The sequence below is a fragment of the Eupeodes corollae genome, chromosome 3 (assembly GCF_945859685.1).
Source record: "Eupeodes corollae chromosome 3, idEupCoro1.1, whole genome shotgun sequence".
Lineage (NCBI taxonomy): Eukaryota > Metazoa > Arthropoda > Insecta > Diptera > Syrphidae > Eupeodes > Eupeodes corollae.
In genome coordinates this window covers 115,149,615-115,271,510 of record NC_079149.1, presented here as the reverse complement: position 1 = coordinate 115,271,510, position 121,896 = coordinate 115,149,615, and the positions used below count along the sequence as shown (strand labels likewise).

The 121,896-nt window shown below is 31.6% G+C and overlaps 2 protein-coding genes across 2 annotated transcripts; one reads left to right on the top strand and one right to left on the bottom strand.

The window, feature by feature from the left end:
- The first annotated feature begins 717 nt into the window (after positions 1-717).
- Positions 718-64,760, top strand: LOC129952059 (sarcoplasmic calcium-binding protein, alpha chain). The gene is made up of 5 exons (XM_056064483.1): positions 718-1,117; positions 60,523-60,689; positions 63,226-63,306; positions 63,375-63,527; positions 63,600-64,760. Exons 1-5 carry the CDS (start codon positions 1,066-1,068, stop codon positions 63,714-63,716), a joined length of 570 nt encoding a protein of 189 aa, XP_055920458.1. The 5' UTR covers positions 718-1,065; the 3' UTR covers positions 63,717-64,760.
- Positions 64,761-68,488: 3,728 nt separating this feature from the next.
- LOC129949115 (cytoplasmic dynein 2 heavy chain 1) lies at positions 68,489-94,511 on the bottom strand. The gene is made up of 35 exons (XM_056060373.1): positions 94,368-94,511; positions 93,778-94,181; positions 93,638-93,722; positions 93,434-93,560; positions 93,232-93,362; positions 92,853-93,179; positions 92,433-92,794; positions 92,046-92,212; positions 91,506-91,929; positions 91,219-91,451; positions 90,807-91,160; positions 90,502-90,748; positions 89,669-90,442; positions 89,308-89,606; positions 88,691-88,907; positions 88,307-88,543; positions 86,618-87,274; positions 85,854-86,036; positions 84,852-85,771; positions 78,901-79,026; positions 78,709-78,840; positions 78,158-78,650; positions 77,688-78,098; positions 77,505-77,618; positions 75,027-75,140; positions 74,863-74,962; positions 74,569-74,801; positions 74,277-74,499; positions 73,886-74,223; positions 72,857-73,830; positions 70,377-72,804; positions 70,210-70,317; positions 70,046-70,150; positions 69,547-69,834; positions 68,489-68,890 (listed from the first exon to the last, which is right to left on the bottom strand). The coding sequence occupies exons 1-35, from the start codon at positions 94,402-94,404 to the stop codon at positions 68,624-68,626; spliced, it is 12,639 nt and encodes a 4,212-aa protein (XP_055916348.1). The 5' UTR covers positions 94,405-94,511; the 3' UTR covers positions 68,489-68,623.
- Positions 94,512-121,896: the final 27,385 nt, after the last annotated feature.

Below are 121,896 nucleotides of genomic sequence, written 5' to 3'. Positions count from 1 at the left end.
GGCTGATTGTGGAGCATGTAGCTCCAGTTTTGTAGTCAATTTTTGGTAAAGGTGTAGTTTTTAATTATTATATGTCAAAGGATGACAGTTTCAGAAGTAACAGATGCCTGAATAGCTTGTTATTAAAAATGAAAACTTTAATTGAAAATCCCTCTTCTTTAATTGTAATTTAGTACCAATTTTCTTAATTACTGTATGGTTCGGTTAAAACATGACTTTTTTCTAAACATGTTTTTTAACTGTGGCGCTACTGTTCCCCAAAAGAACAAACATCACACACCACGCACATACTTCATAATCCCGCCAACAATAGAGGTTCACTGTGACGTATACTTGTTCATTTTGTTTACATAAAATGAACAAACCCATCTGTTGGACTTCTGTTAACAAAAGTAAAAAATAAACAACAGGTTCATAGTACACAAATTGTGTTCGGGCCAAGGCAGAACACAAAAGTAACAGAGAAACAAGAATCTATCTTTTACCTTTCATATACTCGTACTTACATTGCGTATGCGCTGTATTTTACAAACTACATGAAACCAATTCCTAAAGATACTCTGTTAAGAGGCGAATTCAACATCATCAGAATGTTTCTTACTTTCAGATAGTAATCCAGCTACAGTTGAGTTTAAAAACACAATCGAAATTGTTTAGCTACTTTTTCATGTTGCGAGGCTCTCTGTTGATTGTTCGATTGTTTCACTTTTAGTCAGTCAATCAGTAGTGTACGAATCCTCAGGTAGTTTGCGACTCAAATAGAATTATAGTCCTTAGAATAGCTTCAGTTTTCAAACTGCTGTCGTCCGTTAACCGTCGAATGCTCTTCAAATTCATTATTTCTAAATACTTGTTAAAATACTAAAACTTAATTAATTTGAAAAAAAGACATATTTTATGCATTTTTAATAACAAATTCCTCAGTTAAAAATTGTGTTGCAAAAGTGCCAAAGAAGGAGATACAAATTTAGAAAAAAAAAACTTAAAAAAGTGTAATTCAATATAAATATTATTTTTTAAACTTATTTTTTGTAAAATAAAAATAACTTTAAGAAATTACTAAAAATGGCTTATACCTGGGAAAATCGTGTTGACTTCGTTGTCCGTTACATGTATGGTAAGTAAAATTAAAAGTATTTTATTTAAACATATTTAAATGGTTTGGAATTAATTCCAAAAAATAAGCATTAAAATATTTAATCGATAAATTGTAAATTAAAATAAAAAAAAATAAACTGAAATGCGTTGCTTAAATTCCATCCTAAAAGTTTATGTTATTCTAATGAATATTTAATAAGTCTTAATTAAAATTTGAATTTAACTGGCTCTCTGACATATAGACATTTATATGTACGTACATATACACGGGTAAAGGTATTAATAAAACATCTGTCCTGAAAAGGATCAAACGTTTTCAATAAGTTGATGTTTTTTTTTCAAACTCAATTCAACAAAAATTGAGTGATGACTCTTGAAAGGTTCTGCTTATGGCCTTTTGTACCTTAACTTTCAGAGTTGAATGAGTTTATGAATTTATAATAATATTTTGTTTTCATGTACTCATACATATGTATGTATAGTAAATACATATAAAAAGAACGTACATACATAGTATATAAAATAAACCACACAACAGAAGATTTAGGTGAATATAATATTCTTTGACTGACATATGTATATAAAAATATATTTAGAATTTTTACAATAACAATGGTTTTGGTTGTTTGTGACAGATTAGGATAAAACTTTTATGACTAAGATATTTTTTTTGAAAACAATCTTCAAAGCTTGTTATGGGGGTAGTATCTTGTTTTTCTTTTTTGAAATTAAATTTTTGCAAGTATAATTGAAAACTTCTTTTAAAATTTTTTGTGACAACACAACATAAGGGGGAAACATTTTTTTGAAACTTTTTCTTTTGTAACAGAAAACAAAATGAATGATTACATGAAGTGTAGTGCCACAGATTGTTACATTGGTATTATGTGGAAACTTTTAATTATGATACAAAAAAAAACAACAAAATGTGGACATTTTGTTGCCAAAGTATTTTAGGGTCAGAGACAAAAATCGACTTTATTGGCATTTTCAAAATACTTTCGAAAGTTTTTTTTTAAGTTTAAACTGAAACACCTTTGCATCCATCTATGTTAGAGCGTCTTCCTAAGACTTTATGAAAATTGAACCTTTTCTTTTTAAATCTATCAAATATGTACATAAATTTGGCATTTGACAGCAGTGTCTTAATACTTGTAATCATTTGTTCTTGTGTGCGTGCTTTGACCAAATTGTGGAATGAGGGTTCGTTGTGAGAACCTACAATTTCCTTCCGACGCACTTTTTTGTAATAAGTCACTGTTGGACAAAATATCATGGATACATCCGGGATTAAGTCTATCGTGACATCGAATAAACATATTATCCAGAAATGTCACTTTGAATTTTTGAGAATTTCCTAAGATACAAAACTAATGTCAAACGTTTTTTTTTTATTATTAAGATCAAGGCCGTTACTTGCGCAGTAAGCATTTAATTAAAACTCGGCAGTATAACAACTTTTGCATAAAAAGAGTTTCTATTAACTTGTTAAAACATTTGTTTTTTTTTTTTTAAACACGGCTTAGGTCGCTACAGTTGCCTTTCACCTCCTTTAGCTTGTCTCCGTTTTATTTTAAGTAGTTCGATAGAAGAGCTCTTTCTATTGGTTATTTAAGGTTTGTTTTGTTTTGTTCGGCGACGAGATTAAGTTAAATTGAATAAAACTTCTAAATGGCCTTAAACAACCTTTAATTTAGTCTTATTATGAGTTTCTCTTGGAGAATTACTCGAAACATTTCCGTTCGCCTGGAAAAAATTTGGCTATTTTGACTTTAAATTAGGAACAAAATTTCTTACAAAATTAAAAAAAAAAATAAACATATAGTTTAGTCTTGAAGTGAGTCAAATTTTGTGTGGCGTGGTAGTTAGTGCGTAGGAGTATTATGCCAAAATTCTTTGGTTCAATCCTGTGCCATCTAATGTTTTTTCCCGGCTACTGACTCTTGAAACAAAATCCTCCAAGAGTAATTCTTGCCGTGAAAAGGGCTTTCCGTTCGGATAAGGCCTATAAACTGTAGGTCCCCTCCATCCCTGAGCTGACTCACACACAGTAATTGTTGAGATTTGTAAATCACTAGGCCACACTTTTCTATGGATTGTTGCTCCACTCAATCATCTTCCAGATGAAAGACTAAAACTCTGATTATGTCTTTGAGAACAAAATGTAAAATTTTTCATTGATTACAAAATGAATTTTTGACAAAATGTCCATATGGGCAACTTTATACACATTTGTAACAATCACTTTTTTATTTTTAAAAATTATACATTTTTATTAGTTACTTCCAGCGAAACGAAATAATTCAAAAATTATTCTATTTATCATAAAAAAACAATGAATTAATTGTTCTTTGAGATAGTGTTTCAAAGCTGCTAGCTTTTTTCAAGAACTCAGAAAATAGTCCAAGATATTACATATTTATGTGGAACAAATTTTAATTTTGGTAAAGATTACATTCATACATTTTTAATGATTCTCAGAAAGGATCTTTAATTTTGAGTGGAATACAAATTTTTAAGCTTATATAAAGTCAGTCCAATGGAAGATACGGGTACACTTGTAGCACTTATTCTATTTATGAATTTTTCCATGACCAAGTGGCCACAATAAATACAAGATATCAATGGACAATTATGAGCATTTTTTCATGAATTATTTTTTCTTACAAAATTCAATAAAAAATCGTTTCAATTTGATGCCTTTCAAGAACCAAACGAGGAAAGATACAGCCTTGCTTGTGAGGGACTGGTCCGAATGATTCTGTTTACTGAACTTTCAAATCCTTAAGATTTGTGTCTTTATGAAATGCCTAAGTCCAAACACTGAATAAAAATGCACAAATCGTCGTTGTTGTGGCTGTTCTTGGTCGACGCTCAGTGAGACGAACGTGAAAATTATGCAGCTAAGTCCTTGCGTTGATGAAACGTGTTAATTTCAGTAATTTATTAGTATATCAATTGTTAAAAAAAGCTTTTCAGAACGAAAACTCTTATTTTCAATAAGACACTTTATTTATTCTGAGATATTTAATAAGCAAAAATTTGAGTTAAGTTTATCTTTTATGAAGAAAAAATATGCTACAAACATTTCTGCTTATACATGTTTATGATTTATTTTACACGTTTTTAATTTATTTTCTACTTAATTGCAATTTATATTTTACAAATCCATCATGAAATGGAAACACATATTCAACAAGGGATAATGTACTCTAATGCGAAATTTTTAAGAACTAATGTAATTCAATGTCAGAGCAAATAATAAATTGGTTATTAATTTAGTTAAAAGATTGAAGTTATTTGAAAATTTATTCGTATTCTCATTTCAAGATTTTGATTAATTTTCCTAGATCTAGTCCAAACAAAATCATATTTCTATGATACAAAATAAAGCGATTTTAAAATTCTGTCTATTTAAAATTAATTGATATATTATTTGGTCTCTATATAACACTTATAGCTATGACTTAGACTAATTATTGGTCTAAAAGCTAGTCATTAAATACAAAACTATAAAATTCTTTACAAAATATTAATATGTTTATGCTACTTATTTATTGTGTTATTTGTGTTAAAAACTTAAAGTTAAACAGAATGAAATATTACCTACACAATTTCGTTAAAACTTTGATCATTTCTCACCTTACAGTATTTTGATACCTAAATTTTAAACAGCAACAAAATAAAAATACACAAAATTTATTTTTCTCTCATAGAAAATTAAATTTAAAAGAAAACATCAGAGTTTCTCATTTCTGTTTAAAAAATACCAACAGTATGATCATATTCCAAATTAGATAGAAATATTTAGTTATTTAGAACATAAATTTATGTTTCAACGAAATGTATATTATTCTCGAATTTACGTTGTGTGTTTTTTGTTTTGTTTGTAAACTTATGCTTGGTGTGGTTTGCATTTAGCACTTTTACTGAGAATTCACATGTAATTATAAGATAATTTGTCTATTTATTTTAATTGATATTGAACATTTTATTCCCTGTTGATATATTTTATATTTCTTAGATTCTTAAATTCTTACGGTTAATATGTTTTTTTTTCAACAAGTATTGGTTGTAATCGTGTTAAAATTAAACAGAGAGTTTTTGGTTTTAAATCACCCAGATTATTTTTCATTGCGTAATACGTACACATAATGAACAATAATGAACAAATGTAATACACCTCATGTCAATAGATATTTTATAATAATTTATGACTTTGTATAAAACAGGAATTCGAAATTCCTATTGAACTTGAATTTGGTATTCAAAGAGAAAGTGTAAAACTCTTTACTAAAGGATGGATTGACCTTTCCTTATATTGGTACTTTGAAAATGTTGAGAACTAACTATTTTGGTTTGGTTATTTTTAAGCTCGAACAATAAATACAAATATTTGTACTTTATAAGGAAACCTTGTTTAATTTTCAAAAACGGCTTCACAATTTTGCTTTAATTTATTAAGAAAAATCATTCACTGAAAAATAAACATTATGATCAATTGCTGACATTTTAAATGAAACACACAAGCTATTCATTTTAATTGTAACTAATTTTGTAATCAAATTAGAACAAAATAAACATGAGTATGAATTTATTGTTACTAAGTAGTTGTGCAGCAATTTTTCAATAAACATCATCAACAGACATACTATATCCTTTTTGAAATCTCTTTGACATCAAAGTAATTACAAAAAGCCAAATGTCAAAGCGACAGTGTGTTATTAAATCTTTAATTTGATTTTCCATGATGATGTTAGTTATTTAAAATTCTTTGATTAGTCAAAAAAAAAGTAGAGAAATATAGAAACTATTGACGATTTACAAATATGTTACATAGAATAAATAATAAATTGTTTATGTTTATACTTTACTTTTGATTGTTATTTTTGATTAGAATATTAAAGAACAAATAAAATTGACAAATAATAACGAGTATTTTTAAACTACAAAATGACATTGCAAAGATATTAAAACAAAGTAACTGGACATTTTTTAAATTAATGTATGTTTTCATATCTAAAAAACAAGCAACTTTTTGAAATAAGAGGGTGTCGAATATTTTTGTCCGTATTTTTTTTATTATGCCCTTTTTTCCTTTTTTTTCAATGACAATAGTAATTTTTAGAACCTCTTATTTCAAAATTAACTTTTAATTTTTTTTTAAACTCTTTACCATGGTTTACGCAGTAATGGCATCTCGTCAGATCGTTCAATAATTTCAATTTCGCCATCTGATATTTTTGATAAATAAATAAAATTGAATATTTTTAGCTTTTTTTGACTTATTTGTTAACTATCTTGATTCTTTTCTTTGAGTTTTTAAAGTCAACAAAAATTGTTCAAGCTTTCATTTATTAAAAACTTCTCGAGTTTTATTGGTCAAGAAGTCGGTAAATGATCTTAAAAAAAAATTGCGAGAAAATACCAAACGACCATTCTTTTCATTTAAGCTTTTTATTTGCATTTTTTTATAAATAATATTAATATTAGTACATATGAAAGATTGCAAGTACTAAGATTTGAAAATCTATATATTAAATTTCGTCTCCTTTGCAAATTCTTGAACACAAAATACCTCGCCTATGAAATGGATGCTTAGTACCCAAAAAAACATTGATTTTTCAATTCCATTTTAATGTCCTTACTTGGTTACTTTAAACGGTGCTGCATTTCATTCCTTGGCCTACCTTAGTCTCAATCTTAATTAACTATGCATTTCCAGATGGTTTAGTTCCAAGCTACATGTGCCTATTTTCACACACCAAATTGATTAAGTTTCTCACTCAACTTAAGTGAGCTGTCTTCCTGTACTACGTCTACTGTCCCTAGGGTATGGAATCGAAGATTTTTTGGGTCGAAGCATTGAGTTCCATTATCTTTACATGACCCAGTCATCTTAGTCGCTAAAGACTATACGGTTTGTTATTAAATCATCTCCTTTAGTTTTCTTCTATGCTGACGGAACCGAAAACCGCACTGAAATTTGTCTTTTCAAATATCCTTAGGCGTTTTTATCCAATTTTGTCAGGAAACTTCTTCATATAAGGACAGGGATGATAAACAACTCATACGATGAGTCAAACTTTAGTTGTTAGAACACCAAGACTCAATATATCCTTCTGAGTCCAGCCAGACAGCCAAAATATCAATTGGCAGGATTCATTGTATATTTTGATAAAGTTCGTTTCCTTAACTAGGTCAGCTGGAATGTTTCTAAATTACGCTGAAATGGGAAAAAACTGGTAAGAGGTTTTTATTTGATATTACAAAAAACATTGTTTTTTGAGAGAAATCAATTAACGTTTGTTTTATTATAGAAAGGAATGCAATAAATAATACATACGTATATTCCTTGCATGAAATTTTCCATTATCAACTTGTTGCATATTCCCTATAACTTCGCAAAAACCCATATTTAAAGTATAGAGTCTATTGTGGAGCATTTTACATAGACCTTATATTTTACGCTGCTGCAAAGAAAGAAAATATCCAAAAGTGTTAATAATTTTAATGAGTTGTTTTAACATTTTTTCTCCCATTTCAATTGCCAAATTTTAACTTGTTAAGTTTCAAAAGATGACAGCATTAAAAACAGTGTTCTGATAACAATAATTTTGAAAAAATTCAATTACAATTACTTGTAATTAGAATCTCCATACCATATTTCCATTGCTTTAAAATGCAATTGAAGAATAACATGTGATTGAAAAGTATAAACTAGTTGCAATTTAAAAACATAAATGCAATTAAAAACAAAAGGAATGATCACAAAAGCAGCAGTAATTACAGATTTTTTCAGTAATCATTAAACAAAAATGATATTAAATAATATTTTTGTCAAATACATTTTTCACGATATTACAAAATAATTTCCGCCACCTGAGCAGCGGCCTTCCTCTACTGCACCGTCCCTCGCGATTAGATTCGAAGACCTTTCGGGCTGGATCGTTGATGTCCATTCGCTCTTCATGAACTAGCCATCTAAGTAGTTGGACTTTAATTCTGGTCAGTGTCGATGTACAGCCCGTATAGTTCATGGTGACGTTTTGTCCAAGACGTCGTTGGTCTTTCCCTCATTGACCAATGCTCAAAAATGATCCACTGACACCACACTTTGATCTTCCAATTATGTCAATATTATCTGCGTATCCGAGTTATTGGATGGACCTTTGGAAGATTGTGCTTCTAGTTTTGACGGTTGAGTTTTGCCAGAAGGATATTGAAGAAGTCGCATGACAGTGCATCGCCTTGTCTAAAACTTCTTTTGACATCAAATGCATTGGTGAGATCTTTTTTGATTTTGATAGAGCAGAGTGCATTTTCCATCGTCATTCTGCACAAACGGGTAAGTTTGACAGTGATGCCAAAACTAGACATTGCTCTCTATAGATGCTGTCATACGCGGCTTTAAAATCGATAAAGAGATGGTGGGTATCGATCTGAATTTCCTGGGTTTTTTGCAAGATATGCCGTAGTGTGAATTTTTGATCGGTAGTGGACTTTCCTGGTCTAACGACACACTGATATGGACCTATCAGATTGTTGACGAACGGCTTCAGACATTCACATAATACGGTTGAGAGGATCTTATATGCAATGTTAAGGAGACTGATGCCTCTGTATTTGGCGCAATTAAGAGGGTCTCCTTTCTTGTCTATTAGGCAAACTATGCTGAGATTCCATTAATCGGACATGCTTTCTTCTGACCATATTTTAAAGAAGAGCTGGTGCATGCTCCCTACCAAGTCATCACCTGCTGCTTTGAATAGTTTGGCAGCATTTTGTCAGCTCCAGCAGCTTTGTTTGACTCCAGTTTATAGATAAAGCTATCTTCGCTTCGTCAAGGTTGGGTAAACTGAATTGTTGATCTGCGTCGCCTAGATTGTTTGGTTCTATCTCCCTTAAAGCGGAATTCGGTTCGTCATTGCGTTATATAATTTGGAGAAGTCCATATTCTCAACATAGATTGCGGTTCTACTACTATGTTCCCTTGATTGTCTTTACAGGCTTCGGTTCGTGGCTGCTAACTTTGGGAGTTTTTTTTCCATCTATCTCCTCAATCGCGCTTCTTATGCTCTCTTTTCCATCCAAGAAGCCGGTGTTTCCCTTTCCTCTTCTGGTCCTTCTGTTTATTTATTAAAAATAAAAATATGTAATGAATTACGACTAAGCAATCAATTACCTCAATTGTAATTTAAAAGTGCTTTCCCTCAAGAACTTAAACGAATCCATTAATTTTTTAAATTACATGTAATTAATAAGTGAACATTTTCAATTGCAATTACATGTAATTGAAATGTATATTTTTTCAATTAAATTAAATTATGATGCATATTTTTTATGATGTAATTTTGTTTTTTATTTATTTATTTATTTATTTTTATCAGTACCATATTAAAATATTACAAATTATGCATTAAAAAACACTAGCCGCTAGACTATCGGCTCTATGTTTTGTAACTTGTAATTTTAATGCAAAAAAGATCAACTCATAATTACTTGTAATTGAAATGAAAGTTTAAACTAATTGTGAAAAATAATCATTAATTACCAACTCTATTCAAAAGTGACTAAAGTCCAAATACAGGGATATACCAAAAAGATCTAATTCGAGAACACTTTATTAAAAAAAAATTCGAATTATATTTTGATAAATATTAATTTACATTAGATAAGTTTAAATAATATTTCACATATTTTGAATCAAAGCAGCGTTAGAGAATGCTGCCAAACTTAACCATTTTTTAATCTTTTTGTGCGGTCGAAACACCATTAAGATTTATTTAACCTAAACTGAGATTAACCTTTGGTGGAAACATAGAAAAACTTAGTCCAGTCCCAGTTAGTCCAGTTTTATTAAAAAAACTAAATAATATCAACAGTAACAGATTGATTTTTTTGTCCCCAATAGAAAACATATGATTCCAAATGCACAACTACTTAACGAACACATCCATCGAGATCAAAATGCAATATCAATCGTACCAAAATTTAAGAACGAAATCACATAAGATCCATTCGAGACTCGTATAAATGTCAAAAACCCATCGATAGTAAGAATTTACTTTAACTTTTATCGGTAGTATTCATACTGCTGATGTTGTTTTTATTATTCGTGTAAAATCCTACTATGCTATTAATAATTTCCAACAAAACACGGGTATATATGACCGTTTAAAAAGGTGTTAAGAAAGCCCAACTCTTTTCGTGCTCCATTTTGCCTGTGCTCCCCTACTCCATTACCATTCAACATTTTTAGTTTAAAATAATATTATTTTATTAAATGCAAAAAAAACTCCAAAAATGAATGAGAAAGTGCCTTCAGGCATCCTGATACATTTCAATCTAAATGTGAAATTCGATATTTTGTGTGGAGTTTTAAAGAAACATTCCAAAAATCATCAAGTCAAAATTCGAAGTTCAGTACCGTGCGTTGAGTATGATCTTTTCTTTAAATTGCAATTATTATTGCTAGTTAGTAATTTTTTAGTAGGTAATTTCAATTTAAAAGCTACAATTCACGGTGGGATAATTCATGTTCAGAGTCCTTTAAAAATATTACTGCCAGCCAAGATAAATACAACATTTTTTATCAAAACAAACAACAAAAAATAATTGTTTATATCGAAGATACATTTATTTAACATTTACCTTTAAAAATATTGAAAAGAATTTTTAATTGACTTTGACCGCCAAGGGGATTTAAAAATAATGTATATAGTTCAGCTAATTAAGGGTTTTATATTTTCTCTATACGTACATTACGTACGTTATGTAGACAGGACAGACAACATACTGGATTTCATTTTCAATATTTTTTGATGAGATAGTTATTTATTTCAGACAGAAAAAAAAATAATTATTTTATTCTTCATTTCACAAATAAAATAAAACAAACAAACAATGTTGATACGAGTGTAAATCTTGTTGGAGGAGGAGCAAGAGTGGTCGACATCCTCACAAGACTCAACATTGTTGGCAAGGTATGTGATATAAAAAAAGAAAGAAAATAATCGATCTGAGAATTGTGATTGAAGATATTTTATTTGACAGTATCTATCATCGTTTGTCAGATAAATGTGTTCAGATATCCGTTGATACGATTTAGATCTTTAATGCAAAAAAAAGAAATAAAAGAAGAATGCAAGTGATTTGACAGAACAACATTTTTACGATAGGGTACGATAAGAATTCCTCTCGCATGAGGGAAGACATGTACTAGCTATAGTAGGTACCTACTTACCTAGTTCACGTCATGTTAAGGTCGTATATTCAGGTATCCAAATGGTTTATTGTGTAACGAACCATAAGAACAAGGGGATGAAAAGGGGGCCGGGGGAGGGATGGTATTGGATTTGTTGATGGAATTCGTGTCTGATAGCGTGGTTTTGTGGCTTATTAGAAAGAAGAAAAAGGAGTGCTTACTGTCTTTTAAAACAAAAACAAGAAGAAAACTAAACTAAAAAATAACCAACATCTGCTTGATATTGTTTATCCGTTGCTCCTAAGACTTTAAATGGGTTTTTGTATAACTAAGTAAGTTTATTTTTTCTTCAAAGTTTTGATGTTTATCTCAGAAAAAAAACTTAAACTTTATAGAAGTACTTACCAAAGCGAGATGAGTAAAAAAAAAAACTCTTTCTGTTAAGACATGCGAATTATTTTTATTATTACGAGTAGGGCGAGCTTTCGAATGGATACGTTACGTAGATAGATAAAACTTTAAGGGTTCAAGGGAGGGAGTATAAAACTACATCTCCTCCCCACTCATCCCCATCCTATTTTAAATTTGTTAAAATGCGAGTTGCTTACCTTTTCTTCAGTTTTACCAAATTGACAACCCTTATATTTAACATTTGAAATATTTATTCATTAGTGACCTGATTTTTGTCCCTTTTGAAGTTTTTCTCTAAATTTCAAAAACTAAATTTTGTAAGGGAAGGTTTACGAATAGATATTCAAATAAATGGTTAAGTTACATTTTTTGTTTTGACTATAGAAAGGTAAAATAAAGATATAGAAGGTTTGATATTTAAACTTGTGGGATATACATATATTATTTCGGTTGTATGTAATTTATGTAAGTAGGTTTAGAATATTTTACTAAATGATTTTGTATTTGATAAATAAAATTTTGTATGAAACATAATAAATTGAGTTAAAAGAAGTTTTAAACAAAACCAATGTTATTTCAAGTACTTATTTTACCTGTGCATATTTTTGGGTCTTTTTGTTTTTTTTTATGTAGAGTGAATTTATTTGACTTCACTAAAGAAGCCTTTGACATAAATTAACCTTAATTGAAGGAAAATGTTTATTTTCAATTTAATTCTTAGATTGTAAAAAATGTATAGCTTAGTTTACTATATAACCGACGTAGTTATACTTTTCTTTATCTTGTCCATATTATTACTATCTAATAAAGTCTTACAAAATTGTTTAGTTTTTTGTTAATTTTTGATTTACTTTTGTTAACTTTTAATAAATTTTTTCACCTAATGAAGATGTATATTACAGCTGATCCAAAAATAAATGGAATTCAAAAATTTCATTAAATCTTAAATAACTGTGCAAGGAGTTCGCAAATTAGAAACAAATTTGGTAACCTTTTTAAAAGGCCATACAAAAACAAATCTGTAGAATACATCTTTTTAAAAGTAACCATGGCGTATACTTAATTTTTTTATTACATTTTTGAAACAATTATGTTTGTTGTCAAATCCTTTTATAAGGACATGTTAGGAAAATAGGAGCTTTAAGATTAAGCTAGCCCTGTGCAAAAGATAAAGATAACGTACAAATATTTCCTCAGTAAAAACATTGCTGTGGAATCTTGTTCCTGAAACTTTATTATCACCTAAGACCTCATTTTTCTAGGGGCCTCAAAAAATAATATAAGCAAATAAAATAAATTAGTTAATGTTTAATGTGTATATTGCTCTAATTTTAACAATCGTGTAGTTTTCACTTGTGAAATGTCAAAACGTGACGGCTTCAAAAAAGACAAATAGCTTACTATTCAAAATGAAGCCTCATATTGGCAAACCTTCTTTTTAGTATTTCTAAAAAGTCAAAATTTCTAAATCCAAGAAATATATTGGAAGCTACTAGAATTTTTGATTTAGGCAGTATTAAATTTGAATAATATTTCGCGTTCTGTAATATTCTTTTTAGGCTGTGTTGCATGACCTTTAGGGCCATTCCGAATTTCAAAATAATTCAACAGGTGTTTTTTAATACTTTTGACATACATTTTTAAATTAAATTTAATGTTGAAATCTATAAAATAAATAAAACAATTATCTCATACTCGTAGTTGTAAAACTAAAAAATATTCTACAAAGAATGAAGTTTTCAACATCCCGAAAAGTTAAAAAAATAGTATTAAAAATGTTTTAATGATTCAAAACTATTGACTCACCACTTATTTAATTTTATGAACAAAACATTTGGCAAATAATTGTTCAAAAACTCAATTGACAGAGTTTTTAAATAAAAGATATTTTTTGGTTTAACTTCTCTGATATTTTAACTGAGAACAATTTTTGATTGAAGATAAACTTTTGGAAGTTCCTGACAAGATAATTTGGGTTTTTACAAAAAATATAAATATATATAGGGACAAACATAGGACGTTATCAGTGTGGGTCGCGTTCTTCCGTCTTTTTAAGTAAAAATCTAGAACGACGCCATTAAAAAAAAAAACAAATGTTAGGGTTAAAACTTACTAATGTTAAGACTTTTAGTTTGATCATTAATGTTTTAAATGATCTTATCTTTACCTTTAGCTTAAGATGACTTAAGATTAAAGTTTTCAAAAACTTTTGGAACTGAATTCTTTAAAAAAAATGAATCTATCGAATGGTACTGAAAGAAGATGCTTTATTTTATTAATTTAAGATTTGAATAAAACAAAGTTTTTCAAAGATCAACCTATAAATCTTTGAAAAACCTTGTTTTGAATAAAATATTTTTACCAAGCGGATTTCAAATGCGAAGTTAATAAATATAATATTTTATATGTATATAGTCATTAAATATTGCATTAAAAATAGATGGCATTCATTTAGAAGACTACATCTCTCTTTTTTAATATAGACAAACATTTTTAGATTCTGAAAGCTTATCTCCTTGATTAATCTCTGCTTTAAAAAGGTGTGTCTTGTTTTCTTCAAGGTAAGTCTGCTATCGTAACATTTGTTTATTTCAACCTAAAATTTAAACAAAGCATCATCAAAAAAATTAAAGTACATTTTAAAAACAAAACTTTTTGATGTTAAAGCATCAGTTACATCCCAACCCATATACCAAAAAACATTTGATTCTTTTTTTGATGACAAATTCCATTGGTACAAAGAGACCAATTAAACTATCCACATACATTTGCGAATGGATGGCCAATCAAACCTACATTCACACAAACATATATAGTTTGATGAAATTGTGTAGTTACTGTCAACTTATGTGAAAAATGTGTAGAAAGCTATGAAGTCCATTCAATTGTATGTAATTTGTTTCTATACGCCGCAGAAGGAAAACAAACACAACCACAATTTATTTTAATTTTCTGAAAAGTTATCCATCAACTGACCTCATATGTAGCTTGGCTATCCAACAGAGTTAGTCAAATAAAATTAACCAACCATCTAAACACACACACACACATCAAACTTTATCCTTTTAGATTTGGCCAATTAAGGACTATTATTTGGACTTCAAACAACAATCATCACGAATTGCTAACATTATCTAGAGTAGACCTTATCTAATGACGGTCTCAAAATAATGGACATGAATAAAATTTAAAAAAAAGAATGAAAACAAAACAAACTTCATCCCAAAAAAAAGCAGACAACAACCATCAACAATGATTTGAAAACAAATTCGGTTTTAATTTAAGAAGACTTATGCTACTTCAATTTTACTAAGCGACTGTCTATAGTAATCTGAGATCGGCATTTGATTTTCTAAAAGGTGAGGAATTCACCTGAGCAACTGCTCAAAACAAGAACTCTGTAGAAATATTGCTGAGATGCGAGATGCCTAAATTTGCTGTTTGAAACAATGTCTCATTCCAAAACGTTGATTAAATTCTTAGGAAGAATAAAATCCCACGGAAAACATTTCTCCTCGCTGATTTTTGTTTTGCTCAAATTAAATTTGTAGGCAAAACAAGGAACAAATAACATAAATCACCTCAAAAAAGAAGCGACCTTGCACATTCTGTTCTTCTACAAATGACTAATTTAGGTAGGTAATCCTGAATCCGGAATCCTCGTGGTATAGTATCTACCATTGACAGGCAGCGAAGCAGTGACTGCAAGCAATTTAAAACTAAATACTAATTCCTTAAAATAACCACCCCTACCATCACGTAAAATACCAGTCGGCTAAAAGATTCATTTACTTAGCTGTCTATTTGTTGTGTAGTCTGTGTATAGAGCTCGTTCGCCAAAGTGATTTATTTTAATTAAAAGTGAAAGCCTTCCATTGTAACTAGATATACTTGTACTCTGTAGTCTCGGGGTTTTAACCCTTGATTTAAATTGCAGTTATTGTACAAAAACAAAATAAAGAAGAATGTAAAATTTCCGGCTGTTTCCTATACTCGGATTCTTTATTCTATTTCTTTTATATATTTTGTATTTTTATCTTTAAAGCTTGTCAGTTAAATGTAAAGCCTTGTCTGTCTTGAGATTGAGAAGTTTATTTCTTTTAGTCTATAGCAATTATTCGTCACTTTCAAAGTGTGTCTCTTTATATGCAATGTATATTCTGAAGATTTTAAATGCAAGACTTTCCGTCAGATACTTAAAAAGTAAGCTACAAACTTAGTAAAGCTATATCCATAGATACGTCATATTTGGGCGCTGTGAGAGTGATTTTGGTTATATGAAAGAATTTGTAAGAAAAAGTAAAAGGAAAAAGAAGTAACATCTACTTGGAATATTAAAATCTTAGCCTTAGTTAAAAGAATAGCAGTAATTATACTATAGTGACCTGCTTTTTCAGTCACACACATTTTTAAAGAACGATAAGTACATTTACAGTTATTGTTTTTATTTTATTGTGTTGTCTTACCTTTTTAATTAATATTTCTGCATTTAATTTGTAATCGTAAGTTGTGTTAAATTTTTGTTTATGATTTACAGAAGTTTAACACAACTATTCAATAAAAAAAAAGTACGTATACGCCACAGTACCTTTTAGAAAGTGGAAATTATGGTGCTTTTTCGAAATTGATTATGTGATTCAAATCAACTTATTTTTTAATGTCATTGAATAATATTATTATATACTTAAAATACAAATAAAGGAAATTACATAGTTTGTAATTTATTTTACATTTTAAGTCTAATGAATATGAGTACTAAATTTGTATGTATGTAGTTCTCTTTTTCGTTTTGATGGTGATCAAAGGTTGAAACAGTGATTTTCGTTCTCATTTTGATTTATTAAGGCTCTGATCTTTTTGAAATCAGTAAAAAAAGATTGGGATACGACATGAACTGACAATAAGAACTTTGAAAAGTATGAAATCTACAACTGAATTTCAAGATGTTTTTTGGCGGGATATTCGGGAAGTTTTGATAGGATTTTATTAGTGTCACTTGATGTTTACTTTTTAAATTTTTGCCAAAAGCAACAATTTTCAAATATTTTCTCCTAAAAGCAATTTTGGACTTTCCAAATCCAAATTTTATTGTTAATAAAGCAAGTTCTATGCTTGGTTTTATTAAACGCTGGGCAAAGGAGTGATGATCCCTATGTTACTCTTTCTTTGTATAATTGTTCGTCCTCATCTTGAATATGCTTCGCAGGTATGGACTCCCTATTACAAAATAAAAATAATAATAATAAAAAATAAAAAACGTATTGAATCAATTCAACACAACTTCATTCGCTTTGCCCTAAAGAGTCTTCCTTGGGATGATCCTAATGATCTGCCTCCGTATGAAGATCGTATTCTGCTTCTTCAAATGCAATCTTTCCATCAAAGACGTGTTAATAGTCACTTAGTATTTTTTCATCAACACATTAATGGTGAAATTGATGACATTTGCTATCTTGTGTGCATTTGAGTTACCGAGGCGGAACTCATCATCTACGTACTTTTGACTTTATACATATTGACTTCAATAGAACTTACTATGGTAAGAATGAAGCTTAAAGTCGAATGAGCATTTTAGATAACTTAAACTGTTCATCGATTGATTTAAATTTAAATAAGGTGGGATTAAAATCATTGTTTAGAACCAGTGCTCTAATATCGTAAACGTTCTCATTTTATTTTTTGTTCTGTAATAGTTAAATGTTAATTATGTTTTGTATTTTGTGTGTGTGTTAGGCTATTATTTTATTTTTTTTTTGCTAACAACTAACACATACACTTATGATGAACCTCTGAGGAGTATAAGTTTACTATTTTCAGAAAATTCTGAAGTGTAAAAAAGCTCCATATTTTAATATAGTGGATACTTCGACAAAAATATTTTATTTTTTTTGTTGGGATATTGGTGTTTCTGGATTTTGGGGTTTCGGGATCTTAAGGTTTTGGTATTCTAGGTTTTCGGGATTTTAGATTGTTTGGATTTTGGATTTTGGGTTTGCGGGATTCTGTTTTTTTTTTTTTCAATTCAATGAATGTTTTTGAATGTACTTTCAACACATTGTTATGTACAAATTAAAAAAAAAAAACAAATTTGAAGTATAAATATTCCTAAAATTACTTATCTAAAATCCAAGAACAACTTTTCAACTGTGAGAATTTTCAAATCTTTCAGTTTGACAAATTTTAGGCATAACCATATCATCAAAAATGAAGTTAGATAATGTTGAATCAAAATGACTTAAGATAGATTCCGTAATGTCAAATAATTAGTTAAAAAACTGTTCAAATTAATTAATTTTACTTTACATTAATATTGCAATATGGAAATATTGAAAAAAGACTTATTGCAATCTTTTTAATATTTATTAATGGTGGTTGCAGAAATATAATTTACGCTTTTGCTATTAGTGTAAAACATAAACAGACAGCTGTTGAATAATGTCAATGTCTAATATTTTACCAGAATTTATATAATTAAGAATGTCTCAATTTATTCTGTACAAATTTTTTATGAAAATGAAGTTCTGAAAGGCTGTGCTTCAATATTTATCATCTGTAAGTTCAGTAGCGTAAAAACATCATTGATATGTCTAGCCATATGATTATTTATTAAACCGCTACTTTACTTATTAACATACAGTAATTGAACCAATGGTCCTTACAACAGTGTTTTTTTCTTTCGAAACACCTGCACTTCTAACTTTTTTATGACTTGACTACGAAACTACGATAATGTGACTTGTAAGTAATAAAAAAGTATTCCATCCCACCTCATGTATTATTTAAATAATTTACGAATGCATGTTTGACTATGACACTCTTCTTCTACAAACATGATAATAATGGTACCTTGACGACCACCAAGCTTTTACGTGAGTTGCATTGGAATATTTTGATATACACATAAGGACATGCATATTTACATATACATATGTACTCTACATACATACTTATGTATGTACATGACTCTTAAAATGATAACTTTAACATTAAACTTTTCCGAACAACAAAATTACGACAAAAAAAAAAACATAGAAAAGGAAAAACAATAAAATGTCAAAAGTTATAATACATCTTAAAAAAAACTCCTTTTGGGTATAAAGCCGATGACAGATAAAATTTTTGTATTTTATTTTTAATGAAAATGTCAGAAAATGAAACAAAACAAAAATAATACAAAATAATTACCTGTTTGTGTAAAATAAAAGGTGTATAGGTTTACTGAAACCTTTTTGACCTTTGTAATTTAAAAACAAACTTAAAAAAAGTAAATGCCACGACGGATGGATTTCATGTTCCGGCTTTTATGTACACGAGTAACTTAACGAAAATTACCTAAAGGGCTTGAAATTGTTTTGGAACAAGAAATTAAAAATTAAAAAATATATATATTTTAATTGATACATACTCAAGAGGTCAAGGACCATGATAGATGAAAATATATCTTAACAATATTCTCTGATAAAGTCGAAAACAAAAGCATAGAAACTTAACGAAACAAATAAAAATATAATCATGAGATGAGATTAAGATATAGTCATTTTAAATCACTTCAAATTTGATCCATCTGATGATTATAAAATTCTTAGATAAGAAGAAATCTAACTATCTGGACATTTTACAATTAGATAACATTCAGCAGTCCCGTCAAAAATAATAAGAAAAATAGTGGAATCTCAAGAACATGCTCATGGCTTGCTTACTTCATGCTTAATTTATTTCTTGAATTCAATATAATGCAAGTACGAGTATATTTTACATTACAACTTCTTCTTATACTTCAGTGACTACCTTACCTCCCTATCTGCCTTATTTTTTGTCACAAAAAGAAAATATAAAAATCCTCTTTTAAGGATATCAACTCTACTCACCCAGGTAACCACCATTTGTATTAGGTTCTGGATCAGCTCCGTCTCCAGCATCACAAAACGAAAACACTGTCAGTTCCAGAGGTACAAAAAAGACTTTGCTGCTTCACACAACTTGTTGCTTCTCCAATGTTCTCTTTTTCAAACTTTACAGAGAAAAAAAGAAATGAAAACGACAACGATGACGATACAGGATGCAGGACGCAGGACGAGAACGAACCACCACCTGATTCTAAGGGTTGTGGTCGAGAGTTTAATGGTTAAATATTCATGTTAACCTACCGTATTTTTGATGGGTAGGTAAGGTATGGCTCGACATGTTTTTTTTTTCGGTGCTGTTGTTGTTGAATGGTGCTTTTTGCCCTGGAACTTTATGAACTTGTGCTGTGGATAATTGTAATGCCAAAGGTACAATGAATTTAATACAATTCTTTTTTTCAACGTCGTTGTTGTTGGTTGTGATGTTGTTTTTCCCAATGGAAAAAAAGACGACCAACGACCAACCGAAGCATAAGATGAGGCGTTTTTGCTGTCAGACGTTGTTTTGTTTTTTATATCCACGTGCCTTGTTTTGTCTGTCTGTTGACAATAACTTTTAGGTGATTCAGTACAGCACCAGGGCCGTATTTTTTACGACGTACTTGAGAAGGAACACAAGAGCATAAAATTAAAATCCGTCATCATCTACAGAATTTTTTGAGACTTGCTTGCAAAAATTTTGATTACTTGACTTGGTAATACTGCCTAAGAAGCAAGCCAAGCAACTTAAGGGAAAAACCCACCTATCGGAAACTATTGTTTTCATCCCCGTGTACTTTTCAAAAAAGTTTTCCTAAAACTAGTTGAAGTGAAGATGAAACATTCATACAACACATTCAGTCCAAAAAAAATTAACACAAAATATGCTAACCAGATGAAAACAAAAAACTTATTTGACCATTAATTTTTACTCCCACTAATAATTATAATATTAATAAAATACCTGGCAAAAATTTAGAAAGCTCGGAATCGAACTTTGACATTAAAAAATTTTTATGAAAAATTTCATATGAGAGGTAGAAATATTACTTTTGCTTAACTAATTTTGTTTTTTGAAAACCATAAAATACTTAAAATTTTCAACTTCTTTAAAAAAAATTCAACGTTAAATATGAACATTCTACGCAGTTTCAATTAACTTTTCTAAGCGAAAAATTGAATTTTTCATTTAAAAAGGGTACAAGTTTTAATGCTTAACTTACTTATTTTCAATATGCCTTATGCACAAAATTCAAAACCTCAAAAATCACACAATCAATAAATGTTAAAACTTTTGAAATTTTAATTTTTTTGATTCTGTCACAAAACTTTCTTTCAAAGTTTTGTATTTTTGTATTGATTTTCCTTCCAAATATTTGTTGTTTTTGAAATGAAAAAATTAAATTATTTCTTTTACTCGATTTTCTTGAACAGGTTTAATTGATTTCGTGTTCACTTAATTTAACTATATGAAAAGTTTTTAATAAGTTAATTTAAATAGTTTTTGAATAACACGTTCAATTTTGATGTTGGCAGCTGTCACCTTTGAATCTTTCATCTTTTGACATTTGACAGGTTAAATATGCCATTTCTAAAAGTGGATCATTATCGGCTTCAACAAAGTATTGAAATAGATAATGTTCACTATAAAATTTTAAATTTTGCAAGAAAAGTTTCATGGCAGTGTAAAAGCTTTGAATAGGTTATCACTGTTAGCCAACAAGATCTTGTGATTTGACATCTTAAGACTTTCAATAATGTAAAAGATAACGTCTATGTCAATGCTCCACAATAACTCAAGATCTTTAAGATGGAACTCGTCAAGTTATCGAGGACAAATACAGCGGCAAATGTACGAATTGGCAATAATACATTTTATGAAAGGATAAATGTATCCAAAGCCGTGTATGGTTTTTTTATAAAACATTAAATTTGTATTGTTAGTTTTTGTAAGATATAAAAATTGTGTATTATAAAGTGTAAAAAAGGTTTTCATCATAAAATAAGTAAAGAAGCCTTACAGAATCAAGTAAAAGAACCCGAATGGGTTGTCATTTGACATTTACTTTTTATTTATCAAATTTCAATTTTTTCAAAATTTGTTAATGATATGGTCCAGTGTATTCTTATAATTATTGGCTACGGTTGATTGCGAGCTGTTGAGGCAACAAAATAGGTTCTCAGAAAATAAATTATTCTCAAATCAGATATAAATGTTCTAACAAGAGCCTCTAAAGCTTACAATACTAAACTGTCCGATTACACATTTATAGTCTTTTGACATTTAAATTCTAAGGTGGCTGCTGCCTATGATATTTATGTTATTTTCTTAGGCCAACATTTTAAAACTGATATGAAACATTTGGGATAATTTATTTGTACTTATTAAAATATTAGTCAAATGTTTTGTCTTGCTTTTGTTTCATTAAAATGGTGTATTACCTATACAAAAAAAAAAAACATTAAAAAACTTTGCTTTTTTCTTAAATCCTAATACTTTAATTTTTTTTCTATTTTCATTTAGATAATAGTTATGTTTCAAGCTTTCAATTTTCCCTTAGTGAAATTTTTAAACTGCCTTAGGTACATTTTTTGTAAACTTATACGGACTCTGCCTAAGTGATATTTGTTTGTACTTACATGGACACACTACAGCTAGGTTCGTTTGAGTGAAAATTCAAAATTATTTCAAAAAGAATTGACATTTCTCGATTTCTCTTTCTCTGTCTTTTTTGACGTCAATTTAATTTGTGTTCATTTTGGAACAACTTGTTTAGGATTTTTTTGTATTCAATAGACACCTACATAATTGATAAAAATCCTATCAAATAATTATATTAACTTAAATATTTTAGCCCTAAATTTCCAAATATAAAAATATCCCAAAAAAAAATATTCTCAAAAACTATTACCCTGGTACTTCTTAGATAAAATAAGTGATCAAAATTGAATTTCGTTACTCAGTGGAAGTTAGAATTTTCACCTCCATATTTTCTTTATTACAAAAAATTAACTATTTCTATATTTTTTAGGACTGATGTCTTCCTTTTGTTGTTCACGAAGTTGTTTCCCTTGTACTGACTCTGCCCTGAGGTCATTATGTCCATGATGTTTTCCATCATGTACGCTTATAAAGATTGTCTGATACAGCGTATGTAAAGTATAGATTGTTTCAAATAGTTTCTCTGTTTATTTTGCTTTATTTATTTCAATATTTTTAATTAATGCCATGTTTTATTAAACTTTTCAAAAATGGTTAAATGCCGTTAGAACCATCATTCCGATCAAATTAAAACTTCTACAAATATTTATTAAAATTAAATTATGTAATTATCATCCCTCAAATTTAATTGTGTGTGTGCTTAATTGCGGGGGTGACATTAAAAAAGTAGACTTTTCAAAAATGTCAAATGGAATTGACAGGACAGAAGATTATAATAAAATGCTAGTGCGCATATTTATGCATGGAATTCAATTGTGTCACATTTAAAACCCTTCAAATTTTAAAATTATTTGTATGTGCACACTGTGCAGTGCATATGTACGCTTGTAGGTTCGTTTGAAGAGCATCCAGTGGCAGTAGATATAATAATGCAGCCCTGTATGTCATTACCATATCATGATATATTGAAATTGAAGTTCGGCTATAGTATAGCAGGACGAGGAATTCCCTGTTTTACAAGCTACATAATGTAATGTAGCTACGAGTTCCTTCCATTTTAACACATTTATTCATCGGAGTATATTATATTCCCTACAAGCTTGGAATATTTTAACAGCTCGATTGGGGTTGTAATTTACCTGTGAGCATCGACCCTTGTGACTGTGAAGCCCCCTTGACCACCATAATATGCATATAAACCTGTGTAATGCGCTAATGAGAGCTTTTAGGTAGATACTTTGGCATTCCTCTGTACATACCTTTGGGGGGGACAAGGGCATATAATGTAAATGTTAAAACCTGGCCTTTACATTTTTTGCAAATATTCGGCCGTTGACAACGGAACGGATATGAAGCTCATTCTAACATTGTTCAATTTTATATCCAGCTGATTTTCATAGGTTAGGTTTAGGTTTATAAAAGAAAAAAGCGATCGTTTAATATACGAGTACGAGTATTTGGAAGAGGGCAATGGCATTTATACCGACATTAATTTTTAGTGGCGTTTTTGTTAGAGGCTTACCACCTCGCCACCGCGGGGGTGTATAAATAACTGATATGGTGGGAATAAACTTTTAGAATGTTTACAAAAATCCACAGAGACCTTGTGTGGTAGTGAATAAACGAAATATCATCAACCTATTGGGAATTTTATGTAGGAATCGGAATTCAAGCATTGCCCGCCGCAGGAAATAAAGTAGTGGTTTTCAATTTGAAATGTTAGCCCTTGAGATAAATCCTGATCCTTTTTAGTGTAAAAATTTGCTTATTGAATTAAAAATATTTAAAAAACAAATATAGGACTTTGTTTTGATATTTTAAAAAATAAATATTTATTTTTGAAAGAAATCAAAAGTTTTTCTATTGATAATAGAAAATTATATGAAGCATATGGTTGCAGCACCCATATACTTTTCATTAAATTTTCATTATGAATTCAAATCATAATTTCAGAGTGTAAAATGTCAAAAGATGACAGTTTTCAAAGCGATAGCTGCCGAGGTAGTGGACTTACGTTGAAGATCCCTTTGAGGTGAAATTTCAATTAACTGACTAATTTGGCAAATGCAAAACATAGTATCACATTAATGAAAAATTAGTTGATCAAGTTTTTCATTTCGTTCTAAAGTTTTAAAAATTATATTAAGATCTGAATTTTAGATAAAATTAGATAAATTCAAGAATTTATATTAGTTTATCCAGAGGTGGAATCGGTGATTGTTGATTGAAATGATCTAATTTAATATACGTAAAGTGATAGTCAAATTGATACCTAAAAAGCTCTCACAACAAAAATGTGATAGTCATTTTCAAACAAATATATTTATTCCGAATAAAGCTACCAGACGCTTACACAAACGACTAGTAAATTTTCTAAGTTCGTTTTATTTCGTTAAGAAACATATAAGAATTAATTTAAAATTTTACCAAGGCAACAATGAATTTTGCCAATTTGAATCTGAAATTGTTGAATCGAATTGAATTGAGTTGAATTATGTTGAATTATCTTGCACAGACGGAATAAAAATGATAGTCAATTTGACTATAACCTTAGCCGATTCCACCAGAGGTTTCAATTGACTTTGATTCAATAAATTGAATTGAGTTGAATTATTTGAATTATCTTGCAAAGACGGAATAAAAATGATAGTCAATTTGACTATAACCTTAGCCGATTCCACCAGAGGTTTCAATTGACTTTGATTCAATAAATACTTTCTTAAATGATTTTAGATGAAAGTCATGTCCTAAAGAACCTGAGATAACTAATAAACAATTTTTTAAAGTTTTTTTTAATGGGTTCAAAATGGAGAAATTCTCGAGCTCTAAATATTTTGTATACCTATGTTTTATATATTACATGAGTCTTTTACAATGTATGTTTTTCAAGATTCAACAAAATTTCAAAAACAATGTTAGATGCCTTTGTAAATTTTCCCAGTTATTTTCCTTACATCTGACCTTAGGCACGAAGACTTAAAATTTTTTAAATACTGGACATTTTTTGTTTGAACGAGTACGTAGACGTAAGGGCTCCCAAGAACATTTCGTGGGTGTTTTTTTTTACCATAACAGTTTAAAAAAAGGTAAAAATGTTGGTTAAACCTAAATACCTCTCGAAACAATAACTCTAGAGACTTGGATTAAATTTTATATCCTATGTTTTAACGTGATACCAACCAATTATATTTTTGGAAATAAATTTAATTAACGTTTTTTTTATAAATAAAAAAAAATGAACGAAATATTTGTCACCTCAAAAATTTAACGAACAAAAAATTATTTTATCTCCAAAACAATTTTTTTCAACGAAGAATAACGTTTTCAACATCTGTTAAAATCGAATCGACAGTTTAAAAATTAACAAAAGTTGGTAAAATATATTTTCAAAAATTTGAGATTATGGCTTCAACTAATTTTAACTTATAAAAAATCTTGTTCCCAAATTACGAAAAAATCGGGTTTTTTTACAAAGAATAAAAACCTAAAAAAAAATGAACAGTTATTAGAAACTAATTTTTTACTCAAATAATTTATCCTATAAGAAATATTGTTTTCAATATTTTATAAAATTTTGAGAAAAATCGAATTGACAGTTGTAATAAAAAAAACCTAAAAAAAACATTATTAAAGCGTTTTCAAACTAATTTTAAAATATAAGAAATATTGTTTCTAACATTCGGTACATTTTTGAGAAAAATCGAATCGAAAAATAAAAACCAGAAAAAAGCAATACAAAAACTTGGTAAAAATTTACTTTCGACTCAAATATCTTTCCAAAAATTAAAAATATTAGCTTTAAACTAATTTTAGCTCACAGAAAACATTGTTTTCGACATTCAGTTAATTTTTATGAGAATTTAACAGTCAGTTTTTTTTTCATAAATTGGTAAAAATTGATGTTCAATTGGTATTGACTTTAAACTCATTTTATTCATCCAGTTTGTATTTGTTTATACAAGGAATAAAAACTTTTAACAAATGGTACTGAAATTGGTTAAAATTTGTTTTCGACTAAAAATCTCATTAATAAACTATAGATTTTGAAATAAAAGTATATGCAAAATATTGTTTGTAATTTTAAAATTTTTAGTAATAATTCAACTGACAACTTTTCTAATAAAACACGAAATCCTACTAACTTTTAAGCAGGACAAATTGACAGACGAGATGGGTAGTTATCAGTGTGAGTCGTTCCTGGCTTCTGTTTTTATCTAAACTTTATAATCAGAAAGCGAAACGGAAGTTAAGCGGACATTTTTATTTGTTTTTTTTTTATTATTGATGAGTGTGGGAGCAATAAAAAATTATCTTAGATTAAAATAAGTTATCTCTAAAACAAATCCAATATAAATCCTTAATGAAAATGTATTTTTTTTGTCATTGCCAATTTTATCAATTATTTAAGAGTCCGGTAGCATTTAAATTTTAATGTTTTCAAGTTTTAGCTAAAAATAGAAAAGGATCCTTCCTTGGAACTTTAGATGAAATCATACATCAGAATTTAATTTTAAACTTCCTTTTAAATAACCTGATTTATAAGGCACACAATTATCATCTAATTTTAAATTAAAAAAAAATTAATTTGATTTCATTGTATTTTATTCTTTTCAAAAGAAACTTGTAAATAAAAATCTATTCATGTGAAGCTTAAATATGTCTATTATTATATTATGCTTGAAGTACACTACCCAGGTTCAAAAGCCTATAGACTATTTAGCACGTCCAAATGGCAAATGATTAATAAAATATTTCGAAGAAAAAAAAGGTCACCTGTGTAACCCAAGAAAAAATTGAAACCATTTTCAAACACAATATCATGTTTTATTAAATATACAATAGAATCGAAATAAAACCTTTTTTTAGGGTTCTTCTTTTTTAGAAAAAAATGTCCTTGTAAAAGAATTTTCCACTTCATATTGTTCGCACAGGATAAAGAGAAATAATACAAAAAAAAGGGGAACACAAAATTTAGGTGTACAAGTAAAATTTCTTGAATTGGGAATCCTTGCCTGTTTGATTCTAAATTATTGATACAATAATAATAATAATGATAGGTATATGGTAAGTAGGGGGCTTATACTAAACACAGGAGTTCGAATATAAATGACCTATATCATTATTAAAGTAAACAATTGTTTTTTTGTTTTATGTTTTTTTTGTAGATATCGTGGAAAATTATACATATAGCCATATCGTGATATCATGCAAACAACTTGGATATTTTATTTATATACGCCATACTTTTTTATATTTTTTTTTTTTTGACAAAAGATGTTTATTTTATACGGTGATGAATAAAAACACCGTACGTCGTTGATGTCAATCTATTGGATTTTTGTGCTTGCGATGACGCCTCTTTATCCTTACCACATACATAAGTACCTACAGGTGATTGATATAAATTATTTATTTGATTAAGAACTTATTATGAAGCCTCAATCACATTTTCCCAGAATAATGTTTTTTTTGTGATGTAGAATGAGACCTTTTTCTGGGGTTCTGGGGATGCGTCCATTGCAGCTTTTTGGCCAAAATATTCAATATTTAAGTTTTAAAAAGTTTGAAAATTTCTATTCATTTCATCAGGATTTAAGGATTAAATGGTTTTTTTCTGTGCCTCTAAAATATCATCCTATTTTTTCATTGTGCAATTATGCCCTCCTTTTTATTCTGAGTTAATACAAGTCACGAATTATATAGATATATCGTTAATATCGTAATTGAAACATGACATTTCAGCTAATGACTTTATAACAAATACAAATAAATTGAAGCTAAATATAAAAAAAGGCATTTTCATTATTTGCAAAACATTTAATGAAATCTCACTTCCTTGAGATTATACTTTTTTTTGTTGCTGTTTACCTAACCAACTAACGGAAGGAGCTTCGTGGAATAAAAAGGAAAGAATAAAAATACAACACACACCTCCATCATTATCATTATAACGGTTGAACAATTAATTACCTAGAAAATACTTTAATGAAGAATATTGCCTTGTCATCCAAGGCCGTATCTGGGAGCCTTAAGAAGGGAATTTGTTTTCCAGGTGTTTTAATTAAACATTATAAAACTTTTTGCGATATATCATAATCGAAACAATGCATAGTATCAAAAAGTTATAGACTCATAAACAAAATTGAATTCAGAAATTAACTTGAGACATAAGAAATTAGTCTCCAGTCTTGTTTATCAATGTACGTATATTTATACTTGGTGCTTTTTGTATTTAAGTAAATTTACTTTATTAGGAATCGAAACCAACAGTACCTAATCTTAAGGTTTTAATAAAACAAATTTAGTTAATAAGCTCTAAATATTGCCGACTTTCAAGTCCACCATATCTAAGAAACGTATAGTGATATGTAGTTTAAATATTTTACTTACCATAAGAAGTTTTTGCAATTGGTCCGGGTTGTCGAATTGAAAAAGTTGACATTTCTTAACGTTTTAACGTTTTAAAGTCGCGTGCGTTGGTGTGTGCGTACGTAAGTGAAGTTTTTTTGCAGAAAAATGCTGTAAAGTATTTTTTTTACCCTAGCAATTTAAAAAAAACATTGAACATTTTGGTTAACCCAAACTATCTACCGACCATTAACACTAGTGACTTGCATAAAAGTTCATATTATATATATATTGCAACGTGATAACAAAAAATTATATTTTTGGAATATTTTTCGAACAAAGAATGATTTTATCTCCTAAACCATTTTATGCAAGAATAACGTTTTTGACATCTGTGTAAATTTTGAGAAAATCGGATTGACAGTTTTTTTTTAATAAAAACCTTAACAAAACATTACTTAAAATTGGCATTAATAATTTTTGTATTTGAGATAATGGCTTCAAACTTATTAAATATTGTAAGAAATATTGTTTTCAACATTAGGTAAAGTTTTGAGTGACAGTTTTCTTACAAAAAAATAAAACCTTAGAAAAAACAATACTAAAACTTTAAAATTTACTTTTCAAAAATGAAAAATATTATCTTTATACTAATCTTATCTCAAACAAAATATTGTTTTCGACATTCAGTAAATATTTTATAAAAATCAAACAGTCAGTTTTTCCATACAAAAATAAAATCTACACAAAAAAGTACGCAAATTTGGTAAAAATTGATTTTCGTTTCTCGATATCTCGTGAACAATAGAAAACATTGACTCAAATGAATTTCGTTCATCCTATTTGCATATGTTTATGTTAGAAATAAAAACTTTTAAGAAATGCTACTAAAATTTATAAAAATTGGTTCTCGCCTAAAAATCTCGTTAACAAAAAAAGATTTTGCGATAAAACTATTTCATCATATGCAAACATTTAAAAAAAATGTATCTGACAACTTTTTTAACAAAACATGAAAACCTACTGACTTTTAAAGTGAGACAAATCGACGGACGGGATGAGAAGTAATCAGTGTAAATTGTATGTCAGCCGCTTTAATTTTTTTTTCTGAATAAACAAATAGGAAGAAACTACGAAAATAATACTTAAATTATTTAGTGTCTCCAATATTTTGCCAAAATTGATTCTATATCTGTCGTAGCTATTTATATAATTATTTCCATCACTTAGAAAAATGAAGGTGATAGATTTCAGGACTAATAATAGGAAGTGAATAACATGAGTTGCATTCTAGAGCAGTTAATATTCTTTATATGGAACCATGTCTAAGGTTTACAGTTTTTTTGAAAAAGGTTTACCTATTTACTTCAAAGATTGAATTTCTTTTTTTTTTTAAATTTTTGATGTTAAATTGTTGATATAAAAATTATTTGTTCATTGAAAAACAAATATTATTAAAACTGTACTGGATTTTTTTTAAATAACGTAATTGACGAATGAGTTATTTGAAAACCGTCAAGAAAATCGTATTCTTTTTAGGAACACGTTGTCTATTTTCTTCTGACTCGTAGTCAATTGTAATTATTGATTTTCAATGTAGTTGGGACGTAGAACAATTTTTGGTAGTATGTAGTTTTTAGTATAGTTCAAAAAGTACAATATTTTTAAAAGCAATAGCAAACATTGAAAAATTACACTGTTAAAAAAACTGTTTTATATTTAATGCAAAAAATAAAGGGTTGGTATTTCTTTCTTTTCAAATCCATATTTTTTTCTTAAGGTGTCAAAGTTTGCAGAATAAAATGTTATTTTGAAGTAGAAAACATCAGTTATTTTACGTTACTTGAGCCCAAACTTCATTTTTCCTTATTTGAAAAATTGCTTTTAGTAAAAAAAACACTGACTAAATTTTAATTTTAAGTTTATGTTTTCAAAATTTTACACTTTTACATTCATTCTTCTTCACGAAAAAACTTTATCTTAAGTTACAGCCGTGAAGAATGAGCAGATGCGTATTAAAAACCCGATTAGTTTGTCAAAACAAACTAAGGTAAACAAATAAGCTGGGAAGAAAGTTTTGTTTGGCAGTCACAAATTACACGTTTCAGAATCTCTTTTCACTTCAGTTCTCAAGAGATTCAAAGCTTTTATATTAATAGATATGAAACGTGCATGGTGTTTTCAATTAGCCATTAGTGTAACAAAAGTGTTACTTTTGCTGTTTTTGGGACATTTATATTATTGAAATTCGTGTTTAAATCTCAGTTCTAGACAATCTAAAGCAAATTCCCTTCAAAATTTAGATTTCTTTGATTTGTTACGACCTTAAAAGTTTTATTCAACAGAAACAATTGGACAGCTATTATTAAACGGCATTAATCATCTTTTATCTTATTGCGCAAGGTGATTCGAACAGTAAATTATTATTGATACAAATTTACAACTTTTGATCAAAGTATATATGTATACCTACCAAACAAAATGCCACAAACATTTTCTGCCCTCAGTAGTAATACAACTATCGTATCTTCAAATATGAATATGTTTTATTTCACATGATCTTTAATTATTGATGTCTTTAAATAATTTAAGTTAAATATTACCTAATTATAAAAAAATATGTTTTGAATAATTTGTATGTCCTTAATACAATTAAACAAAACTCAATATGATAAAAAGTATAATGCTTCAGACACATTTTTGAAGCTATATTTTTTTCGTAAATTTTGTCTTTCCGAAATATTTTCTTCAAACATTTGGTTTCCAAGATTCGTTCTTTGAATATTTGTTTTTTAATACTTAGTTTTTTGATAAGAAATCGCCTTTAAACCTTTAATCTAAGTTTCAAAAGTAGCATAACACCTATAAACGAATACATTTTTGTAAAACTAATATAAGTTTTTGAGTTTAAAATGTCTGAAATAATCGACTCAATCTTACAAAATTCTACCTAATTTACCGAAAACAGTGAATGAATGAATGAATGAATGAAAAATTTTAATTCTTTTGTATGTCCCTCAAGACAAGGCCTATTAATTCCTTTCACTAAGTTCATTTTTCAAAACCCTATTCCCTTTTACAGAACGAAAAATTGAAATTTCATGGGATTCGTCACACACAAATTTTACAACCTCAAATCATTTAAGTCAACTCATGAGTTTATATGCGTGAAACATACCTAATAAAAACAAATCCACCTAAAATAACGTTTATTTAAAAAGTTCACAAAAAAAAGACCTACTATCAAATTTTATTTATACAGCCAGTTTCTCCCACCAAAAAATAATACATATACTGCCGACTGCTGCCTTGAGTCATTTCCATCATCAACGATTGAATAATTCGTCCTCCTTTATTAAATCCTTACACAGGAAGTGGAATCTGAATAAAACACAGTCATCCGTTTACGGACATGACGGTTTACAAAAATATATATGTATAAGTATGTAGGTTAGGTATGATAAAATTATTTTCTCATCCCTATAGTTTGAATTTGTTTGCAAGTCTCGCGTCAGACTAACGACTAACCTATGTACTCAAGTACTCTGGCCGGATTCTTGATATTATTCAAATGAGAATGAGTCGTCCTCCCCAGAGAAATTAATCAATTTAACGAACAGAATGAAAAGTTCTGTGATGATCGCATTTTATCATAGCATTTACGTCTTAAATTATCCTTTGGGTTTGTTGGAGTTTTATGGGGGGTGTTGTTTGAATGAAAAGAACATAATGGAGACACAAAGCTCAAATTGAAAGCACTTTTAAATTATGTGTTTATATTAGGGTGTCTATTATTTTCGAAAGCTAATCTTTTGTATTAATATGACATACCACTTAGTCAAAATTTATTGATTAAACAGAAATTTTTGTTTCAAGTTCACTAACTCTTGAGCCTTAAGTTATTTTTTGACATTTGCAGATTTAACATAAAATTGTGAACTTTGTTTTTTGGGAAATAACTTACATCCTTATCTGGTGGATTTTTTTAGGGACACTATTTTTTTTTATTGCAAAAATTAACCGCCTTAGGATAGTTGACTGCCCTGGCAAATAACCAGGACTTTGTGCATCACCCTTCGCACATGGCATTGCATTTTAGTAGATTGTGCAAAATTACTGTCAATTAAAAAGATAGCACGGCGGCCATTAAAATGGAACTGGAACTGTTGTATTTTATTTGATAGTTTAGTGGTTAAATTTGTCGGATAATACGTAATAATCCCTAGTATTTATGTTCGACAAGATTAGCTGCTCCAAGAAGACGTTGAGTTGTCCTTGTTTCATTTTTTGGTTTAATACAAACAAATATCACAAGACTATAGCTACAAGGGAAATGAATGTTACTGAATCTTTCAATAATCTAAAAGGAACCCTGAGGAGGAGAATAAAAATGCAATGCAATTTGTTTTAGATAAAAGAGATTATGCATCAGGAAGCGAGGAGGCCACCCAGAGCTACAACAGACATGCCACAGAGATATTGCTTTGCTTTTATCTAGGTAAATGGACAAGTTGGTGGTTGCTATCTAGTATATAAGTTTATACAAAAGTATAGATGATCTTTATGGAATGCTTTGACTTTAAATGCATTGAAGGTATTTCTTGTTGGACTTTTCTGTTTTTACTTTGCCGTTGAACATTAAATTGTTTTGAAATCGACTATGAAGTCCTTGAAAATATTTAAGAAAATTGAGACAGAAAATAGAAACTCGAAGACTAAAAAAATAGATTGTCAACGGGATTGTAATTTTATTTTCAAGTGAGTTTTTTATAGAATTTTTCAATTTGGAATAGTTATTGGATTAATCTGTTTTTAAAATTGAAAAAGTGAGTTAAAGCATAAGGACGAAATATTTAAGTGAATTAAAGTCAAAATTGACAAAATATAGGCTTGAGTTAGAGCTACAAATAAGCAGTTAAAATTTATCAAATGTTACGATCAAATAAGACAGTTTTATGATAGGATAGACTGAATAATATATTGTTTATTATTAAGTTAGGTTAACGTGGCTGCTGCAGCAAATACACAACACAATTAGATCAGACTTGTTAAACCATTGGATATTATTATAAAGCGTTTGAGATAAGGATTCGGAACTTATAAGGTCACAGAGATCTTTCTAGAAGAATACTCATAACTTTAGCCTTAGTCTTGGTAATTGGGTGGGACGTTGAGTGAGAGAATGATCTTTTCATGCTCTTTATCCATGCAGCTTTGAAATACTTGCTAAAGCAGTGTTCAGTAAGTACAAGGAGATTTTATACAAAGTTGAATATTGAACTTTTACGCCATTCCTGCAATCGGCTTAGAGCTGTTTGTGAATTTATAGTAAATAATAAATAAATTAGGTGGCGCAATAATTGACGAAGAACCAAGGTCTAGTGACTTACAACTCTCAACCATTCCTGTGCGAGTAATGTTGCCAGAGATGGAAACTGTAACATTGTGATTTTATGACAGCTTATCTGTCTGAAAATTTATTGAAGTTACGAAAAAGTTTGTTAATTATACAAAGATCTGATATTGGTGAAACTTTTTCCGATACTCATGATTCAGCAGATCATTTAAAAGGCTATTAAGAATACTTCAAAAAAAATTATTACAATTATAAAAAAGTACACAAATATTTGAGATACCATAGAAAAAGTATGAATCTTTTAACTCAAAAACTACTATGACTTAAGAATGAATTGAAATAGAGACTTAATATTTTAGTTTGTAGAAAATTGTTTAAATTATAACTTACTCTTAAGTAATACTGTCAAAAAGTTAACTTGTTCAACCCAAAATCAAGTTTATTACAAAAGTGCTACATCCGAACGATTTCGATCATTTTTCATAAATCTATCAACTGTACGAAAAAAGGGTCACTATCTTCTTTTCTGAAAAAAACTAAAAGTTTTTGCGTAATTTGGATAATATTGCACTTCACCCCTTTCAAAATAAAGGGGGCTTTTTGGAAGTGGTTAGCACGTCAAAAGTAAATACAAATAAATTTCGGTTTTCTCGAATTGTCTTGGACTGACATTCCAGTAGGCCTACAAAAAGACACATTATTGCATAAAATATATAAACTTATGAAAATTGAAATTGGTATAGGCGTCTTATTTGCACCTCTAAGGCATTCAGCAAAGTTTTTACCATTTGTTTTTTGTATAAAAGGTATCAAAAACTCGAAAAAATGTATTAAGAAAAAATAAATAAAGGTTCAAAATTATTTGAAAAAGTCTGTTGATTAAAAAGTCAGAACTGAATTATTTTGTAAAAAAAGATTAAAATTGAACCTTGAAAATATCAACAAATTTTCAACTACAACAATAACAAAAAATTCTTATCTAAAAATTTTAAATTCTTAAAATAGTTATCTAAATCTTATAAATACACCGCAAAATAATAAAAAAAAAAAAAAATTTGCTTTGTCATCGTAGAAACTCTAATTGTATTTTTAGGACGTGATCTGCTAATTTTTAAAGTAAAGAAAGTTGAACAATTTACTCGTATTAATACAACTTTAAGAAAAAATACGCTTAAAATTAATAAAAATAAAATACAAAACTGGGTCGTACGAAATTTCTCATCTATTAAAACAGTCTGTTTAAAAATATTTCCTGTATTTTAATATTAAAAAATTATTTTTGGTATGCAGTTATTTAGAGCTTGTTAATATACGATTTGAATTTTAATTTGTTAAGAAAATAATGACCCATTTTCAAGATATGGAAAATCGACAAAAAATGTTTCATACTTTTTAAAAATCAAAAATAAAAACAATGACAATAAGATCTAATTGAGAAAAAAAAACTATTGAAATCAGTTGATTTGTTCTTAAGAAAACTTAAAAACAAAATAACTGTCCTATGAGTGGGTAATCTTCTGAAGCCTTCTTTATGTTGAGGGAAAATCTATAACTTTGTTTTTAAGATAATTCCAATTTCCGAAAGATTTGGGTGTGGTTCCACTATTATTTTTAGTCTTAAGAAACAAATGCAAAAAATGCTTGACTCAAATCGTCTCCAACCCTTAATTTCCAAATCAACCCAATCCTTTAGACTCTAGAGACTAGAAAAGACAGACAGACAGACGGACAGTATCTGGAGACTCACTTTTTTGACTTCTCTATTATCATAATGTAATTTTTGATTAAAATCTCGATTTCAGAATTTTGTACGAATTTAAAACTTGCCATAAAATTCCTATATGACGCAAGTAAAAATTATGAAAAAATGTTCCTTAATATAAAATATTATCCTGAATTCTTTTGAGTTATTCTAAGTCTACAAACAAACTGTACCAACGTCAGGCAATTGTGCATAATATTTACCTATGTTAGTTGAATTGCTATTATCTTTGATATTTTTTACTACTTAACTAAACATCATAATTAATGTTCTTCTACTGTTGATACTCATTAACCTCTCTCACAACCATTTCCGAAAAAAAGAACTCTTCAACTATAACACAAACACACTCGCTATAAACCAATTAATAATTTATTTCATTCGTTATAATGAGATCTAATAATTTGTATTTGATCATAAAAATGACAAACACAGCCCAAACAAACAAAATTTTCAAAGGAAAAAGGAAACCACTTAAAACAAAAAAATAAACTTAAGCGGAAACGATAAATATCAATGAAACTGAATTTGTGTACTTAGTTAGTTAGTGTTTCACTCTTATAAATATTTTATTTTTATTTTTCTGTTGATTCACCCCTAACAATAAAGGTGGAAAAATATAAAAACATTCATTTTTTAAGTGGGAGTACTGTACGTACAAGTGTACAATGTTCATTCCATTCCACTATCCATAGATTAAATAATAAAAAACACTCTGAGGAAGGTGTAGCTTGAAGTGTAAACAAAAAAGGAAACAAACGTCAAACACCCAGATCAAAGTCGAAAGTTGACTACCTGACCAACTCAAAGGACAATAACCAGACACTACACACACCATACACACTGCACAACAACAACTACTATTGGCAACAATACAAATTTTCACACGCCAAACAAAGCGATTTACCTTACCTATACTCCTCCTTTATAATATGTTCGTTCTACCATAAGCAACAATATCATTTCCGTCCGTGGTCCGGAGTCCAAACGAACAATTTCAATAAGTTAATCAGAGCGAATGTTCTGGCCAGGCTCTGGTGATGGCACTGGTTCTGGCTAAGAGGTGCTGCCGAGGACGCACACGGTAGCAGAAATAGTTTGTATGCGCAGCGGAAATAAACGCAAGTTTTCACTTTTATTTCGTTTTCTGGTGTTTTTTTTTGAAATACCAGTCCCCTTTTTCTTTCGTTTGCCCTTCAGCTTCAGAACTATTTACATAGTTCATTATGTAAACGAATTGTAAGTTAATATCGGAACATTGGTTCACAATGCCAGGCTCTAGATGGGGAGTTAGGGGGGTTATAAATTTTCGACTTGCATAAATAAACTACAAGGAACAACGTATGTACGTACGAGTATATCTATATGCAAAAGTATAACGAGAACAATATTTACCTTTTGTCGTCATACGGTATGAGTAACAAAAATTGGAAGGAAAATCTGTGCAGAATACGAAAAGTTTGCATTGAATTAAATTCTACGAAAATATTTTTGATGGGAATAATAATTTATGGAGATACATCAAGTATATATGTATATCTTTCTATTTGCATCTATGTAATTTCGTATAAATGATTTAATTATAACAAGAATAGTTCACGCGTTGTCGCTAGATGAGGAAAACAGGAGTTTATTTGGAATGTTTATTATTTGACGATATTTTGACACACATTTTGCACTTATGATGTTTATACAAGGGTTTCATTTTCATTTCATTTGTCTGTTGTAAATAATGAAAATTGGATTTTAAGTGGTAAACGAATAAAATTATCACTTTTAATAAATGTATATGAGTTGCATTAAAAAAGTGTGGATATAAAATATCTGTTTTTGAAATAATAATTCAGAAAAATTAGAAATGTATTTACTTTCAAAAAATCCCCATAATGATTAATTTTAGTGGAAAGCATAATTTATACGTCGAAATTTAGGAGATGAAAGAGGATGGTGTGCAATTTTATTCAAATTACTCGAAATTTATAATTTTTTGTGTGAACAAAACGCCTTGGTAACGTTAACTACATTTACAAGTTTTTTGAATAAGAAGTTTCATTTTGAATTTTTTGATTAAAAAATGAGTGTTTTTTAGGACAGTTCAATTGTTGTTTAATTTATTGTAAGTTAAAGAGGACCATCGTCATATAAGATAAGAAAAATGTGTAAAATATTAAATGACAAGATCTCAGTTGCCAGTTGTGATCACATCTTAGAGCTATATCATTCACTCTTGCAAAATTGAGTATGATTTGTATATTGTGTTTACAGTCCTCGATACTTGAAAAGGACACCCTTAATTTTTTTTTTTAATTTTACTGGAAGGAAGATTAAATACTCAGGCTCTAAGGCTTTAATGACAAGACCAAAAACCGGAAAAGTTGCGAGAGACCTAATTTTGCGGAACTTTAGAAGAGAAAGTTACAGAGTTTACAATATTTTTAAGTCATTGATTTTAAGTCAATGATATGATATCAAATTGTATCTTACTACTGAAAAATAATAATTAGTTTATAAACAGTACGTATATATTTTAACATTATAAGTTTGAAGAAACATTGAAAAGAAAAAACCTTTATTCGAATTTTGTTTATAATTATATCACAAACAGTTTATGCTTAAATTTAATAGAAAATTAATTTCTGATGACTTATTTTATCACTGAAAAAATAAAGATAAAAGCAAATAAATAAATAAGTACACTAATGAAGAAATAAATAAGCAAGTAAAAAATAAATAAATGAATAAATAAAAAAAAAAATGAGTAAACAAATAAATAGTAAACAAAGAAAATAAATAAATATGAATAAATAATAAATAAACAAAAATTAGTAAACGCGAAAAAATGTATAAATAAAGTCGACAATAGAATGAATATATAATTATATACAATAATTAATAAATAAACAAAAAATAAATAATTAAATGCACAAGATAATAAATAATACACATGTACAAAACAAGATGTATGAGAATACTAGAAAAAAAACGTATTTGACTATTTGTTAAATTAGGTTTCTAATTAAAGAGTTTTCATTCGATACACATTTTCTAGAAAATTTCAATTTTCTGGTCTATTTTTAACACGTTTGTTGTCTCTGTGTGCAAGCTTGGGTTAAGAAATGCCAGGGGAGCTTGAGCATCAGTTTTAAAATTTTGCTTTGAAGAATGTGCAATTTTTAATATGCATTATATATGGCACAATTTCCTACGGGCGATCCATATAATCGTATCGCTAGAAAAACGACTTTAAAATAATAAGTTTATTATGTTTCCTTAAGTGGATATAACATTTTTATACCGATATTTATTTTATTTGCTGTCATTTGTGTGTGTTTCTTGAAGTTCAACTTCTTATCTAAGTCAATACCTAAATACTTGACAGAACTCACCCAAAGTATATCACAGTTACTAAATTGAATTTGTGTCTGGATAAAAAATAATCCTTTCTTATTCTGGTGAAAAAGATAGCTTGACTTTTCCCAGCATTAATTTTAATTTTCCAGTGTTTATAATACTCGAAAATAATTTCGAAGTCAGTTTGAATAATGTTTATTATATTGTCAGGAAATTCATCATATGAGAATATCGTAATGTCATCTGCATATATACTAAATTCACAATTTAGCAGGACTGGAAAATCGGAGATAAAAATATTGAACAAAGTAGGAGATAACATTGATCCTTGAGGAAGGCCAGCAAGAATAGCTTTCGAGACTGAGGTTTTTCAATTAAGTGAAACAATATACATATATTTTTTTCTACCACTTAGGAAACGTTTTCGCATTTAGTAAACAAACTAGGTGTGTCCATATTCGAAATCATTTCTTAAAAAATTGGATGTAACGTGTCTGCTTCTCTAGCTATTTTGGAAATATATGTACATATGTACATATGTAGATAAGCCAGCTATAAGTGTCGCAAAATTATTACTTTAATTTGATTGATTGTTAATATAAAGTGGACAAAAACATATAACTTTTTTTCAAGAATTTGCAGTTTAACATAGAAAAAGAAGAAGACAGTTGTGAAAAGATGACACCATTATTTTTGAAATCTCTAGTAATGGCGTACAGGTTATTTAAAATAAGATTCCTTATTGCAATGTCCTTTTCTTGAAGAGTTGAAAAAAGATAATTTGTTATTAAAAATAATTTTGCCATACAAAATAGCTATTTGCAATTATGTTAAGGTGACGCAAAAATCATCTCCCTATAGGAAAATTCTGAAAGTGACAGCAAACTTGAGTTTTACTTTGACATATCTTTGTTGATAACGTACAATATTTTATGTCACTTTTCTGAGAGTTTTCAGAAAAACTATATACTTCTATTTGTAAAGTGGATTTTTAATTCTTCGATGTGGAATGTTTTGTATTTCTATAATGACAACTTCTAATGATGGGTTGCATTTCGTATACCACCTTGTATAAGACAATAAAGTTACAACAAAATAGATTTCCATATCTCTATGAACTCGAGATTTATGGCATTGTGGTTTTTGTTCATGTTTTTATTTGAAAAAAAATGAGAGTAACTTTGTAAATCGATAAGAAAATAATAATAATTGCTGTTTATAAGAACTCATGCAAAAAAATGCCAAAAATAAATATTACACGCCTCTTCCGCCGCCGTATAGAACTGTGTTGCCAAGCGTTTTGATATATAGTGTAACATTAGATATTGTATATAGATAGATTGATAGATACTCATATATTTTTTCTAGGTTGGTATATAATTTGTTACTTTGTTGAGTGTTATTTGGCTTTCAATGTTACATTCATTTAATTAACTCGTAAATCATAATCCTCTCTCTGTCATTCGATATTATGGATTTTTGTTGTTTATCATTTTGCGACGATGAACATATTTCCCATCATATTGGAATGTTGCACGACGACGACGATTACCTATTTATTTTTCTCTGAAAATGTGAATTTGAGAAGATACTAATGTCAGAGTACAAAGAAAAATTCCAGGTAATGCCAATTATTAAATGAATACGGTTGTATTGTCATCAAATATAGAGCTTTGGTATGGAATCAGAAAAAAACCATACATAACTATGAATTTAATGAAATTTTGTTATTTTGGTTAGATAATAATTATACTCAATGAATTATTTAGGCATTATGATAAATTAAAGCCTTCCACGATATGATTTTAAAAAGAGAGATATAATGAATTGTAATTTTTACTGTGACTTGAATTATTACTACTGAAAGTTAGAAGCTACATCGTCGCCGATTCAAAACATAAACTTAAATTAATTATTTATTTGGATTCTAGATAAACTTCAGCTATTATTTCCGAAGTACAATGATTTTTAATTTATTTGCCCAGAAAAACTAAAAAGAGTTCAAAAGGTTAAATTAAAAATTAAAAACTAAAACGTAAGCATACGCACAATTCTTCAGGGTTATTAATTTTTCGGTTTTAAAAGTCAACGTAAATAAAACACATATAAAATATTTTTTTTCAAGATATTTCTTTTTGGTAATAAAATTCAAACGTTGAAATTATGTGTGAATCACTACATCATTTAAACCACCACCGCGCGAATTATTGCAAGCGTCGATTTTTTGAGGTAATATTCGACCACATTTTGACACATATTGGATGGTATCCCAGCTATAACTTGAAAACTGTTGGTTTTGAGTGCTCAAGAGTTAAAGGTTTATCTGCATAAACAAGATCATTTGCGTAGCCCCACAAAAAAAGGTCCAGTTTGACAACATAGTTTGACAGATGTCGAACTACAGCCCTATACTTTTGAAACTGCAAAATAGATAACTCGTTATTTTATCTATGTTTTTGGAGATATACTAATACAGCTAGAAGATTAGATTAGATTAGATTTTGATTTTATTTAAACATACATTTTTAACAAAAATTTATTTAATACAATCAATATGAGGCATGGCATTGCCGTCTGCCTGATTGACAACTATCCTCGCGCTCCTTCAAGTTGCATAAAATCGGTAAGTCCTAACGGTGAGGAATGTAGATCAGTTTAAACAGTTCTCCTCTTAGCCGGAACATGCACGAAATTTTTTTCTTTCCCGGAATTCGTAGTCTAGTCTATTGTAAATCATGCAGTGCAGAGAGCTTTTGGCTTGTCATGTGTATTGCGTTCTTGAGGCTTCATCTAGAATAGCTATTAGGTGATATAAAGTTTCTTTAGTTTAGGTCAAAATCCATCTGCTCGGCTAGTTCTATCCAATCTTTAAACCATCCACTTCGGGATTAGATTGTTTGAAGAACTCCTTACTTTGGGAGACGATAAATTGGCATATGCAGAGCTTTGGGGGTGTAATCGATTTTACACTGACTTATAATTTTAATAATTTAATTTTTTCATTATTATTTACTTTTAATACTGACAATCATAATTTTTTCAAATTAAGGTAAAGGACATTTTTTTCAGTCAGTTAGTTTACTATTTTAATGTTTGTATTTTTTTTAAACAGCAATATATTTTTTTAACTAAATAAATAGAATAAGTTGATTGTAAAATTTTATCATTTTAAATTCGTAGAATTTTTGAATGTATAAAGTTAAAAATTATAATATATAAATATGAATTTTATGAAACTTCAATTAAATTTAGAATATAAAGTAATAACAAAAAATCTAAAAGAAACATGAATGTCATCTTCCAATTAAGTCACTCTATTTTCTATCTTGATTAATGATTTTTTAACCATGTGCAAACCTTTTTCAATCCTGTGTTCAGGAACACATTGTATATAGCTACTTAGAAAGTAAGAAAAATGAAATTGAAGTTATTGTATGTATATAAAAAGGGTATATGTGCCTTGTATATGTCTGTTCATATCAAATTATAGAAATATAATTTTAAGCAGAATTAAAACTTTTGTATCTAAATGAAATTCCTAGAAACAATTTTAATGACATACATCAACCAAATCCACTATAAAAGTTTTAACTTGTGTGATAGATGAATTTAATTATGTACATTGCGTATATGGTGATGATATAAAAATTAAACTTTCTATTAAAAAAAAGTCAAGCCTTATAAAATATCAAGAGTATATCTAATTTAATTTGACAGAACACTTTTGAAAGTCATATGTGAGTACTCACAGTCATGTACTTTTGTATATTTTTATAATTTCTATCTCAAGCCAGTTCACAGGCATAACACTTTAAAATTTGGATAATAGTAAACTTTTAGAAGTAGTATATAAATTAAAAATAATAGTCTCTAGTAAATAAAACAAAAAGTGTATATCCCCAAGTTTTTAAACTTGTTTTGAGATTTAAAAAATCTCGAACTTAAAAAAAGCTAACAAGGAAATTAATTTTCTTTTTAACGATATAAGATAAACGTTGTCAAACTTCTGTTGAAATTTAATACATTTTTCGACTAATGAAACAACTAGCTGGATATGTAGTTTAAGAAAAATACAGTCGATTCCGTTTATTTGCAAAGCAGAGCAAAACAAAACTGCAAAAATGAATTCTAATGAAGCAACTTTGGTAAACTCAGCCGAAATTCGAAATTCGAACTTCAACTTTTTCTCCATCCAATAGAATGAAACTCAAAATGTTATTTTTATGAAGCTGAAGTTTGCTGCTTCGCTTCTTTTAGAATTACAGAAGTTGACAATGAATGTGAAAAAAATCCTCTCTAGTTCTTGCAATTTTAAATATTTGTGTCTACTTTTTTTGGCGTACTGTTTCGTTTACCGGCACAGAATTATTTCTAGTTTGTTTATAAAACCCTTACTCCATCTGTTCTTAAGAACAAATAATTCAAGATTTAAATAAACCACAAAACATTGTTAAGAAGATAAAGTAATGTTTGAGCAGCATGTTTGTGTTTTTTTCTAATATCCTCTTTAGCTTCATCATTTCAAAGAATTGTTGAAGCTTCAAAAACTCATAAAAACTTGAGTGATGAACATAAGCAGAGTTGTTACACAAAAAATTATTAAATTGAAACAAATTATTTCAATTAAAAGGAGTTTTTAAACAATAGGAACGTGAAAAAACTTCATCCATTTTTTTGGTATAACAGAAAGTTTGATTTAAACGGAATCGACTATACTATAAATGTAAAAGAGGAATATGGGTTAAAGGAAGATGTTAGAAATTGTACTTGTACAGTAGTAGGTGTTTTTCGACAATGCTGACTAGCTTATGGAGAGTAGAGAAAATATTCTATAATAAAACTAGGAATGTTGAAATTCATTTATTTATCCGCAAAACTAAGAATCGTTTGGAAGCTGTACTCTCTTTGTATTTTGTATACAACAATAACTTGGGTTGGTTTTCTCCCATCCAACTTTATTGCTCTGCTAAGGGTATGTTTTATTTATTTGGACACTATGAACTACTTCCCTTACATGTTTCATAGAAATCCAGAAAAAATTTGAACAAAAACTAACTTCAGCTTGTCCTAACTATTTGTGGCTTCCATCAAAGTCAGTTCACTTCCGTCATCCTCATTTTTCAAAACATTTTCTCTCAGAGGCAATTCAAAAGAATCCCAAATCATGTTGTAAAATTTCAAATCATCATCGATGGATTGGATGTGAGTATGGATGTGGTTAGAACGTAACTTTCTTGATTTGATGACATTCTCGCTCCAGGGGATTTACACAGTACGTATTTTTTGGGTTGATTTAGAAAAACAGATTTTTATCCAAACAAATCTATCACAAAACGAAAGGGTCCCGGCTCAAGAGAGATATTCCAGATAATGACCTCTCATGTGGATTTTCTTTGAAGTTTATTGGTCCGTAGACCCCCAGAGTTGGAAAGAAAATTAAATTATTACTTTTATTTGTTATGAATAATTACAAGGAGGTGATACACATGTGAACTTCTTAAATAGGAGTCAAAGCAACAAATGTTTTGAATAAGTGTATAAAGTGAAGTATGTACCTCTATTTGTATAACACAAAGTCTGCCCTATTCAAGTTTTAGGTATGCCTAACCGACCTACTTAATTAATCTGTTTCATAACCTTTCAACTTCATCAAAAAGAGAAAGATATAGATACTTTTGTATAGGTATAGAGTTTTGCTAATAATGAAGATATTTTTGGTTTGGGCACTATACGAAAACAAAACTATTTAATTGATAAATTTTGTTCATCAAATTTATAACAATATTATATACATACATAAAAGAGCTCAAGGGATTTACACATATATAATTGGAATTAAGTTAAGAATAAAAGTTCAATAGCATCTATACTAGAATGAGAATCTTTTCATATACAGTACATATATGCATTTATAACGTTCACCTAATCTCAACATTTATGGTTATTCAATTAAGGATTATGTGTGCATTGAAGTGCGGTATTTCTATTTTATGGATTTTCAAAATTATTGAAAGGATACTTTATTACTTTCTTTATATCCATAAGGCATATATATATTCACCTACTATATAGAAGGTTTCAAAATATTCGGATCAGAGTGCAACTTAAAGAAACTTAAAATACGAATGATGTGCTTAGAAACCAAACAAAAAGCTATCAACAAAATTGAAATTTAAATATCATTAAGACTTCAGTGTTAATTTTGATATAAATTTAGATAAACGTTTTTTTTAAGCAAACCACAATAGCATTATTGAGCAAGCGCTTATTGATCAGGAGCAGAATGCAATATTATACGAATACAATTTTTTGTGACTTAAATTTAAATATTTCTTTGAATTCACCTAGAGACCCCCAATTTTAAAATCAATGATAATTTAACCTTTAAAATATTGCAATAATTTAGCCACCAATCATTTGAATGCAAATAATTGATTTTAATCATTTGAGACTTTATGCATTCTTTTGCATTCATTTAAAGTCTTTACAATCATTAGAAATCATTTCATGTCAATTTAAAAATTTGACCTTATGTTTATTCCATTTCAAATCCTGTACACATTTTTATAATATTTTTTAATACTAGTAACTATTTTTTCCAAGTTGTGTTGAATAACGTGAGATGCAATGCTTACCAACATCAGCTTTCAAAAAATCCTACATCTCATTTTCAAAATATCGAGATTCCACGATCATTTTTAAATAAAAATTATCCACTCCACAATTTGACACCGAATCTTTTAAGATTCTCAACATTCAAAATTTCAACTGCTTAAGAGCTTTCAGTTTCAAAATAACCTATAATTCAAAAAGAAACCACCGAATGTTTGTCAGTAAGCGTTTTTTAAGCTCAAATTCATTTATTCTACATTTAGGTGTACATTCCTATGTACACCGAAAAATAACGTTTTTTACAAAAGTTGGTAAAAATTGATCTTCAACACCGAATATCGAATTGACACTTTTTTTACAAGAAAAAACTAAAAAAATTAACAAAAGTTGGTAAAAATTGATTTTCGGCTCATATATTCAAAAATTTTAGATTATGGCTTCCAACTAATTTTCAATTTAAAGGAATTTTTTTTTCAACATTCAGTTGAATTTTAAAATAAATCGATCTCTTAAATTAATTTCAAAAACTTAACTATTTCTTTATATGAAAAATATTGTTGGTATTTTAAAATTTTTAAGAATAATTCGACTGAAATTTTTTTTTACCCAAGACAAAACCTACAAACCTTTTAAGCAAGACTAATCGACAGACGGGATGGAAAGTTATCAGTGTGGGTCGCATCCCAGCCTCCTTTTTTATTTAAGTTTTTCCAGAAGCAGTGTTCAGTCACGCTTATTCGTTTGGAAACAAATACAAAAACGCAATAATCTAACGCATGACAAAACAATAAGATTGTAAAATTAATTTTACTAAATGAATGTCATCATTTTTGTGTCTTATAAATTTGTTTGAAGATATTCAAGAAATAATTAGGTACTTCTTTTTCCATTAATTTGATTCCTGCCACCTTGTTATAATTAGTCTACTAATAACATGTTCTTTTATTTAATGGAACCTAAGCTTTTTATGCCCTCTTTGCTTTTAAAAACCAAATTCCTAATGTGTTAATAGGTAATTTTTCCAATGAAATTTATACTAAAACCTAACCTAACCTAACCCCACGTGTACCACATTATCCCAAGAACCTACCTATGAAAATAAACTTTTACATTCTCGATATAAAAAGAACCTATTCAAGCGAGATAAGATAATGTTTGATGTTAACCCTTATCCATTTTATAGCACATACGTCCATATAAGAAGCCTTATTTTTCCAAAAAAAAAAAAAAGTGACTCATTTAATTGTGCTACATAACATTATGTTACATACTTGCAACATACGATACTTCTAGGTCACTTTTATATCATTTTCTGAAGGTATCACATTTTAAATTCCAACCTATATTTCCTATTTGTCAGCTCTCATTATTTTTTGGACAATTTTGTGGACTCTATAATTCTCCTATATCTGAGAGTGATGTTAAACAAATATGTCAAAGCCAGTCTATCATTTTAAAGAAAGATATATTTATAAAAAATACTTTAAACCTATAACAATAAATATAAGGTTCGGATCTGTGATATCCTGATGGCATGATAGCAGGAAAAAGGATGACTTGTTTGTGTTTTTTTTTTGTTATATTTTGGTCAAAGGAAAAAGAAGGTTTCCCATGTGAAATGATATCAAATAATATATATTTTTCCATATAAGGTATAAAGTATAAAGTTTTTCCTTTTCAAATGATACAACCGACGGACCGTTGACGACGCACAAGAGGGTATATCATTTATAGGAAGGTTTTCTCCAGGATTTTATGGCTAACGGCACTGACCTTTCATTAACACAACACAACTTCCTTTTTCTGTTTGAAAACAAAGTTTCTATGTAGAGGTTAGGAGTTAGGTCTTTTAGGTAGGTAGCTATGTGTTTGTACTCTGATATACTTATATTTATAAACTTTTTGTCGGTTTGTTAGGTATGCCTAAGATCTATATGTATGTACATACGTAAGTCGTCAGTCCTCTTGTTTTATAACCCAGAGGCAAGTCTGTGCTTTGAGAACTGAATTTTTTAGGCGATTTCTTGAGTTTTGAAACGAAATAAATACTTTTTGTGTATGTTTTTCTTTCAGACTTAGATATACACTGTGTATCTTTATGATAAAATAAATATTTGTGGGATAAAGTGAAAAGTGCTTAAGATTGATGCTTGGAAGAGTATGTCTCTATTACTTTATTCTTGATTTTATTTATGTATAAATTGTCAGATTTTTTGAGACTTGAAGCTAAAAAAAAGGAAACCTTCTACATGATTGATATGTACTTGCCACAAAATATGAGTAAAAATAGTTGTTTATGAATTAAAAATTAATGTCTTCACTTACACAAATGACAAAATGGTATTATTGCTGTCATTTTACATCAATTGTTTGTCAAGGTTCTGTCTCATATCAAATTTACAGATCGTAAATTTTCCTTCTTTCAACAACACACTAATATAGTGTAATGCAAGACTGAAACGAAAGCAGTTAATATTAAAGTTGCAGATAGTTTTAGTAAAGGTTACGACAGAAACGTTCGTCTATCAACACGTAGTTGCGGCGTTTCCGCCAAAAAATTCATAAAAAAGTACAACTTTTCCGAAAATTGAAATAGAGTAGGAAACCACTTCAAATGCATTGATGCCTACAACTCGCCGATATCAAACATGGGTTTGGTAGACGTAATGGTGCCGTATTTGTCCTGAAGAGGTCACGAAAACATGCATCGCGTTTTTTAGACATTTGGAAAACCACTTTAAATTGGTCGCATAGGCAAGCTCTTGACTTAATGTTTTTGAAAATGATGTGCAGTGGCTCCCAGGACTAAACGAACACATGAAATATACATTTTTGGAATGCATTTTCTCCAAGAAAATGTATGGAGAATGTTAAACACTATAACTATTTTATACGACAGTTAAACACATTTTTAATTTAAATAAGCCATATAATTTAAGCCATTAAACAGCAAATTAATATTAAAATCAAAAGTAACATTATAATTCAACACATCACACAAAATCGGACAGTTAATATTTTATAATAAATTGCTTATCCTAATTTTAATCGCTTTCTCAAGAGGTATTAAAGAGACAAGGTTTTAACATACTTGAGGACCTATTTTAAACCATTTTTCCTCCTCAAGGTCCTCAATAGCAGTTATACGATAAGCACGAACTTCTGTACAAGATGTGTGCTTTCTGTATGCAATTGTCCTGTATTCCAAATTGACTGACACTGGACGGCAAATGTTGTTTTAAATTATTGATGTTACCCACCACAAAATGTTCGTTCCGATCACCCGAACTTGCAACGTATCCCCATAGCTTGACCTATCAACCACCAGTGCTTTAAACTAGCTCGAGTATGCTTATGAGAAAATTCTTCATTTGCTTTTCGCAATCACACATTTTGCTATCTGAACATTTAAGGTAAATTTGTCTTCCGTATGTTAACAAAACAGAATTAATAATATGTATAATAGTTAAATAAGATGTATCCTGTTTTATATGTTTATAAGCAAACTTAAGTCTTTCATTTCTATTTTTTCACTGATGTATAATTTTTTAAATACGGCTTCACTGCCATTTCGGTCATTACTTCGATGGCGATGCTTCTTTTTCTAATAGTTTCGTTGCTGACTTCTTTACTTGTGCTCTTTTTCAAATGTAGCATCACCTTTTTCCAAGAAGATGTATCCTATTTTATATGTTTATAAGCAAACTTAAGTCTTTCATTTCTATTTTTTCACTGATGTATATCTTTTTATATACGGCTTCACTGCCATTTCGGTCATTACATCGATGGCGATGCTTCTTCTTCTAATAGTTTCGTTGCTGACTTCTTTACTTGTGGTCTTTTTCAAAACATCTTTAGAGATTCCGAAGAAAAGATGGAATTTTAGCTGATTAGCCTAAAAAGAAGCTTCTCACCGTACTTCTCCTTTTACTTCTCTGCTCGCATTATGAATGCTATTTTCGCTTTTTAAATTGTGAAATTATGTAATGAACTTTGAAAGAGCTCTAAAACACAATTATTTCTGAATTGTCTCGTACTGCTTTATCGTCGAGACTTTGGAATAAAACCAATTTTCGAATTTCCAAAGACGTTTGTTTTCTTTTGGTGTCAATTCGACGTTGAGTAAGAAACTATTTTGAATGTAACTATAAATGAAATGTACGAGGGTAAATGGTAATGCACAATCGTGAATTTTTCGAAAATGAAGAGAGATAATTAAAATGAAAAAAAAATATATATAAAATACACTTCTTTATCTAGAAATTAATACCTTAATTTTTTAATATAATCACCATTTACAGATATACCTACACTTCTCCCAACGAGTCACTGAAATATTTAGCTGGTCTCTCTTTAATCCAAGACTCCACTGATTCCTTGACTTCTTCGTCCGACGTAAAATGGGTGCCTTTAAGGTCTCTCTTAATGTGAAGAAGTGAAAATCACAAGGTGCCAAATCTGGTAAATACAGTGGGTGTTGAAGAACATCGAATTTCATTATTCAAGAGCGGTACTGGTTGCATTTGATGTGTGAGGTCGGGCGTTATCGTGATGCAACAGTGACTCAATGTATCGGGATGAGTTTAGACTTGTCCCCTTTTCCAAATAATCCGTTAGATAAACTTGATTTCCATCCCAAATTACCGGCTCATCGTGGCAATGTATTTATAAACAGTGCCTTCAGACGATTCGATATTTTGACCGATAATGCGTCATTTTTCGTCTGAGCTACTGTCGAATAATTTATTGCTAGTATATAGTCGTAGTATGTCGTTGGTGTAGGGTTGATATCCGATACAGTGAAAATATCGAATCGTGTGAACGGGCTTTAATCCTTTCTGCAAAGGCTGTATCTTGAATTTTTTGGGCTGGGGAGAAGTGACATGACGATATTTCGTACTCTGTCTTTTTTCTTCTGGACCGTTGTGATGCACCCAGTTTCGTCACTGGTCACAATTTTCAAGAGAAACTGCTCTCCTTCTTGGTGCTAACGATTCAACTCAACTCGAATATACTTGTTTTCCTGTGTCAACATTTTCGGTACCCAACGAGCGAATAGCCAAGTTGCTGAATTATGAACCCAACTCTATCTTGCGACATCAAAACAATATCAGCTATGCGGTTTTGAGTTATAGGGTCAGTGCTGTGTTTCGGTCTACTGTTTTATTACTGTAAACAGCTTTTAAGCAACGATGAATGTCTGTCGGATTAACACTTTCGGCGGTTGAAAATTCAATCACAGCTCGTTGTTTTAATTTCGTTGACAATACATCAGTACAAGGCTCCATTCTGACACGCACCGATTAGAAACAAATCGAGTCATGTTCAAATGGGTATTTCTCAGTTATAAACGATAACAATAGCTGTGTTTGGAGCTTATTTTGAAGTCTTTTTTTATTATGATTGTGGGTTATTGGCGACTGTGCATTACTTATCATTTGCCCATCGTAGTTTTCTTAATTTAAACTTAATTTCAGCTAAAATATGTTTTAAAATGACGATTAAGTTCTACTACGTTTTTCATTCACATTTTTGGAGATTGCATATGGAAAATATATATTCTTTTTGTTTGATTGTTTGTGGTAGCCACTGTACATTCCTGGCATTCCAAAATCAAAAGAACATGCACAGATAGTTAAACATGCATACATTCCAATAGTTACTGACTTATCATTTAAAAATGGCATTTGAGTTCACCAAAAACCACAATTTAAAGATTTTTGAAAATTGTGGTTTTTATTATCGAATTATTATTTTAATTGCGTCAGCTCCGATACTTTGGTTTTTTTCGTAGAAAAATACTGTTCCTAAGGCCAATGATTAGACTGATTTTATAGGTTTTTCAGTATGAACCCTTAAATTTTGACAGTTGATTGCGGTGAAATGACAGTTAATTGTAGGGACAAATGAAGCAAAGTTTATTTGTTATTAAAACTCAATACTATCAGTAAAATTGTACTCCTTCTTTTTTAAACTACATAATTATACTTTCAAGGTATTATGGTTTTGTATTTAATTGTGATATAGGTATAAATTCACCCCCAGATTCAACCCCTGGATATATTTTCAATTTCAAATAAAAACTACATCAAAAAAATACAAAGACCATGAATAAGTATAGCCCCAGTGAATACTATTATTAGACCGAACTGTAATTAATTTTACTTTATCTAACAAATTCAAGCATTAATCAGTGTCTGGCACGAAAGACAAAACGCTTTGTAGATAGTTTTCTTTTGTTTTAAACAAAAACTGCAATTACTATGCAAGTTCAATATATAAAATAAGCTACATATAGGATGTACGAGTACTCAACTCATGTTCATAGCGTACTTTAATGTAAACCTCAGAAATGATATGTCAACGTTGACGCGCTTTCAAATTCAAATATGCCACATTCTACTCGGTCGTGTTGTCGTTTCGGTTGTCTGCACTTAATCCTTATTCGGTTGCCAAAGAATCTGAACAATGCTCGGATACTTCTTCATACCTCTTGCACCTCCTCCCACCTCATCATAAATATCAAAAACATACAGATTCAAAGATACTATGTTTACAGTACACCCTTGAATCAAACATTGGCACAACGCCGGAAAAACAAATGAATTTTGTTATAGATTTCACTTTTCATTTTTTTTGGTGTTTTAAAACATAACAAAATTTCAAGACACCTGAGTAACCACTTTAGTATCTTTATAGATTGTTGAATAAATTGAGAAAATATTTTTTTTTGAAAAACGCACATGTAAGTACATGAGTACGTGAAATGCATGCATTCGTTAGCCCTTGAAAAAAATATTGTTTTGTTTCGTGTCCCGGATCTGTGTATGACCATCACAGTCCACACCTGCACCTTTAGTGAAAGATTGTTTTTGAAAATGTTTTGAGGTAGTTTTTGGGGTAAGGATGAGGAATTTTCAAAACAAGTTGTTATTGAAATGTGAGTTTCAATTTTTTTTATATTTTGTAGGTGTTTTGTTTTTCAAAAAAGTATTTGATGTTTGAGAGTATACTATTTGCTGTACTGAAATTGAATTCAAGGTTTTTTGTTTAATTATTGTATCAATTTAAATTCAAACAAATCAATTAAAAAAAATGGAAACTACAAAGAAAATCAAAATGACTATTAAAACGATATTTTCTTAATCTGTTATTTTGTTTTTAATTTAACAAAATCTAAGTTTTGCAAAACATATGTTTGAAGTCCGAAATCTTTAATTTAAAATATGATTTATCAAAACTAAAAACAAAAATAGCTTTTAACATGTTTGAATGAGCGGCTTGATCTAATATTTCTGGAAATGTGAATATTTTATTTACAAGTAATTAATAGAAAAATTGCTCATACAATATTGAATTTTGGATACAAAAATAAGTATTTATTTTCTTTCATAAAAAATACTTTAAATCATGAAAAGATCAGATCATAAAAACTTTTTAAAAATGACTATTTTTTCAAAGTCCAGTTCAAATAATTCTACCTAATTTGGAAAAAAATTAAAGTAATTATTCTTAAAAAACTGGTTTTACTTATTTTTAAAATAACTGACTTTTAATTTTATAATTTTTAAGTTGATCATTAGATTTGAAGAGAAAAAATATAAATTTTGTGTAATAACACAAAAAATGAAGTAAATATACCTTTTTTAGCTGAATACAAAAATTAAACTCTTCTTTCACATATTTTAAAACTTTTTCTTTTTAATTAAAAAAAAGGGTCGAATTATTAAAATAAAAATCAGGGGTTATTGTCAATTGTTGACAGTCAAAATAATAGAATTTGATCTGTGCAAGGTGATAGTCAAATTAATATCTAAAAAGCTGTTACTAGAAAAATTTGATAGTCATTTTGCTACAAATATGTCGTTTCTGAATAGAGCTACCAGACGCTTACAAAAATCGAATGGAATATTTTTTTACAAAACACATTCTTTTGACCGACAAAGTTTACATAATTCGAAAAATTCGAAAAACAGAAGAAAATAATGTTATTTAAACACAGCCAATTTGATTCTTTCGTTTAGATTTTATGAAAATCATTTTAAAATTTCACGATAGCAACAATGAATTGAAATCGTTCAATCGAATTGAATTGAATCGGCTTACATAGACGGGAAAGTCGGTGATAGTCAATTTTACTTTTAAAAATTTGATAGTCAACTATCACCTTAGCCGATTCCACCCCAGCTTCCTTTATGATTAACTTCAGATTTTCAATATCAACGAACATTTCACAGTATCAAAGTTACATTTTTACTGTACCACAGTATTAAAATGACTGTTTCTTTAGATATGTGGTTTTAAATCTGACAATACTTATTTCTAAGTTGGTTTTTTTTGACAGTTTTCGCTTGATTAAATTAGAAGATATTTATTTGAAAGACCTTTGAACAAGATGGTGCCTTATGTCAAACTGTCAACATTACTCAAAGTTTTATCGACATTCATACAAATTTTGAGAAAAATCGAATCGACAGTTTTCTTACCAAAAATAAAAACCTTAACAAAAAAATGAATACAACTGATTTTCGACTCAAATGTCTTTTAAAAACTTTGAGATATTGGCTTTAAACTACTTTTATTTTTTCAAATATTGGTGTCAACATTCATTCAAATTTTGAGAAAAATTAAACAGACATTTTTTTTACAAAAAAATAATATAAATAAATAAAAAATATTTAATGGTAATTTTAAATATGTTAAGAATAATTCAACCGAAAATTTTTTTAATCCAACGCAAAAACCTACAAACTTTTAAGCAATACAAATCGGCAGACGGGATGGGGAATTATTTTTAAGTTCTTGAAATTATCTAATATTTAGGTGTTAACTTCAGATTATTCTTAAAGTACTGAAAAAAAATGTTGTTTAAAAATGGTGGATACCTGTAAAGAAATTTGAAAGGTTGCTTCTGTTAAGATGAAAACTTAACAACTGTTATTTTCAATCACTGTGACTAATAGGAGTCGCTGACACCTGTCAACCGTTCTTATACATATGTCAATATTTGATCAGAATTATTCCTTAGCTATAATTGTATGCTGAGGCTGGTTGTTGAACCCATCTCTTGAATGAAAATGTAACAATCAATATTGATAATAATTATATACTTAGGTATATAATATTTCATCAACATTATACTGAAACTTATCGACATTCAAGCTTATAAACTATATGCACGTCAATATTTTTAAAATGATAAAAACCTTATATCTATCCCTGTAGTATATTGATTGCTATTACGAGTAAGGAATAATTATGCAACATCATTTCATCATACTTTAGACATTGATTACACTTAAACAAGGTATTCTATTTTCATATGATTGAATAATTAGTATTGTAGGTCTTTAGTTTTTGCCGTTTTTATATTTAATTAAAAAATCAATAATGTCTAATTGGTACAAAAAATAATTTACATGCTTAGCTTCAACGCAGCGTTTATGTATATAAACCCTTCGTTTTGGTTAGTTAATTATATGGTCAACATGAAAATTGTACCTGATATAGAATTAATCAAACAAAAACAAAAAGTTCAATAGGTTTATAAGTGCACCTTCAAGTATAGTTACAAGTAATAGAACAAGAGCAGAGCATTTATACAAATTAATTTCATATTTTCATTGCAGAGAGAAAAATATGAATCAAAAGAATTATAGGCGAACGTTTCATAGCGAATTCGTGATGAACCTTCTTTAATTAGGGGATGTAGTGAGTTTATATTTAAAACCAAACCCTTGTACTCTAATATTTTAACTTCATTAAAACTCATCTATTTTGTTAAACTTTAAGGACCCATCAGTGAATCACGGCCAAGCCTTTGGAGCTTGGCTTGGTTCTAAATATAGAAACATTTTGTTGAAATGCAGTGTCGAACAAACTTTTAACTTTGTAATTACATATATACATTTTTTTAAGTAAATTTTTAACTGCTTAAATCATCCTCTACCATTCACCTGGGATTCCCAAAAATATTTTACCTAAAGTACAAAAGTTAAAATTTAAATAAACTACAAATTTGTGGAATGATGGAAGATATTTGAAGACCTTTCATCATCATCATCATACTAAAATACTATTGGGATTCATTAAAAGGGAGTAAACTTTTGAGAAATTAACAAATCAAATAAAGGGTGTTTCTTCTTTAAATCATTAAATTTAGATTAAAAGAAGAAATTGTGTTAAGAGAGTGTTTTAAAATAGGTCATACAATTATAATTTAGAGTGAACTGTAGTTTGTGGTTTGATTTTGAACAGCCCATTATGCATATGAGTAGCATGTTATCTTTTAACACCTGACATACACAAATTAAGCCTTAACTAAAAATGAACCTTACACAAAAATGGTGAACATTTCGCTGCCACAGTTTGCAGATTTCAAAAGAAAAGATTTTTGAACGTTTTATTTTCGCAGAGGGATGAAGTTGTTTCCTTAAAATCGTAGGTCATTTTTCAAAATTTGTTATGAAATTTTGAAATAATATTTCTAGAGAGAGTGCTATGCATATATTGTAATCAGTGCGGTTTTTGAATAGTGGATAATACGAATGGAACCGTCACTGACTCAATTCACGAATTTACCATTGATTTTAAGAACTTACATATATTACACTAGACTGAGTAGGATTTTGCACAAAAATCTCGGCTTATTTGCTAACAAGGTCCAATTGAAGTTGCATGACCATAACCACTTCGTTATCGCTTTGAATAATAATCTTAGGCTTATTGCAGGTTGAATTAGAGAATAACTTAAAACCAGCTGTCATCTTTTTTTATTAAAAAAAAATACACATTTAGGATTTAGATAACCCGTTCTTTATTGTCTTGAATGTTATGCCTTTAAAAAGATTGACAATTTGGTTCGACATGTAGAGTGGTGGGATAATTGCACATTGTTTTCCAAAAATAAGGATGGAAACAATTTTTCAGTCAACAGTGTGCATTAAAGAGGCATCAGCCTTTTTTTTTATTAAAACTATATAGACATTGTTTTGTAGAACCCCTGCAGGCCTTAAAGGGTAGCCTTAAAAGTACGTAGAACATCAAAGATTGACCGCTTCGGAACAGTGGTTTGACTCTGTTTGACTTTTTTGTAAAAATTTTACAAAACTAACGATTTTATGTCAATTACGAAATGTTGCTTAATTCAAATGTCATCTAATCCTTGAGCTCTACCATAAAGAACTGGAGAAAAACGACGGACGTTCTGTTCCAAAATTTATGGAAATGTTTGTCTTTTTTTAAAAAATCATAAAAACTTGCATACAAAAAAAAATGGAGTGGCGCAACAGTCCGTTGTGAACCAGGGCCTAGTGACTTACAACTCTCAACCATTCCTGTGTGCGAGTACTGTTGTCAGGAATGGAAGGGACCTACAATTTAAGGCCGAATCCGAACGGCTAATTTGAGAAAGCACTTTTTCATGACAAGAATTACTCTTGAAGAAATTGTCAATTTCTCGCAAGAGGCAGTACCCGCGAAAATTATTTTTTTTTTTTTAAATTAAGGTGGCACAGGCAGGGATTGAACCCAAGCCCCTTGCATGACAGTCCAACGCACTAACCATCATGCCACGGTAAACTTGCATACAGCCCACCCTTTATAAATCTTTACTTCGCTTGAACATCGTCGTAAAGTTTCTTGTCTGACCCTTTTTTACCATTATTTTACCAGTTTATGCTCTAGTGAAATAGGCAGCAGCATTCCTCCCCTTAAACAGTTCATCTGTAATACTCGCGCTTCTAGGAATGCTCATCAGTATACCCTCGAGTCCAACTACTACTACAACTACTGTCTAATACAGAGATTCGTTCTTTAGCCGTACTACGCGAATGTGGAATACTTTACCACACTATATCTTTCCAAGTCATTGCAATATTCAAGAATTCAAAACCAATGTGCACCGATATCTCCTTTCACACACTCTCCCCTTTTTCTAGTGCTCACACTGTACCTCTGCATAATAAGGGTAGTAATATCCCCTTGAGTGTGGGCTTATTATAAAAATTAAAAATCTAAAATTTTTCTGGATAGTTGGTAAAAGTAAATTTCTATGCTTCATAATTGACTTCCTTTGTTTAAGGCTAATGTCCATTATTTGTGATGATCTGACAGAATATCTGTAGATGAATATTGATGTGAAGCCGAAGTCTTTATTAATGAAGAGTTATTCGTCTAAACTTTAGAAGACAAAAAAATACACCCTCTTGATCAAAGTTTAGGTAGATAAACATGTTTAAATCAAAATTTCAAGATGAAAACTTAAACACTTAACATGAACTACTTACAAATTCGTGGCAAGTGATGCCTTATGCTTTTCCAAACTAAGTTACTATACTTTTGAACGTAAACTTTATTTAAACAGGTAAACATTCCCTTTCGTTCATTGGCATAGGTAGATATAATTTTGTTCATTGAAAGACACGTAAGGAAGGTAGGCTCACTGAATAAATCTATATTTTCACTTAATCAAATTATTTTCTTTGATTTCTTCTCCCCCTGCTAGAAAATACCACGCCTATACCCTTCAAGGCTAACGATAATAATAATATCTTATCGCGTAACCAGATTTATTCATTTAAAATAAAGATATTCCCTTTCTGTTAAGCATCTTTTTTGGAATTAATAGAGATGAGAAATTGTATATAGCCGTATAGGAAGATTTTTGATATAACTCCGCCGAGCTATTTCAATTGAATTCATAGAACCATCATTATGATAAAATGGTAAGTGACTGCGGTACTGCGATGATTGAGTGTTTTGATTTTGGTCGGTGTTGATTCAAGCTTTTAAATTGAATTCCTATTTTATTTTATTCTTAAGTTGTAGAGTCTATTTTTATAGCTTACAAAATTACATAGATGAAAAATAAAAAGGTTTTATTCAAATTCTGTATTCAAAAAGCAGAAGTTAAATATTTGTTCACTATACGAATGAATACACTTCGAGATAGCTGAATAAATACAGTCCCCTTTTAAATATTCTACAGTCGTTTTGGTTCTTAACACAAGAATTTACGCTGGGGTCTTTTGAGACAACTCATTTGAAGTTTCATTTTCACTTGCTGTCAATGGATTGAAAATGTTGGTAGAAAATTAGTTAAAATGTTTTGTTTGTGAAGTAATGTTTTGACATTGACAGTTTGTTCAATAGATTAAGTATACGTTCACATTTAATTTTGAAATTGAAAAACTCTTAATGCTATCTAAAAATGTATTCTGCATGTATTTGCATTATTTTACAAATTTGTCTTCAATTTTTTTAGCAGAAATTACTTGATTTAATGTGTACCGAATTAACAAAAGCCTGTCACGATATATGACATTAATCTGTGACCACGTAGTGTATAAATTCGAATATGAACCATTTTTTTAATTCTTTAAATACAATAATATCTAATGCAAATCGATTTATACTCCCTTAATTTAATCTATGCAAATTAAGGATTTACCCCCACCCCCCCAAAAAAAAAGACATTCAATTATTTGCTATCAAATCCAGATTTAGAGAGCTTTTAGCTATACTCCATTTGTAGACAAAATCAAATATTTTGCATTTTTTATCCGTTTTCCTTTTTTTAAAAAATCATTTGAAATTCAATTGTATAATGTGGTTAGATACCTACATACAAACATAAAATAATTTACATTATTTATTTACTAAGCTTAAAAAAGACCCAATATGATAGAACAATGGAAATTAATGCACAATACAAACGGATCTGTTTTGGTTTGATTTTAGAACTTTGTTTAATGTAAAGCCTTTAAATGAACAGAACCATGAACAATCATGACATAAAAGACCGTGAAATTAACATATCAAAAAAGATAATGTACCCATTTTCCTAAAATCTCTATGTCCTAGTGCCCTAAATTAAACCAAGATTAAAATTTGAAGCCATTAGTGCTGTCAAAGTGTTGAAACAGAAACAAAATATACAAACTTGACAGATGACCGTTTAGACTTAATACCTATCTATACCTACTAAGTACAAATGGAGCATTGCACAACTTAACGATGCGTTTACACAATGATTTACTTTTAATGCAACTCATTTTGACGTCACATTGTTTAACCTCGCTTCCACTTGATATTTAAATAGAGATAGGGAAGTAAGTTAGACATTTTAAGGTTAAGAAAAGAATAAGTGGACAAAATTACCTCAAAAGACAACATTCGCATTTTACTCTTTCAAGGTAATTAATTTTTAAACCACATCAGTTTATCTCTCTCACACTCATTTCAAAAAAAATTTAAATGTCTGCTTACTTTCCTGTCTCTTTTTATATAATGAAAAGAAAATGCAGATCTAAAACGTCAAATTGAGTCCCATGTAAGCATCTTCCATTGGTGAAAAATATTTCAAAAATAATAAAAGTTTGACACACAGTTTGAAAGTTGGTTTAGTTACAATAAAAACTGAGACATCGATAAACTGTATGACATATTGGATACTTTCAAACTCAGCCTTTGTTTTTTTGTTTAAATCCATGGTTACATGTGCATTTATCTGCGCCACAAATTCAATTTTGGTTTTTGAGTAAGATTCACCTACTTGCCGCCCTGTTGGAATTCAATTTCAATGGTTTTCATTTTTTTGTGTTCATAAGAAACGTTACTATATTGGATCTGAACTTGTGGTATGTTTGATTGACATAAGACTCTTCTCTTTATAGCAATCAAAAACCGTTTGCAATCATATACTAACCCGTATCCTTCAAAAATACAACCATTCATGGTGCACAAACGCAAACCGCACACAGTTTTGTGTGTTTGTAAAACGAACCGAAATCGAATCGATATCATTTTTTAAGATGTAATTTTTTTTTGCAGACATCGACAACAATGGCTATCTCGACCAGAAGGATTTCGAATGTATGGCTGTTCGGGCGTGTGTCATCGAGGGCAAAGGCGACTGCAACGCCAATCGGTTGGCGGAATACCAGCATATCATGAAGAACTTATGGGAGGAATTATCGGATTTAGCCGATTTTGACAAGGTTGGTATACTTAACTCAAATGTTAATCATTTATGATGGGTAAATTATTAAATTAGTTTAAATACTTAATGTTGCATTAAATATAAAAGCCTTTAACATCATCATCGCCATCACTGCACTTAATGGTTGTGTGTTTAACTTGTTGTGGTTGATTTGAATTTCCGCCGCTTTTAAGCTTCCTGTTGTGCATATGAAGGAGCATCAGGTCCCAACATACTTCCCACAGGACACAACTGATTATGAATAAATTCAATGAAATGAAAAACCAACAGAAACTAATTGAATTGTAGGTAATGGACTCCCAGTGATTTTAACCAATAAATAAACCGAGAGTGTCACGCTGCTTTAAATTGTTATGAGATAATTTCGAAAGAGTGACAGGCAGACTCCTTGCACAGGGTGTAGAGTTTATAGGAACTTTTTTTTAATAGCGTTAATGCATAAAATGAAAGTAGGTTACTATGTTTATTCGGTTTATATTGAGTTTTCTAACATTTCGTTTACATAAGAAGGATGATGCCACAGGAACGGTTTCTGATTGAAAGATTGATAGAGTTGCTTTCAAGGTTCTTTTATCTAGAGGTAGGAGAATAAATATATAGGAGCCATATACTCACATATTGGTATCATCTACTTGTATATATGGCAAATTGATTTTAGACGAAACCATTTATCTTCCAACGTATAGTGTCAACTGAAGAGTGTATCGGCTTATAGGAATTTATGTTCCTGATGTTCTTTAAAGGACTAACTGGATTATGTACACAAGTTTATTGCATACCTCTATTCCCAAAAGGATTCAATTTACTAGAACTTTTTTTTGTTTTGATAATGAAATAAAACGAGTGCCTTATTTTCTCAAGATACCAGATGATACAAATTGAGTACAAAGCCTTATAGCCTTTTCGGTTTTTGACTTAAAACTTACATGTTTCGAAAAATCAAGTTTGTACATACATTTTTTAAATACCAAGTTTTAGTTGACACCTAATTATAATATTTTCAAAACATTTAGCACTAAAAAACAGCTATCAGTTTTCAAAACACATATTTCTGCATATATGAAATGTATAGTATTTCTATGGAGGGGAACGACTGCAGCGACACCAGAGCAACTGTCAACTGTTATGGGGAAATATTACTAGTACAGCGCCACCAACATAGACGTCAGTACACTAAAATTGTATTTTACATGAGAAGAAAAAAAAAGTGGTTTAAGGAAAAGGAAATAAATCCTTTAAAGAGACAAAAAATCTATTCGAAGTCTTTTTCAAATGTTCAATTTATAATATACTTACATAATTAAATATTTCAATTCGCTTTTTGTAAGAAAAAAGTGTCGAAAAAATGAAAACTTTTTTGAATTTTCTTTTACCAACAGTAACTTCCTAATTCACAAATAAACCTCTTTGTATTTTTGGTGTATTGTGTACATATAGGAAATTTGATAGAACTAAAATAGTAAGAAATTGAAATTGTTTGCAAGTTAGTAAACGGACTTTCAAATCCTATAAGCAAGGTGGTTTAGTGTCAGTTCAGAGCTAAAACAAAAAACATTTCAGAGCCAAAATGTCACAATTACGTTTCACTTTTGCTGTCAAAATGTTTAAATTGCAATTTCATTGGTTTTATTCATTGGTAATTAATAATTATTTTATATATTGCAAAATAGAAGTAATCTAAAAATAAATATTATTCGACCTTTATATACATAGTTGTATCAATTATACTTTGGAATTAAAAATCGTTTTCTCTACACCGAAAATTCAAAAATTGGTACAGAAATTCATAGTGCACATCATCCTCAAGGTGTTTCTTTTTTCATCTGTCAACCTTGAAGTCACTAACATTACTTTTACAAGTACTGTCGAACAATTGTTAATAAGTTCACGGAAATACGCAAAATGATAGGACTTAACGAAAAAACTAAACGCACTGTTTTGTTCTTTTCTATGCGATTTAAAAAATAATAAATTCTTACAAAAATTGTATGATTAGGCATACGAAAGTTCTAGGGCCAAATTTTGTTTTTAAAATCATCACACATAACGTTTTCGATTAAGAAGTTCTTAACTTATTTTATGAATGTAATGACAGTGGTGAACATTCGTGTTCCTTGACAGAGTTGACATTTGACTCTTTGAGGTGCCTCATTTTGACGTCTAAACCCTGTGCTTTAAAAAAAGTGACAAAATGTCAGTTTTTGATCAATTGAATGCGATATAAGTAAAGAGAACATCAATCTACCAGATGTGCATAAAGCATTTCCAACTGAGAAAGTTGTTACCAGCAGCAAATTGCGAATATGTTTAAATTTATTTTGACATTTCTTAAGTAAAGAGCTAAAACCACAAGTCAACAAAATATCTATCTATTTTTCAAAAATAATAATTCATTGGTAGTGACAACTTTTGTAATCATCATCATTATTATTGTTATTATTGTTCTAAATGTCACAATGACAGAAAAAATGTCATTAAGAATTTTATTAGTCTATTTCTATTAAATGATCTAACTTATCTCTATTTTATGTTAGGATGGTAAAATTTCAACTGCCGAATTCAAAGATGCTGTCCAAAAAACCTGCGTTGGAAAAAAATACGATGAATTTCCACAAGTAAAATATTTACATACAAAAATTAATATAATAATAATTGAAATTTATATTTTTTTTTTCATTTAAAGGCAATGAAAGCATTTATTGAAGCCAATTTCAAAATGCTTGACATCAATAGTGATGGAATTATTGGTATTGAAGAATACCGTTATAACTGCATTACAAGAATAGCTGTCGATGATGTAGCATCAATTGATAAAGCATTCGAAAGCCTTTTAAGCGTAAGCCCAAAAAAACCAAAACGTTAAAAAATATGTTGAATTCAAAACATTTTGTTGCTTTAAAATTTTCAGGATGATGATCGTAAACGTGGCGGGCTTAATGTTACCAGATATAAGGAACTTTACAGCCAATTCTTGGGAAATCCCGGTGCTGACCATCCAGCTGTTTATCTATTTGGGCCTTTATAAAATGTTTAAATAAAATTCAACTGAAAACCTTTTTAAATGTCTTCACTATTGGACAACAATTTATTATAAGAAATCTATGTAAAATTGATGAAATAATACAAAAATAAAAATATGAATTAAATGACTACAGAAATGTCAATAAATAAAAGTTCCAAGTGCAATCGGACCCGAAGGTGTTTTTAAACTGACATACTGACATTTCTATTAGCCGCATTAAAAATTAATATAATAATATAACTGTTGTTAGGTTCCAAGTAATAAAATTATTTTAGAAATTATATTAATATTTATATGAAAAAAGTAAAAAAAAAAAACATTTTTATGCTTATAGTTTATGTATTTAAAAATCAACGAATATGTTAACGAAATTACACTCTTTAAAAAAAAACTTAACGCACTTTTTTTCGTTAAAATTTAAATCTGTCAAATGATATAAATACTACCTTACTTTTGTTTTAAATGTTTTGTTAACTAAACTATTTTAAATAGAAGTATATTTTTGTTTGTAATAAAAAATATATAAAACAACAAATAATATTTATACTGTCATGTGTCTGTGAAAATGTTGTATGGTATTCAAATAATCCTTATCTAGGTGTAATATAATAAAATACATAAACAACTAAATTTTGTTTCGTAATTCATTTACTCATTGTTTAATAATTTTTTAAATATTGTTACGTTATTGTTAAATATATTTATGTTATGTTTTCTAATACAGTTACAGTCGGAAATTATTTAAAAATACTTTTATTTTGTATTTGGTTAACACGAAGGAATAATGACCAATAAATAATGTTCTGAAAAATAACATTAGAAAAACTTAAGTAAATAACTTTGAAGTTCCTTTGTAAAATTTAATATTTATAAAAAAAATTATTATTTCCATTTAATAAAAAAAAAACAAAAACATTGAAATGCACCAGAAAAATAATAGAAAATGTTAAAACTTAAACATAAAGTAAATAAATAAATATGTTGTAATAAATATTTGATTGAAATGTTAAATAAAACATTTACATATTTGTGTAACGCTGAATAAAAATGAATTTAAAAACAAAATGGAGAAAATTGTTGGATTTTGCTTTGAAGTTTCAGAAAAAATGTACGACCTCAGCCCCACCAAATTACAGCTGATTTGACAGATGTAGTTTAAGTAATATGGCTGCAATTGACTGTCAAAATTTTAAAATGACTATATTATAACTCAATCCCTTTAGAAGAAGTTTGATACTACATGTATTAACATTGTTGTAAGTATAACATTTACACAGAATTCTACATTGGAGATTCTAGAATACTTGATTTTGCGACAAATATCATTTCCAAGCTTTAAGACAGTATATTTTCAGAAACGAAGATAGAATTCTCTCTTTTTTTACTTCGCAATCGAAAAAATAATTAAAGCCCCTTTAGACTAGCAGCTTCCCCTGCAATTACAAAATTATTGCATTCTGAAGTATGTCAAGTTTAAGAATAAGAACTCTTTTGAGGTGACATATCTCGACGTTTTATAATTTTTTTGTTTGTTAATTTGTGCCTTACTGCACGCTCAAGAAATACAGGGACGAGGAGGAGAACCTTTTGTTGGTGAAGCTGTCAGATATTGTTTTGTCAAATGCACTTTAGAGCAAAAATGGCAAGCAACATTATTAAAATAAGCTTTATTTTACATGTTGACTTTATCTTGCAAGTATTACTAAAGAATTATTTATAAACTATTTAAATACATCTTTTACAATTGAAAAAAAATGTCCAAACGACGGACAAAACTGGATTAGGCGTGTTTCTTTTTCAGCTCATAGCAGAGAAATGATCTGTCAAAAAAATGATCTGTGATTCTTTTTAAGCTCGGACATGACAGAGCGCTCAGTTTGTGTTTCGTTCTTTAAATCAGAAGTAGCTCGGATTGCGGCCTATAAGCCATAGAGGAAATATCTGAGTCTGAGTTCACCTCATAGTTTTTTCCCCCGCGGTCGAGCAATGTGGGCACAAATTCCATAACAACTACATTCATAATGGCTTGGTCCCATAAGAAATGCACGGGACCACTAACACATGCTTATCCTTATGGACAAAATCCTCCCAATTTAGCTTGTAGGCCGAAAGAGAGCAAACCCATTAAGTCGGGACTCTAGATAATATATTTCCTCTATGCTATAAGCTCTGAATAGTGAGCTTATGAAGTAAAAAGCAGAGCGGCAGCTGTTGTCAAATTTGTTTCGTGTGGTATGAAAAAGACAGATGGGAAATTCTAAAACTATTTAGTTCTCGAGAGAGTTTCATAAATAAATTGGAAAAATCTCATCAATCTCTGCTCAGAGCTTTAGAAAAACGCCTTTTGGTGCTTTGGTGTTATGAGCTAAAATGAACATTATATCACTTTTTCAGTTAAAAATAAGTTTTGCCGAAAATTTTTGAATTTTGACATATTAAGATCAAAAATAAATTGATTTATGTAATTGATGGCAAATATCATTAGAATATTTGAATTTGAACGGGAGTGTTTTGTTTCTGAAAGAAGATATATAAGGGAACATTAGAATATTGAAAAAGTTTTGGCTTTATAAGTCTTACCGGTATATTTTTAGTCCTGTTTCTTCAACATATAAATACAGCTATTGCCTACTTCGCTGCGGTGTTCGTGGCAAATGTGCCTTTGGCAAGTACTGCATGTCGTTTTGGACATTTTATCTCATGTCCTACGACACAAGAAGCACCTTCCCTGCTTTGGCATCTTTCTTTGAGGTTCCCTTAGGAAAATATCCTCGTAATTTCGAGGATCGCCCTCCATGGATTCTCGAAGCACTTTTTCGATGGTACCCCTCAAATGGCTATTAATGCTTTGTTACAAACGCTTTTGTTATGTGGTTTTGTCAAAGGCAAAACTAAATTTTGCTAAAAGATGCTGCGCTTCTGTTTTTTATTTTTGTAATTGTTTCTTATTGAATAGAGAACAATTGCATTGAAGCCTGAATGTTCAAGAAATACCTCATAGGCCACCTACGAGTCTTTCTGGCAACGGAGTAATTATGAGCCAGCTGGTCAAACGTGTCAACGCCACCTTTTGTTTGATTATAAAACTCGATGACTTCAGGATTTCTTGTCACCGAATCAAATTATTTGCTTTTGTGGAGCGTGGATACCAGCAGGACTCCTTTGCCTTTTTTTAATGAAGTAAACCAAGGTAATTATGTACTTGAAAGCAAATTTCGAGGAGAGTACTTCCTTTTTTCAGGTGAGTAAGAAGGATGGTGGTACTTCAACTTTATTTTTCTTCAACTTTATGACTACAGTGAGATTATGCTGCGCTAGCATTGTTTCAACCAACTGACTTGATGTGAACTTTAGTTAAATTCCTTCCAGTACCATGAATGCTTTCAATAATCTTGCGTACCTATCAACTGCAGCGGTATGCGGTCATTTGATCTTCTTTCTTCTTTCCCAACGTAATAAATCCCAGATGCCAAATAATATGTGCGGGAATCACACATCGTTATAATTTGTATGCCGCATTTGTCTAGAATATATATTTTAAATGGACATTTAATTCTGAATCCTAAAATCTGCTCATCAATCGTCCAGTCCAATACCAGTGGGGCGTATAATATTTTGAACAGTTTGAATTAAATTTGTCCCAAATGAACCGTACTTTTTCTCGTTTCCCGGTCAATAAATCGGATGCATTTAATTAAAAATTAAAACCGGTTGAGTCCAATTATAGCCTGGAAAATTGGGGAGCACTTTGTAGTCCACATGTCCCTGGTATTCTTTCGACCTTGCCTTTGCGCTCAGAAATATAGAGTAAACCAATCACAGCACGAATCTCTTCTTCTGTTGTGTCGATCATGATTCCGGAAGTTGGGAAGACGTTGAAGGCGATAGAAAATCAGCTGGTCGAATACTTTTTTTTGACGTTGGTTGCTGATCTCGATGTTAGTATTTTTACCTAAGGCTTCGAATAAAACATCATCGAAAAGTAGATTCCATGCGTCAACCTCTGATGTTACAAATTTTGTTTCACCTTTACAACCTGGCATTTTCAAAAACTATATTTCTCGCCGCTGTCCGGACAGTAGAAGATGATAGCTGGGTCGTCCAGCTGTATCCTTTTTTACCTAAGATAACTCCCAAGTTGTGCCTTTCTTCTGAATTTTCTTCATCTTTGCAATCACTTGCCATGATTTCATCGTCTTCTTTAGAATCCGCCTCTACGTCATCTAAGACGTCTTCATTTTCATTTTTTGCATCATCACCGACGTCCAATAAGAGTTTGAGACATATTCCTCAAAAAATGGTATACGTTTGCCGCTCTGCAATTCAGGAACGTTTTGTAACGTTATTCTGAAAAGATTCATTAACTTACCTAATTGGACTTCCTATAAACTAAAAAGAAAGTATTCACTTGTCTTTCAAAAAAAATATTTCACTTACACATATGTATGTGGTTTCGGCACACCCCAGTGAACACGATATCTTCAGTTAGACCAGAGAAAGAGATAGAGAAAAAAGAAAATTCACTAAATATCTTTCAGATCTAAGTAGTAACGAAATAAATAAAAGTCATGGCACACTTCAAAGATAACTGCTTTGATTTTAAAAAATATAACAGTTTTAATTTTGAACTGGGATGCTATCACCCTATATGCATTCTTTTTAGTTATTACAGGAATCTGTTAAGCTCATTTATCAGCTATTTCCCAATATGTGTCGCTAGTAAAGTTTCCTTTCCTTTCAAAGCATTAAAAGTTCAAGCAAAACACAAAAACATGTAGTTTTAGATTTTATAAAAAGAAATTCTGATTCTTTTTGTATTTATTTAAAATATAAATAATAAATCACTTTATTTATATAATATACAAAAACACATTTTTTGTATAAAAAGAAATTTTATTCAATTTATAATTTTAAAAATCAGAAACAATCAACGCTGCTCCTGATAATAAAATTGTGTCAGCACTTTCGTGTGTTTCTATGTCAACATAACATATTAAATTCTCCCTTGTTACATTCGAATACAGAGGTATTTGATTTTTTCCACTTCCCACTTTATAATTCTCACTAAAATTATCACATTTCTTGAAACTCATATAAAATTCATCTGATTTATCTTCATTTTGTGCCAAAGTTGATGAAACAATTAATTTTCCATTATGAAACTGTGCTCCATCGACCTGAAAATAACAAAAAAAAAAACAAGAAAAAGATATAAAAACTAATTGACATATATGTAAACAGATTTTGAAACGAACATGCTTAGAACTTCAGAAAACCATTAAGAATTCATCTAGTACAATTTACAAAGAAAAAGCTCTTTTTGTTTTCTGCTCATCTCTAGCAAACGTCAATTTAATTTGACAGAACTCAAAAATGAGAACTGTCAGCAATTTTCTAACAACAAAATTGTGAGTATTTTCAACAAAAATTTGATTTCTTCTTTGAAAATAAATTATAAAACATATTAAAATGGATGTGCAAATGAAGGCAAAGCAAAGACAAGGTGTGCAACAAACAAGACAAAAGGTTAGTTTAATTTTGTAAAGAAAATAAAACCAAATAAAATTCCTACAAACAATTGCGGTTTGTTTACATTTTTTTGTTTTGCTTGTTTATTAAAGGAGCAATTAGTAATGACCTATTTTCTTAAATGAATTTCTTAGTGTCAATTAGAATTTTGACCATAAATCCATCTTTTAACTTAATTTGGAGGGTTATAAATTTCCCAAAAACCACGGATTTGTTATTTTCATGTATCAAATGAGGACCCGGCAACAAAGTGACTCACAAGGTTCGATATTTTGTTATTGGAAAAAAGTATTTTGTTATTTACCTTAACTGAAGCTATTTTAACGGCTATGCAATCACTCGACACTGATCCACTAGTCTGGAGGATGAGACTCTTAGACGACTGCTGCAGCTTCTTGGAGTTGGCCAATTTCAAACTGGCCAAAAATGTTTCACAACTAAATACCGCACTTAAGTTTATGCTCTCAACGAATACCAAATTTAATTCTGATTTGAGTCTTCGTTCAGCTTCACTTGATTTGAATATTAAGCCTTTCAAGTAATCGATTGTTGATCGAGGTCCTGCCCAAATTTGTCTCCATGATAAAGGAACCTATGTATAATATAAAATATTATAACTTTATTGTAAGGATGTCTTTCTTTTGAAAAAAAGCATTTAAAGCGACAAAATAAATACATCTCTCTTTACTATGGAACGCAGGAGTTGCTTGGTTCAACCTCAAGTTATGATACTAACTGAAAACAGCTGTCAATGTCAAAACAGCCCAAATATGCCACTCTGAAAAAAAAGGGTGTCTACTTACCAAGTTCTCAGCTAAAGTTGTCAACACATTTGAATCAAAATGATTCGATATATTCTTTGAGTCCCTAAGTATAATGTGGACATTCGATAAGGTGTTGTGAACTTCCTGGAATTTTGCAGGATTCGATTAACTTAAACTACATTGATTGACCTAAGATAATTTACTTGAAAGCACTGTCCCGCTTTTTTCATTTCCGATATAACAAATGCCTCCCAAGGAGTTGAAGCTTTCACCTCTTTCATTTCCTTCCAAGTCTGCAGAACAGTAGATTTCTAAGAAACCGAAAAAACCATTAAAAATGCATTCTCCACAGTTGCTTATAAAAACTTACCCCAGCCAATTTCTTCCAAACCATCAAAATTGGCCTAATCCTCTTATCCATTCTACTGTTTTCGTCATTTTGATAATACGCTGTCCTCAATGCCTTGATGATATTCCTCGAAAAGATGATATCCCTTGAAACATTTGAATGTGGCGATAGCTTAAATGTATCGGGTTCGTCTGAGTCTGGGAACTTCATCACCGCATTTACGTACTCCTGAACATTTACCGTTGTAGGAATGGTAGTTTTTAAATTCAACGGACTCCATCGATTACTTGTTGAGTCTGAGGTGAAAAATTCTTCCAGATAATTCTGCAAGACCAACAAATCTCTATTGTTGCTAATGCGACCTCCGTAAGCCACATTTTCACATAACTTCTGCAAGATTTTCCAATTCATCCTTCCGCTGGAGATGCTCTTCTCAAGCCACTGAATAATTTCCATTGCCGAACGAAGATCTGAGTCGCCGAATTCATACCATTTAGACCACCCTTGGGGAATGTATTTACGACGTTCCTGTAGCACAGAGTTGAGAATAAACAACACAACTCTCAATTTGGTTATTTTGGCATCCTTAGTCTGATTGGCAGCCATTCCAATCAAGTACTGCTGAACTAATCGACGGACTTTGTTCTTTAGGCCATTTGGGAATTCAAAGAGCACTTTGACGAATTTATACATGACTGCTTCGGAGAAACCTTTCGTTGATTCACAAATAATCCACAAACGGAAATCATCGGAACACTTCAAAGTCTCTAGTTCTCGGTCGAGATCGACCAACCAATTGGGAATCAGGTGTACATTCTTGACACAAATCCATTTTCCAGTCTCCGCAGATCTGCGAATTGCTTCAAGAGTTGATTTCTCCATTCCCCGACCAATTGAAAGCTCTGTGTATTTACCAACTCCAAGTTTCTTCAAGGCCAAGTTTCGAATCTCTGTCGACGGATCGTTCTCAGGCTGAGTGATGACGAGGATTGGTTTTGTTCCAGAACTCTCCTCGGTGAGCTGTTCCATAGTTGGCTGCATGACAGAGTCAATAGAGAGTCCCAGAATATGCGATGCAGTGAGAGACAGTGTCTGAATGATGAGGTCAGGTCGTAGAATCTGAGAAATCAGTACCTTCTGAAAGGGTTTCACATCGACCGGGATTTGATTGGTGCTCTTCTCCTCCACAAATGGCCGCCAGAGACGATCATTGTCAAGTTGAAGGGCAGTCTCCAGTTCCGGACACTGAGTCAGGAGAATGTTAAGCTTCGTCACTGCATCTGCGTCCATCCAAGATGGCAGAGCGAAGCGTGTGGAACCATCACTACTGATCATAAAATTCGTCACGAACAACTCCCATTCTCGTTGGGTAATTCGATCGGGATAGGCATTTTTACAGACAAAGATTGCTAGAGTTATATGTGACTCTCTTGGCGTCGATCGGGCTAAATACTGGAAAGTAGTCCTCACCAGAGATGCATAGATCTTGGATTCATCGGTGTCCTCGACAAGTTCCACGCTTTTTAAATACAGATTTGTAAAAACTACCGGAGACACCTCATAGAGCTTGCTGAGGCCTATGTAGAAGTTGGCAGCATTCGAACAGAGAACCTGGAATTGGTTGTACTCTTCCAAGACAGTGTCCTTCACCACAGCTGACTCCTTCAGGGATTTGTCAATATGGCTACTGCTTTCCTTGACCTCATTCAATGTCTTCAGAAGTTTCTCATTCTTGAGGATATCTCCCTGTGCCTCGGACAATTCCTGCAGCAGTTTGTCTTCCAAGTCGTTTCTTTGTTTTAACAGAATTCCCTCGTTTCGGAGCAGATCGACACGCTTCTTTTCCAAATTGGGATTCTTAAGGATTATTGTCTTGGATATGAGTTGGTCGGTTAGTCCAACTCTTGTCACGGTGAATGGAATACACGTGCAATAGGTTTTTGACTCCATTGCAATGCTCAGCTTGTCGGTCTTCGAGAACATGACGAGCTTGAAATTCTCATGCAAATCAACGAGCTTCCCACCAACTTCGAGAAGTTTCTTCCCAAATTTGACGAACATATTTCCCTTAACCAGCTGCAGTAGCGGTGGCCGGAGGTCTTGACAATCCTGGACGATAAGAATCTTTCCAAATCTCAACGCTAACTCGACGGAGTACGAGAAACGGTCATTATTTTGTGTTGTAGCTTCGAAAGACTTGTTCTTGCTTCGAAGATATTCCTGAAGCCAGGTGTATGCTGTTTGAGAGGGATCTATCACCAGAGGAATAGGACAGGTGGCAAATGGTAGGTCAATCATTTGGGCTAAGAGGGCTGCGTTTTCAATGACTTGAGCATCTCGATCCAGACCCATGCTCTCCCAGATGATTTGTTCCTGATCCGACAGGAGATTCTTCGTAATGCTGAATTGAGGGATGTGCATGTCCGTCGTAAGGTACTCAATCACGGATCTGAAAAGAAAATTAAAATAACCCCATTTTTTACATATTTTAATTCACTCACAATCTCTTCTCGTAGCTTAAATGGGAGCAATAGTTAATGGCAAAAGACAAGAGCAGTGATTTTGTGTCAAGGGTCTTATAAGCCTGCTTGAAGTCATCCAGCTGGACGCTCCAAGTTTGAAACTCTGAACTCAATTTGTCAACGAGGACTTCTGCTGAATTGAGTGTGGTTCGTGCTTCTTCTAGTTTTAGCTCCAGCACAGCTGCTTCCTGGGTGTAGGCGTTCAAACGACCAGACAGTTCCTTGACTCGTGCATCAACGTCATCCAATCCGGTCATGAGGGATTTCATCTCATCGTCGGCGACGTCAAGATTTCGCTGTAGCTCATTCTGTTCCCGTTCCAATGGTCTTATGCTCTGTATCACTTTGGAATATCTTACACTGGCTTTGACCCATGTAGCCAGGGGAGCAGCTGCAGCAGAGGCACGTTTGGCATTACGCAACTCAAACGAATCAGCTTTGGACGCGAGTAATTTTTCAACTGCTTCACAATTCTCCGGATTAATGCGGCCAGGATCGAGTGAACGAATATCCTCCTTGACTCCTCGTTTTGCTAAAAATGTCTTCATACTATTCCAAGATGTATCTCTTATGCCCATCAGCCGCAGAACACCCTCGAGAATGTCCCTAATCGCCTCGGGTGGAGCACGCAACGATCGGATTTCTGACAGAGCTTCAGACTTGATCTGACCCACTGCAGCACTTGCTTCCTTGAGAATCGGTTCAACTTCACTCAGTTCGATTTGAATTGCTTTCTGACGTTCCTTAAGCTTTTCACTGTTCACTTGAGCCTGCTTCTTGAGTTCCAACATACTCGACTTTTGCTCGTTGGCGTTGCGCATTGTGGCTGAAATCATCTCTAAAGCGTCATTCGCCAGTTTTCGTTTCTCGGCTAATGCTTCCTCCTGAACGACAGCGTTCGATTTGAGAGTTGCCACTACTTTGTGAGCTGAAGCCAGTTTATCAACACCCATCTATGAACAAAATGGTAGATTATTTATGAAAGAGGAAAGAAGAAACCTAACTTACCTGGAGTTTCCCCAAGCGTTTGTCAATATCCTGAGAGAAATGACAACAAATATAAAAATACGATCGAATCAATTGATAGTAACGCTTTGGTGATTGTTGTTGAGTGACTCCATTCAAAACGTGTGAAAAGTACGAAGATACTGGGGCTCTATTGTCCTTTCCCTCGCTAAGAGTTTCAATGAACTTCTTCGGCAGCATTGCCGCAGTTTCTGATGACATGTCTCGAACATAAAGGAAATCCATGTTTCTATAGAGAGCCGGGTAGATGTCGAAATATTCGTTTGTCTTGTCACTTGTTGGATCCAGGACAAGGACCAGGTGAAGATTTCTCTTGGTACCTGAGGAATGGAAATGTTACAAAATGTCATGATTAAATAGTTTGTCGACTAACGTTCAATGAAATAGGAGCCCATTGAGTCCTGGTAGCCCTCAAGTTGGGCAGAATGTTTCAATGAACTGGCAATCGAATCCAAGTCATCTCCAAACAAGTCCAGAATTTCACTTCCTTCAAGAATCGCTTCAATTGGTTTCATTATATCTGGCAAATAAGTTATCCAGCAGTGGTCAATCAGCAAACAGGTACATTGGTCTTCTAGAGCTGCTGTTTGCATTGCCTTCAATTAGGTTTAAGGAAATATAAATATAGGGAAGTGTGAGCTTTTGGATAGATTTTTGTGACATACCAATTTCAGATCATTATAAAAATCCTGAATGTTATAATCCTTGACACCTTGGGGAAGATAAATCTTAGCTTGTAATTGTGTCGAAGCGATATTCATTGCATCCAAGTGCCTGCCACTAGGCTGTGCTATAATCATCAGGTGGGAATTCGGTCGTGAAATTACTCGGGCAATTTTTGCCGACTGATCCAAGAGTTCTTTAGTAATTGGTTCATCAATTATGAATGTTTCGGAACCTAAAGAAGATTTTAGTTATTTTTCGTTTGAACTTGAAATGGAAATATAAGTTAGACGTACTGCAAATAGCTATCAGCCTCTGAACTTCATCCATCCATTCATCGTGAGCTAGTGCTATTAAAGATGCATCTTTAGGTGATTTCGGAATGAAAAAGATTTTCTGCAAAGACATTTAATTCATAAATCATTTTGACTCGAATTTATTTTGTCTTTCTTTGTGCCACCTCTTTTCCATAGAACTTTCTCATAGTATCTCTTAGGATGTCATCGAATTTTTCGATATCTTCTTCGGTTGCAAGACGATCTTTGAATATCGAAACCAGTTCACAGATCAGAGCCTAAAAGTAGTGAAACAAAAATTAACAATCATTTTTAAAGAGGTTTACAAATAATCAAAAAGTTAGATCTTTCTGAAAGGTCTATTCTATTGTTCTACAATCCATCCAAGACTTTTAATAATATTTTGCTGAAACAGTTAAGATAGTGGCCATTTAGCTGATATTGTTTGATCTTGTTAATGGCATATCTGGACTGCTATAAAGCGGACATCACCGCCATCTAGGAAATACAATGGGATGGGCCGGGCAAAAAGAGGATGAAAAACTGGGACATTTACTATGGTAACTGCTACCGAAAAAACCAACAGCGCTTATTTGGATGCGGCTTTGTTATTGGAGCTAGACTTAGGCATCAAGTCTTGAGCTATAGGCGCATCGACGAGCGTGAGAGATTTTAATGCCAAGCTAGGCAGGGAAGACTTCTTTGGTGCAATAATTAGGAAAAATAGCCTGCAGGACAGCATTTCTTACAACGGATTCAGACTCATCGATTTTGCTGAGGGGCGAAAAGTCACCTCAACATCCACAAAGGAACTTATATTTCTCCAGATCAAACTACCATCAACCATATTGCCAATATTGAGGTCAACGGTAGAAACGCTTTCAACATCTCGGTGTAGCTAAGGGCAGCAGACCCAAGCAAAACAGGGAAATGCTGGGAAAAGATACAATGTGGAAAGGCTGCAATCCCAAAAGATCGCCAAATCCTTCTCCGACCGAGTTACAAGTAACTTCTTGAAGTTCTCTGCCGGAAACACAATGTTTCGAGGACCAGTGGCAACATTGCCAAGATGCAATCAGAGACGCCGCCTCTGACATGCTGTGTTTCAAGCTGCAACGAACAAGGAAGCCCTGGTTTGATGAGGAATGTCGGCAGGCAAATGCAGCCAAAAAACAGTCACGTAAAGCGGGGCGGCATAGAAGGACGAGAGTTGCTCATGACCTCTATCAGTAAAAGAAGTGAGAGAAACACCGACTTCTCAAAAGGTAAAAGAGAGAGCATGAGAAGCGTGCGGTCGAAGATGTTGAGAGATTTAAAACCAGGAATGAAGTTCGAAAGTTTTATGAACAGGTGAAACGAAATTAACAATACATAAACAGTACATAAACCTAGAACCAAAGGCTGCAAAGATGAAAGTGGAAACATCATAGTGAAACCGTAGTCAATGCTGAGGATATGGAAGGACCACTTCTGCAGACTGTATAACGGCGACGACAAACCGAATACCGCTGTCAGGGAGGTTGATCCATTCCACATAGACGACGAAAGCCAACATTCCCGTCCTCCCGACTTAGACGAAGCAAAGATTGCCATATCTAAGCTGAAGTCAAACAAAGCCGCTGGAGCAGATAGATTGAATGCCGAGCATTTCAAAGCAGCTGGAGATAATTTGGTTAGGAGTATGTAACAACTTATCTGTAAGATATGGATGAATGGAACCTCAGTATTGTTTGCTCGATTCTTAAAAAAGGAACCCTATAAACTGAACCAACTATAGAGGAATACGTTTACTTAACATCGCCTACATAATCTTCTCTGCCATTATATGTGAACGTCTAGGGCCCATCGTCAACAACCTGATAGGTGCTTATAGTGTGGTTTTAGACCATGAAAGTCCACAGTCGATCAAATATTCACATTGCCGCAGATCCTGAAAAAAACCCAAGAACATTAAATAGACACCCACCATATCTTCATCGATTTAAAGGCCACATATGACACCATCGGCAAAAATGGATTTAACGGTTAATTAGGGCGAAAAAAAACGTCAAAACGTCGCCATCGACAGACGTAACTGTCGAGGGACCAAAGTGTCGCTCATCATCCCCGTCCTGCTATACGGTGCAGAAGCATGAACAATGACAAAAGCGGATGAAAGTACATTGGGTCGTTTGGAGAGAAAAGTTCTTCATGCGCTCTACGGTCCCGAATGCATAGAAGAAGAGTGGATGAGAAGATGGAACGAAGGGCTGTACAGCGACGTATCCAGAAGGGTAAAATTCCAACGTCTAAAATGGCTGGGTCACGTAGACCGCATAGAAACCATTGCTCCGGCCCGGAAAGTCTTCAAACTCACATCCATAGGACAGCGGAGAAGTTTGTTGGGTGAGGCCCTAGTTCACACAGGGCCGTAGCGCTAGCTCAAGTAAGTAAGTAATGGCATATCTTTCCTTTTATATTTAAATAAAAATCCATTAATTGCTCTTCAAAAATACTCATTTTTTAAATATCAAATTAAAACCTTATTATAAAAAGGAGGGTTTTACCTTTTGGAAAGAATTTAAAATCTTCATCATTGTCATTTAAAAATATGCAATGTTGCATTTTCGTTATTATTTGTAAGTTCAATTATAATTAATTACCTCATTACACGAATCCACTGGATAATGACTCAATCCCAAAATAAAGTTCATAATTATCTTTGGTGTAAATTGATAATGAGCCAATCCTTGAACCAAATTAAATGATTCTTGAATCTAGAAAAAAAAAAAACAAATCTTGTCTATAAAGTGTATTTTACCAATACACATTTTTCGAAATCTAACCTGTGTGAAAAAATCCAAGACACTTCTCACAACATCTAATGTATTCGGTGGATTTTTAAATCTCATCAAAATCGGTTCCAATCGATTTTGTACAATTGATTCCATATCACTTGGCGAAGGATAACTAACTCTCAAAAAATGATTGATCGTTAGAAATCTTGGTGATATGCGTTTCAGCCGGGAATTTGAATCCGAAATCGATCCACATATCTGGATGCCAGAAATGTTTATCCATTCCAAATTATCGGCATAGAATCCATTTCGTTGGACAAGTTGTAAGATCAGTTCAACAATTTCACTTGTTCCCCATGCATCAATATGGCAGAGGTCCAAATTCTTAAAAAACAATACAACTCGAACTTGTCGGGGCTTATATTCTCGGCCCTTCAAACCTGTCACTGTAACGCAACTCTAAAAGGAGACTTACTTGTTATAGGATGGAAGCTAAGTATGTTGTAAATATTTTGTACTTGTTTAAGAGTGTGAAGAATATAGGCTGGCGTCAGTTGTTTACTGCAGTTTATGACGTTCAACTCATAGCCAGAATGTTCACTTATTGCTTCTTGAATGAGTAAGGTCTTCCCACATCCTGATGGTCCAGCAATAAGGAACGACTTCGAGCATGGTGCTTCCAAAAACACCCTCAGAACCTCTAAATAAGACTTCACTCGATCGGTTCGAATGAGCTGAGCCTGAGAGCTGTCAAATGCAAAATCAGATTCAAAGACCTCAATAGCATCACGTTCAGGATTGTAATAAGTCAAATCGGCCTTAGAAGGGTTCGAGATGTAAACGTTGGATAGTTCGAAGATATAATTGGCAAAATCATTGTGTTTTTCAACTGGTAAAAATCCACTGATACTTCGAAGTAGACAAATACAAAACTCTTCCTTGCTCTGGATTTGGGTCATGTTGGTCAGGAGAGACCAAGTAAGAGAGATTCTAGCTAGAGATGGTAGAGAGCTGAAGGAAAATTGCACTATAGTTGTTATTGTGTCTTCAAAAAGTCGTCTATATTTACTGCAGATATTCTTTCTCCACCCATTCAACAGCTGGCTCGAAATAGTCTTGACAATAAGACCGCATGAGATCTCCGTATTCTTCTTTGGCCAAGTGAGCATCTAAAATAATTTCCTTTGGTAGGTCATCGGAACTGAAATATGTGTCCGAAATTATAAACTTCTTTCTTTTTACTGAATAAGAAGGATGTTACCTTAAATTGACAATTCCCATTCTTGAAATGGTAGCTGGAGAGGCATGTGTTACCTCATGTGTCTCAAAAATAAAGTTGACATTATTCCCAAATTGTATACGCCAACCCGATGGAAGTGTTAATAGTCTAAAAATAATTGAAAAAAGAAAATAGAAACATTTTAATCATTTTAACCTCTTTTTTGTTTCACAGATGTCCAAAGAAGAACGGGCTCAAAAACGGCGCAATGATCACATAGCACGTGAAAAAGATCGTGAACGAAAACGAGCTAAAAGAATGAACGTCGCCTACCGCCAAATTGAGCAGGAGCGAGATCGCGAAAGAAAGAAAATGCTTCGGAGTGATACGGCTTTTAGAACATTGGAAAAAATTCGAGATCGTATGCGAAAAGAGCGAAAGAAATTCGGACTTGAATTAAATAGAAGTGAAAAATTGAAAACAGCAACTATCCGGGAGGTGTCAAAAATCGTTGCACCAACACCGGTTGCAGAGCCAGAAACGCCTGTCGATGGAAAACTTCTTGAACCTGAAGTTATTTTAGAGACGAATGAATACAATCAACAACAAAATTCCTACAATCAACAACAAATTCCCTACAATCAACTACCTCACCAGTATAATAGTAATTTTATATAACATATCAAAACCCATCTCAAAATACGTTCTAGCATAATTGATTTTATTTTATTTATATATTAAATTTTTAATGTTAAATTATGTAAGTTACATTTTTTGTACTTTAAACAATAAGCCTTGAGAAAAACGGTTTACCATAGCTGTGTTCATATTTCTTAAGTTGTTATAATTAATTTCGTTAACTACAACAATATAATTATAATGCAATATTTTAAACCTACATTTTTATTTGTTTAAAAATAAATAAATAACATCTTTTTGTATTGTAAACAATTGTATCTATTAAATTAGTTCATAAATCGTTGGTTCAACGATAACAATCACTATCACCTTTTTAATATTTGCCTTTGAAATCGTAGTTGTAGAAAATGCAATTGCAAAATAAAAACACTTCATAATAAACTTGAAACTAGACTAACGAAAAGTAAGGAAGTATTTAAGAGTAGATGCACCGATGCATTGGTCTTAATGTTTTTAATGTTAAAACAGGAAGGAGAAAAATACTTGGGTAAAATATTTCTTATTCTTGATGTGCGGTTAAGTAAATAATCTCTATACTTGACAGTACCTCCAAAATAGAATTTTTTTAAAAGGACACCTGAAATATATTCAAGTTTTTGTCGAACAAAGGCATCGTAGGTTGCAACTGCAGGCAAATTAGAAGAGGTGACAAATTTCTTGCAACATCGGACAAATCCCAAGCTGCTTATAGCATTTTTGGAAATATCAAATATGTACCTATGTGTTCAAATTAAGATCTCAGGTAAGGAAACTATTTATTTACAGTTCTATAAAGTAGCATTGCCCAAGCCCAAGCTCTTAAGTATACATATACCAAGTTTATGAAAAAAAAAGTATTCTTCATCAAAAAAAAGTTAAAATATACATAACCTTTCTTAATACTGTAAAGTCCATAAGCTTAACTTCTTTGGTCCCTTAATCCAAACCAACACATATTCGCAAACAAGAAGCTTCAAAGCACTCTTTGTGACATGGAAAATTGTAACGAAAGTCGATCAGTAGGACACATAAACGACCGTCACACCATTTACTAAAAGATAATTGATACTTGTGTAGCACAAAACCTTCATATTTTGATGACATTTTCAAATTTATATTGACAATTTTCTACTAGACGGGGAATTGAGTAAAAGAAAAAGTAAAAGAGTCAGAAAATTCTATTGAATATGTCAAAAAGTGAACAAAATTACCAAATTATTAAAAATTCCTTATTAAATAACGATAAAGTGTCAGCAGGTAATAGTCAAAGCTCAGAGCCAGAAAAGAAGAAAGGCAAGTAAAACAAAGATTCAAGTCATCAAGTCTTAGGTAGTGCAGAATGAATTGACATATTAAATTGAAAAGAAAATTGACACATTAAATTGAAAAGAAAAACACCATAACTTTTCATTGTATACTTGTGAATATTGGCGTTCATTTCCTTTGACATGAAGCAAACCCTACTGTAAAATAGCATCAAATTTAATTAGATAGAAAATTAGAAATGATGATGAGGACAAAGGACACATATCTTTAAAGAAGTCTCAAAAACGAGACAGAAAACATTTCTAGAGACATGCAACTAAAAACTTTTCTAAAACCGAGTAAGCTTAAAGGTGGGTGTCCATTTGAGAGTAAACGTGCTGCGAGTCCCTCTCAAGCTGCTCTCGAGAGCGATCTCGCAAGTGGATATAGTCTGGAGCGTAGCTCCGGGAGAGTTGACTAATAGCTCTCGACATTCGATCTTTTTGAAAGTCATTTGCAAGTGAACACATGTTCACCATACAATTTACTTTTAGTTTTTCCTTCGAAAATGATTTGCGATTACCGGATGCTTAAAATCTAAGTGTTACCAGTATACGCTCGCGAATAGCTTCCCTTATTTGAGTATCTTTTTTTTTTTTTAATTATGTATGTGCAACGTTTTGTATCAAACATTTGATTTCACTAGCTGGCAACAATTTTGAAAATGTTGTGGATCTTCAATTTGAAGCTCTCTTGAAAAAGCAGAAGAAATCTATCAAGTGGGCACGATTACGAGATTACCCTCACAGGGCCGGATTGAGAGGAGGGCAATCGGGCGGGAGCCCCAGGGCCTCAATTGAAATCATTCATGTAATCCAATCGAAATGATTTTGATAAATGCGAGGAAGCAGCCAAAAAATATTCCATACTGATGAATATATACAATCACGCACCCGCACTAGAACGAGAAATGTGAGGTTTCCGCTCGATTACGGGAAAGCACAAGACGCAAATCTGTCACCAAAGGAAAAATACAAAGTATCCGCCTTCATCCTTTCCTTCAGCTTTTACTCTTGAGCATTGAAAGCGATTTACTCCGAGTAATCAACGATTTTTCGGCGAAAAAAGTTTGTAAGGTTCCGTTTGTTAACCCTAAAATTTAATTTCAGATAATTCTTTTTTCCGTTTATATTTATTTATATGTTTGTTCAATACTAAAAGAATCTACTTGGTTTCACAATAAATTATTCATTGAAAAACTCGAGTAAAAAAAATGGTTTACTTTTTTTGAAAATAATTTGGGGCGAGGCCTCTGGACCGCTAAATACAGAACTGTGCCACTAGAAAGAAAACCCTCAATGTTCTAGCAGAGAGCTTGCGATAGCAACATTTCTAAAATTTGGCTCTCTCGAGAGTTAACTAGCAAAAGGACTCTCAAATGGACACGCACCTACTTTTTGACATTTGTTAACTAAATATAAATCTGAACTCATCTCGCATAACAAACAGTGCCAGTTAATGGAGATTGAGCAATAAGTCTCATTTGTGAACTTGATGGTAAAGAACATGTTCCAAACAAACTTGTACTAGTACTTGAATTTTTTGAATAACAGTACAATTTCTTTTGACCTTTTAAATCCTTTTTAAAGCTGTAGGCATTAAGCAGGTTCAGACGACATTAGAGACTTGAAAGTAAGGCAAGTTTTTAGTATCTGATTGGCCTGCTGTCAAAAAAATTACTTCCAATTAAGGCAACTTTAATGGAAAGTTGACTAGAAATTTAGTCAAGAAAAATCTCCCTAACTATCAAGTTAATTCCACGTATGTCAAAATGACAGCTAATTATTATTGTTCAATTAATTATAAGCTTAGTTTTTTTTTTATTTTGTACTCTGTGATTTATTTTTTTTGTACAATTTCATTTTATAATTTATGTAAAAGGGATCTTTGTGAAAATTAGTAAATGAATAAGAAATATTTATTAAAAATACAAAATACAAGTCGAGATCTTTTAGCTTCCCTAAAAAGCTTTTTTGTTGACAAATACGTTTTTAGTAGTTTTTGCACGGTGGTGAAGTAAAGTTACGAATTTGAAGTTTATAGCAGTTTACCAACTAACTAGTTGCCTTTGTCAAAATGTACGTTCAAAGAATGCAGTGAAGTCCCTTGGGTTGCCTGAACCTGCCCAAAATAAATAATTTAATTTCCAGTGAGCTTAGTTCTTTGAACGTTAATTTTGACCAATGCAGGAAGTTGCTTTTCCAGATGTCAATAATTTTAAAGTTGAAACTTTACTTGACTAACCTATGTATATAGCTTTAGTTCATCGTGCAAAATGTACCAACAACTTTATTGCCTACAAAAAACTTCTCTGGCAAGCTTCCAAGTCCATTATGAGTTATATTTTGCATTGTAAAGAAATATGACTTACTTCTTTTTCAATTTCATAAAGAATCCTTTATCACAAAACATTAAATTGAATTGTACAACAAATAAATAAATTACAGAGAAATAAAGTTCAGGTTACAGTTAATTGCAAAAAACAAAATAAGCTGTGATTTTGACGTTAAATAAATTTGACTTAAAGCCTAGTACATACTTCCTCGTGAAGTGAACGTTCGCCAGTGGAGAAAGTGAACTTTTGACATTGCTCACTGGTACACACTTGTGAGTACACGTTGTGAACATGAACAAACCAAATGTCAAAGCTTCACCAACAGTTCCCGTACATTTTGCACGTGAATTGCCCGTGAACGAAAACTCTCCACTTTGTTCTCCACTCAGCTTCACGAGCAAGTTCACGGGTGAACCAAAAACTGAAATTTGTATGGGTTCACGAGATGGTTCACAAGTATGTACTAGGCTTAATAGTTAGGGAATTTTTTCTTGACTAATTGATCTTCCTTTTTGAAGCTATCATCTTTTGATATTACAAAAGATGGAACGATAAACGCTTTAATAAAACATAAGAATAAAACCTTATATTTGAAAAACCTATACTTTCTATTTCCTTCGTATATCTTTAATTTATAAAAGTTTCCTTAAGGCCTGTACCACCCACGAAAGTTTAGTCTGACGGTTAAAATCAAAAACTGGTATAGTCACATAAAGCTTTCATATATGACAATAGTACGCTGAAGTAGACGATTCTGAAAAAAAAAATCTTTTTTAAAATTAAATTTTAAAATTTAAATATCGAGAAGGGTTGAAATAGAATTCAATTACTAAATGAAACTTAAAAGGAACTGAAAAGTACAAATTACAAGTCAAAGTATAGGGAAATTGTTCTCGAGTTTTACTAAACTACTAATAATCTTGAAAATAATTTAGGTTAATTGCTAATGTAAATTTAAACAAATAGTATTTTAAGAATCTCAGGGAGTAAAAGAAAACTGTTAATTTCTCTGAGATCATGTATTTTCTTGGTACGTAAAATAACCAGAACCTAATGTATTGAAATTCAGTAGAAATTTTTCGACAGAGTGGTTCTACCATTAATCTAATCTACATTAAAACTCCTTGAATAACCAATAGAATTTACTAAGTTCTGATAGTCTGTCGGTTAAAGATGTAATCAGGGCATAGACTTTCTATCATCAGTAGAACTTTTCTATGAATAGATACTCGTAAGAACATAAACAGATTATATTTACGAACTTTATAGCTATCTACAAAAGGATATTTAGGGTAAGCCATCAGAGAATTCGGTATACAAATTTGACAAGACCATGTAAGTGAATTGAAATTGACCTAACACGGAAATAGTCGGTCCTGTTTAATATTAAATCAGTCTTTGTAAAAGCCATTATCCGTAGACTGCTGCAGTTAACATGTTACCTAACTTAGCTTGCATAAGCTTAACGTGTTTACCTTTTTTTCTGCTTTTTTAAAAATATTTCGGTAGAACTCATTTTCAAGTGAAAGAGTTTTTTTTTTGCAAAACTGTTTTGTTCCAAAAGATGTCTTTTGGCAACACAATCTCGTTGTCTATGAATTTAGCACACGTAAATATACACCCTCCTGTATTACACCCTTTCATCATTGGAACGCCACAATAGCTAAAAACTTACTTGTTGTCATCCAACACTGAATTCAATGCCTCAATCCACTCTGGATCAATACTGCCATCGCATATTATCCACGACTGTATGTTGGCTGATGGCTCCGAATTTACAGCCACAGCCGTTGTGGTGAGAACACCATCGGTCCATTGTCTTGTGTCAGCATCAAGTTTGCCCAATAACTGCACTCGACTCATAGATTTTGGACTAATAGTATGTGTCCGGATTGTTCGTCCATTTGCAACTAAAGCCTGTCGCAACACATTGATGATGGACGTCTTTCCCGAGCCGGGCGGGCCAACCACGACAACACCCATTCGTTTGACAAGCTGTTCGTGGAGCTGAAGAGCCTTTTCAATTTGCCTGTCATTGGGACACATACCGAGAGTGGCAAAGGACTCGGCAATGCATTGCATTAGCGTTGAGCCCCGCTGAGTGCTGATTTCAATTTCGGGAAATACATTTTGCAATAACATATCGAATAGTTTGGTGTCGGGTTGAGTAAGCTTTGACATGGTGTTGGCTCGTAAGCATTGTACGACAATTTCCATTTCGTTGTTGCTTCCATCACTGACGGCGGCGGCGGCGTCGTTGGGTGTGGATGATGGTGTGTTGTTTTTAGAGAGCTCACTACCGCAAGCAAGAAGGATAGTTTTAAGTTCACGAAGGCCCCAATCGTAGTGACGTTGTGTCGATAGCATCTTCTTGCACAAGTCAAAAAGTTCCACTATTCGATCGCCGATTTCGTGTGCTGTTTTAAATCCCTCAACAAATAGCATGACGCGTGAAATCTCTTTGGGTTCGGGTTGTTGCATTACAATAGGTCTGAATAGGGCTTGTATGTTACCGGGAAGCTTTTGACGACCACCGTACTCCTCCCCAGCGGGATTGAGAGTGACAAATATTCCACAATGGTGATTGATATTTACCTTGAAGTATTTTGGTAATTTGAAATTCATTAGTTTGATGGACATTCTAGTAGCTTAAAGGTCAAGTTTATGATGGACTTACTGTTTTTTCTGCAATTTGAACTTGTTCGGATTTTTCCTTCAAGGCTATTTGAATGGGTTGAATTAACATGGAAATTGCAGAAAGGGTGGCTTCTTGAAGTCGATTGAACTCATCAAAACAGCCCCAAGCTCCACAACGAGCCAAGCCAGTAAGAATAAGGCCCATTGCTTCGGAATCGATGTTCTGGAAAAGAAGGTGTACATATGAATTTACATAATTATTGACTCTTCCCTATCAATTTTGGAACATTATATGACTAGAAGTGCTGGCAACCACAAAGAGCTTGACATTTGCTGTCAGTTGAGGTTTAGTGAAATCACATTGAAAATAAACGTCATCCACATCAAAATCTTTCCCTCACGGCCAAAAAAATCAGCAATGACGTATTTCGACTTGCCTAATGTCAAAAGATGACAGCTTTAAAATTGAAAGCTATTCAAAATTGAACCTCTTTAGTAAAAAAGACTATTGTAGGAGTTCAACTATTAATTTACCAAGGATGATAAATTTGATATAAATTGGACATGTTTCTTTGCATAAGGCTCCAAGTACATTAATTTTAAACTTTCAACTGTCATATTGCCTTTATTTCTTGAAAATTGAAGTCAAACATTAACATTGGGACATCATTTTTATAAGCATTTTGCTGTCTATTCAAATTTTGTTGAACATATTTTCAATATAATTTAAAATTTAGAAATTCCGATAAAATGTGACAGATAATACAATCTGTCAAACAATTATCTGTCATTTTTTTTTCTTACCTCATCACAATTGAAGACTAACACTAATCGTCCCATCTTAGCACCCAACGCTTTAACACACTCAGTCTTCCCCGTTCCAGCCGGTCCAAAGGGATTACCACCAAGTCCCATATGCATAGCCTGAGTCAATATCAAATAACACTTATGTGTCAAACTCGTACTAACCAATTGATTTGGATTTCCCAAAAACTCATACGAATATTCAAATTCAGCATAAACCATCTTAATCATTACAATGCCCGTCTTCGAATCCAAATAAAACTTCATCTGTTGCAACCAATGCCAATCTGTCACATTGGTAACATTGTTGTGTAATAATTCTTCAACAATTGTTACATAATGCACCAAATCGAACAATAGAGCTCTTAGCTTCGTTCGCATCAGTGAATCAGAATTAGAATCAGTGCGACTTAGATTTTTCATCTTTGCAAATTTGGCAATTTCCTCATTCAACGATTGGAGTAACTTTTGCAAAGACATCGAGCCAATCGCTCTTTCCGCTTGAGCTGTAAAGTTAACCGCTTTGGCAATGCTCAACACCTGAACGGGATACGTTGCGATAATTTGGTCGTTGAAAGTATTCACTTTTGCATAACACTGAACTATTTGCTCCTTGAGAGTGTCCTGAATTGATGTCACAAGCAAATTCAGCCAGTTCTATAGATATGAAAGAGAATATAAGCAAAGAAAGGTTAAGGTAGGTAGATGTTAAGGAAAGTAAAGGAGAAAGTATCTTTTGTGAAATATTATATCTTTCAATGAGGATATTGTTAAGGTGAATTTCTCTATTCAAATTTGCTTATAATATTTTTAAATGTAAAAATAAATGACTGTTTTTGACAGTACTCAGGTTTGTTACAATAGGAACAAATATTTGACATTTGCAAGTATACTCGAAAATTTTTCATTGAGTTATTAGTCACGCGCTAATATCGATTGCCCAAAGGCTTCATGAGCAAGTAGAATACAACATGCGTCCACGAACAGTCAAATGATTGGTTCCTTTACTCACTACTGAACTAGGTGTGACAAAGGTAAATAATTTGAGACTGTGTAGAGCTAAGTAAAGACGATTGTAAACTCACAATATTGACATTGACAGAATAGTTTAGCAGAAATTGACAATAATTTGACAAAACAAAAATTGTCTATCCCTATGGTTGGTAGATTTTGTTCCAAAGTCTAACCATTCTATTGCGTCTGAAAAAAAGATTTATTTTATATGACATTGACGAAATTGTCAGTTGTTTCAAACAATGACATATGTCAATTTCGAGCATAATCTGACAATGATGTTTGTGGCAATATTATCAATCAAATTTGGAAGATTACAACGTTCGGTGTGTGACATTTAAGAATATATTTGAACTTTTACATATGAGAATATTGTAAAATCTGACAATCTGAATGAAAACTATTTAACTCCTTTTGAATATTTTTAACGAGATGAACTTTAACTCGTTTTTAAAATTAAAATTAACAAGAGGAACAAGTATTTCAACATTTTTTGAAGGGTTAGTAAACCGCTGTCAAGAACTCACTATCAATAATATTCTGTCAGTAACGCGCTGTTATTAACTCGTCTGCTTATAATAAAAAATGATGAAATCTACTTTTAGAATTTAGTCGCCCTAAAACTCATTTGAGAAAAATGAAATTCACCATTTTTGTTTTTAGTTGAAATTTTACCTCGATAGGACCTTTCATCTGCACCGATTGTCCCAAAGTCAAAATATCCCCCTCAGCGCTGTGCACAGCTTTAATGGTATTCACATCGTTCATTGTGGCTACATTTAGACTATGGCATCCGGGAAAAAGCTTCCTGATATGCTTTTGAATGATTTCCTCTTTTGATGCTTGGCCAAGAATTTCCAATAAGTCATCGTCGCCAAGAAAATAAAATCTTGGAAAGGAATTTCTTTTGTCCTGCAAAACAATAATAAAACAAAAAAAGAGCATTTTTTTATGTGCGGATAAAGGATAACGCACTTTCAATAGTTTTGTTATATAAATTATAGAAAAAAGAAAGTAAAGGAAATAAAATAAAATTTCTATTTTTTAGGGCAGACTTACCATGATATAGGACGTTAGATTGTTCTGACATCGAGACAATTGATTCTCTAAAGAATTCACAATAGTTGTGATATTATTGATTTTTATGATCGAGATAACCCTGGAATCGGATTGAATTTCACGCATTACATAACGAAAGTCTTTGTCGATACGTTTGAAGAGAGCTTCTTCGTTTTTTAGTGTCCCGGCACCGAAAACTGGTTCAAGATAGACCCATCTAAAAGAAACATTTGACATAGATTAATACAACAATACGAATTTTAAAAAAAGTCTGCGGATAGTCATTGATTGAGGTTCCATTGGTAAAATAAATCAATTTTCTTTTGATACTAATCTGTCAAAATTCTTATTTTTCTTTCAATTATTTATTTACCCTCGATTATAATGGAATTTTGTACACTTTTTAATCTTTTCATGTTTTTTTTTTTAGATTAAAAGGTACCAATGGAAAATTCCATACAAATCTCAAAATTGACACTGAGAGGTTAAAAACGACATTTTTGTTTGAAAAATAAAGAAGTTTTAATATAAGAGAATGCAAGAAGTTTCAGTCCTGGAAAGTTTATAAGAAGACACATTTTTCCAATCTTTAAAAATGAAAATCGATCCAAGCTTACCTCCTTTGAGATTTATTTAATCCCGTCAGCAAATTGTCCAAAGAATTAAGTCGACTTTCCCACAATTCAGCTTGATCTGAGAACGCATCAAAAGCACTTGAATTTTTAGCTGATTGAAGCAAAGACTGATTGTCTCCGATTTTGTTTAAAATCTCTTGATAATCCTTTATTAATGAAACACTATTCCCTGAAGAATCATTGTGTGTTGTTAATTTGAGTGTAGCCGTTACAGCCCATTGATCAAGTTCATTTAAAGCTTGACGAACTACTTGTTCTGCTGATGCTTGTTTAGCTATGTTCTTTGAAAAAAAAATATGTTAAAATTGCTTCTTTCCATATTTTTTTTTCTAGCAAAACTTACCCCGATTTCATTTGAAGAAGCCACCAAGGCATTAGTATTCTCGAGAACGTCTTTCAAAATTATATTCTGCATTGGTTTTGGTTCCTTGTTGAGGAGCATACAAATTTTAGCCCAATGTCTCTCACTCAAGGCATCTGATTGAAGAATTTGTAGAACTGGCACAACTGTTTGAAGACGTTCTACCATTTGTCGAATTCTCGTTGATGGCAAATCAATCGAAGAATGGATTGAACTTTCCCATTTGGTTAGGAATTCTGTCAAAGCATATGGTCTTCTTCGATAAATTGCCCATTCCTCTTCTTTGAGTGTATCAAGTTCTGTAGAGAAATCATCAAAAACCTTCCACTGATTCGATTGTGCTTGAACTTTTTCATCGATCTTCTCAAATGGTTGAAGAATTTCTTCAGGAAATTCCATATTAAATTTAGAACATTCAGCAATAAGTTGATTCTTTTTATCTTTAATGCTACTCCAGTAGTCATAGCGTTCTTTGAAAAGATCCAAATTTGCTTCTTTATTTGCTTCTAGCTCAGCAACTGTAGATTCCCAACGAAGAATAAACTTCTCAGCTTCACTGTGCAGATTTTGGATTTGGGAGTTAGCCTGATCCTTTATGATGTCTACCTGTCTTTGAAGGATTACAGCGTGGTTTTCAATGAGAGGTTGCAATTTCTCCCACTGCTGAAGAATACTCGCTAAGGCAGAGACACGTTCCTTGCACCAACCTGCGAGGCAGGTGTCTTTGCCTTTTACCACTTCTATTGTTGTGTTAATCTTTAAAAAAAATTAGAAAATGCAAGAACTACAAAAAATATTGAAATTTGTCTTCTTACTTTTGGCAGCTCCGAAGTCATCTTCTCATATTTCATGCCCGATTCTGTGATCGTTGCTTCATCCATAGGAACATTTTGTAGAAACTGCATAGAACCTTGGAGGAATTCTTGAATCATATTAACATCGTTTAAAATTGATGTTCTTAAGCTGTTGGATAAAACCTCCCAATACCGCCGACTTATGAATTCGATGTCAGAACGGAGTGGCAAAATATTTATCACGAAACAATCAATCTGTTCCTCGGAACTGAGGAAGAAAGGCATTGAAAACTCAAACACACACAAGAACTATGGGTTTCACTTACTTTTGAAGTTTAGCAACTTTTTGACTAAAATGCTTACATGCCTTGAAATTTCTATCCCAATCATCCCAGCTATTCAAATGAATACTGCATAGCTCTTCGATATCAACGCAACCAAGAGCAATCCAAGGTTTCCATATCATCTTGAATTTCGCTAGCTTTGCAAAGAGATCTTCAGCATTCTTGAAAAGGGGTCCAAATTGATTTCTATTAATTTCAACCATATTCTTAAAGAGATCGGTAGATTTCTCAGAAAGCCCACGAAATCCACATGGACGTTCGAGAAATCGACGAAGTTGAGTGAAATACTTTTCTCGAATCTCTTCTTCGGTTGGCCGAAAGACAAGTTGTCGTTGGCTGTAAAGATGTATTAATTTTAGTAACATTGTTTCAACGAACTTCTAAAAACCTTTACCGAAACATTATGTCGATATGAATGTCTGGTAGTTTATTATTCATGTCAGTTATACCAACAAGGTATTGGTACTCTAGAACCTTGTACAGCTGATGGTCCCAATGTAACTTGAATGCATCCAAATTTGTGTAGTTTTGACGTTCCAAACTGGCAACTAATTCCCGCAAGTGACGCATCTCATCTTTCCACACCTGACCTTGGGTAAAAAGGTCTGTGTTCATAAGCTTCACGATCTAGAAAAATACCACATTTCGTGAGAAGAAAGATGTGAACAGTCTGATTCTTACCGTTCTCTTAGCTTGCTCATGATAACCAACTAGAAGATTATTATCAGCCGATAGCTTTGAAACAGCTGTTTGTAGAACTGACACATAGCTTTGAACAGATTCTTCATCGTTCCACGCTGCAGGTTCTGCTTGAACTAATCTAGAAAGTTCCATGGCATTTTTTAACATAATTGGACGTTGACATGGTATCATTCGATCACCAATAGTGTTATGAAATGTTGCTATTTGTTGGAGACGACGCGCATAACACATGAACTTAGCAGCATGTGTTGCTGAAGATTTAAGTTCAATGGGAACGGTATAGCCGAGATTTTCAAATTCCCTAACATCCTGACAAAACGTTACAAGCTTGGGATTGAAGGTTACACGCATCAATTGACGGCCTTCTTTTTCAAATTTTACCACTGGTTGATCATCTCGGAGTCTAAAATTACAAATTTCCATACAAACAAATTATTTAGCATAAATTAGTAGAAATTCACAATTTTAAGAAGATGTTAAACAGAACTTTTTATTTGACAGCTCAACTATTTACCTTACCTTAATTCACCACTTTTAACAGCTGTCATACACTGCCCACACCAAATCTCAAAATTAGTTCGTAAAAGTGACTCCGTTTCTTCTTTGATTTCTTGAACGACTTTATTTATCTGATCATATCCCTCTCTTCCACTTATAAGATGACTTACTCTTTCTATTTCAGTGATCTTTATATGAATAGACAAAATTATTAAATAAAAAGTGTTTTGTTGGGAAAATAAATCCATTTGTTTTTGACTGCTTGACGATTTTCGCTTTTTTGGTTTCCATTTAAAACAGATTGATAAAAGAATTGATTTTTATGATTCAAGGCCAGTTGCAAGAAATGTCATTGCCCAAAAAATCAATTCAATTAACCAATGGAAAACCTCATATTATGATTTTTACCTGATACTGCACAACTTTAAGCCATCGGCATTCGTTACAAATAACCGACATATGCCCAGTATCGGGTTCCATATTAGTGTCATTCATTGCTTTTCTTAAATCCTGCAAAAGAATCTGCAACGACTGCACAAATTGTTCCCGTTCAATTGTGAGCAATTCCAAAACTGCTGGCCTCTGAATGAGTGTTTCATATTTTGAAAATATGAATATTATTTGTCTTGCATTGCTAAGATAATTATGAAGTTGTGCTTTTAAGGCGAATGCAATTTTCTCATCGATAGGCTGAAGAATTTGTTCGAATTGATTCAAAGCCTTATTCCAATTGGTTCTACCCTTTTCGGTTGTGTCAAAAACGTTGATTTCTGTAAGAATTTACAACTGTCAAAAAAATCTGACAGCCATTATATAAGTCTTACCAACCTTTGAATATTGAATTTCCTGTGAATAAATTAATTATATCATCGTCATCTAACAGAATTACTATCTGCTTGAAGAGATTCTTAATGCTTTTAATCTCAGCAAGACGTTCCTTAAACAGTTGTCCACGTTTCGGAATATGGGGCTCCCCAGTCCAGACATGTTGAACGTAGTTTGGCCAAAAGAGTCGCGTCAAAGAGTCACAAAGTTGAATCCACGAATCAACAATATCATGACACTGACTCATCGAGTTAGTTACATGATAAGAGCTTAAGTTCCAAATGTCTTCAGTTGATAGGTTTTCAGTGCATATCTCGAGAATTAAGTTTCCTTAAAAGAAAGACGGTATATAAAAAAAAGTTATAAAAATAATAAATCTTACCTAAAATATCCAATAAGTCAGCCATTCGAACTTGAGGAAATCGATAGGGTAACCGCCAAAGCTCATCAATACTGTTATGGGCTGCATCTAGAAATTCTTCAACAGTTCCCATTGCTCCAGGGTCGATTTTCCTATATGGTGTCGAAGCAGGCAAAACTTTTCTTAGTTGTTATGTATTATTTATAAATGAAGAACTTTACACCTTATTTGTTTGTCAATATTATCAAGTGCTGCAATAAAAACCTGTGACATTTCTCTATCGACTCTCGACTTAGAGCTGTCCAATTTCTGCTTCCAATATTTAATCTCATCAGTTATTGAGGCTATACCTGTGAAACAATAGATATCCAATCAATTTTCATTAAACAGATAACACGATAGGAATTAAGGTTCCCAAACCACATACCTGATTGTGGTAATCCCAAGGTAGAACCCAACGAAACATGCAAACTCTCAAGTAGGCCACTCAACTCCGGACTATACTCAGCCTTCTGTAAAATCTCAAAATGTTGTCAAAATTAGCACTGACAACCCCAAAATACCTACCTTAACAACGGCATGCGGCGAAAATACTCTGGACATTGAATTGTAAATCGATTTTACCATGCCACCCTCAAGGGTGAGCATTCCCAAGCTTTGGTTATCCATCAATTCGGGAGTTCTATTTAGTGCTGCCCCAGCACCAGATCCAGCTCCACCTCCAATTCTACCTCCTCCTCCCGACGACGACGAAGATAATAATGTCGACGACGACGACGACAAGGATGATGGGGAACCAACTTTGGGGATCTTATAGAACAACAAACAGACATCATCGTTTGGAATTTGGTGGTGAAACTTGAGTTTGCCATCGGTGGTGGTTGCGGCAAGCACTGTGATTTCATCGGTTTCCAGGAATTCAACAATGGGCTGGTGGTCCTCATGACCGGATATTGCATCAAAGTAATCAACTGGTTTATATCAGAGAGGTATAGCAAAGAAGTATGTACATAGGTATACGAGTAGGTGGGATACGGAGGAATTTCAGGACGATGTACATAACGTTACATAGGATGGAGGAAAGGATATCCGAGGCGAAGATTATCTTATCTGGTTCTTCAGAAGTTCAAATGTTTCCGTTTATGGAAGCTACTTACCCGAAGTGTTGATAATAAATTTCGTTTTATTGGACATCACTCTGAAGCCTGCTGCTGAGCTGATGAAATCTCAAGATATATTTTGGTTCGTTGGTATACGACGTTGTTGTGTTCCTTTGTTTTGGGGACTTGCGTTTTATTGCAGCGAGAATGTTTCAAAAACTGAACATTTTCCTGTGATGCAAATTGGTTATGTTTTGGAAATTGGTTGTTATGCAGTTATGGCAATGGTTGGTAGGTTACGCCACCGCACATGTCTAGCTACAAAGCTTATAGCAACTGTAGAAATTTGTTGTTTACAAACAATGAACACAGACACACTATAGAGGGTTGTTTTGTTTAGGTTGCGGGTTTTCAATGAGGTTTTGTTTTTGTTTACAAATCGAAGACGAATTAGGGGAGAAGTAAAATTAACAGCTAGTGCAATTTGAGAATTTTGCAAAGGGGTTTTCACAAAAAGATTGAGGTGTACCATTTGGCACTTTAGGTTGATCGCAGAAGTACACTATTTTCAAATAAAAAGAGAAGCAATTTTTCAAAATTTACTTTTATTTTATTTTCTGAACAGGTCATATTTTGTAATTCGAATTAGACAATACATTTGTTACAGACTATTTTAATATTTTTTATTTGACAATAACTCGAAGATTAACCGTTAGCATAAATGGAAGAAACAAACCACGAGCTACACCATCTGATTCGAGCAGGTGTTTTAGCACTCAGAAGAAAAAACGCAAAACAAAGCCATGTCCCTGCCAGTATTCAAATATGAATATTTTGCTTTATTGAAACGACTAAGAAGGGGGAAATTCCATGGACGCTTCTTCACAAGCTGAAAGTGAATAAACTTGAAACAGATCATACTGATAGTGGTCATAAAATTCAGACGAAATAGTATATAGTATAGTATAGAGCCTACTGTTATAGGTTAGATGGTGATGTCCAGGCTTATCTTGAAGAAATATGTACCTCTTGTGACTTCTTCAGGATGCATTAAACGCTCTCTTCGAGATTAACAATTTTGTTTACTGACGTTTTCAGAAATGACAGTTAAATTTTGTTCGTCTGTTATATAAGCCTAAACCACGACGCAAAATTTGAAAAGTTCAGGACTGGGAAAGATCGGGATCTTGCGATTGAAGCCAAGTTAATTTCTCCAAAATCTGGCGATGTTTTCGGCAGATTCTAAGTTTCGTCAAAATTCCAAAATACGGGTGAATGTGAAATGCATGCACTACACTGCGAACAACAAATTTTGAAAGGTTTAAGTTTTCCCGAATTCGAATCTTTTCTCATTATTTTATATCGCATCATGTTTTCAAAAATGTCTCTTAAAAATATTCATCAAGTACAAAATGTTTTCAAAATGCAGCTTCAATCATTTTAGTATTTTACTAACTCGAAACTCTCATTAGTTATGATTTTTCATTTCACTCTGATTAAAGTTTTTTGAAACCTTGAATTAAATTTTTGTATGGTTTTGAAAACCAAGTCATTTAAATTACTTTTTGGTGCGTACATTTTAATAAATACCCGTTTCCAACAATATTTTCATATTTTTTCTAAAACTTGACGGGTTATTCCTAATTACAGAACAAAATCGTTACAAGAATTTTGGAAAAAACTTTGGTAAGTAAGAAAAGAGAAACCAAGGAAGTTCTACTTTCTTTTGAATACAAAATGGGAACATTTGAAATTGGAAATGAATTCATATCATGCACTATTTAGTTAATTTTGTTAAAAATTTGTTATTAAAAAACGTCCGTCCCTTTAATTTTACAAGGGGAAAATTTAACAATTGTAGGTTATTATTTTGACAACTGACCATTAAGTGATTATAAACTTGCAAATTATCTTCAATCCTCCCATTTCGTCTGAACCTATCCATTTCTTATTTAAGATTAACTTTAATTCTGTCAAAAGTAAACTTTTCTTCAAACACACAAAACACATTCCAAGTATTTTTGGGACAGCCCTTATATTTTGAAATTATGTCGAAATCTCTTTTGTTATGATAACTCGACATTTTCATTTAAGGACATTGAACCCTAATGAAGATTAAAGCACTTTTACTTAAGTTACAAACCTTTCTAGTCCACATCAGAAAGAAGTGGGTCAAATTCTGCACTTTAAGACATTCGAGTTGGCACGTTCTATATCTCTTGGGCATATCACTTTTAATGTACAAAATACATGCCATCCAGTTCATCTCTTCTCATATTGACAGCTAAATGAATTTACTTCATATAATGTATTAATCAATATAAGTTGTAATTTCACGTACTTCCCATTTCACCTAAAACAACAAATCAGTAATAAGCTTTTCCTTTCAATGATTATGTTAGCTTGTATGTCTACTATTTGTACTCAAAGGATATATTCATTCATTTCCTTAAGGACAACAACTCAAGTTATATGTAATGTAAGACGACCTCTTGAATTCATTTAACGAGAGTATCTTTTTGACACACAAAAACGACAGTTCTGATCCGGATATTCTTTAACTGGTGACAAATTGTTTCCAAAGAACTCAATAGCACCAAAGTGTACGTTTCCTTCCTTTGGACTATTTCGGTACTTAAATCCTTTTATTTTTCTTTGTGCTACTGATTAAAATCCTGGGTGAACAAATTTGATGATTTAACAAGAAAATACATACATAAATGTAGCTACATCAATAACACAGTTTTATGTCTCAGGAAATATGAAATATAGGTCAAGATTTGAAATATCGCCTTTTTAAAGAATACATCAAGTACTTCTTACTCTAAAAACAAGTGCTAAACCTTTTTTAACCACATAATAAATAACGTAAATTAAATCATTTAAATTCAATAAAACCAGGATTAGGTAGGCTTATTAGAAGACGAAGGGAGTCTAAGTTGAAGAACGGTGTGAAGGAGTTCTGTATAAGGACATTAATTTGTCATAAAACAACAAACAGCTGTAATAAATTTCAATATGCTATGCAACACTTTCTTTTTAATAAAAATTTATTATATTTTCGGTCTTATCGATAACAGTGCCAAAAAAGTACCGAGCTATAAATTTGTGAAGTAAAAATATTGTTCATTCAAAATTTCTTCAGTATTTTGCTGATGTGGTAATAAATAAATTATATTGCTGTAGTTGTTGTCTATAAGAAATATTCGTTGGGATATAATTTTTAATGTTGGTGTTTTATTTTCTACTGGATGAGTAAATTTAAAGCTATAAAGAAGACATGAAAATTTCGAGAAATAAAATTTCTGCATTATTTATTTTAAAATATTGGACAAACAAAAATGCTTAAATTGTTTTTATTAATTTACACTAAAAGAAGACTGTTCTCAGAGTTGCTTGCTTGCATACTTCAAGTATTCGAGGATATTTCTCAAATTTGAATCGTTAAATGACTTTGGGTATACATTTCTTAAAAAGGACTACTAATAAAATTATGACGTACTAAGTATAGGAGCTTCTAAAACAAACAGAGAAAACTCTGGAAAATATATTCTAATTAAAAAAATACGTTTTTAAAAATTTATTGAATTCTTTTGTAGTAAAAAAAAAATAAAAAACAAAAATTTTACAATTCAAACCAATCCTTATTCGACTGAATGTACAAAAATTACCTTTTTTTCACTTGTTGAAGATGAAAATGTTTTTCCTTTTGTCTCAATTTAAATTCATAACGATGAAAATGAAAAACCATTTGCATTTTGAAAGGGTACTATAAAGAAGTTAATCTTTTTGCATCGTGAAAGTCTTACACTGATTTACTTGATTTAAAACAAGATTAAGTTTCAGTTAAATTGAAGCATAAGTTAGGTTACTAGAGACTGAAAAAGGACGATTGAGATTATCTTCGTATTTTTTTACGTTAACCGCAAAAGGTTTTAGTTGTAACCGTGATTTCATAGAATTTTTTTAATTTTAAGAATTATTGTTTTTCAAACAAATTCTTGTGTAGACTTAATGTTTTTCGAACAAATTCGTTTTTTTATTGTGTTGTTGTTGTTTCAAAAGTAAACATAAATAAAAAATATATAAAACATATTTTTTCATGATATATTTATTATGAAGTTATGAGTTAAAAACAGAATTCACAATCTACTTTCTGGCAACTGAGGAGAGAATAAATAGTTTTTAAAATGCAATACATAACCATGTTTATAATATGGTTTGAAAAGATGTTTACATATCGAGGCATATTGGACTGTTAGAATGTCAATTTCTAATGAAATTGTATGTTTTCCTTACATTTAGAGCTTTTGTTCAATTTTAAACTAATCTAACATTTCTATTTTCTATTTTATTAGGGAAACTTATTTTTTTGTGATGATAATTTCTTCAAAATGAAGTGCGTTGGTCTGTCATGCCAGAGGTCTTGGATTCGATTCCTGCCTATGTCATCTTAAGTTTTTTTTGTTCACAGGTACTGTTTCTTGCGAAGGAATTGACAAATTCTACAAGAGTAATTTTTGTCATGAAAAGTGCTTTCTCAAATTAGCCGTTCGGATTCGGCTTAGAACTGTAGGTCCCCTCCATCCCTTACAACAGTACTTGCACACAGCAATGGTTGAGAGGTGTAAGTCACAAGGCCCTAGTTCTGAAAGGACTGCTGCGCTACCCAAAGTATACATACATTTAACATATGTTAAAAATGTTGTAGTAATCAAAAGACCTGCATACGAACTTATAAATATAAGTATCCCTTAAACTTTTTTTAATACTGTTAGTCAAAATTCTGTATTCCAAAAATCTGATTGGTCAAAGATATGCATTTCAAAACCCTGAAAAGAAAAATCATTTTTATAAATGCGAACTTTTTTACATTTTCCAACCGATTTTTATTTTGTAGCCTTTTTACAACATTTAAAAGTATTTCGTTTTTAAAATAGAATATTTTTGAGAATAAAGCAACATAAAAACTTTTCACTTAACATTTCTTTTGCAAAATATTTTAAAACAGTAAAATGTATTAATCTTTCAATAAACCTTTTTTTACGACGCTTTTGAGATCTTTAAGAAATGTTTGTTTGAAGAAGTCAAGTGGCACAAACATAAAGATATTTTAAAAATGTTTTTGTAAATATATAAAGCAGCATATAGAAACCATATTTCAAGTATTGCATTTGTAAAAACTACCAAACACCAAATTTTAATCGAACATAACATTAAGATGGCAGACAAATCGAAAAAAGGGGGCCTCGATTCCTTCCGCTTGAATGTCAGTTTATTTGTCCTCGTCCCATTTGTGTCCGTTTAGTTCAAACTTAAATGTTAAGGTTTTAAACAGATTCGAGTTGGTCATTTTTTAAGACTTAAGATACAAGTATTCTATATACAAATTTTTTCGTCAAAAATCCTCATTTTGATATACATTTTTGTGTTGAAAGTGTTCAACCGATTTGAATTGAGCTGAATCACCTTACACTAAGGAAAAGATATCAAAAATAAGATAAACAAGATTTTAAATGGATATATAGACTGTAGAAACCAACATATTAGCTGCAAGCTTGTTTAGATTTGTTACTATAGTAGTCATTAAACAAGGCAAAGAACTTAAATACCGCTTTCTGTTCGCAATTCCTCTAACCATTAGTTTGCTATTATCGAAACATTTTTAAGACTCGAAACCCATTTTTAGTTTAAGCACAGAGTTAATCCAGTGAAGGTATTAGATTATTGCTAGTTGAATTATAGACTCCTAGTCGAATGCCATTGTTTTCAATTTTATTGTCAAAGAATGATGTAGCGTTGCATGTATCTATTCCTGAATGGCACCGATTACTTTTTGTAGAACCGTGTCCAGCACTTGCTTTCCGAATTGCATCAATGCTCTACTAAGGATACTTACATCATCATTAAAGTATTTCAAAAAGGGCCCCGAACCCGACGCATTAGTCTACTTCAAAAATTATCCATAATTCCAGTAGGTCATAAAACTTAATGTACGCGTTGCTGGTATTTATAAACTTCCATAAAATTTAACGACTATTTCCTACTTACAGATTACTAGATTACATAACGAATTTACATTCCGTAAAAAAAGAAAACATTGCGTGAGTCTTATTTCACAAACAAAACGGTCACAAAAGTCTGCCATATTATAGTTCATTGTATATATATTTTTATATATCTAAATTGCTCATGAGTCTCTATATAAAAGCTAATGTTTCAGGAATTATACTTCGTCTTATCATTTTATCAGGAAAAATAATTTAAAACACTTCGGGTAGTTATATGAACCTTTTATATGCTGCTTCTGGTGTTGCTTGTGTTGCTCCTGATGGCTGCTAAGACTGCGTTATCTTAATCTAAATTTAAACAATTGCCAATTAGTATTAATAACTTGAACTTAACTCATTTAACTTTTAAATAACAACATCGTATGTATATACGAAGAAGACGACTACGACGCTAGCAGGTCTTCACACATATTTTCTGGAAATGCTTAACACTCTGATCCTTTTCGTCCTGTTTGTTCGTTGGTTCCTTCATCATCAGGTTCTCTTGTTTATTCCTATGTTAGAACGTATGTAAAGAAAAACATTCTTGACATAAATACTACACATATACAGATGTAGATAAGATATAGGACTCCTAGTCCTGACGTTCTGAGTCTTATATCTTTCTCTAAACATTGCACTATACATAAAACCTATCGCCACCAAACGACCTACCAACCATCAGACCGAGAACTGGAGCTGAAGCATAACCTAACCTGCCTTTCATTAGAATGCATCTAGTTTTCATCATGCAGGAGACTTTTAGTATTTAGATCCTTGATTTATTAGAAACGAAACGTGTATGGTACCTTGGTACGGTACCCATATCACCTATTATCCTAGAGACTCCAAGGTGAGGTACTATGTGATGGGAGTGAACCTTTAGTATATACCTTTAGCGTGTGTCCGGTCTCGTTGATATTATGGCTTTGTGTTGAAGGAAACTATATAATATATTATGTATATGTTGGCAATTGATGTTTAACATGCAGTACTTTATATGGAATTAGCATATCTCTCTCTCTGTGGAAGGATGTTTTTGATATGCAATGTGGGTATCGAAATGAGACCCTAATAGCATGTTAGCATCTTAAGTGCTTGAAATTAAGCTTGAGAGCAGGGAATTCGAAAGGATAATCCATTTACTCGAGAAATTTCTAGTTAGTGTTTTGTATGTGTGTGTGCGTGTGTATGAATCTTATCTTTTGACCATCAAAAAGTCAAGACTTAATAAGATCGAATCAATATTTTATTGGTTTCAGATAAATATCTTTACTTAAATAGAGCAGTTAGCCAGCTCTTTAAAATGACCTACGATTTGTAGAAGTATCATTTAACGCCAAAGCTCTATGGTTTTAGGATGTTTTGTCCTAAATTGCTTTTTTGATTTTATGACGGGCACAGTTGGTAAGGCAGGACAGCGGGACTTCTTAAAATGCGTTGCATTTCAATACTTAAAATGTGACTAAAGTAAAGAGCTTAAGCTGAATTTGGTCTCATTAGCCACCCATTAGAATTTATAGTAATAATCTGAAGATGATTAAGAAAGGGTTTTATAACTTCAAACTCTAAGAATTTACGCCCATATGAAACTGGACACATTGAATTGTTTTGCAGCCAATTGAATTTTAGTACGTGCTCAGAAAAAAAGGAAAACATACTAAATGGTGGCTGCATCCAATGCCTTCAGTTCATTGGCACTGAAGGTGACCTTTAAACCATAGAGAAATTCGGGTTTCACTTCTTAACTAAAATCCTAATTATTCTTATATCAAAATATAACCTATTATTGGAAAACAATGGTAATTGTTTTTTACTTTTTTTGTGCGATAGTTTTTTTTAAAGTTCTTTTATTGAGTTGAAGATTCTGTTCTGCTGTAGAGAAAAATTGGGATGAGAAAGGACTGCGATAGCTGTTGTGGAAGTCAAGAAGCTAAGTATAGTGTTTCCTTTTTCTTTTTTTAAGAATATTGTTTTATTTTTATTTGTGCCCTTTCTTTGTCTTTAAGTCGTCTGTTTGACCTTCGCGTCAAAAGTCTGTTTTCCCGGTACTACGGAAAGTGTTTACTGTTTGATTTTTTTTCGAAAATCTTCTTGGAGTGATTTTTTTTCCTGGTTGTGTATTACCAATTTTGTTTAATTTTTTCATACATTTTTAACGAGATTTGACCTTTGTAATAGTTATAAAAGATCCTGGTTTTTAATCCCGGCTTCGGCCAAGGTTTTTCAGGCAATAAAAGATAATTTTAAGATTCCAGGTGGAAAATAAAACCATTCTTTTATTTCATAATTTTGTTAGGAAACTAATTTTACGGCTTTTGGTTTTCTTAAGCCCACTTTAATCAATACGACTTGGAAAAATTCACCTTGTCGTATTTCGATATAATTTTGATATCAATTTTATTTCAAATATTCACCTAAACAAAACCCCCTTAAGGCTGAGCTACCGTGCTGGCAATACCTTATTGCTACCTGTGGTGAATTCTTTCACCAGTTTGACACTCCGACTGACGTTTCTCGTAAAGTGTCACTATAGCTCTCACTTCACATCGGCAATTTTGGTTTCGTTTGATTTAAAATAATTAAAAAAGGAATTTAATCCGCATTCGATCCTCGATAATATTGGGTTCGAAAATCCAATATATTGTTTAAAGATAATTGTAATTTTTTTCAGTCCGTCGGGTCAGTCGAGCTGTGGAAAATTTGCAACAGCCTGATTCCTTTCGTCTGTCTTATAAACCGATTTCAATAATTTTCTGCAAAAATTGAAAAATTAATGTTTTTTTTGAAAACAAACTTTTTTTTTAAATTTTAAAATACAGAAAATATTTTCAAACAAACTCCTTCGCTACGCTAGCAAGTTCTTGCGAGCTTGTCGTGAATTTTATTTTCTAAACATGTGGTTTTTTCAAGATAATTTAATGGACAAGTATTTAGCTTTATTTTAATGATAATAAATAGTTTTCAAATATTTCGAAAAGCCCAATTTTTACCACATTTTGTCGTATGAGGCCACTTTAGTACCGCACATAAGAAAAAACTCGCCGAATATTGTCTTCACAGGTGTCAACAGTCAACAGGTCTTGTCTGCGTAGGCAAGCTACTTCATATAACCCCACAAAAATAATCTTTTTATAAGATTGAGTTTTTGTAAATGTTGGAATAGTGTTTTTGGTCTCCCAAAATGTTCTGAAATTCAATTTATGTTGTAAAATAATGCCTTATTCTTGGTCAAAATATTCTTAAATAAGTAATAAACACATAAAATAACCCTAAAATTTGTCTATTAAAAAAATAACAAGAATTTCAATAAACTTTAAATTCAAAAACAAACTTTTATTTATTCATTTATAATAAACACATCTTTACTTCTTGTCGTCTGCTGTTCATCACTTAGGTATGCATGTATTTACAGACTTTTAAACAAAATGCATACCCATAACGTACCTTTTCTCAAAATTTTCCTACAAATTCGTTTTAAAGTTTTTCAATTAAATTTCTTGTTTTTAAAGTGTAAGCACAAGAACACCAACTAACCAACATTTTTGTGTTAGTAATACTTATATACGACGACGAGTATAGTTCACATTTTATTAGATTACTTTTTGTCAGAGCATAGCAAAAGAGAGAGAACTATAGAGCCTTCAGCTCACTGGAACAGGAACAGGTACAGGTAGCTTCCTATAAGGTAAAAGTTAGTTTTGACTTCCTTCAAAAACTTCCAACATAAATTTTTCTTTGTCATTTAAGTTTTTGAATTGCACTTTTGTGTTTTTAGTTATAATTTTCGTTTTATTTAATTTTTTTTTAAATTTTTGGTGTCAGTGTCGAGCGGGTCTATTATAGGAAGATTATGAGGTAAAAGGTCGTGATGAGGTGGGTTTTTGAAATTTAAATGTAACTTTAAACTCTACTATTATAAATGTTCTCAAGTCAAAACTCAAAAATTGTTTGCCTCAAAGGTAAAAATGAAATTTTAATTAATTGTATTTTACAAAAGTTTTAGGTGGTTTTGAAAAGTAGCTTATGTTTGTCTTTTTTTTTTGTCTGGAGTTATTTGAGTAGCAAATGACCGGACATCATATTCATTATTCATCATTGAGACAGTTTTACAATAGTATTTGAAATGTTACCCTTGAAATAAATTTAATATGCGGTTGTAATGCAGTAAAGTTCATTAAGGTACCTAACCTATGCATATACATAGATGGAAGGTCTTTGGGAAAAAGTTATTTTAATGCATATAACGTTTGTGTTATATAAAGAGGGAAAACTTTTGAATGCTGACTGAATAAGTAGGAACATAAAATTCAATGAGTTTTCCCCACTCTGTATTGTTAAAGTTAAACTGACCTTCTGGATGTTACGAAAATATAAAAGGAAAATTTAAATTTGTTATTTTTTTCTTCACATACAAAAAACTAAAAACATTTAGTAGTTTTTTTCTTGAAAGTGAAAAAGTACAATAAAATAGAATTTTTCCATTTTTGCCATACCATGTGTTTTTGGATTAAAATGGTGAAAGTAATTTTCAATTTGAGTTTCTATACCTAGACAAAGAGTTTCAATTGAAAAAGTTGTTTTTAGTATAAACTCCCTCAAAATTTTTGAGATTTTATTATTTTTAATTGATGTACGTCTGCATTGTTAGTAAAGTAGCTTATGTAAACTATATTTGCGCTTTCCAATAAGAGATTTCATTTTTATATACTTAAAAAAATAATATTTCCCAAAAGCAATCAACGAATATTTGGTTGGAAAAAGAAAGATATATTCCATTTTTAAAATCTTGAATCGATTGTGAATCATTTGCAAAACTATTTGTAACAACATAAAAAGTCTAAAGGTGTTAAATCACAAGATTTCAGTAGCCTATTGTGATCGCTAGCTGGCTAGGCGTAGCACAGTTAATGTCTTTCATATTAATAAATAAAAAAAGGTTTTTACCTCAAAAAGAATCAAACAGTTTTGAAACTTGACACACTTACTAAGGGATGTCTGGTGTTCACCAAAAAAAAGTCCCCAAGAATACAACGTGCGCTCTAGCGGCAGTTAAGAGGAACGTGGAGATTGGTTCAGTTTTGTATGTTTATTTCTTAACTAGCTATTTGTCGTATCAAAAAATTTTGTTCCACAAAATTAAAGTTCATTAAATTTTATAAAAAAAGCTTTTTTTTATGATGATTTTTATAGTTTATAAAAGTACTCTTGCAGCAGTAAAGAGAAACATACGTTTTTTTACGGTTTTTCGGGTTTATCTTAAAAACCATTTATCGTATCAAAAAATAATCTTCTACAAAATTAAAGCTTATTAAACTTCCTAAAGAAATATGATATTAATTTGTTTGTACTTGTTTTAGTTTGTAAAATAACTCTATAGGCATGTAAAGAAAACATGAGAGGATTTTTTCAAACACGTTGATGACGATTGTGTCCATTAAACCCTAAAAACGTTTCTGGAAACTCTTATGCTAAAGAAAACGAACAATGAAAATAGAAAAAGGAAGTGCATCGCCATAGGGCGTAGCATTATATCAGTTGTGAGTCCCAGATCATTCAAGTCTCCAGCTTAATTTTCGAATACAAAATTTAAATCAAGCTCCCAAAAACCGTTAAAAATTAAATATTGAAATTTAAGGATAGAGAGGCTTTTTTAAAATCTTTCTGGGTTTTCCAACTCCTTAAAATGACAATTTTCCTCATAAATATAGCCTTCTAAAGTGAAAATGGGGCTTTTCACTAAAAACGATTTTTCCATAAAAATTCAAACCCTTTTCATCCATTTCTGCTGGGGATCAAAAGACTTAAGTTCTTGTATTAAAATAAATTAGTTGGAATAACAGTCCGTTGAGAACTAGGGCCTAGTGACTTATTGTACATAGCCATATTCACTTACACTCACATCACGGGTACTACTTGCTGCTCCAAGTTCTTGTATTAACTGAACTTTAAAAGCCCTAAGACCTTACGCTTCATGGAAACACCATCGAAATGCTTTATTACAAAAATCTCTGATTATTTGACAAACCTTGGTCTATTTTTAACACACGGCTTTGATTTTTCACATCACTAACTTGTCCCAATAGCTTAAAATGTTCCACCAGTTTAACAAACGACCTAAAAGTGTTTTAGTTTTTCTAAATGTGATTGCAAAATTTTCAACATTTTTACTTGCGACACTATATGGCAAGTTTTGCATTAATAAAAAAATGTACACTCTATATTCTAATCAAACATGATATTACGATGATAAGGAAGTCGAAAAAAGTATGACCCCGATTTCGTCCTTCTGTCTGTCTTTCTGACAATGCCACCACAACCAAACCTTTGAGTCGTTGACATATACAAATTTTTTGGTGAAAAATCGAAAATTCAAATATTCTCAAAAACAAACCAAAAGATTATTTTTAAAACTTCTTCTAATATTTTTTTCTTTACGTGACTTCTTTTTATACAAACAAAATTAAAAAAAAATATATAAAAAAACGCACTTACGATTTACAAATACTAATTTCGAAAAATTTAGTTTTTTTTTGTGAAATCAAATGACACATACAATATTGAAAATTACAATAAAACTATTACAAATCAGTAACTAATAGTTGATGCTGATTTTTCAATGACATCTGGAGTCAGTTCTCAACTGATTCAGAGCCCAGTTTACATACTTTGTTGTTAATGGTTGTTTGTAGTTTAATTTTTAATATTAAACTTTCTAAGGGTGAACATCCAAAGTACGCGAAATTCGCAAAATTTAGCTTTTAAAAAATCTCAGTTTCTGTATAAGTAAACTCAGCCGTTTTCTATGAATAAAGGGTGGTTAAATTTTAAGAACCCACGCTGATTTAAAATAAAACACAGATTATTAAAAAAGTAAACATAATTAATTTTTATTATCAGCTGTGTGGCAAATGGCACCCTCCGTTTAAAGCCACATATCGTCTACATCTTCCTCTGATGAAATTCTCAACATAATTTTCCTTCATGTATAATTTTAATCAAATTAAATATCTAAGATGCAAAAGATGAAAAAATGCAATTTGAGAATATTAGAGCGTATTTAATATACCTTTCCTTAACTGTTGCTCAAATAAAGAATATTAATTTCATATAAACTCATACCCATGAATATTCCTCCACAAAATACGAAAAAGCTAAGCGAATGAAATAATAATGCAAAAAGAAAATCTAATATTTCTTCATATTATTTCCTACATACCATTTCTGCTATATCGTTCTTCATTTTTCATCTACGCAAATGGAATACGCTTATAATTTCATTTAATATTTTTATTTTTTGGTTCAGTTTTATTTTTCTCAAAACCATCTACGCGTTACTAATTCAGAAAACGAAAACGGACATACCCATCATATACAACTCATGTAATGTATGAATCTCTACGATATATCCTGTTCCTTGATGCAGAGCAGTACTCTCTCTCTTAGAGTGGCATCAGCAAGCTCAAGCAGATCCAAGCCAAACTAAGTCAAAGCAAGCCATCAAGGAAAGCCAAAGTCGAGAGCCAGATGAATGTTCTTTAACTTTATTGTTGCCTCTGGTTTATGAGGTTTTGCTTTCGTTTTTGATGTAGCTACATCCTTCCGTTTTTCATCATTTTGAATATGCTTCTTGCTTTCAAGACTTAGATATTCTCATTCTCCCCTTGCCTTATAAGAATATACAGCTTCCAGAATCAGCAGCCCCGGCGTTATGAATTTATTGTAGGCATATTTTTCTTTCGTTTAAGATTTTTTGTTGTTGTTGCTGTAATGAAAAATTTGAGTTAGTAATTTTACACATCGGTACTTTTAAATTGATGCAGGTTATAAATGTTGGAAGGGGGAGGGGATGTGTTCCGTACTGAAAAACAGGATGCGTGTTATTTATTATAGGCTGAACCATGGCTTTAGCTTGTTTGTTTTGTTTTCTGAATTTTTTTGAGGAATGTTATCAAATTAATTCAAGTTTGGAACGAAAAGAATCTTGATATTTTTTTCCAACAGAATCAAGATTATTTTTTTAAAGATGTTCGAAAATGTGAATGTGTTCCTTTTTTTGGAGAGAAAATTAAATCAAAGTCTCTGTTTTGTTTTGTTTATAGGTTTCTAAATTGTAATAAAGCAATAAAACCGATTTGAGTTTTTGGTCCTTTGATAAATCAAGTAGCTGTCAAAATAGATTCCACAACATACAATTTATTTCACGTCTCCTATAGCAATAAACAATGGACCAGGAAATATCTTTGGGATATCTTAAAATAGATTAAGATACGCCGGCCGCACGCAACTTTCCCTTTTCCTTTGTCTCCCACCAACGCAACGTGTCCCATTCATTTCTCATCCTTCAAGCAAGGATATAGCATACTCATCCATTTTCAGCCCGAACTGATATCGATTTTGTGTTTTTGCTTTGTTTTGTTTCATATATCCCTGAAGCTCCCTCAGATTCAACCAAATCGCCTCTTGGACTTCAAATTGTTTTTCGTTTAATGGCATCTCGAATTCTCTTTCAAAATGATAATGAAAATTCACCGGCTCCTACTGGTGGTGGTCCTGGTGCTGGTCCTGTGCTACTTCGAATAGAGTTTTTGTGAATGTCTCAGTTTCAAAAGGTTCAACGGATAGTCACTCAGACGAAGGAGCTACAGAAAAAATTGTTTTCCATGTTTCTTGGTTAAATATATATTTTTGACTTCGTTGTTTTTTTTTAAGTTTAAAAAAGATGTATTTATTTGGGATTGTTTTTGAGTAAAGTGCATCCATCGTCCCTTTTAACACCATTCACAATCGTTCCCCTATCTCTCTCTATCACTCTGTCATTATCTTTCCCTCTTTGTCTTTTATGTTTTGGTCTCTTGGATTTAATTAACTTTTACTACCTGCTTAAGAGTTGGTATAGTCCATTGTGTTTTTGGCATTGATGGGCGATATGGTATAGTCAAGTCATAAAAATGCTGAAACGTTAAATTTACATAAATTCGATTTCTTTTTCGTCATAAAATTTTACAATTTTAATGTTCGAAAAAGTGTGGAGATTGTAACCGAAAAGCTTAATCAAGTCCGAATGGTCTTTTGTGAGTGAGTTTTTGTTTGTTAGATATTTATATAAATATCTATCTATCTATCTGACAGTGTTTAGTCGGTACAATAGCCTTACTATTGTTCAGGGGTGTACTTAGTTACTTAATTAAATACTTAAGTTGGCGCTACAGTCGTGTGTGAACAAGGACCTTACCCAAAAAACTTCTTGGATGATCCAAGCTGCTTTCATCCGCTTTTGTCATAGTTAATGCTTCTGCACAGTATACCATGATGGAGGGATGAGTGTCTACTTCATTGCTTTCTTAGCCCAAAGAAACAGCGGTTAGCAAGAGCTATTCTTCGTTTGATCTCAGCCTAGGTAGACGAAGTCCTTAACTGCCTCAAATTTACATCTGTCGATGGTGACGTTTTGATGGAGACGTTGGTGTTGTAGGTACTTTCTTGATGGCAGCATGTACTTTGTTTTGCCTTTATAAACCGCTAAACGCATTTTTGCCGCCTCTGCCTGAATACTCAGAAAAGCTCTATTGACATGAATCTGAGTTCTTCCGATTATGTCAGTGTCATCAGCATATGCTTGTAATTGGACAGACTTTTTATTGTTAAAAAAATCGCATGACAGCGCATCACCTTGTCTAAATCCTTTTTTGACATGGAAAGGTTCTATTTAGTTGTTTCCAACCTTTATATAGCAGCGTGTATTCTTCGTGGTCATCCTGCACAAACGAACATGTTTGGTAGGGATGCCAAAACTACACATGGCTCTATACAGCTTGTCCCTGAAGATGGTGTCATATGCGGCCTTGAAATCGATGATAGTGTGTGTCGATTTGATGTTCTTGGGTTTTTTTCGAGAATCGCCCGTAACGTGAATATTTGATCGACTGTGGACTTTCCTGGTCTAAAACCACATTGATAAGGACCTATCAGGTTGTTGACAATGGGCTTAAGATATTTATATATTTTGGCACAGAACATTTTATAGGCGATGTTAAGTAGAATGATTCCTCTATAGTTGGTGCAGTTTAGAGGGTTCTCATTTTTCAGGATCGGGCAAACAACACTGAGGTTCCATTCATCGGGCATGCTTTCTTCCGACCATATCTCACAGATAAGTTTGTGCATGCTCCTAACCAAAATATCTCCAGCTGCTTTAAAGAGGTCGGCATTCAATCCATCTGCTCCAGCAGCTTTGTTAGACTTCAGCTAATATATGGCAATCTTTACTTCGTCTAAGTCGTAAGTAAGTAATTAAGTAAGTTGGCTTTCGTCGTCTATGTTAAAAGGGTCATCCTGACTGATAGCGGAATTTGGTTCGTTGTCGCCGTTATAAAGTCTGCAGAAGTTGTCCTTTCATATCCTCAGCATAGACTGCAGTTTAACTATGATGTTTCCACTTTCGTCTGTGTAGCCTTTGGTTCAAGGTTTACGTACTTTTGAATTACGTTCCACCTGCTCATAAAACTTTGGAACTTCATTCCTGCTTTTGAACCTCTCAACTTGTTCAAACGCACGCTGCTCATGCTGTCGCTGTTCCTCTACTTTTTTTTGCTCATAGAGCTCATGAGCAGCTCTCGTGCTTTTATGCAGCGCCGCTTTGCGTGCCTGTTGTTTGGCTGCATTTGCCAGCCGACATTCCTTATCTACCCAGGAGTTTCTTGTTGGTGATTTCTTTAAACCCAGCACATCAGAGGCGGCTTCTCTGATTACATCTTTGCAATACATTGTGTTGGCGGCAGAGAACTTCGAGAGAGGTTACTTGTAACTCTTTCGGAAAAGAATATGGCGATCTCTGGCGATTGTAGCCGTTCGACGTGGTACCTTTTTCCAGCACCTCCCTGTTTTGCCTTGGGTCTGGAAATCCGAAGTACTACCTTGGCTACAACGATTCGATGTTAGCTCCTCGGAAAGTTCGTACATCCATGATGCTGGAAGCGTTTCTGGCGTCGATCGCAATATGGTCAATCTAGTTGACGGTAGATTGATCTGGAGAACTCCAAGTTCTTTTGTGCATGTTGAGGTGTGGAAAATGCGTACTGGCTACCTTGATGTTTCGCCCCGCAGCAAAATCTATGAGCCTGAATCCGTTTTCGGAAGTGTTGTCGTGCAGGCAGTTTTTCCCGGTTATTCCACTAAAAATGTCTTCCCTTCCTAGTTTGACATTAAAATCGCCAGGATGTGGGGGGCGTGCGCGTATATCAGGCTAATGTTGCCGAATTAAGGCTTGATGTTGATATTCATGAGGCGCCCGTTGATGCACCTATAGCTCAAGACTTCATGCCTAAGTCTGGCTCCAATGACAAAGCCGCATCTAAATAAGCGATGTTGGTTTTCGCGGTAGCAGTCACGATAGTAAATGTCGCAGTTTTTCATCCACTTTTTGCCTAGCCCTTCCCATCGTATTTCCTGGATGGCGGTGATGTCTGCTTTATAGCAGTCTAGGGCTTCCGCTAATTCTTCGGCCGGACGTTTGCTAGCCCCAACAACTTTCCACTGAGGTTGGAACCCAATCTCCAGTTGAGGTGCTAGGTACATGATGTTCACCACGGGGAGTTGAGAGTAGGAGTTGATAGACAGAGGTGGGTTTTGAGAAAAGCCTGTGGACGCTTGTGTCCTCTTGAATGCACATGTCTACCATTTGAACATATTCCGAATATTTGAGGACCTAAATTTATGAACAACCCTAGGAATATTATTCCCGGTATTACAAGTGAAATTTCGCTACAGTAAAAGTTTTGTAATTAATACCTGTTTTTGAACATAGTGACTTAAACAATGTGGCTCCTATCAACAACTGTCAAAGTTATGAATTCTCTATTGGAAATTGTTCTATCTTTCTGAAAAATTGACAATTTTCGATTTAAATACAAATCCACTCCTGATTCAATCTATCTACATTATTGTCCTTCCTCTTAGACAGCAAAAAAAAATAATTCTTCAGAGTACAAAAATAAAGACAAAAATATCAACTATTCCAATCATTCGTAGATAGAATGTTTTTATTCGTTTCACATTTTGTTTAACAACTTCTAGTGCTATTCTAATGGCTTACCTTACTTGTTCTTTTTTCATTGGGTCATTTGTATAGGTAGGTATAGGTATAGAGTGAAGACTATGGTAAGAAAAGAGATGATAAGGTTAGGTTGAGCGGTGAGGTAGCTATTGAAAATAAGTTCCAATACCTACCGCAATATTCTCTGGGCGATAATAGTCAACACACACAATTATTCCCTTCTCTTCTCGTGCTTTGGATTGTGGAATTACCTAGCCGTGAAGGATCAATGGGGTGACGGACGACACAACGCCATCGTTATGCCAGCCGTCCTGTATATACAAAGTCTCAAACCATATACTGTGGTACTCTGAGGGTATAGAGTAGATTGGTCATGGTATAACCAAACCGCAACAACATGTGAAAAGCTGGGTAGCATTGTGAAAAGAACAAATGCCTCATAGGAGTATTCATTTATTGGGTATTAATCGCCTCTCTCTCGGATGTCCCCGAACTTGACTAAATCTCTAGGGCTTCGAGCTCCAACAAAACTGAAAATGGAAAACTTTGAATGGGCGGGTCAGGTCATTTTATTGGGGACGGGTAACAGGAAAGCAGAGTAGCTGAACAAAGGTAGTTAAGTTAAGTTACCTTTAGAACGTGACATCCATGTATGTTCGTATGAAACTATGAAAGTATAGGTATCTCAACTTTAATCATGTTTTTTTTTTAAAATCCAACCGCATTATAGAACAACCACCACGTTTGTCCAAAAACCATAAAGATACTTTCAACAGATCAGAAGTGCACTTTTGTGCAGAATTCCAAGAGAATGCTGTACTGCTTAGACTTTGTTCTTAGTGGTTAATAAAAAAGAATGTTATTTTTGTATGACCACAAAACGAAAAAGTGAGACAAGAATTTTATATGTACCCGAATAAAAAAAAGCAAAACAACCACCACACAAAAAAAGAATATAAACAAATAGGTAAAAATAAGAAAGTTGGTCAAGTGCCAAAATGTATACACAGTTTATAGCCTGACTTTTGTCATATTATTGTACTACTATTAGCTTTTATTTGAATTGTCATTTATTTTATTCACCACTTTAGTGTCAAAACTTAATTCTGTATATGTAGTATTGAAAAAAACATAAAGTATTCCACACATAGCCTTAATTATTTTGAATGTTTAAGTCCGTACCAGAGTTGAATTTTGAAACTAGCGCGGTAAATAAACTAGAAGGAAAATAAATTTGACGTTTCCTGTTGTTTGTTTGTTAGCAAAACTTAACGTTAACGAATTAATGCATATTATATACAAAAATTTGTTGAATTTTTTTTCCAATCATCTTAAGGGAGATCAACAAATGCCACAATAACCATCGATATTTGGAAAATTGTTTGTGCGTGTTCAACTGACGCGGAGTGCTTTGAAATTTTGATTTTTTTAAAGCATTCCACTCATAGCCTTAAACATTTTGAATGTTTAAGGCTGTACCAGAGTTGAATTTTGACACTAGCGTGGTGAATAAACTAGAAGGCAGTTAAATTTGAAGTTTCCTGTTATACAAATGTTGTTTGTTTGTTAGGTCACGTTTAAAAGTATATGATTTAAAAATATTAATATATTATTTGAATAATTTTTTAATTATCTTTAGGGATATCAACAGATGCCACAATAACCATCAATATTTGAAAAACAGTTTGTGCGTATTCAACTGAGGCGGAGTGCTTTGAAATTTTGACAAGTATGAAAACAGAAAATTGTATATTCTGAACAAAAGATCTATGTATCTCATACGGTGTTGTCTTGCAAACATTTGTGGCTTTTATTTCAAAATATTAAATTCACTTTAAAAACAAGTTAAATCAAGATTTTGTAACTGAATTTTTGACATTATTTCTTTCAAAATCGATTGTGTATTAGAAATTAATTAACTTGACCGAAGAAAACCTATTTTTCAGTAAATTTCTTTAAATATTGGGAGATTTTTAGCCACAATAATGTTTAAAAAATTCCTTTAAGATAGGTTACACAATTTATAACTTTATTTCATTCTTCTTTCAACTAAATGTCAAAAATAAATGTTGGCTGAAAATTGAATCAATATTTCAAGACAATACATTCACTGCCTAGATCACAAATTGACGATAAACCTCTTACAGCTGGTGTAATTATACGTAAACTTAGCTATGATTCATACATTTCGTTTTCCGGAATATTTTGACACTGAAAAGCCTTGCACATGAGAGCGAACAACGAATGAACAAATGGACGAACAAACGTGATTTTACACATTTAAAAAAATAAATTTCAAACAAAAACACATTTAAATTATAAGAAAGCAATTGACACTTTTGTTAGGATAATAACACTTGCATTTTTTTCTCTAAAACAGGATAATTTTGTAAAAACAATTTGATAGTGGTTGCTACGAACTGTCAAACTCTATTCGCGTTCCACATACCATCCACACTGCAACGAATAAATTATTCGCGTTCAACTTAACCCCAAAATTATACCACTCTTGTTTTGTTTGTTGAAAAGGGTAATTATAAATTGACAATTCTTCGCTGTCTGCGAATAGAAACAAAAGCTCATGTGAAAGAAAAGTCAAAATATGCGAACATCCACAGTTTGCAGTTCGTAGCTCATGTACAAGATACTTTACTGTCTGTTAGTTCATTTATTTAAGGGTGCGTTCACAATGCAATGGCTATTTGAACTAGAATTTAGAATTTATTATACAATCAAAATTAAATCTTTACCAAATTCAATTGGTTTTTAAATAAATCAATAATTATTATATAATATTGAAAAACAAAAATTCAAATACATTACTCAAGTGTAAATTTACTTATTTTATACCGAAATATTGATGTGAAAGAATTAAATAAAAATCGATTAATACCGTATCATCCCACACGATATTTTTTATTTTAACTATGGAACAGCCTTAAAAAAAAGGTTTTTACTTTATGTCGATCATGTCTCAATCATATTTTATACATCAATAAATTTACTTTCAATTAATACAAAATAATTTATTAACATTTCTCACTCCAATAACAACAAATGTATTTGTTTTATTTTTATTTTTATTTTATCATATCGGTGAAACTGTGGATCAGCGAAATATTCGTTTTAAATACTTTTAAATTGCTGATGGTAGGTTCCTACTTTAAGCAGAGAAATTAATTTAAGTTCTGTGTGAAAAATTTTCATGAAGATTTTGAAATTTGAACTAAACCACGTCAGTATGGAATTTATTCCTGAGATGTGAGTATTCATTACTTGTTAAATTACGTGGACCTAGTGAGTCAAAGGGCTCAACCATTCCTGTGTGCAAGTATTGTTGTCAATGATAGAGAGGACTTACAGTTTTCAGCAAAATCCGAACGGCTTGATAGGTGCCTCATTTTTGCCAAAACAGGAATTAAAATCTTTTAATTTTTTTTAATATTGAGGTATGATGTTAACTCTTTCTGTCAAGGTTGTAAGTAGAAAACATATGACAGTTTCTAAATAATGTATGATTCAAACAGAAACAACTCTCGGGTTCTGGACACAATAAGAGACATTTGTATCCTAATTGATTTTGATCCGGCAGAGGTTCTCCATTTAAAATAACTCTGAAATTTGAACACATCTAATCTGTCAAATAGTTTAATTTGTTAGCCAACACATTTTTGCTTGAGTTTTGTTGCATTATTATCTTATCATTGAAGTTTGTGATTTTAAAAAATTGTATAATTGTGGAGGCAACAGGAAGTTTATGCCAAACCTGTCAAAAAAAATTATTCAAATCTACTGTTTAAATTTAAATTAAGGTGTGAGCTCGGCTGAATCTAACAGTTAATTCAATTGTTTACAGCATTATTTATCAAAATAAAAAACATGTCACTCAGACCAACATTTTTCATACAATTGAGAAACATGTACGACTTTAGGGTCTTTATCATAATTTCAACAAAAAATAGGTTCAATGTTTTTATGTAACATTTTACAGACTTCTAAGTTGCAACAATTTTAATGGGTTTTAAAGGGTTACATTAATTCAGTGTAATATTTCTTCATCAAAAGTCTTAGAAATATCTTAGTAATTTCAGTTTTACGGTACAAAGAGTATAAATTATGGCCAAATCAAAATCAGTTGGTCTATACCCATAACAAAGTCAAAGCCTGCCTTTTCATTTTCGTCCTTTATTTATTACACTTTCTCAAAAAAAAAAACAACAGAAAAAAGAAATTCATATATAACAACTTCCTATTTACACCGCCTCCGCCACCGGTTTTTAAACCGTCAAAAACCCCTGCCCCTCCCTCGCCGGTTACCGTACATAACGTTTAAATTTGCAGCTAAACTAAGTTTTCCTGTGGAAAATAATTGCACAAATTTGGGTTAATGGTATACGCTCCCTAGTTGCAAATAATTTAGTTTTTTTTGTGTGTCCTTTCAAATTCATATACGAATATATATGTATGTATAAGTGTACTCATAGGTATAACGTTTCAGAATAAAATACAAACCGAAAAACTCTCGGAATGCGACCTCGTTATTTTGTATACAGTTATACAGCCAAGTCGTTGCAACCCGCATAATCAAAGTGTACATCTTTAGAGCCAGAGAGATGATGATGATGATGATGATGATGATATTATTTAGAAAAAGGGGGAAAAGGCATGAGTTCCATAAGGGGGGGGGGGGTTTGGCTTTACAGGTCTAGGGGTCATTCGAAAAATGAAAATCCCAGAATACACAACACAATACCTAGAGAAGAAAAGCATCTAAAGTGATATAAAGATCTATCTAACACATTGTTATTCGACCCCTATTTCCAAAGAGTCACTCTCTGCCTTATATTCAGACTTACCCATCCTACCCTTTTAACCCTCAAACCCCTCGCACAGTCAAAAAAACAGATAACGACCGTAAGTAAAAAGCCATTAAGCTATTTTTCAGAGTCAATTGTTGTTCTATTTATAAGGATGCTGAGGGAGTAGGGGGTTGGGAGAGAGACAGAGAATAGGTCAGAAATGGTGGGTTTTCCGGTACCAGTTAGGAACGGGTAACGGGTTGGTGTAAAAAGAAACATAAAACAGCCAAAAACAGCTCCAACAAGAGATATTGTCCATGGAATTAAATTTATTGCAATTGAAAATGTCGCCATTCCATAGAAATGCTCCTACAGTATTTAAAAGGCGCAGAGGATTTGAAACGGATTTATGTTGACTCTGAGATGATTTGAAAATTTTATTAGAGGACCTCCAATCGTTTTTTGTTTTAAATTCATGGCAGAGGTATGGAAAATGGGTAACAGTTCATTTTGGGCATTGGGCATATCTAATGAATTGGGCTTCAACTTTAACAATCGATGTTTTATATAATGGCAGTCATTAGAAGTTGTTTTGTTATATAAGGAGTTGGTGGGAAAATCTTGTTCATTTGATTTCAAGGACAAGGATTTTACTAATGAGATGAGATACTTTTCGGGAACCAGAGACTAGAAATTGATAGGAAAAAGATAAGGTTTCAATAAGTCTCGTAATGTTCATTAATCTAGAAGCACTTAAACGTCTTACTTGTGGCGTTTCGTACAATTTAATTATTGCGTTGAAATGATGATACCGAATATAATTGTTATAATATTTTTAATGAGGCATAAGAATTCTAAAATGGTTTTAGTTTTAAGAACTTTGTTTTTTTAATAAATGACAATTTTTTTGATTGTGTTCAAAATCAATTTTTAACGATTTTTTAAAAATAACTTTTAGAATTTTAACACCAAGTTAAAAAGTTTCAAATAAAATACTAAAAGACAGAAAATAACGGTTGACTTATAAGAAATTTTGAAGAAAAATCGTAAATTAGCCGTACTTCAAGAATATGTAATAATTACTATACCATTCTTGTAGTACTTTGAAAAGAGTCTGAAACCCTCATATGCTTCAAAAAACATCGTTTCATCAATGGTTTTTCTACAGGCAAAGATAATGGCTGTGTTTAATCTCAGATAGAAAGGATATCCGGGTACCATTTTATTTTACTTGTAAAGAAACAGCTGAGATGTCAAAAAAGAAATCCCAAGATATCTAAGAATTTCTGGTATATGAGAGTATTTGACAAAAGGGCTGATTCAACGTATGGATTAAATTTGAAGGAACTAAAAAATTGATTGTAAATTTGAAGACATTTTGGTGAATATCCAGTGAATTTTTAAAAATTTTGTTTTTACAATAATTTTGAACCACGAAACTTAAATTCGTATTTGTATTTTGTAAGTAGTTTGAAAGTTGTTAATATTTTTTGCGATTTATCTTAATTTCAATATCCAAATCGTTTAATAAGTATTTACTAAAAATCACCATAATCGGGGCCCTATTTCATAAAATATTAACAGGTGACAAGTTTGTCATGAAAAATTTGTATTTTCATATTCACCTTTACTTACTGACAAATTTGACGTTTAAATTTCATTGCATGTAATTTTAAAGTGTTACAATCGACAAACGATGTATTTTGTTTCAAATTTCATCGTTTCTCGATCAATTTTTTCGATGTTAAAAGTAACAGAACGCTGCCACTCTTTGAATTTTGCAATGTCACAGTTTGCAAACTCGTGTCTTATTTTTTAAAAGTATATAATTTCATAAAAGAATTGTCAGTACAAATCGGAAAATTTCTGACAGCTTCACTTGAAATCCATTGTTATTGTAGTTTCTTTATACAACGAAAAGAAAACAATTTTCGGGTATTTTCCTACAACTTTAAAAAAATTTCAATTTTTGTATGCAATAGATTTTGACAAGTTTTAAGTAGTTAATAAACAAATTGTCACCTGTCACAATTGTCAATGTTACTGAATAAGACCCCAGGGTATCCTATCCAACGTTGGATTGAACGCAGCCAAAGATCTAGCAATACGAGCTTTTTAACTGGGACAGTTGATAGATGTTATTTTGTTGAAGTGACGTCTATCAAAATCGTTGCCATTTTGCCAGTCTCTTTTACAAAATCACCGTGTGAATATGAAAATAGTTTTATGAAAACGGGTAATCTATGCAAATTTTGAAAACGTGTCAAAAAAGTTTTACGAGAGGAAAACAAAATATCAATAAAAACGCAACATTAAATTCAAGTAGTTAATAGAAACAAAGAAAGTTATTTCTTTAAAGAAGTTTGCTGCCAATTTTCTTTTCTGCCATTTTGACAGATAGAATTGGGTGTTTACATGGTTGATATAAAATTGGTTAAAATGTTTTGAGAAAAAGTTGGCAACATTGGAAGATCTTCCAATCGTGTATATACTTAGCGTAACACTTTAAACAATAAACTTTAAAATGTTTGTGAATGTGTGTAGTTAACAAAATTTCCCAGTGAATTCAAACACAGATAAACGAATTGTGAACTGCAATGGAATTCAAAGTAGAATAGAAAGATATAGAAACATGTAGATAAGTTCATTTGTTATTTTGATAGCTTGACATTAGGCTGCGTTCAAGGGTTACACAAATTTTATAATTTTTATTTCAAAAGGTGTCCTGATGGTATAAAGAGGTAAAAAGCTGTCACTTTGATATAAGTATATCCCCTGGGTAGTCTGACCCAGACCCGTTCCATTTTCCCGCCAAATCTTCTCCACTGAAAGGACTATCTGAAGTGTGGTTGATAAATTTTACTCCCAACATTTTTAGTACAATCAGTTTTCTACGAAACTCGTGAGTGTATAGAAAAAGAATTCAATCGATTGGATTTTTTCATCGATTGCTAGAACTCTTTCTTGACCAATTTTGTTCCAAAACTTAGACCTGTACAAGTTAAACAGCTCCATGAATTCTAGATGTAAACAAATAAAGACAAATGCATGCTGTTAGCTGCAGGCTATTGAGCAGTTTCGATCTTTTTTTTTATAAAATTTCAGCAATGAGGCCCAGTTCTATGAAGAGTTGATTTCTTAAATTCGGGACGAAGCCAATCCACACTATGTCGAATGGCTATTCGAATAAGTTACAGACAACATAACTTTTAACATCGGTCAACTTCACTCCAATTTTTCCCCTTTTATATTTAAATATTATTATGGAAACCCAAGAGAACCCAATTACTAAAATGGTCCTATGTCTCGAAGTTGTCTTAATGAAAGATTGGCTTGTAACAAAAATAGTTACTGCTTTCCTGTTCCTTATCTATACCCCTTCAATAAAAAAAACATACTAATTGTGCTTGAAACGAAATTCATAGTTCCATTAACACTTTTAACCTTTCCTGATGGTATAATAAAATATTCTATATTTTAATTCATACATAGTTAAAATAATAAACGAAAAATCACTTGTTTGATTTTTTTCCACACTTCCGATTAATTTTTCAATCAAATTTGTACATTTCAAAGTCAAAAACACAAAACCCCAAATAAATTTATAAATTTTATATCCCATAGGCTACATATATTTTGTGCAGAGTAAGCAATGTACCTCTTTGACAAATTTTTGCCACCCCGCTCTGTATAATCTGAAGCTGCTTTAAATAATATCCTGGTTAACTGGCCTCATAAACAAAATTTAATAAAATAAAAAAACAACACCAACCCATCCCAAAATTCATTTAAAATTCATATTTTTTTTTATTTTCACAGCAAATTGTCCGGAGGGATAATCTTTTTTATATTGAGTCCTTTTTTTGTGTGCATATACCTAGCAATCGACCTGAAAAACACAACATCACACCCAACACAAAGTCATCCAATAGGTATCTATATTATTTTAGGTTAACCTCAAGTTCAACCTTTTTTAGCCCTGACAAAAAAAAAGCAAAACAAGAATATACCAAACGAAAATTTCACCCGCCATCCACCCACAGAGCAAAGAGTGATTATCCTGCCCTGATGCGCATCCCATCATAACTCATCTCATTGCATACAAATTCATCACACAATCGATTTTCAATCATCCTTGTTTATTTTATCCCGGAACTTTTTTTTTTATTATCCTTTTTCGTCCTTATATTTTTGTTGTTGTTTGGATTTTGTTTGGTATTTTTTTTTGTTTTAGCTGGAAAAATATTTATTTATTCTTGACCTCATAAAAAAATCATCTCTTTTAGCCAAATCTCTCTCGCATGTCAACTGAATGTACAATTTTATTTAGTTCAATCTTATTTTTTTGAAAGGATATGCAGGACGAGTCCGAGGACGTATAGTGTCTGTAGAGTCAACTGGGAATAAAATAGATCCTACCTTCCCTTTGTACTCGCTCGTGTGAAATATTTTTCTATTGGCGCAATAACGTAAGCATTTGTCACGCTTTATTCATTATACATACCCATTTTATTCCAGGATAATTCCCGAAAATAAAAACACACACTAAGCTCTATACAAAAAACACGGGGTGTCACTATTAACTGTACTAAAACAGGAATCTATTTTTATTTGCCACATAAATAATAGATTCTTGCGGTTATAATTCGCTCAAAGCCAGAGGGAGAGGCTATAAAAAGGCC

Coding starts and splice junctions, on each gene's coding strand:
- LOC129952059 (XM_056064483.1), top strand. CDS start 1,066: ATGGCTTATACCTGGGAAAATCGTGTTGACTTCGTTGTCCGTTACATG. Junction 1,118..60,522: donor CGTTGTCCGTTACATGTATG/GTAAGTAAAATT, acceptor TTTTTTTTGCAG/ACATCGACAACAATGGCTAT. Junction 60,690..63,225: donor ATTTAGCCGATTTTGACAAG/GTTGGTATACTT, acceptor ATTTTATGTTAG/GATGGTAAAATTTCAACTGC.
- LOC129949115 (XM_056060373.1), bottom strand. CDS start 94,404: ATGTCCAATAAAACGAAATTTATTATCAACACTTCGG. Junction 91,161..91,218: donor CATATCGACATAATGTTTCG/GTAAAGGTTTTT, acceptor ACATCTTTACAG/CCAACGACAACTTGTCTTTC. Junction 88,908..89,307: donor TTAAATAAATCTCAAAGGAG/GTAAGCTTGGAT, acceptor TGTTTCTTTTAG/ATGGGTCTATCTTGAACCAG.